Here is a 143,354-nt window from a genome sequence, read left to right on the forward strand (position 1 = left end):
ATTAGTAGACTTGAATTACAAAGCTTAATTACTACATTTTGAATTTCATGAAAAATTGACAGAAAAAAATTTTAACCTATTATGTACCTACACGAAATCCTTGATTTTTGCCACTTGGCCTGTAAAGCCTAAAATATTTACTATCTGGCCTTTACAGAAAAAGAATACTACTCAGCAATAAGAAGGGATAAATTACTGAGACATGCAACAACGATAGATGGATCTCAAAGGCATTATGCTAAGTGAATGATCCCAGAAAGAAAGAGAGAGAAAAGAGCTAAAGATCAAGACTTGAGACACCTCTATTCAGAAGTCAGGGAAAGGGAAAGGATCTCCTGCAAATGAGACTGAAAAGCAGCAGCCAGGAGGGAAACTTGGAGAGTGTGGCCTCTCAAACACCAGGAGAAGAAAGTGTCTCAAACAAGAAAAAATGGTTAACTGTGTTAAACACTAGTAAGGTAAAGACAAAGATTCAACTTTTGGATTTGACAGTGTGGGAACTGATGGTGATCTTGGAGTTTCAGTGGCATGCTGGTAGCGGAAAAGATAGAGAGGAAAAGGTTAAAAAAATTAAATAATGCATCTGAAAATGTTTAGCTTTGTGCCCGGCACATAGTATGTACAGTAATTATCATTGAAGCAGACGTGGATGTTGCCTGCCCATGTCCCTCACCTCTACCATTTCAGGAATATCAGTGTAACTCTGAATTATGCAGATGTTCCTGATTTTATTTGCCTGAAAAACGTCTCTGGCTGCTGTAGTTTGCTCTACTTACATGTAACAGGCCGAAGTTGCTAGAAAGCCCTCAACAGTGATCAACAGGAGTAGTTATATAAATACTCCAGGGACTTCCCTGGTGGCACAGTGGTTAAGACTCCGGGGTCCCAGTGCAGGGGGCCCGGGTTCAATCCCTGGTCAGGGAACTAGGCCCCGCATACCGCAATCAAGAGCCCGCATGCAGCAACTAAAAGATCCCGCGTGTCTCAACGAAGAGGCTGCACACGGCAAGGAAGATCCCGCACACGGCAAGGAAGATCCCGCGTGCTGCAGCTAAGACCCAGCGCAGACAAATAAATGAATAAATAAATAAATAATAATAAAAAAAGTACTCCAGCTTCCTTGCCCCTCAGATGTGGTAACTGAGATATGTGTTCTCCAGTGTTCCCCAGAAGGATTACGAATGGGAAAACCTGGTACTTGTGCAATTTGAAACAACCATCCCCCAGAAATTCGATTCGTAATCATGACACCTCATGTAACAGTGAAGATTTGGACTGATCATGGTTCTAGATGTTAATGTTCTCCAACTCAGGCTGAAAAATGGCTGCAAAGTCAGACACTGAGAATTGAAACTGTCTGTATCTACATGGATTACTATCAACATTAAATATCTACATGGATTACTGTCAACATTAACATAATTTTATTATTTCATTGTCATCTTCAACATTACTACTATTCCAGGAACATTGGACCAGGAACAGAAAAATTGCAACTTTTCATTTCAGAAACTTCTCAAAGTCTCATTTAAATGAACAAAAACCTAGTCAACTTTTCAAGAGATGACTTAATTTTACTTATTTATTTGGCTGCGCCACGCGGCTTGCAGGATCTTAGTTCCCCAACTAACTAGGGATCGTACCCCGGGCCTCCCGCAGTGGGAGACCAGAGTCCTAACCACTGGACTGCCAGGGAATTCCCTATTTATTTTTATTGAGGTGTAGTTGATTTACATTGTTGTGTAGTTTCTCCTGCACAGCAAAGTGATTCGGTTATATATATTCTTTTTCATATTCTTTTCCATTATGGTTTATTGTGCGACATTGGATATAGCTCCCTGTGCTATATGGTAGGACCTTGTTGTTTATCCATTCTATAGACAACAGTTTGCATCTGCTAACCTCAAACTCCCAACCCATACCTTCCCCATTCAACAGATGACTTTAAATGACAGTTTACACTGTGTGGTGGGCAGAATAATGGCCCCTCAAAGGTGTTTACGTACTAATAATCCCTGGAACCTTTGAATATGCTATGTTACATGCAAAATGGAATTAAGGTGGCAGATGGAATTAAGGTTACTAATTCAGCTGACCTTAATATAGAGAGATTATCCTAAATTATTTGAGTTGGTCCGCAGTAATCACAAGGGTTCTCAAAAGCGGAAGAGGGAGGCCGAACAGAAGGTCAGAGGATGTGATTTAAGAAGGAGTCAACCAGCCCTTGCTGACTGTGAAGATGGATGAAGGGGGTCACAAGCCGAGGAATGTGGGCAGCCTCTAGAAGATGGAAAAGAGCCTCTGGAAAGGAGCAGTCTTGCCAACACTCTGATCTTAACACAGGGAGACCTGTGTCAGACTTCTGAGTTATAAAATTGTAAGATGATAAATTTGTGTTATTTTAGGCCTCTAAGTTTGTGGTAATTTGTTAAAGCGGCAATAAAAACTAACACACTCTCAAGACTCTTTAAAACCTTTACCTTGCTGTGTGTTCTAATCCTAACCTATTATACCATGATTCTTATCCAATCCTAATCAAGCCCCCTAAACTGAAAAATCCCCTTAGACCAGACCCCAAAACCTTATAAGTGTTCCAATTTCCCCTTGGAAATGCTACTGAAAACATCAAGGCACTGGTCTCTTTTATCAGTAAGTAATAAACTCAACTTTGCCTTATCAACCCACCATTTTGGGGCTATTTTTTTTGGTGCCAGCGTTTGATCATCGTTTTATCCATATGCCTTGAACAGTACCTGCTATATAGTAGATGTTTCATAAACATTTGATACATAATGAATAAATTATTTGAGTTTCTAAAATAACATAGAATAATATTTATGTAGATATATTTACGACAGTAATTCCTATGTCTAGAAGTGACTTTCAGAAAATCATTTTAAAGACTGAGTGAAACCTTGTACGTGGATGTTTATATGTTTTATTCATAATCATTAAAAACTGGAAGTAACCCAAATGTCCTTCAATGGATGAATGCCTAAACAGGCTATGTTATAGTAATAGAATACTACTCAGCAATAGGAAGGGATAAATTACTGAGACACGCGACAACGATAGATGGATCTCAAAGGCATTATGCTAAGTGAACAAAGGCAGACTTAAAAGGCTACATACTGTATGATTCTATTCATGTGATATCCTGGAAAAGGTAAAAGTATAGGGACAGAAAGCACATCAGTGGTTGCCAGGAACTGGGGTTGAGGTGAGGCATTCATTACAGAGGAGCAAGAGTGAATGTTTGGGGGTAAACGAAATGTTCTATATCTTGATTGGGGTGGTGGTCACATAGCTGTATGCATTTGTCAGAACTCATAGAACCATACATTGAAAAGGATAAATTTTACTGTATGTAAATTTTATTACTTTTTAATTTTTTATTGAACTATAGTGGATTTACGATGTTGTCTTAGTTTCTGGTGTACAGCAAAGTGACTCAGTTATATATATATATTCTCTGTATGTAAATTATACCTTCACAAAAATCTGACTTAAAAACACCCCAGAACTCTACTGAGAATTGCTGCTGTAACAATATATACTGAATAATTTGTTCAAATACTGCCTGTTAATAAAAGTCATATTTTTCTTTGAGATTATTTTCTCTTAAAGTTCTATGGTTTGTATTTTCTGATTACACCAAACTGTGCAGTTGACTTACATTGTTCTAGAACATGAAGTTAGAGACAGAAAAGTCACTTTGTTAAAATGGATGCATCTGATTAAATAAAATGACAGAGTATTAAAATGTTACGAGTTGAGAAATATATAATTAGGAATTTTTTCTCTCATTGCTAAAAGGGAAAGAAATTCCTATTTGCAGAATAATTCCAAAGGAAAGTCTATTTTTTCCAACCCAGGCCCCCTTTTGTTTTTCGTTTTTTTTTTTTTGGCTGCGTTGGGTCTTCGTTGTTGCGCACAGGCACTCAGTAGTTGTGGTGCGTGGGCTTCTCAATGCGGTGGTTTCTCTAGTTGTGGAGCACAGGCTCTAGGCACATAGGCTTTAGTAGCTGTGGCTCGTGGGCTCTAGAGCGCAGGCTCAGGAGTTGTAGCGCACAGGCTTATTTGCTCCGCATGTGGGATTTTCCCAGACCAGGGATCGAACCCGTGTCCCCTGCACTGGCAGGCGGATTTTTAACCACTGTGCCACCAGGGAAGTCCCCTCTTTTGGTTTTTAAGTAAGGTCTCATTTATATTGAAAAATTATTGTGATAATTTATGGAACCAAAAGCATATTATCTTTTGGTTAGCCAAGTAACATCTACACCAGAATAAGTAAAGGAATATTCTTGTAAAGTTTATGACATATCTTCAATGTTTTAATACTTCTTTAATTGTGTAAAATGATAATCTTTCTTGTTGTCAGTCTCCATCTTCCCTCCCTTCCTATACAGGCTTGTAAATCTTCCAAGGCAGAATACAAAAGAAAACACGTGAAATTGGCATTACATCTACGGAGGACAATTTGGCAATCTCTATCCAAACTGAAAATACCTTTTGATTTAAAGATTGCAGTCTAATGAGTTATTGGTATACTTATCCATTTTATGAGACTATTAGTTGCGGCTTAGTTTGTAATTTAGTAATGGCTTGGCAACAACCTAAATGTCCACCTGTAGGAGATTGGTTGAAATAGATATTTGCATACAATGGAATATTATACTGCCCCTAGGAAGAATGAGACAGTTCTTTACACAGTGATATGGAAAGATATCCAGGATATTTTAAGTGAAAAAGGAAGGAACTTAACAGTGTATATAGTACGTTATCTTTTGCATAAAAAGAGGTACATATAAGTGTATTTTAATATATATTTACAACATATCTTGGGAAGGCTACATTAGAAAATGTTAAGTGATTGCCTCCGGAACTGGAGTAGTTGAAGGGCAGGGATGGGACTGCCAATTATTTTTCACTATATTTTGTCACAGTTCATTTTGAGTTTTGCATGAAATCATTTCCTAATTTATATAGATAGATAAAATATATAGAGTTTAGCTTAAAAGAATATGTGGTCACTTCAGAATTTTAAAAAGAAAAATATTATACTACTATTGCTGCTGATGAATTACCAGCTTTTAGGGCTAATAAAAACATTTTCATATGCACACTCTTTATAGTTTATCATAAAGTTCCTCAAAATCCTTGAATTTTATTTTAAAAAATCTTTTAAATGCTTGCTTCAAAATTAGTAGAGAGTGAAAAAAACACCTTCATGAGGCTCCTTCATGGAAAGAAAACAGATAAGAAGCAGGAAATTATAAAGTGTTTTCCAAAAAAAATGAACCCAAAGTAGTTTCTCTGGACAGTTACCGTACTGGGTTCTATGAGACCCTTTGAAAATCCTGTCTAATCTATAACTATGGCTTTACTCTCAATTAAATTATAGTTTGCCCTGACTGGCAGGATGTTAAGAACTGAAGAAAAGTGTTCGGAATGATATCTTGAAAAGAAGTATTAACAGTAGAAGATGTTTAGATGATCAAGAAAAAGGGCTGGCTTGGCTTCGTCTGAGAAGTTCAAGCGAGGTTCTAGGCGGCCTCCTGCAGAGAAATTCCCAGCGGACTTCCTTTTCCGGCCGGACCTGTCGAGGGCCGCCGCACTGACTCTGGTCTTCGACGGCAGCACCGCACCACGGGCCTGCGGGCTTCGACCACACCCTCAGGAGGGGCGGACTGCCTGACCTCCTGAGCCCCAGAACTAGTAGATCCGGCTCCACCCGGCCCCGCCCTTCTGAACCTCGCTAGCGGCTACGCGCTGGAGGGTGTGCGCGCCGAAGTGTGCGCGCGTGAAGCGTGCGCGCGCGAAGTGTGGAGGCCCGATCCTGCCGGTCCCGCCCTGTCAGATGCGGCCGCCGGGCTCAGGGGCTCGGACCTAGGCCACCTGGGCCAGTACCCGGCCAGCCCGGCGTCGTCGGAGCACGTCACCACCTCCAGCGTCACCTCCCGGCGCTGTAGGATCCGCAACCCTCCGCTTTTCTGACGGGGAGGGGCGCGGCGTCGCCACGTGACGCCTCGTCCCCGCCCGGGCCTGGTCACATGGGTGGCGCGGCCGCTGCGTCAGTCACTGTCCTGGTTGCGGGAGTCGAGCGCCGTCGCTGCCGCCGCCAGCGGACGGGGCGGGGGATCCCTGTGCCAGGTCCTCGTCAGCCCGCCCCTGCCTCCTCAGCCAGCCGTCCCGGTCTGGGCTCGACAGTCATGGAGCGGGGCGGAACCTCCGCCTGTGCTGTGTGAGGTGCGTCGCCACCGCCGCCGCCTGCGCTTTTCGAGACCTGCCGAACCCCCGCCGCCGCCCGGAGCTCCTCGCCCTTGGCAGTTTGTCGCCGCCCCCCGAGCGGGTTCGAATGCGCGTCCGGTGAAGGTGCAGGCCCGGCGCCGCCTCTGCCGCAGCCGGGAAATGGTTCGGGCCTAGCGGAGCCGGGACTGGAGGTGAGAAGAGCAGACAGACGGACTGAGGGCCGGGCCCGGCCGCGGGGAGGGGCTGGGGGGAGGGGAGGACAGGGTCCGTTTGGGGGCCCGGAGAGACCCTTCGGGCTAGGGCTGCTCGAGACGGCTTCCCTCGTCTTCGCGTTCCACCCCCGACCCTCAAAAATACAAATTAATTAAAAAGGCTAACCCAGTCCTAACAAAAATTACCAGAAATCAGTCTTTTCACTGTTTCTCCTTTCCCCTTTCGTCCATTAATCCATTCCTTCCCTCAGAAATTCCATCGACTGATCTGTTACTTTTTAATACCCTTCTCAATTTCAAGTTATTTCTAGTTAAAGAGAAAATAGGCCTAGGTTCTGGCTATCATTACCCAACTAGTTCTCGCTTTCCTTCTCGCGATCCTGCGTACGTCCTCCTCCACCTCCTCCTCCACCACCACCTCCTCCTCCTCCTCCTCCTCCTCCCCCCCCTCCCCCCCCCCCAAAAAAAAAAAAAAAGAGGAAAAAAATTTCCGCCTTCGACTGGCGAAGGGGGTTGACTAAAAATGGGAATGTGGGGGTGTAATACTTGAATACCCCCCCATAACTTCAGAATCGGTTAGCTAGTTACCCCGATACCTTGCATTTGGATATTGATGTGTAGGCCTTTTCTCCAGCTGCCTGTGCCCGGGGTTAATCTCGTAATTGACGTCAGTGCTTTGTTCCTTCCACTTTGCTGTTCCTTCCACTCTTTGAGGATGGATCATGGGATATAGGAGTTTGAGTTGTATCCTTATTGCCTTTTCTTTCACAAACGGTATCATTTGTAGGAATGATACAAAGGTGCAAATTTGTACAAAGATACAAATCTGAAATGCTTTTGTATGGAGTTCAAACTAAGACGAAGAGTTCGATTTAGGGTTCTCACGGTCACTTGCAATTAAGAATTGTGCGATTTCTTTTCAGCTGGCCTGTTGGAGATTTTAAACTAAGGCCAGTCCCTTTTCCAGTTACCACTGTTTTTCCTTACAGAATCTAAGCGATAGTTCCTTGTGAATAGGATGTTTGTAAATGTGACGTTTAAAATGTCTTGTTTTTGAGGGTTCAGATGTTAAAAGCGCAAAGCTTTGTTTCCATATTGATTCTGCAAAGCTTTGTAAAGTGCTCCTTTTATTTAACTGTCCTTTAACTTATCAAAATTGAAATATGAGAACTTTCTTAATTTGACATTTAATAAAGAGCCTCTGTGGCCTGTGAATCTTGCCTAGAATCATCTTTGGTTTTACGTGTATGAAGAAGTGTTGGCAAGTGGCCATCTGGTTTTTAACAAAGCTGGCTTCTTTAAATTGCTCAGGTTTATTTTACTCATTCATCAATGCCTCCTTCAGTCTCCAAACATTAAAAAAAAATCTTAAGAAGTTATTTTAAATTATCTTTTAGCATTAACTTACCTGAGGCAATAAAAAAAAAATTTTTTTTTTTTAACACCAGCATTTTCATTCAGTTTGTGGTGGCTTGCAGGCTGACGGCCTTGGTTTTTGTTAGCTCTACTGGAACAGTAGGCAGATTTTGCTTTAAATAAAATTCTGTGTCAAGTGGAGGCAAGATAGGATGTTTGTGAGTGACCAAACTTTTACTGTTTGATTTAAAAAAAAAAAGAGCTTAGCTGTGATTATTCGAAAATGGTCTACAGTTTTGAGGTGTAAAGGTGATTCTACAGTGCTTTGAAGCTGTGTAATTAAGCATTCTTAAAGATAGCATATTTTCATTCAGCTTCAGTTTCTTCTTGTCAGATGATGTACATTCCCTTCTCTGTGCTCTTGAGATACTGTACCCCCTTGGTGACAGTTGATGCATTCTGCTTTGTATTGTAATTTTTTTATAGATCTGTCATGTCTTTAGAGCAAGAACTATATTTATACCTCTTTGTGTCCTTCCCAGTATTTTATACAATTACTAGGTTGAATTTGAATGTGATATCCAACCCAAGATTTCACAAAAGGGTACTCTTAAAAAAAAAAAGCTGTATGAGCAAGTGATCAGTATTTATTTGTAGGGGAAAAAGTAGCTATCAGCTACAGAAGATGACAGAAGGTGAAGCCTTCTAAAATTATGTATCTTACATTTTTTTTAAGAGTTAAGGTAAATGTCATGGTTTTATATGTACCTGAGAGGAACAAAGAAAACAGGTATTCTTTTGTGGCCACCTACTGGTTTAGAATGAAGTCCAAAATGTATGAGGCCTTCTCTTCATAGTATTTTTCATAAAAATCAAAGAGGTAGTCTTTTTTTTAATATAAATTTATTTATTTATTTATTTATGTCTGTGTTGGGCCTTCATTGCTGTGCGCGGGCTTTCTCTAGTTGCTGCTAGCGGTGGCTACCCTTTGTTGCGGTACCAGGCTTCTCATTACCGTGGCTTCTCTTGTAGCTCTAGGTGCGCAGGTTTCAGTAGTTGTGGCACACGAGCTCAATAGCTGTGGCTCGCGGGCTCTAGAGTGCAGGCTCAATAGTTGTGGCGCACGGGCTTAGTTGCTCCACGGCATGTGGAATCTTCCTGGGCCAGGGCTTGAACCCGTGTCCCCTGCATTGGCAGGCAGATTCTTAACCACTGCGCCACCAGGGAAGTCCCCAAAGAGGTAGTCTTAAATATCGAAGGCACACCTGGACAGTGACCCAGAAGTGCAGTGTGTATGATAAAAATTGATAACTTAGATTTGATTTTACTTTTTTAAAATTTTTTATTGAAGGATAGTTGATTTACAGTGTTGTGTTAATTTCTACTGTATAACAAAGTGACTCAGTTATATACATATATGCATTCTTTTTTATATTCTTTTCCATTATGGTTTATCCCAGGATATTGAACATAGTTCCCTGTGCTATGCCGTGTGACCTTGTTTATCCATTCTGTATGTAATAGTTTGCATCTACTAACCCCAAACTCCCAGTCCATCCCCTGCCCCCCTGTCTGTTCTCTATGTCTTTTGAGTCTGTTTCTGTTTTGTAGATAGGTTCATTTGTGCCATATTTTAGATTCCATATATAAGTGATATCATACGGTATTTGTCTTTCTCCTTCTGACTTACCTTACTTAGAATGATAATCTCTAGTTGCATCCATGTTGCTGCAAATGGCATTATTTTGTTCTTTTTTATGGCTGAGTAGTATTCCATTGTATATATGTACCACATCATCTTTATCCATTCATCTGTCAATGGACATTTAGATTGTTTCCATGTCTTGGCTATTGTGAATAGTGCTGCTATGAACATAGGGGTGCATATATCTTTTTGAATTATAGTTTTGTCCAGATATATGCCCAAGAGTGGGATTGCTGGATCATATGGTAGATTTTATTTTTTATTTCAGCTCTCTTCTACAGATAACTTACTATAAAAACTTTCCTGTATAATGTAAAGGATTTCCAGCTTTTGAACCCCCAGTCTTCATTATGGTTTTCCCATTTCCTTTTTTATTTTCTCTGAAAAGTTGGAACAATTATATTGATTTCTGGGAGGGTGTTTGCTAGTCTCAGTTAATTGTGAAATAAGGTGTAGTCAGTGAGTAAAAATTGCTTAAAGCTAACCTGACCTGTTACCTTGCTACTTTTCCCTTTGGTGTAAGGAGAGCACCCCTACTTGCAGTAACTCCCCACACCCAGAGATTGACATGAATAGATTACTCTGGAAAGCCAGTATGGTTTGGCTACCCAGATACTGTCGTGATCTGTTCTGGAACTGGGCTTCCTCTGTCTGCTTTGGGCCTGAATGGGTCTCCCATGATTTTGTCAACTTGGAGCTGCCTAGTGGGTTATGATGTTTCACTTTGACTTTTCCTTTTCTTGTCATCACTAGGGTAGGGATAGTTTTATGGAAAGGTGAATAGAGTCAATACTCTTCATAGATAGGCCTTCCCACCTCTTTTCAATTGCTATCATTTCTTCCATCTGGAATATCACTTTTCCTGTCTTGTTCCTTGTCTCTTAACATTTCATCATCTTTTAAGGCACAGTGCAAATACCATTGCCTTAAGTTTTGCTTGATTCCCTACCCCAATAGTGACTTATCTCCTTTGAATCCCTGTATCGCTTTGTATCTCTCTTAATATTTGTTATGCAGCTAACTATGGGACTGTAGCAGGCTGGATGACTTTGAGCACAATCAGTGAAGACTCACTAGTAGAATAAAGACTGTGTTATACTATTTTATTGTATATCTCTAAGAATTAAAATAATAATCCAATTTAAGATTTTACTAAAAAAATTAACACTAATTCCTTAATATCATCACATATTCTGGTCGGTGTTCAAATTTCCTCGATTACAGTTTTTGTTTTGTTTTAACAGTTTGTCTGAATTAGGATACAAATAAGGTTCATACATTTTATTGTGTTGATGTGTGTCTCAACCCTCTTTTCTTTCTGTCTTTTTGTTCTTGTTCCTATACAATTGGTTTGTGAAAGAAACCAAGCTTTTGCCCTATGAGATTTCTCACAGTCTGGATTTTGCTGATTGCATCCCTTTGGTTTCATGTAATATGTTCTTCTGTCCACAGTTTTTCCTGTAAATTGGTAGTTACCTCTAGAAGCTTGCTCCGATTCAGGCTTGAATGTTTTTTTTTCAATGGGAATAGTACTTCATAGGTAGAGTTGTGTACTTCCTATGTATTCTTAAACCCTCAATCTGGCTTCTCATCCTAGCATGCCAGTGAAATAACTCTTATCAGGGCCACCTGTGACTTGTACATTGACAAATTGTATAATCATTGCTTACTCCTTTACCTCTTTCTATACTTGACATTGTTAACCATTGTCTCCTTGATACTGTTTTTTTTTCCTTGACTTTTGTGACTGTCCCTTTCCTGCCTTTCTTACTACTAGCTGCTTCTTTGCAGACTCTTAATTCTCTGCTAATCATATTGATATTTATGAATTTCCACCTTGACCACCTCTTTTCACTCTTCCTGGTGATTTCTTCCATTTTTGTTGCTGTAGCTACCATCCTTAAGTGTTTTAAACTCACCAGAACTCTTTGATCCAACTGAATATCCATCCCTGTTTAGATTGTCCAGTAGGTACTCTGTTTTAGTTAGGAGAGCGACACATACCTAACTGAAGCAAAAAGAAGAATTTTTTGGAAACATACGGGTATCCTGTGAATTCTCAGAAAGGCAATCAAGCCATAGGAGGACAGCTGGAACTCAGGAACAGCTAGATCCAGGGACTCCATATGTGGTCAAGAGTATCTCTTTATGTCTCACAAGATACTCTTTTTTTTTTTTTTCACACAAGATACTCTTTGTGTGTTCAGTTAGTTCTTTCTTGCTGCAGGTCAGTTTTTAACACTTACTAATATCTTTTGAGTTTTAAATCTTATAGTTTCTGCCATCAGAGAGACTGACCTGATTCTCAGTCTCAAATCTCAGGAAAGGGACTCGTTAGGTTATAGGTCCAGCTCTGGACCACAGCTCTGGCTAGCGGGCTACATCCCAGAAAGAAGAGGAGTAAAGGACACTCTAAAACATAGTTGTCCAGTTCATTCATTCCATGGCTATTGAGCGCACCCACACAGAGTCCTACTTTTCTTATATATATTAAATATTTTCTTTAACATAATCTCACTATCTCTATATACCAGCAAACACTCTCATCTCTTCTATGGAAACAACCCAAATTCATATCTACTTACCACATCCAGAGGTCATTGTTCTCTGAGTCCAGATTCTAAAGGTGATGCTCTTTGTTAATCAGGCCTAGCTATGCTTTGTCACATGTTTGAAAATTGTGGACTAAGTACTGAATTTAACCATCCCCAGCATAACTGATACACAGTGGTAGGAAAAAAAAAATAGCTAAAAACTCTTATGAGGGGAGGGAAGAGGAAGGTATCATTGTTCCGAAACTTAACACCGTATCTTGCTGGACAGGTACAGTAGAAGGTAAATGATAGAACCAGCAAATTGCATGGGGCTGCATTTGTTGACTTACTTCCTTGCAAATGGAGTGAGTTCTTTGGCAGCCAAATGAAGATTTTCAATTCTGTCCACTAGAAAGATTTTCCTTTTCTGACACTTAGAGGACATTTGAAAGAAAGGAGAGGGCAGTTCTGTGTTACCTTAGCACAAGGGTTGACACACTAAGGTTAGTAGGCCCAGTGCTGCCTGCTTTTGTATGGCCTGAGAGCTAAGAATGGTTTTTACATTTTTTTAAAATGGTGGGAAAAAGTCAAAAGAAGAATATTTTGTGGTATGTGAGAATTATAGGAAACTCAAAATTCAGTGTCCATGAATAAAGTTTTATTAGAGCACAGACAACACACCCATCTGTTTATGTATTGTATGTAGGTGCTTTTGCTGATACAGTGGCAGAGTTAAGTAGTCCTAACTTTATGGCCTGTGAAGCCTAAAATATTTACTTTGTGGCTTTAAAACAGTTTGTCAACTTTTGTCTTAGCAGATCAAATGGCCCTTAGTGGATATTTGAGTATGAGGATTGCCTTAGGGTTGAGCAGTTAGTTACAAGGTCCTATTTACTATGGTGGTTGTTAGGGGATTTTTTGTTTGATTGTGTGTGTGTGTGTGTATATATGTATATGTATATATACATATCTCTGTGTGTATGTATGTATAAATGTGGGTATACATGTGTGTATACATATGTGTGTGTACATACCCATTTACATATACATATAGAGATATAAATAAAACAGGTGGAGTCTGCATATTGGTGTAGCTTTAGTTAAGGATTCAGACTTTATCTGTCAACTGTACCCTGCAGGTAGGATCACACTATAGGTTACATTGTAACATGGTTGCTCTTAGTACAGCTATGTGAATGGGGGAGAGAATTTTGAGGAAAGCTGGGAGTGAGTGAGGTGAGAGTAGAAGATGATCAAATAGTCCCTGTAAGTGTTGATTCTGCTACTTCTCAATCCCCTCACCCTTAAATTCTGCTATTTTCCTTGCCTTGGAGGATGTACCACTATCATTGTTTTTTCTAGAAACCTGCAAGTTGTCCTTGATTCCTCCATTTTACATCTCACATCTGTCTGGCCCCAAGATTCTACCTCCTTAACATCTTTGAATCCAAACCCTTTATCTACATTATCAACACTCCTACTATTACTGCCTTAATCTAGGCTTTCATTTCTTACCTGGATTCTTCTCATTTGTTTCCTTATAATCTACTTCATCCTGTACCAAAGTGATTTTTTTCCCCCTCTAAACTGCAAATTCACTTCTCTTAGAACTCCTTAGTAATGTTGTATTTTCTGTAGTATTTTTCTAACTGGGCATTCTTGTACATTAATGAGTTTTATGTAACTTCTAAAGGACTGCTTTATAGCCAAGTAATCCCTTGGGAGTTTGTTGCTGTGTTTAGATTTTGTTTATTATTGTGTTTGTGCCAACTCATAAAGCATTGTACTGATGATGCTCAGACAGGGAAAGATGGTGAGTTAAATTAGATCATTTCATGGTATATGTTAGTATAGGCAGGCCAAACCCCGGCTTAGTATTTAGTATCATATTTTCACTGTGAGATGTATCTGGTAGATCCCATCTTGTAATTAATCAACGTGAAACAGTTTGTTTGCAGTGTGTGTGTTTTATTCCAAACTTCAGCAGTGATTATACTAGATACACATTTAATGTAGTTTTCATTAAGGTACTGAACCACAAATGAACAAGAAAGATTGCCAGAGTTAACAAGTTGGCCTCTTTAAAACTGACATTTAAGGACCGCTAGCTGGTATGGTAGTATATATAAGGTTGTATTTCCCTAAATTAGCAAATAAACATTTGCAGTTATTAAATCTGTTTAGTTTTACATATTTATAAGCATTTTATGCACTACTGTTATTGAAGTCAAATTACAGAAGTGGTTTAAAAATATAGGACTATGAGAATTCCCTGGTGGTCCAATGGTTAGAACTCTGCGCTCTCACTGACAAGGGCCCGGGTTCAATCCCTTGTCGGTGAACTAAGATCCCACAAGCCACGCGGCACAGCCGAAAAAAAAAAATTGTGTGTGTGTGTGTATAAAACTAGACCTGAGACTACATATTTCCAGGATTGAATACATCATTGGTCTAGTTTATGTAAAACAACATAATCTGTTACATTAGCATTTTATTTATTTATTTATTTTGCCTGCACTGCGTGGCATGCAGGATCCTAGTTCCCTGACCAGGGATGGAACCCGTGCCTCCTGCAGTGGAAGCATGGAGTCCCAGCCACTGGACCACCAGGGAAGTCCCACTAGTGTTATTTAAATTTTTGTTTTGTATTTAATTTTTTAAAGTTGTTTTAGTGTTACGGTTACATAAGAGCTATATAACATAATGAGTTCATACGTAATTTTATATCCATACCAGATTCTTAATATTATAATTTTTAAAAGGTCATCACTCAAGATCTGGGAGATATTAATTTTCTCTGGAAAGGTATCCTATGTCTTTCAGATTTCAGAAACAAACCCACAGGTCTAGTCTGATCCCATGTATTTCAACAGTCTTACCTTTCATTTTGTACTCCCCCAATCCTATTTTCCAACTACTCTTGATCTATCTCTATTCCCTGGGTGTATGCTATGTTCTCTCTTCAGGGCTGTCCCACATGGTATTCTTTCTGCTCAGAACTAACTTCCCTCCCTTCCTCTTCTTCCTTCCCTTCCCTCCTCCTATCCTCCTGCCACCTTTCTGTAGTTGGTCTAGCTGCAACGAAATCTTGGAGATCATGGGTAATTTTTATTTTTATATCCTTAGCCTTAGTGCAGTGTGTGACACAACATATGCCCTGGTTAACTACAGTATTAACGTTGTACCGTATATATAATATTGGTCTATACTGAAGAGACAGATTTTAAAATCAGAGTTATAAAGCCTTCAGAATCTTCTGAGTTCTGTTTAAATATGTTACAAGTCTGAATTAGAAAATAGTTTGACAATAGGTTTACTCTTATCACTTTATAAATTGATTTTTCAAAGTAAATATTCTCTCTGCCATAACTCATTTAATATATAAATTTGTATTCCGTGATTAAAGAGCAATAGCCTTAAATGACCTTAACTACCTTTTAAAGCAATATGCTTATTTACATTTTAATAGAACCTTATTAACAAGAAGTTAGGGTAATTAGGATAGGGGCTAATTTAAGTTCACAAGCTTTGAGTATACGCCTTCTTCATTCAGTACATTAGCGTTTTCTCTCTAACCTTTTTTGTAATATTCTAAGACAGTAAATATATTTTAGGAAACCCAGATACTTTATTATCACTTGTCTTCCACATATGCAGATGAAGATGAAATTAATCAGAAATAATTCCTTTTTAGTGTAAACTCTAAAGAACCTTTGCTGTGTAATGCTTTTTAACTTTTGTTTAATTTGCTATATGCATTTTAAGTAATAAAATTGCCTTTATTTTGCCTTTTTGACGTGTGTTATTTTCTCTTGGCTTCCTCAGGTACTATAAATGAAAGCAGTCTTGAAGTACTCTTTTGAACAGATCATTTCTTTCTGGGTGTTGTTACTGAAACACTCAGTTTTTATACCGTCTCAGTTTGCCAAGTATGATTATGAGATTTTACAGTCTAGCACTTGTATTTGGTGAACATTTGAGAGTGTAGGTTTTAAGTAAAAATAGAAATTGATCATTTCTGTACAAGTGTTTTTTTTTCTTGTACATATGTTGTTTTTTTTCTTTTAGATAAACTCTTTTAGAGAAATTGCTTTAAAAACAACCGAATTCATTTAGTATCAATATTAATGCTTTATTTGGTGATAATATATTGAACGCAGGAAATGAGGTAGTAAATGAGATAACCCCTAGTAAATGAGAGAACCTCTACTTTCTAACCAAGTTGTGAAGTTCATTAGTTTACTCATTTAAGTGATTTTCTACTAGGTTATGTTCTAGGTATGCAATGCTGAAAAACAAGCACGTTCCCTGATTATTATCTTAATTGTGATCAGGTACTCTGAAGGAAACAGGAATTGTCTACATGAATTTTTTTAAGCTGGAAAGAGCGCCACAGTTCAAGAAGCCTAAAAAAGGCCCTTGGTGGGAGCTGGGAGGGGAGGGCAGTGAGATATAAAATAAATCTGATGAGATAGGCAGGAGTCACATCAGTAGAAAGTCAAATCCTGGCTTTGAAGGCCATGTTAAGTACCTTAAAGTTTATCCTAAGGCAAGTGGAAAGCTTACTAAAATTTTTAAAGCAGGGGTTGAGTGAAATGATCTGGTTTGTGTTTTAAAAAGATCACTTAAAAAAAAAATTACTTTAGGGCTTTACTGGTGGTGTAGTGGTTAAGAATCCGCCTGCCAATGCAGGGGACACGGGTTCGAGCCCTGATCCGGGAAGATCCCACATGCTGCGGAGCAACTAAGCCTGTGTGCCACAACTACTGAGCCTGCTCTCTAGAGCCCGCGAGCCACAACTACTGAAGCCCGTGCGCCTAGAGCCCGTGCTCTGCAACAAGAGAAGCCACAGCAGTGAGAAGCCCGCGCACCACAACGAAGAGTAACCCCCACTCGCCACAACTAGAGAAAGCCCACGCGCAGCAACGAAGACCCAACACAGCCAAAAATAAATAAACAAATAAAATAAATTTATTTATTTTTTTAAAAAGATCACTTTAGCTGCTGTATGAAATATGGATTAGAGAGAGATGAGGGGAACTAGGAGTCCCAATTAGAAGGCTGTAGCATTTGTCCAAGTCTGAGGTAAAATGATGGCTTGTTTTGAACAGTGGCAGTGGAGAAGGAAGGGAACTGATAAATTCAAAACATATTTTGGAGGCCATGGTTATGGAGTGGATGTGGAGAGAGGTTGAAGGGAGTGTTCAGCAAGAGCAGGTGGTTGGTAGGATGAGGATCACTGGAGCAGAAGTTGTTGGCGGTAGGGAAAAGAGATCAAGAAATCAATTTTGGATGTATTAAGATTGATATTCCTCAGTCAAAGGACATGATCAAACAGGCTTGATGTGGAGTATATTTTGGTATTTGTATTATAGACATATAGATGGTATTTTAAGCCATGAGAATGTAGGGAAAGAATGTAGACTTAATCAGAGTCTGAATAAGACCTGTGGCTGAGTGCAGAGGAGCACCAATTTTTAAGAAGTCTGGTAGATAGAATGGGAGAAGCCAGAGGTGCTAGGAAAACTGGGAGGGCTGGGGTTATAGAAGCCAAAAATATATTAAGGAGCCATTAGTGGCTGAATATGTTGAGCAGTAGGTCAACTAAAATGATAGTGTCTGTTGAATTTAGCAACTTGCAAATCAGTGTGATCTTGGCAAAGGAGTGGAGTGTGGGAAGTTGGAAACAATGTTGGGAGGTTGGAAACAATGTGGAATAGTGATTGGATATATTTTGGAAAGCAGTTTGTGTATATCAATTAAAATTGAAGATGCTCATTCCCTGCAACCTGGCAATTCCACTTGTAGGTGTCTCTTCCAGGAAAACTCTCACTCACTGGTACAAAGAGAAGTGTATAAAAATGATCATTACAGGGACTTCCCTGGTGGCATAGTGGTTAAGAATCCGCCTGCCATTGCAGGGGACACGGGTTTGAGCCCTGTTCCGGGAAGATCCCACATGCCGCGGAGCAACTAAGCCCGTGTACAACAACTACTGAGTCTGCGCTCTAGAGCCCACAAGCCACAACTACTGAGCCCATGTGCCACAACTACTGAAGCCCGCATGCCTAGAGCCCATGCTCTGCAACAAGAGAAGCCACCATAATGAGAAGCCTGTGCACCACAACGAAGAGTAGCCCCTGCTCTCTGCAACTAGAGAAAGCCCGCACACAGCAACAAAGACCCAACGCAGCCATAAATAAATAAATAAATAAATAAATAAATTTATTAAAAAAAAAGATAATTACAGCATTGTTTGTAATGGCAGAGAAAGGGGAAACTACCTAAATATCCATCATCTGGAGAGTGGATAAGTAAATTGTGTGGATACACAGTAGTGAAAATAAATGAACTACAGCAACATGTATCATGATGGATTAACCTCAACATAATGCTGAGAATTTAAAAGGCTCAGCGTCTTTAAAGTGTACCCTTTTTAAAGGTTGAAAAATATGCAGAACAATTCAATGTCTTACTTAGGGATACATACATAGTAAAAGTATACACCAAAATCAGAATAGTGGCTATCTCTTGAAGGGGAAGGGAGCATAGGAGATGTGATCCAGGAGGGGTACACAGTAGCCTTCCACTATATCGGCAGTGCTGTATTTCCCAAGGTGGTTCATGGGTAACACAAGTGTTCACTATATTGCTCCTTACACGTTTTTGGGTCACTTTTTAACAAACAAATGGTTGCAGAGAGAGTGGGGAATCACCAAGAGTCCTTTTGGCTGTGAAGGAGAATAGAGGAGAGATAGAGTAATAGCTGGAGAGATCTATGGGATCAGGGAAGACTTTTTTTTTTTTTTTAAAGAAGAATATATTTGAATGATGATGGAAGGGATTCATTAAAGAGAGAAAAGTTGAAGTTGCTGGAGAGAAGGCAGTAACTGATAAAGATCTAGGAGAAGATAGCAAAATGGGCATAATTGTTCTTTGATCGAGAGATGCTTTTTCTTTTTTAGCCAGAGGAAAGAAGAGAATGGATGCAATGTTAATAGTTTGAAAGTTGATAGTTGATTTCTCTCTGGTCTTTAATCTTTGTAATCTTTGTTCAGTAAGATAAGGTCATTTGTGGAATGGAAGCTAGGAGGAAGAGTCATAGAACTCCATGAAAATACTTGTGCGGAATAGGAAAGAGCATTCGTCAGAGAAGGATAGTAAATTTCCGGGAAACTTTGAGGGCCTAGTTGAAAGTGATTCATGAAACATGATTATGAGAAATTAGATAATGTATAAAGATATGATGAAGAAAGCAAAAATGGTATGGAATTATCTTTGCTTTCATGTTTTTTACTACCTTTTTTTTTCTTGGTCACGCAGCACAGCACGTGGAATCTTAGTTCCCCAACTGGAATCAAACAACCCCCCCCCCCACCTCCCTACTGGAAGCACAGAGCCCTAACCACTGGACTGCCAGGGAAGTCCCTTTTCTATGTTATTTTAAACCTGAAGGCTATAGAAATCTCATGACTAACTTTGGGTGAAAGGTCCTTTCATGCAAAACACCATTTTGGGACCTGATGTTCTGTTATTGTTGGCTTTGATCTCCAGGTGTACAACCTCTGTTTGCCTACCTTGTAGGAACTGACCTCTTCAGACTCTCATGGGTAGAGAAATCCTGCCAAATGAGGCCAAGAGGGATTTCTCTACCTATAAGGCTTTTTGCTTTAAGATAGTGTATTTTAAAGTTACAGTTTAATAGCAGTTGTAATAAACTGGATTCTAAAATAATTGAAATCTTAGCTTAAGTCTCATTTTGACTTTTGGAGTGTAAATCATTTAATAATCTGGTAGCTGAATGGCTTCATTTTTCAGTAGGATAGTTCTAAGATACTAATTGAAAAAAAACCATTGTAACAGGTTCTGAACACTTGAAAGGGGCAAGTTAAAGGTCACATTTTACTCTTTAAACTATTTTTGAAGTTTTAAATTTTAAAAGGTTATAAAACTAATACATGTTTTTATTAAAAGGATTATAGGAGATGAATTTCTGGTTCATTGGGAATGCACACTTTTTTTTGAACTGTGAGTACTGTAATTTTTTTTATTGTGATATATGCATAACAAAATTTATCATTTCAGTCATTTTAAATGTACAGTTCAGTGGCATTATTTACATTCACAGTGTTGTGCAACCATCACCATTGTCCATTTCCAGAACTTTTTCATCATCCTAAACAGAAGTTCCATACCCATTAAACAGAAGTTCCATACCCATTAAACGATAATTCCCTATTCCCTCTTATGCCCAGCCCCTTGCAACCACCATTCTACTTTCTATCTCTATCAGTTTGCCTTTTCTGCATACCTCATGTAAGTGACTGCTTCATCCATGGTAGCATGTGTCAGAATTTCATTCCTTTTTAAGGCTGAATTATATTTCTTTTATGTGTATACCACATTTTGTTTGTCCATTCATCTGTTGGTGAACACTTGGGTTGCTTCCACCTCTTGACTGTTGTGGATAACGGTGCTATGAACATGGTGTGTACAACTACCTGTTTGAGTTCCTGCTTTCATTGGCCATATATACATAAGAGTATAATAGCTGGGTCATAGGGTAATTCTATGTTACACTCTTAGAGTGACCATCAAACTGTTTTCCACAGCAGCTGCACCATTTTACATTTTTACCAGCACTGTACAAGTATTCTAATTTCTCCATATTTTTGCCAACACTTTTTTTTGTTTGTTTTTTTAAATTTTAATTTGTTGATAATAGCCATCCTGATGGGTGTGATGTTGTATCTCTTAGTTTTGATTTGCATTTCTCTAATGACTAATGATGTTTAGCATCTTTTCATGTGTTTATCGGCCATTTGTATATTTTCCTTGGAGAAAAACTTATTCAAATCCTTTTCCCATTTTTTGACTGAGTTGTTTGTCTTGGCATTCTTGTGGAAAATCTGTTACAAATGTGAGGTATAGGGACTTCCCTGGTGGTCCAGTGGTTAAGACTCTGCTTCCACTGCAGGGGGCATGGGTTCGACCCCTGGTTAGTGAACTACAATGCCGCATGAGGCGTGATGCAGCCAGGAAAAAAAAAAAAAGGTGTGGTATATTTCTGGACTCCCAGTTCTCTTTTCTTGATCTATAGGTTTGTAGTAAGTTTTGAAATTGGGAAGTGTGTGTCTTCCAGCTTTGTTCTTTTGCAAGGTTGTTTTGACTGTTCTGGATCCTTTGACTTTCCATGTGAATTTTAGTATCAACTTGTCACTTTCTGTGAAGAAGTCAGCTGGGATATTGATAGGGATTCTGTAGAAACTGTAGATCAATTAAGGGAGTATTTTCATCTTAATAAATTTTCCATTCTGTGAATAGGATTGTTTCCATTTATTTAGGTCTTTAGTTACTTTCAGTAATGTTTTGTAGTTTTCAGAGTGTAAATTTTGCTGTTCTTCTGTTAAATTTTTTTCTAAGTATTTTATTCCTTTTGATGATATTGTAAATGGAATTGTTTTCTTAATTTCATTTTTGGTTTGTTTATAGCTACTGTACAGAAATACAATCCTTTTTTGTGTGTGTATCGATCTTGTATCATGCAATGTTGTTGAACTCGTTTATTAGCTCTAACAGATTTTCAGTGGATTCTTCATGGTTTTCTATGTACAACATCATCATTTTACTTTTCCTTTCAAGCTCAGATATCTTTTATTTCTATTTCTTGCCTAATTGACTGACTAGAACCTCCATACAGTATTGAATAGAAGTGGTGAAAGGACATCCTTGTCTTGTTCTTGATCTTAGGGGAAAAGTATTCAGTCCCTCACCATTAAATATGATAGCTGTGTTTTCCTTGTAGATGCACTTTATTAGCTTGAGGAAATTTCCTTTTTTTTTTTTTTTTTTTTTTGCGGTACACGGGCCCTCTCACTGTTGCGGCCTCTCCCATTGCGGAGCATAGGCTCCGGACGCGCAGGCTCAGCGGCCATGGCTCACGGGCCCAGCCGCTCCGCGGCATGTGGGATCTTCCCGGACCGGGGCAGGAACCTGTGTCCCCTGCATCGGCAGGCGGACTCTCAACCACTGCGCCACCAGGGAAGCCCCCTTCTCTTTTATTCATAGTTTGTTGAGTGTTTTTGTCAAGAAGGGATGTCGCAACTTGTCAGATGCATTTTCTCCATCCGTTGAGATGGTCATTTGGTTTTTGTCCTATATTCTGTTGTTATGGTGTATTACTTTAATTGATTTTTGGATATTAAGCCAATCCTGCATTCCTCACTTAGTCATGGTGTACAATCCTTTGTAATATTGCTGGATTTGGTTTGTTAATATTTTGTTGAGGATTTTTATGTATATGTAATAAGCTTTTTATTGATCTGTAGGTTTTTTTCTTGTAATGTCTTTTGTCTTTGGTTCTCATATCAGGGTACTATTGCCCTTACAAAATGAATTGGAAGGAGTTTCCTCCTTTCTCCATTGTTTGGGAAGAGTTTGTGAAGGATTAGTGTTAATTGTTCTTTAAACGTTCGTTAGAATTCAGCAATGAAGCCATGCGGTCCTGAGCTTCTATTTATAGGCAGTTTTTGGACTACTAATTCAGTCTCTTCACTTGTTATGGGTCTATTCAGGCTTCCTGTTACTTCTTTTTTTTTTCCCTAAATATATATATATATTTATTTATTTATGGCTGGATTGGGTCTTTGTTGCTGCGCGTGGGCTCTCTCTAGTTGCAGTGAGCAGGGGCTGCTCTTCGTTGCAGTGCGTGGGCTTCTCATTGTGGTGGCTTCTCTTATTGGGAAGTATAGGCTCTAGGCGCACAGGCTTCGGTAGTTGTGGCACACGGGCTTAGTTGCTCCACAGCGTGTGGGATCTTCCTGGACCAGGGATCGAACCTGTGTCCCCTGCATTGGCAGGCGGATTCTTAACCACTGTGCCACCAGGGAAGTCCCCCCTTTATTCTTGTATAGTGGGATTTATTTATTTATTTATTTATTTATTATGTTAGCTGTTTGCTGTATTTGGTTACAAGTGAGGTGTTTACTTTTTTTTTTTAATATTTATTTATTTATTTATGGCTGTGTTGGGTCTTCGTTTCTGTGTGAGGGCTTTCTCCAGTTGTGGCAAGCGGGGGCCACTCTTCATCGCGGTGCGCGGGCCTCTCACTATTGCAGCCTCTCTTGTTGCGGAGCACAGGCTCCAGATGCGCAGGCTCAGTAGCTGTGGCTCACGGGCCCAGTTGCTCCGCGGCATGTGGGATCTTCCCAGACCAGGCTCGAACCCGTGTCCCCTGCATTGGCAGGCAGATTCTCAACCACTGTGCCACCAGGGAAGCCCTCTTGTATAGTGTTAAATACTCAACTACATTCAAATAGTTCTCTCATCTAATCCTTACCATCAGATTAGTATGAACATTTTATAATAGACGAAACTGAGGTTTAGGGAGATTATTTGCCTAAATCATATGTCTAGTATGTTATATAATCACAACTAAACAGCAGGTATCCCTAATTGTCCCATTTATAAAATTATGGTGCCTCAGCTGTTTACAGCTCAATTGAAGTTTGGAAGTTACGTTACTTTGTTAAGGTATTTAAGAAGTTAATAAAGAGGTAATTGCCTGTGTTGGTTTTTGGTTACTAGATGTTTTATGTTTGAGAGTTTTTATTAGCAAGGATACCACTCTACATCAAGATTATCCAATAGTCTTTGCTTATAACTAAACCACCTGAATCACTACGATTTGAAGAACTGTGTGTTAGGAAATAGAGGGTCATTTTGCGAATTAATACCTTAGCTTCTTTGATATTGATTATGGAGAAATAAGGGAGGACATCCCTTTTTCCCCCACATATTCTTCCAGTATATAGTTACTGCACATGTACCATATGCTCTAAGTTATTTTTGATGCTCTTCTGAGATTGCTATTCTCTTTTTTTCTTTGCTTTTTTGGCTTCGCCGCACGGCTTGCAGTGTCTTTCCGGATCAGGGATTGAACCTGGGCCCCGGCAGTGAAAGTGCCGAGTGCTAACCATTGGACTGCCAGGAAATTCCCTGAGATTGGTATTCTTAACCTCTCTCTCATTTCCTTCCATTTTCTCCCCAGGAGGTCCCAAGGATCTTCAGAGAAATATAAATGACTGAGAAATAACCGCTTTCAAATTTGTCCAGTTCCGCTATAAATGCAGTTTCACTTGGACAGAGCTGCTAGTAGTGGGTGGATAAGACTTAGAATAACTGCAATGGGTAGCAGAGGCTGCCTATCAAAGCCAGCCCTTTCCTTCCTTTAGTACCTCAGTCCCATGTAGTCCATAGTATAATTCACTTTTAGTCTCTTCAGATACTAGGTAACTGAGAAGTAAAGATACAGATAGCACATTATCTGTAGTATAGACATTTAAAGTTATTTATTTAGATTGATTTTAGTTAGACCACAGAAATAAAGAATGGAAAACTCCAGAGAGGCTAAACAGATTCAGATCAAGGTGAAAGTCAAAAAGCCAGCCAGAGGGACTTCCCTCGTGGTCCAGTGGCTAAGACTCCATGCTCTCAATGCAGGGGGCCCGAGTTTGATCCGTGGTCAGGGAACTAGATCCCACATACCGCAACTGAACATCCCACGTGCTGCAACTAAGACCCAGGCGTAGCCAAACAAATAAATTAAAAAAAAAAAAAAGAGCCAGTCAGAAACAAATCAAGAGACTTGGGGAGAGCATTGACAAACTTTGAAAACCACAGTGTGAAGTTTGCATCTTAGATTGAGGAGAGTTTAGGCATGGCCTTCCCCTAGTTTGGGAGTGGTCCTGAAAGAGGAGGCAGACGACTTGAAGGAGGTGGTCAGTAGAATTAGGATGCAGTTTAGCATAAGATTTAGTCCTAACCTTATATTCCTCAGCTAAGATATAGGGCAGGTTGAGAAAGCATAGTTATTACATAATCAAAAGACTATCACTTTAATAGAAAAATGGGCAAAAGATGTAAATAGGCAGTTCACAGGAGAAGAAATATGAATGGCTAAGTAGGACATGAAAAAGATGTGTGGTTTAACTATCGGAGAAATTGACTAGAAAGCAGTTGACTATGAGCTTTATAAGGTCAAAGACCATGAGTCATTCTCCGTTTTATCTCTGGCTCCTAAGACAGTACCTAGACATAGTAGACAGGCTCATGTATTTGTTAAATGAATGAAATAAACAAATAACGTTGGAATAATTTTTTTTTTTTTACTTCTCAGATTGGTGGCACAATTAAAAAAGACTCATAATGCCTGGGATTGAAAATGGCATGGTTAAAGGGCAGTTTCATACTCCATTGGGGCGCTGTCAGTTAACACATCTTTTCGAAAAGCAGTTTAGTGATATACGTTAAAATGGTATAGCATATATCCTTTGACTCAGCAATTTCACGTGGAGAAATTTATCTGAAACTGAAATAGTGTGCGGGTGCACACGTGCACACACACACACACAATCATTATAATGTTTATCATACTAAATTCTGGATACAACCTACCTATCAGGGGCTTTCTGGCTAAATGAATACTATGCAGTCAATCAAAGAATGAAAATTCATATGTATTGATATGGAACTATGTTCATTACTTATTAAATGAAATAAGAACTGTATGTGTAACAGTTTTCTACACGACTAATGTGTGACTCTTTGCAATATTAAAGGGAAGTTTCACTTCCCTGAAACTATTGGTGACTTCTACTTTCTACTTTACGTTAATCATATTAGAGTTTTTGAGCAAAGAGCGAGTATTACTTGTGTAATTGGAAAAACAGACCCATCAAGGTTTATCTCTTTTGAAAAAGGAAGCCTCTACACTGTTGGTGGGAATATAAATTGGTGTAGCCACTATGAAGAACAGTATGGAGGTTCCTTAAAAAAACTAAAAACAGAGTTACTATATGATCCAGCAATCCCACTCCTAGGCATATATCTGGAGAAAATTATAATTCAAAAAGATACATACACCCCAGTGTTCATAGCAGCACTATTTACAGTAGCCAGGACATGAAAGCAACCTGAGTGTCCATCAACAGATGAATGGATAAAGATGATGTGGTATATATACACAATGAAATATTACTCAGCCATCAGAAAGAATGAAATAATGCCATTTGCAGCAACATGGATGGACCTAGAGATTATCATACTAAGTAAAGTAAGTCATCAGAGAAAGACAAATATGATATTGCTTATATGTGGAATCTAAAAAAATGATACAAATGAACTTATTTACAAAACAGAAATAGACTTGCAGACATAGAAACAAACTTATGGTTACCAGAGGGGAAGGATAAATTAGGAGTTTGGGTTTAAAATATACACACTACTATATATAAAATAGGTAACCAGCAAGGGCCCACTGTATAGCACAGGGAACTATACTCAGTATCTTGTAGTAACCCATAATGGAGAGGAATCTGAATATATACATATATATATGTGTATAACTGAATCCCTTTGCTGTATACCTGAAACTAACACAATGTTGTAAATAACTATATTTCAATAAAAATTGTTTTAGAAAGGTTTATCTCTGTTGGAAAATACAAAAGTGGAAGACTGTTCCTTATTAACATTTACAAGAACAGCCAAAATATTTATTAGGGACAAGAAAGAAGATTTACCTAAATAGAGAGACATCCTTCATATTATGTGTGAAAACTGGATATTCAGATTTCAGTTTTCTTGTGTTTAGCTTATGAGAATAGTAGTTGGCATATTTTGCTGTTAGTTGAGTTAGTTGTATCTCATTCTTTCTATATACTCAACACCTAACAATTCTACTTCTGAGTTTACCCTAAAGAAATAATGAGGTCATCAGTCATATGGCATACATTGTGTTGCATCTAGTTTTCCTCACAAAACAGCATTTATGGAAATTCCTCCAAGGTAACTGGCAATGATCTACCTCATTTGTTTTAAAAAACAATGGTTTATTTAAGCATTTCTTTGTTCTTGGGCATTCAGTTATTTTAAATTGTTTTACCGCTAAAAACAGTGCTGCAGTAAACATCTTCATAGCATATGGCTGTGCTTTTAATTCTGTGGAATATAGTCCCACGAGTGAGGTTACTGGGCTGAAGGATTTGTCTTTTTTCTGGCTGAGTTTGAAATGTCTTCACCATTTTATAACTGTTATCTTAGAAAAGTACGTGGTTTTTAACTGTTGTTATTAAATAAAACATTTATTTAAAAATTTTATTTATTTATTTAAAATTTTATTTATTTATTTATTTAGGCTGGGCCGGGTCTTAGTTGTGGCATGCAGGATCATTTAGTTGCAGCATGCTGACTCTTAGTTGCGGCATTTATGTGGGATCTAGTTCCCCGACCAGGGATTGAACCCTGACGCCCTGCATTGGGAGCGAGGAGTCTTACCCACTGGACCACCAGGGAAGTCCCAAAACATTTTATTATTGAATTGGTTTTGTTAACTATTAAAATCCCATATATCTTTGGGTTTATTTCTTCCCTCTGTTTTACTGATCAGTTTGTTCATTTCTGTGCACTACCATGCTATTTTGATAATGGTGATGGCTTATAGTAAGTTTTAATCTAGTGTGGCCAATTCTTCTTGTTCTCTCCCCAATGCTAAGTATTTAATAGATGCTTGTTGCATATTAAGTTAATAGTACACTTAATAATAAACATTAAATCTTGCTTTAGATAAATTTTGGATGCCCATTTACTTTAGGGAGCTGAGCTTGGCATGTGGATGTTGTCCCCTGCTAGCAGTGTAATAAATGTAATTTCTTTCTGAAATGTAATAAATTGTGACCCAGAGGAGTTGAGGAGAATTGGATATCGGTGTGAATTTGGAGACAGGAGTGCACCTTAGTCCTGAGAGAAATACTTTAAGCCCTAGAGAAGAGACAGTTTGATGGTAAATCCCAAGGCTGAAAAATGTTGGAAAGCACCCATAGTGCTCTAATATGTAAATTTTATCACTCTTATCCTTCCATCTTTTATTTTGAAAAATCTCACACCTATAAGAAAAGTATAATATACATCTGTGTACCCTTCACCTAGATTGTTAACATTTTTACTGCGAACATTTAATTGCTGCTGCTGCTACTCTTCCCTCTCCTCTTCCTGACTCTTTCCCTCCCTCACCCTCTGTCTTTCCCTCCTTCCTTTATCCATCTCTGTCTGTCTGTCTGTCTGTCTCTCCCACCCTCCACACACATACTATCTATATACATGCTATCTATACATAATAAATATATGTTCCAGTGGTCATTGAACCATTTGAGAGTTGGCAAACATGATGACATTTAGCCTGTGTGTTGTGTATGTCCTAAGTAAGAATCAAAGATTTTCTCCTGCATAAACAAATACAGTTATCACATTGCTATGATTATCTGAAATACCATTCATATTAAAATTTTCCCAAGTTTTCCATTAATGACCTTCACAATCATTTTTTCCTCCTCAGATCCAGGGTCTGGGGTATGAAGGATCATGCATTGCATTTAGTTGTGTCCTCTTTCTTTCTTTCTTATTTATTTATTTATTTATGGCTGCGTTGGGTCTTCATTGCTGCACGCAGACTTTCTCTAGTTGTGGCGAGCGGGGTCTACTCTTCGTTGCAGTGTGTAGGCTTCTCATTGCGGTGGCTTCTCTTGTTGTGGAGCACGGGCTCTAGGTGCTCAGGCTTCAGTAGTTGTGGCATGTGGGCTCAGTAGTTGTGGCATGTGGGCTCAGTAGTTGTGGCTCATGGGCTTAGTTGCTCTGCGGCATGTGGGATCTTCCTGGACCAGGAATTGAACCCGTGTCCCTGCATTGGCAGGCGGATTCTTAACCACTGTGCCACCAGGGAAGTCCTGTTGTGTCATCTTGAATGTAGAATATAGACATAATCTCCAGTGCCTGCCCCTGTCTGTTTGTCTCTCCTTTTGTTCTCTGACATTGTTTGAAGAGTCCAGGCCAGTTCTGAAGAATGTTTCTCAGTTTAGGTTTGTCTGCTTATTTGTGATTAGATTCAGGTTAAATATTTTTAGCAGGTAGAATACTGAGGTGGTGATATGTCTTTAGTGCATCACATTAGAAGGCACATGATGTCAGTTTGCCCCACTATTGATATAAGTCTGATCACTTGATTATGGGTAGTGTTTACTTCTCTACTTCAAAGATTTTTTTCTTTATACTTGATATTCTGTGGGGGTGATACTGAATATTCCATTGCCTCCCAAATTTTTACCCAATGGTTTTAGCATCCATTGATGTTTTTTGCCTTAATTATTACTTTAGTGGCTGCAGAAAAAGCGATTTTTTAATTCTTTCATTTCTCCTACATTTATTAGTTGGCATTTTTCTATGAAGAAGTACATTTGCTCCCTGACTTATTTGTCTTTTAATTTTATTCTTTGCTATTATTCTGCGGATTCAGGGATTTTTCTTTTGTTTTTAAGTATAGTTGATTTACAATATTGTGTTAGTTTCAGGTGTACAGCATAGTGATTCTGGCTTTTTTGAGGATTATATTCCATTATAGATTTTTACAAGATATTGGGTATAGTTCTCAGGGATTCTTTTTTCATTCAATTTGTTATATTCTGTTGCTTGTTCATTGTGATGCTCATGTTTTAAAATTTGACCAGTGAGAGCCCCTTCAAGCTGGATCTTGTGTCCTTTTGATATGTCTCCATCTGTTTTTGAGCATTTTCTTACTGTTACAACAAGATACTTTAGGCTCACTTTTTACCTTCCTTGCTGTAACTCTGGAATTCACTATTTCCCCAAGAAGTCCTATTCCATTTTAGCAGGGAATGATATTAGAAAACAAAATTTGGTTGCTGCGGGTGCTTCTTTCTACCAGATTGTCACTGCTTCTAGACTCTTTCAGTGGATGGAGCTAGAGACACCATATATGTGTGTGTGTATATATGTATATGTGTGTATATATACTTAGGTATAATTTATTTTATTTTTAATATAAGCATGAGTTCATAGTACTACCTCCTAATCCCCAAAGGTTCTTTTTCTCCTTATTCCACTCTATATTTGTATCTGTTTCCTCATAGTAAGGTCCCTAGTTCCCTAAAAGTTTCAGGATGTTTACATTTACTTATTTGTTCAGTCTTGTAGCAATAAAATTGCTACACCATTATCTTTACCAGCAACCAACCAACTAAAGTTGCAGATATTTCTTTGCATTTCTTTTTGTCCCTAGGATTTCATTTAAAACTGTTTTGAATTTTACTGAATTGGGAAGAAGTAGAAAATATGAACAGACGAATTACCAGTAATGAAGTTGTATCAATAATTTAAAAAGTCCCAGGCTTCCCTGGTGGCGCAGTGGTTGAGAGTCCGCCTGCCGATGCAGGGGACACGGGTTCGTGCCCCGGTCCGGGAGGATCCCACATGCCACGGAGCGGCTGGGCCTGTGAGCCATGGCCGCTGAGCCTGTGCGTCCGGAACCTGTGCTCCGCAACGGGAGAGGCCACAACAGTGAGAGGCCCGCGTACCGCAAAAAAAAAAAAATTAAAAAGTCCCAACGAACAAAAGTATAGGACCAGATGGCTTCACAGGAGGATCCTACCAAACATTTAGAGAAGAGTTAACACCTATCATTCTCAAACTGTTCAAAAAGATTGCAAAGGAAGGAGTATTTCCAAACTCATTCTTTGAGGCCAGCATTACCTTGATACAGACACGGACAACACAAAAAAAGAAAATTACAGACCAGTATCACTGATGAATGTAGATACAAAAATCTTCAACAAAATGTTAGCAAACTGAATTCAATAATACATTAAAAGAATAATACACCATGATCAAGTGGGATTTATGTCAGAGGTTCAAGGGGGTGGTTCCACATCTGAAAATCAGTGTTATACACATTAACAAATTGGAGAATAAAAATTAAATGATCATTTCAATAGATGCAGAAAAAGCCTCAGACAGAATTCAGTGTCCATTTATGATAAAAAGCTCTCCGCAAAGTGGGTTTAGAGGGAACATACCTCAACATAATAAAGGCTGTATATGATAAGCCTGTAGCTAACAACATAATGGTGAAAAGCTGAAACCATTTCCTCTAAGATCAGGAACAAGATAAGGATGTCTACTTTTGCCATTTTTATTCACCATAGTATTGGAAGTTCTAGCCACAGCAAACAGGTAAGAAAAAGAAATGAATCCAAATTGGAAAAGAAGAAGTAAAAACTGTCACTGTTTGCAGGTGACATGATACTATAAATAGAAAATTCTAAAGACATCACCGAAAAACTACTAGAGCTCATCAGTGAATTCGGTAAAGGTGCAGGATAAAAAATTATTATACAGAAATCTGTTGCATTTCTATACACTAACAATGAACTATGAAAATAATCCTATTTACAATTGCATCAAAAAGAATAAAATACCTAGGAGTAAACCTAACTAAGGAGGTGAAGGATCTGTATTTGGAAAACTATAAGACACTGATGAAAGAAATTGAAGATGATACAAATAGATGGAAAGAGATAAACATGTTCATGAATTAAAAGAATTAATGTTATTAAAATGACCATACCACCCAAGGCAATGTACAGATTCAATGCAATCTCTATCAAAATACACGTAGCACTTTTCACAGAACTAGAACAAATAATTTTAAAATTTGTATGGAAATAGAAAAGACCTTGAATGGCCAAAACAGTCTTGAGAAAGAACAAAGCTATACGCATCATGTCCCCCGATTTCAAACCATACCACAAATCTACAGCTATCAAAACAGTATGGTACTGGCACAAAAACAGACACATAGCTCAGTGGAACAGAACAGAGAGCTCAGAAATGAACTCATACGTACATGAGCAATTAAACTATGACAAAGGAGACAAGAATATACAATGAGGGAAATATAGCCTCTTCAGTAAATGGTGTTGGGAAACTGGACAGCTATATGCAAAAGAGTCAAACTGGACTACTCTCTAACACCATGTACAAAAATAAATTCAAAATGAATTAAAGACTTAAATGTAAGACCTGAAACCATAAAACTCCTAGAAGAAAACATAGTATGCTCTTTGACATTGGTCTCAGTGATATTTTTTGATATATTCCTTCAGGCAAGGGAAACAAAAGCAAAAATAAACAAATGGGACTGTGTCAAACTAGAAAGCTTTTGCACAGTGAAGGAAATGATCAACAAAATGAAAAGGCCGCCTACTGAGTGGGAGAAGATATTTCCAAATGCTCTGTCAGATAAGTGGTTAATATTCAAAATGTAAAAGAACTCATACAGCTCAACATAAAAAACACAAACAGCCCAATTGAAAAATGGCCAGAGGATCTGTAGACATTTTTCCAAGGAAAACATTATAGATGGCCAAGAGGCACAGGAGAGATACTCAGCATGGTTAATCATCAGGGAAATGCACATCAAAACCACAATGAGATGTCACCTCACACACAATAGCCTTTATCAAAAGAAAACAAATAAAAAGTGTTGGGGAGGATGTAGAGGAAAGAGAACCCTTGTGCACTGTTGGTGGCAATGTAAATTGGTGCAGCCACTAAGGAAAACAAGATGGAGATTCCTCAAAAAATTAAAAATAGAACTGCCATATGATCCAGCAATTCCACTTCTGGGTATTTACCTGAAGAAAACAAAAACACTTGAGATATGTGCACCCTTATGTTCATTGCAGCATTATTTACAATAGCCAAGATATGGAAGCAACTGAAGTTCCCATCAGTAGATGAATGGATAAAGAAGATGTGATCTATAAATATTTATAATGGAAAATTACTCAGCCATAACAAAGAATGAAATTGTGCAATTTGCAACAATATGGATGGACCTAGAAGGTATTATGTTAAGTGAAATAAATTAGAGAAAGACAAATACTGTATGATTTCACTTATATGTGGAATCTTAAAAAACAAACAAACAACAAAGCAGAAACAGAGTTTTAGATACAGAGAACAAACAGGTGGTTGCCAGAGGGAAGGGATTGGGGGGGAAGGAAAGAAACAGGTGAGGGAGATTAAGAGGTACAAACTCCAGCTGCAAAGTAAATGAGTCAAGGGTTTGAAATATACAGTGTGGAGAATATGGTCATAACTATGTAATATCTTTGTATGGTGACATATCTTAGCTAGATTCATTGTGGTGATCAGTTTCAAATGTTATAGAAATATCAAATCACTATGTTGTGTTACAGGAACTAACATAGTGTTGGAGGTCAATTATACTTCAAAAACAAACTCAGAAAAAGAGATCTGACTTGTGGTTACCAGAGATGGGGGGTGTTGGGGTCAGGGTCTGGGTAATCGGATGAAGGCAGTCAAAAGGTACACACTTCCAGTTATAAATAAGTACTAGGGAGGTACTGTACAACATGATTAATAAAATTAACAGTGCTGTATGTTTTATATGAAAGTTGAGAGTAAATCATTAGTTATCACAAGAAAAATAATTTTTTTCTATTTCTTTAATTCTGTATCTATATGAGATGATGGATGTTCACTCAACTTACTGTTATGATCACTTCATGATATATATCAAATCATTATACTGTACACCTTAAACTTGTACAGTGCTGTATATTAATTATACCTCAGTAAAACTGGAAGAAAAAATTTGTCATTAATATATCAACTTAAAATAAGTACTGGATGGGTACTTAAACAATGTACCTTAAGTAATTAAAAATTTTAGATGAAGAACCTCCTTTCTACTTGCTAATTTTCTTTTAAAAATTTTTTTATCTAGTAGTCACATATTGTTGTGATACAGCAATTTGTTATTTTTTACTGAATCCTGTTTCAGTACAGTTGCAGATGTCCTGAGGAATATCGTTTTGCCTCTACAAACAGAGATATACTTCAAATTGAGTCATACTTAAATTTCATAATAATTTTAGGGCAGCTCAAGTGGAATTACTGGAATTACTGCTTTGGGGAAAACTTTATTTTAGGCAGAGATACTGATGTTGAAAGACACAGGAGAAAAGAATAGAACTGACATATTAGATGTGAAAATAAGTCAAATCAGAAAAAAATTAGAGAATAAGAGCTACAACTAGAATATTAGTTTTTATAAGCTTATATAGTTCTATATAAGTTATTGTTCTATAAGCTTATAGTTCTATAAGCTTATAGAACTTAATATTAGTTCTTATAATCATTTAATTTCATTATGAGCTTCTTGGCAGCCTTGTTTAAAAGAGGAAGTATTCAGTGTGATGACTTATTGTTTAAGAAAAGGTTTTTTATTATTGAATTATAGGAGGAATTTTGTTGTGGGAATCATCCGTTTTTGAAGTAAATGTTCACGTTTTTCTTGCATGATTATTTTAGTGCTGTTGAATACATAAAATTAAATCATAGTTTAAATAAGGCATTTCTGTTGTTTTCTGATCTTTCAAGAACTAAATTTAGGGAAACATAAGGAAATCGGTCGTTAACATAGACCCTAACAGATACAGATAAGTTTGTATGTTGCAGCACCATAGCCCTAGAGGTCTATTTGAAACCTGACTGTTGGTGATATACAGTTATTAGTTGGTTCAAGTGTGCTGGAGGATAATAAATGTTCTTTGTTTTTATTTTTGAGTACCAAAGTGTAGATGTTTTATGGTATTTATTAAAGAAAGAATCAAATACTTTTTGTGGTTCTGATGGGAGACCAAAGCAAGCACACACTATTTCCATAACCTCAAAATAGTTTATATTCTTTTATAAATTTATTAGAAAATTGTGCATGTAAGAAAGAACTTGAATACATATTTGGACACTTAGAACATTTTTTTAAACACTAAATTGCTTTATTTGCATGATATTAAACTGTGCAAATCAGGATGTTTTATCTTTGAATGTTTATTTGTACTTATAAAAGTCCTCAAGAATATATTGGTTTTGCTGTCCATTCTCATTTTATGATTATAGTTTCCCCCAGTCTTGATTGACTTTAATTTTCTGATTTGATTTGATTTATGAATCATAAGGCTGGAAATACTCCACAGTATAACCTGTTTTTTCCCTTTGGCCGCCAACAGGACTTTCAAAACAAAACAAAACATAACCAGGACAGATGATTAAATCTATCTCCTGGGAAGAGTGTGTTGACAACATTTTTCATTATCTATTTAACCAAAATTCCTGCTGCTATAAATAAAATATTTTCTTTGGTTTGTTCTTAGTGACAACAGTATGACAACATACTGTCATGATTATAGAAATGACACCCTCATTTACCCTTTCTCCCAAAAGACTTTTTCTTTTTCCATACAATTTCGACTACTGTTACTAACCCAAGTTAATTTTAGATTCTATTGCTGAAAGCCTCAGTTTTGCCATTTATTGAGGTGCTAATTGAAATATTAATGTATTTAGAGCAGAAATGTCGTTTTTTAGGGTATCTAGAGCAACAGCAAAGCTGAGGTCAAACTGCCATAAGGATGGACACCAAGGAAGCTGTGTTTGGGACAAAAAGAAATCAAGATAAGGTAGATGCAAAGTAGAGAAAAGCACTGGACCCTGGGGGGAGAGGGTGGTAGGTGGGAGTGGGTTGTATGCCTCTAATGGCAAAGAATAGCTAGATTTCTGAAGAGGAAACCACAGAAGGCTTATAGGAAATATTAAGAATTATGGGTTTAAGTACTACTTTCCCTTTGAATATAGAAGTTTTAGTTGACTTTTAGCTAGCAGAACATTTAAAAGTTCATAAGGTTAAGTATTTCAGTGGGGTGGATCCTAATATTCTGGGCTAATGTTTCCTGTCTGGGTAGTTGTGGAAGACACTGTTGGTTTAGTTGATAAAACCGTTGCCAAAACCCAACTTCAGTGCTAATGCCTGTTATTACTTGAAAGTTGAAAGGGAATCTCCGATTGAAGCGTTAAAGTGACAAAATGAGTACAGAACATTTAATTTTTCCTTTTCTTCCTGTGATGTAAAGGTTGTGTTTCTCTTCATAGCAACATGAACCGTGAAGACCGGAATGTGCTGCGTATGAAAGAACGGGAAAGGCGGAATCAAGAAATTCAGCAGGGGGACGACGCCTTCCCACCTAGCTCTCCTCTCTTTGCTGAGCCATACAAAGTTGTAAGTTGTCTGTTGAATGTTTTTTCCCCTGTAACATAACATTTTTTGCTTTTAAAATTTTTAAACTTGAGTTTTTATATTAGAAAGAGTTATTATGTTACACCTTTTAACAGTTTTTCCTTTTCTCATAATAGAATATACTTTTTTGATGTAAACTTTTCATTGCAGTATAACATACTATAGAAAAGTACACAAAGTAAGTGTTACAAGTGAAAGAATTTTCACCACATGAGCATCCTCACATAATTAGTACACAAATCAAGAACTACAGCATCACTAGTACCCTAACGTCATCCTCACAACCCCCCATCCCTACCCCCATTGCTACCCTATACTCTTGAAATATGGTCTGGAGTAGCTCAAACATTCATATCTGTATTACTGGCTCTACCACTAACCCTGAGCAGGCATTTCACCTTTCTGAGCCTTGAATTAAATTAAAAGTTTGTGAATCACTATGCATTGTCTGCTGTTTCCTTGGCTGTTTGGGTATAACATCAAAGACAAATATTTCATAGATTCTTTTGTTTCTCCCTATTTCTTGCCATTTGCTTACTTAGTTTACTAAGTTTCAGTGATTATTAGTAAGTTTGAATAAATGTGTCTTCAGCATCAATCTGATTCTTTTTCTGTTATTATATACTAAATTCTGATTTTCTATATGTTTAATGCTTAATTAACAATATCAAATTTAGATTAAAGCATGTTATCAAACGTTCAATAAATTGAACTAATTGCTTTTTTTTTTTTTTTTAACTATCATGGTACTTGATTTGGGATTACATAAAACACTGAATCTGATGACTGTTGTAGCTGTAGTGGCCACAAATGTCTCTCTAATGTTTGATTTGGCTTTGGATTTCATTGGAAGTATTATTATAATTTAAAGGCTTGTATTGTGTATAATAGTTGTAATACTATGTATTGCAGCACTAGTGACCATTGTTGGCTTTATAGTATGAGATTGAGAGTGGGTTAGACTTTTTTCTGATGAAATATGAATGTAACGACATATCCTGGGTTTACCCTTATAACATTTGGTGTTTGTAGAAACCATTTGGGAGCTTTATAAAAACCATTTATTCAGAGCTTATAAGGATTGTCCAGTGAAGGCCAGTTATACTAACATCATTTATGAGTGTAACACAAAACTTTGGGATAAAAGACATTTTGGAAAAAAACAGGAGTTTGGTCCAGATTCTTTGAATCATACTACAATTTATTTTGTAATTACATTGTAATGAATTGGATTTGATTTCTGATCTTGATGTTGTCAATAAATTGCTGTAGATTTACCTTTCAGACTGATTTTCAAATAATCTAAAGTCATTACTGATTCCTGCCAACCTCAAAATAAATAGTGGTGGTTCAGGCTTTTCTGTTTGTTTCAAAGTCTTGATTTCCCTTTTAATGTAATCAGTCAACTTTTTTCTTTCATGTATATGAATACAAAAGAGTCCTAAAGCTTGTAGACATCTTAGACCTTACTATTCAAGAATAATTCTTGAAACTTAAAGTATGTATTATTGACTTCAAAAGTTGGAGCATTTGATGGTCAGAATTAATAGTCAAGATTTAAAACTTTATTACTGGATTTTCCATGCTTAATTTGTTGTTGATTTTTATTAACTTCTTGAGTCACAGTAACAGAAGGAATTCTAAAAAGTCATTTGCATATAACTTGTTTAACTAAGTTTTTATTTCTGCCTCTAACTATAACATTGAATTATAAGGAATATGATGTTTTCCTAGACTGCCAAAATGTGCGTATTGGCTAATCTGTGACTTGGAACTTAATTACATAAAGGCATAATTTTCCTGCTTTTCAAAAGATTTTACTACTGTTCCAATATATTTATTGGTGAATTTGGATTTTTAAAAAATCTCCTGTAGTCTATTGTGTATATTTCTCAGTGTCCTCTAGGACATTTGTGTTTCAACATGAAGGTTTTTCACTTTCAGTTCATTTTTTTATCATAAAAATATATACATTTGGAGTTTGTTTTGAGATTTTAACCTTAAGATATGAGATGAGACTTCCTTTTGAAAAGTTCCATTCCATTTGAAGTTTGTAAAGTTAGTTTAGAAGCATCTTTTATTTCTAGTTTTGCTAATTTTATTTTACAATTGTTTTTGTAGACTAGCAAAGAAGATAAGCTGTCAAGTCGTATTCAGAGTATGCTTGGAAACTACGATGAAATGAAGGATTTCATAGGAGACAGATCTATACCAAAGCTTGTTGCAATACCCAAGCCTACAGTACCGCCGACAGCAGATGAAAAATCTAACCCAAATTTCTTTGAACAGAGACATGGGAGCTCTCATCAGAGTAGCAAATGGACTCCAGTAGGACCTGCACCCAGCACTTCTCAGTCTCAGAAACGGTCCTCAGGTTTACAGAGTGGACACAGTAGCCAGCGGGCCAGTGCAGGTGCCAGCAGTGGCGCTAATAGCAGTGGCCAGAGGCATGACCGTGACTCATACAGCAGTGGTGGGAGCAGTAGCCGGAAAAAAGGCCAGCATGGATCAGAACACTCCAAATCACGCTCTTCCAGCCCTGGAAAACCCCAGGCTGTTTCTTCATTAAGCTCCAGTCATTCCAGGTCTCATGGGAATGATCACCATAGCAAGGAACATCAACGTTCCAAATCACCTCGGGACCCTGATGCAAACTGGGATTCTCCTTCCCGAGTACCTTTTTCAAGTGGGCAGCACTCAAATCAGTCTTTCCCGCCTTCATTGATGTCAAAGTCCAGTTCAATGTTACAGAAACCCACTGCCTATGTGCGGCCTATGGATGGACAGGAATCCATGGAACCAAAACTGTCCTCTGAACACTACAGCAGCCAATCTCATGGCAACAGTATGACTGAACTAAAGCCCAGCAGCAAAGCTCATCTCACCAAGCTGAAAATACCTTCCCAACCATTGGATGTAAGTCACACATTTAGAGCTTTTTAACATTGTAACTATATGAAGCAATTCACCCTGAAATTATGTTTGAACTTGAACTGTCTCTTTGTCTTAATAGTAAGCAATGTAAAAGTTTAAGGAAAGACTTGTGATTGACTCCCAAGTGAATCTGTAGAGCTCTTAGCTGCCCCTCTTGAGCAGTAGAGAAAATGTCATTCATTGTTCTCAAATATTAAAATGACAAGTCAGTTACAGAATTAAAACATGGTCTATCAATACCTTAGATTACCTCGTTTTGATTTTATGGAACAATACATCTTGTGTTCTTTTGTTTTAAAAAAAATTACTTCTCTTCTCATTGTGATGCTCATCAATGAGATGTGGGCATGGTTCGTTGCAGTGAATGTTGGATCTTTTTTGGGTACATGAAGATGGTAATGTTTTATGGTTTGGAGGCCATGATCCTTTTCTCTGGTTACACTTAAAGGTTTGAGGCAGCTGCTCCAGGCATAGTGGTGGTTTGAAATTTACAGTAGTTATAACTATGTACCAAAACATGGTATTCAGAATAACCAAAGAAGTGAGTATTCGTTGTGAAATAGCTGAAATTTTATCTTTTAATCTAGTTTTTGCAATAAAAAATATTTTAAGTAATATCAGTAGCTGAAAATCATAGCTTAAAACGGTGGGGGAAGGGATCAGGAATAGGTAAAATGCTGTCTTAAGGACATTTAAAAATCTTTCTTGTGGCCTTGGGAAACTCATTGTTTGTAGCATTTGTCATATAATTACTCCTCTCAAGAGAACAGTAAAGTGGTAACTTGTTCTTTCTTCAAATAATATAACATGATCCTTAGAGTTAGACTTCACTGTAGCTCTCCAGTTCCTGTTTGTACTTCAGAATAAAATTAACTTTCGAGATTTAAGAAATACTATGTAAAATGTCCAGCATGTTCCAGACAACTAATCTTTCAATAATATTGGTTTTATTCTGTTTGTTATTTATGTGAAATGATGATCTCAGTACCATGGTATATTTTGTATATAAACCAGCTTTTAAATTTTTGACAAATTGTTCACCTGAAAAAAGTACATTTTAAAAATTATTTCTAATCCAAGTGTAAGAAAGATAAGATTCCTTTTTTGGCTGCGTTGGGTCTTTGTTGCTGTGAGGGCTACTCTTCGTTGCGGTGCACGGGCTTCTCATCGTGGTGGCTTCTCTTGTTTTGGAGCGTGGGCTCTAGGCGTGTAGCCTCAGTAGTTGTGGCACACGGGCTCTAGAGCGCAGGCCCAATAGTTGTGGCGCAGGGGCTTAGTTGCGCTGCGGTATGTGGGATCTTCCCGGACCAGGGCTCGAACCCATGTCCCCTGCATTGGCAGGCAGACTCTTAACCACTGCGCCACCAGGGAAGTCCTTAAATTTTTTTTTAAGGAATCTTATCTTGGGACTTTCCTGGTGGCGCAGTGGTTAAGAATCCGTCTGCCAATGCAGGGGACACGGGTCGAGCCCTGGTCTTGGGAAGATCCCACATGACGCGGAGCAAGTAAGCTCGTGCACCACAACTATTGAGCCTGCACTCTAGAGCCCGTATGCCACAACTACTGAGCCCACCTGCCCCAACTACTGAAGCCTGCGTGCCTCAAGCCCATGCTCTGCAACAAGAGAAGCCACAACAATGAGAAGCCTGCGCACCTCAGTGAAGAGCAGCCCCCACTCGCCGCAACTAGAGAAAGCCTGTGCGCAGCAACGAAGACCCAATGCAGCCAAAGATAAATTAATTAATTAAAAAATTTTTTAAAAATATAAAGTTCTTCCAGTCATGTACAGCTTGGTGATTAAAATTTTTTTAGTGCTTGAAAATTTGTATTTAAGAAAATTAGTCCAAAGATTCTAATTAGTGTTCTGACTTAGAGTAGTGCGATACTAAATATGCCTTTAATTTTAATCTCATTTCTAATAATGTTAAAGCTGTGCAACAAATGATGAAAATCTAATAAGAAATGACTCCATATCTAACGTGTGTTTCTTTTCCTCTTTCTTTAGGCATCTGCTTCTGGTGATGTGAGCTGTGTGGATGAAATTCTTAAAGTAAGTTTTTTAAAAAATAGTTTTAGTCTCTTTAATTATGATGCTTTGCTACCTCTTACCCTCCTTCCCTTTGTATTTCACAAAGTGTCTGAAACTGCAGCAGATTGCTTACATGTATAACCTGATTATGGCCGTCAAAAATAATTGACTCTGTTCTACTTATATTCATACTTAAGTTCTAAATCACTTGGTTTGTTTACTATTTGCCCTCAAAAAGCTGGGGTTTTTTGGTTTGTTTTTTTGTTTTGTAAGTAAAAACAAACTCTAGTCTTAACAGCTTGCTTTGAAAAGAGGAAGAAACCAAATATAAACTGTACCTTCTCAGGTTTATTGGTTAATAATTTGAAGTACTAAAAATCTCAGTAGTTATCAGTCAAACCATTGTGTTGAAAATAGCTTGCTTTGTAGTTCATCTGTATATACTGGTCAAATCCTACGATGAAAGATCTTCTCTGAATACTACACATTTTGAGTGTTTAATGGAATATGTTTAAACTTGACACATGACCAAAGAGTACATTCTTCTGTTGGGAAAAGAAAACTTTGTCCTTTGGAAGAAGAGAAAGTCCAGTGAACTGAGTGACAGTGACTGCTTTTGGCTCAATAGACAAAAAGCATCAGTCACATATTAATTGTATTTTTTGTGTACACTCTTGAATTTTTGTGTCTGTACTTGTATTTCACTATGGATACTTTTGAAAGACTACTTGTAATGGCTGCTTCCACTTCATTTTCTCCTTCCTTCCTTTAGCTTGCTAAAATCTCTTTTACTTCTACCATTCTGCTGAACTTGTTTCTCCAAGGTCATTATCTTCCATGTCATCAGAGGCTTCATTTGAGTTCTTTCTGCTGTTTTGAAGAATTTTTATTTTTTTCTTCAGAAAACATCATTCTTTCTTCCTTGACTGTTGTCGTGCTTCTCTGTTCTTATTTTCCGCACACCTTTCTTGTCTCACATTCTCTGCGCTTTGGGAACACTTGTGTCTTCTCTTATCTCTTAAATATGAGTGCATTGTCTAGCCTCTCCTCTTTTCTTTCTCCTCTTTGATGTGATTTTCCTCCATCCTTTGGGATTTATCTGTTAGACAGCTATTCAGTCTTTCCTGCTTTGGCCTCCTTTGGGTTTTGGTTTGTGTCTCTTAATTGCTTCTTAGCTGGGTCTCCATTTGGATTTCTCCCTGCTTCTTCAGACTCAACATGTCTAAAGCCATATTTATCAGAGTTAACTTCTGTTAGTAGTATCTCCATTCTCCCTTGCTTATAAGTGTAGAATCCTAGTTATTTTCCACTTCTTTCTCTCATGTTCTATTTAATCACAAAAACTTCATGTAGACTTTGAAAATTCCTTGAAAATATTCATTCCTTCATTTCCATTTCTGCCACTTTGAGCTTCAGTAATTGTAATATACAGTCCTCACTCTGCCTGTCTCCAGAGTTTTCCTGCTCATCTGTCTTCTGTATTGCTGCCAGATTCTTTGCTTTAATCCTTTGTCTTCATAAAATGATATCCTTCTTAGAAGTTTTCAGTGGCTCTCTAAGGACCCTAGAAAGAATAGTGTGCAAATTTAACATTTTAAATGTTAGGCTGTCCACAGGCCAGTTTCACCCTCTCGCACTATTGATTGACCACTTTGCCAAACTGGTTTCCCTAAGCCGTACACTTTCTTGCTCTTTCATCTTTGTAAAGTAAACTTTCATGGAATGTGTTTCTCCTTCCTCTTCAGTTATACATAGATTCTGTTTTTTCTTAGAATCCCACTGAAATCCTTATTCCCCCTGTATCAGGCCATCAGACTACAGTGATAACTCATATTGCATTCATTTTTCAGTTGCCATGTACATAAAAAGTTTAAGGGAGCATATATCTTTACTCCTAAATCCTCAAAAATGCATGGCACTTTAATACCTGGAAGAAATCTTAGATTTTCTTATATTTAATTATATCTTTGATGTTACTGACCATTTATTCTACATTTTATGTATATGCAGGACTTGGCACGTGGCCTTGGGTATAATAGGTGCTCAGTCATTTGATGGTAGGGAGTTAAATAGATTTTCTATTGAGAGTATTTTGGTATTTGAGGTGTAAAATGCCAACATTGAAAACCTGGGGCATATGAGTTTCTGTTTCTTTTCCCTTCCCTATGTACAGTGTGCAAGGAAGTTCAGGTCTACATTCCCTTCGCGTTTTCTTTTTTTCTCTTCTTTTTTTTTGGCTGTGTTGGGTCTTTGTTGCCGTACGTGGGCTTTCTCTAGTTGTGGCGAGCAGGGGCTACTCTTCATTGTGGTGCGTGGGCTGCTCATTGTGGTGGCTTCTCTTGTTGCGGAGCACAGGCTCTAGGTGCTCAGGCTTCAGTAGTTGCAGCACACAGGCCCTAGAGTGCATGGGCTCTAGAACGCAGGCTCAGTAGTTGTGGCGCACGAGCTTAGTTGTTCCATGGCATGTGGGATCTTCCCAGACCAGGGATCAAACCCGTGTCCCCTGCATTGGCAGGCGGATTCTTAACCACTGTGCCACCAGGGAAGTCCCCCTTTGTGTTTTCTTGATATTTGTAGTCATATTGTCTCTGGGAACCCCATCACGAACTTAAAGGAAAAAAAGTTTTTCTAATCTAAAAGTAATACACGTTTATTGTAAAAAATGATGTATTAATTCAAAGCTTACTAATTGAGTACCTACTGTGTGTCAAGCACTAGGGACATAGTGGTGATAATAGTGATAGTGTTGCATCCTTTGAGCTGACATTCTCGAGCAGGATGTAGGAAATAATCAATTATATACAATTACTTCAGAAAGTGAAATGCTATTAAAAAATAAAGCCTTGTAAGAGGATAAAGAGCAAGTTTAGTGCAGGTGGCTGTTTCAGAAGATTCAAGTGGTAGAAGCTGCATCAAGTGCCCTTGTCTCTTCCTCCTTCAGTCATTCTGTTGTCCAGAGGTAGCCACTGTTAACTGTCTTCCAGAGATTTTTTCATCGATAAGCATTTACGAGGATATACACTATGATGTGTATTTGCCACTTAATAGTAACTGTGGATATCATTTTATTTCAGTAAGTAGCTTTCTCATTTTTCTGTCTGCTTGGTGTTCCATTGTATGAATGTCTGGTAATCTAATCCTTTATTGTTGGATATTTAGGTTGTTTTCATTTTTTAAAAGTGTGAACCCCTTGAATATGTATCTTTACATAACTGTGTGGGTATAGCTATAGGGTAAATTCCTAGAAGTTATATCACCTTTAATTTATTGTATTTTCTCAGACTACTTGATGGCTTACTTTGAACTAAATGCCAGAGATAAAACACTCCCTCCTTATTCTGATACCTCTCTCTTTCCTGCTTCTCTAACATATACATTGTGATTATATCCAAACCTCTACTTGGACATACTTGGCATATGATTAGACAGAAGGCATTGAATAAAATCAGACCTATGGCCTTTCTTGTCTGTTTTCCTCCTTGTGTGCTTTTGATAGCTCTCTTCTTATTTCCTCCACCTGACCAAAATATCCTTTCAGTGAATGGGCTCTGTAGCCAGACTACCTAGGATCAAATTTTGCGTCCATTACTTACTAAGTGTGTGACCTGGAGTAAATAACTTAATCTCTGTGCTTCAGTTTTGTCCTACATAGAGTCAGGATAATAACGGTATCTACTTCATAATGTCATTATGATGACCAGTTGAGTTACAAACATGTAAAATAACAGTATCTGGCCCATTAAAGGTACGCAGTAAATGCTGGCTGCTTTTCTTACTGTTAATCCCTTCCTCCCACTCCCACAGCAAGCTCTTCCTCAGTAGCATTTTACTAGCCTTGTGTTTGATTACAGGCTGATTTCTATAACTGTTCACAGGTCTTACCATCTTAACTCTAAGCTCCTTGAAGCTAGAGAGTGTAAACTGTTTATCTTCCTATTACCTACCCCATAACATACATAGTGCCTTGCACACACTGTGCTTAATTAATATTGATTGATTAAATATGTATACTTTTGGAGGAGCAATCACGAAACCAGCATTTATAATACAAATCTGGTTTTTAGCTGTGTAATTTTTATCCTTGACCTGCTTGAAAACAAACTGTAATAATTACATTTCAGGAGATGACGCATTCATGGCCTCCCCCTCTAACGGCTATTCATACACCATGCAAAACCGAACCTTCCAAATTTCCTTTTCCAACTAAGGTAAGTAAATGAAGTGTGTCTATATACTGTAAGAAAACTCTAAATGGCTTGACTAAAATCATGTGAATTCAGAATTATCTTGCCATTCTCATTCTAGTGGGAGATAGATAATAAATAAGTGAATAAATAGGTAAGTTTGGATAGTGATATTACTATGAAGAAAATAAAACTAGAACATAGAATCGAGATTAACTTGGATTGAGAGATACTTGGAAAATCTTTGAAGGCAACATGGGAAAGAGACTTAGAAGCTATCAATGTTTGTTGCAAACTATTATGATATGCTAGGCCACAGATGATAAGGACTTCCCAAACTGTTTGTATGAGGAACTCCTTTCCAGAAGACACAACAACCGTACTTACGTCATATGGTAAAGGTTCCTCAGACAACAGTTCCAAGCTCATCTAAAATCAGCAGATTTGGTTTTTTTACATTAATTTATACTTATACAAATAATGCAAAGATATATTCTCCTTGTGAAAGTTTGGGTAGGACCCCTAATAATAGTCTTCCCTATATTCTGTCTCCTACATCTCACCAGAGCTACTTCATACATACGTTTACAAGTCTTTTCATATACATTTACATACACATGTAATGTAATTGTTACATACTTGTATTTTCTCATTTGTTTAATTTCTGTACAGATACAGTCTACTGTATTTTTCATCAGTCAGCAATAGGTCTTAGAGATTTTTTCATGTTATTTTATGTGTGTGTATATATATATATATATATAGAGAGAGAGAGAGAGAGAGAGATTATATATAGATAATATATTACATATAGAGGTATTTCAGTTCTTTTAACTGCATCCATTTTATAAGTATATCTTACTTTATTTAGCCATTTCCTGTTGGTATTTAACTTGTTGCCAAGTTAAATTGTAAACATTGCTATAGTGGATAACTTTGTTCATGCCTTCTTGTGTGCATATGAGTTTCTTTTGTGTAAAGAGCAAGAAGTATAGTTGTTGGATATTGAGGGTATATAGTTAATATATTCTCTCAAATCCCCTCCATAGTGATTGTACTAGTCAGTACTCCCACTTGTATTCTCTGTTATTCCTTACATGCACAGCACTATTTGTTATTTTAAGTACCAGTCTTTTGAGTGGGAAATGGCATTCCATTTCCTAGATTGCTAGTGAGCTTCATCATCTTTAGTCCATTTAACTTCTATGTGAATGAATTGGCCTATTTCCTCTGCCTTTTGGGCTACGTCTTTCACTGAATAAGTTTCAGCAGAATTTCTTGTTTTGTTTTGTGTTGTTTGAATTCTGGATTCAAATAATTTGTTCCATATACTGCAAATGTTTCTCCCAGTTAGAGCCCTTTTAAGTTTTATGGTCTAGAAGATTTTAATTTTGATGAATAAATTTATCTTTTTCTTCTATAAAGCTTTTGCTTTTTAATGTCTTGTTAAAGAAAGCTTTTCCTTCTCCAGGATCATAAACATATCTTCTTATTTTTCCTTTAATGTGATTGCAGTTTTGTTTTCTTTGTTTATATTTAGCCCAGTTTATTTTTGTAAGTGATGTGGGGTATATCACTCACATCTGCCTATATGTGTGCCATACCACTCTTTTACTTTCTTAAGTCAACTTTGTTTACACATAAAAAATGCACATATATTTAATGTACAGCCTCAGTTTTGATAGACATATGCACCTGTGTAACCACCACGTTAATCAAGAATTAGAACATTTCTGTCACCCCACAAAGTTCCCTCAAGTTCCTTTCCAGTCCCCCTCACCCCCACCACTGGCTGCACACAATGGCTGACCTGTTTTATGTTGCTATAGGTAAGTTTTGCTTTTTCTAGAATTTCATATAAATGTACTCCATACAGTGTATACTTTTTTGGCATATTTATTTGCATTCTTTTGCTCAGTATATACTTTTGGAATTCTTCCATGTTCTTGAATATATCAGTAATTTTTTCCTTTTTATTCTTATTTCTGTTGTATGAAAATACCAAAATTTATTTATCCATTCACCTGTTGATGAACATTTGGGTTGTTTCTAGATTTGGGCTATTAAGAATTAAGTATTTATAAACATTCACTAACAGTCATTTCTGTGTTTATATTTTCTTTTCTTATGGGTAAATACTGAGTCATATGGAAAAAAGTAGAATTGCTGGGTCATGTGTTAAGTGTGTGTTAAATTGATTGTATCACACTCCTACCTTATCCCACTCCCATTTCCCAGCAGTGTATGATGGTTTCATTTGTTCTACATCCTTGCCTACATTTTCTATTGTCATTCTGTTTAGTTTTAGCCATTTTAGTGGGCATGTAGAGGTATCTCATATTGATTTTAATTTGTATTTCCCTTATGACTAATGATGTTGAACCTCTTTATGAGCTTATTGGCCATTCTTTTTGAAATATCAGTTCAAACTTTGGCCTTTGCCGTGTGTGTGTGTGTGTGTGTGTGTGTGTGTGTGTGTGTGTGTGTGGGGTGGTTGTGGTGATGCCAGAGTTGGGTGGGTGATGATTGTAGTTTTGTTTTGTTTTTTTCTAATAATGTCTTTGGTTTGGTATCAGGATAGTGCTGGCTTCTTAAAAGGAGCAAAGAAATGTTCCCTTCATCTCTATTTTCTGAAATAATTTGTGAAATATTAGTATTAATTCTTCCCTGTATGTTTAATATAATTAATCAGTGAAGCTGTCTGTACCCCTAGTAGTCTATATTGGAAGGTTTTAAATTACAAATTAAATTTCTTTATTAAATATAGAGCTATTCAGATTTTCGATTTCTTCTTATGTCAGTTTTGGTAATTTTGTTCGTTTCAGTCAAATTTATTGGCACAGTTATTTATAATCTATACTTACTATTTAATGTCTGTAAGATATATAGTGAAGTACTCTTTTCCCTGCTATTGGTGATTTGTAGTTTCTCTTTCTTTTTGTTTTCCTTGATGTTGTCTAGCTAGACCTTTTTCAGTTTTGTTGGTCATTTCCAAGAACCATCTTTTAGTTTTTTTCAGTTTTCTGTTTCTTTGATTTTTGCTTTTACTGTGATTATCTTCTTCTTTCTACTTATTTTGAAGATTCTTTTTTTAAATTTTTTATTTATTTATTTATTTATAGCTGCATTGGGTCTTTGTTGCTGCACGTGGGCTTTCTCTAGTTGTAGTGAGCAGGGGCTACTCTTCGTTGCAGTGCGTGGGGCTTCTCATTGCAGTGGCTTCTCTTGTTGCGGAGCACAGGCTCTATGTACATGGGCTCCAGTAGTTGTGGCCCGCAGGCTCTGGAGCGCAGGCTCAGTAGTTGTGGCGCACGAGCTTAGTTACTCCGCAGCATGTGGGATCTTCCCGGATCAGGGATCAAACCCGTGTCCCCTGCATTGGCAGGCAGATTCTTAACCACTGCGCCACCAGGGAAGTCCCTTTCTACTTATTTTGGGTTTAATTTGCTTTTCTCCTGATTTCTTAAGTTGGAAGCTTAGATCATAGATTGTAAACATTTCTTGTTTTAAGTATATAAAACTATCAGTTTCCCTCTAAGCCCTGTTTTAAATGTACCTCACAAATGGTGATATATTGTGTTTTTATTATCATTCAGTGCAGAATATTTCCTAATTCCCTATGTGACTTCTTTGTTTTATTTAGAAATATGTAGGGGTTTTTTTTGTTTTTTTTTTTTGGTACGCGGGCCTCTCACTGTTGTGGCCTCTCCCATTGCGGAGCACAGGCTCCGGACGCACAGGCTCAGCGGCTGTGGCTCACGGGCCCAGCCACTCCGCGGCATGTGGGATCTTCCCAGACCGGGGCATGAACCCGTGTCCCCTGCATCGGCAGGTGGACTCTCAACCACTGCACCACAAGGTGCAGAAATATGCACCAGAAATATGTAGTTTTATTTTCAAGTATTTGAGGATTTTCCAGATATTATTCTGTTACTGATTTCTAATTTATTTATATTCTTGTCAGAGAATATATGCTGTAGAATTTCAGTCCTTTTAAATTTATTCAAATGTTTTAAGGCCAGTAAATGATCTCTCTTGGTGACTCTTCCATGTGCACCAGACACAGTATGTTCTATATGTGTCAGTTAGATATGGTTGGTTGAGAGTAGTTAAGTCATCTATATTTTTACTGACTTTCTATCAACTTGTCCTCTCAGTTACTGAAAGGAGAGTGATGACATCTACATCTGTATTCGTGGTTTTGTATGTTTCCTTTCAGTTTTGTCCATTTTGGGCTCATGTATTTTGGAGCTTTGTCCTTAGGTACATATATATTTAGGATTTCTGTGTCTTTCTGATGAATTGATCTCTTTTTTTCATTATAAGATTTCCCTCTATGTATCTGGTATTAATGCTTGTTCTGAAGTTTATTTTGTTTGATCATATAATAATTCTATTTTTAGTTTTCTGAGTAACCTCCACACTGTTTTTCATAGTGGCTATACCAACTTATAGTCCCACCAACAGTATAGGAGGGTTCCCTTTTCTCCCCACCCTCTCCAGCATTTGTTATTTGTAGACTTTTTAAAAATTAATTAAATAATTTTTTGGCTGTGTTGCATCTTCGTTGCTGTGTGCGGGCTTTCTCTGGTTGCGGTGAGAGGGGGCTACTCTGTTGCAGTGTGTGGGCTTCTCATTGCAGTGACTTCTCTTTGTTGCAGAGCACAGGCTCTGGGCACGTGGGCTGCAGTAGTTGTGGCATGTGGGCTCAGTAGATGTGGCTCACGGACTCTAGAGCACAGGCTCCGTAGTTGTGGCGCACGGACTTAGTTGCTCCACGTCATGTGGGATCTTCCCAAGACCAGGGCTCACCCCGTGTCCCCTGCATTGGCAGGCAGATTCTTAACCACTGTGCCACCAGGGAAGTCCCTATTTGTAGACTTTTTAATGACAGCCATTCTGACCAGGGTGTGGTGGTACCTCATTGTAGTTTTGATTTGCATTTCTCTAATAATTAGCAATGTTGAGCATCTTTTCATGTGCCTGTTGGCCATCATCTGTATGTCTTCTTTGGAGAAATGCCTATTTAGGTCTTCTGTCCATGTTTTGATTGGGTTGTTTGTTTTTTTGTTGTTGAGTTATATGAGTTGTTTGTATATTTTGGAAATTAAGCCCTTGTTGGTCGCATTCTTTGCAATATTTTCTCCCATTCTGTAGGTTGTCTTTTCATTTTGTTTATGGTTCCTTTTGCTGTGCTATTTAGTTTGACAATCAACTCTCCTTTGTCTGATATTCATATAAAAGCCACTCCAGCTTTTTAAGAATTTATGGTTAACATGGTTTAACATTTTCTATTCTTTTATTTTTAATCTTTTTGTGTCTTTATATTTAAAGTGAATTTTTTATAAGTGGCATATAATTGGGTCTTGATTTTTTATTTACTCTGCCCATGTAGTGTGTAATCTTGGCACATTCAAAAGATTTCCCTTGGGGCTTCCCTGGTGGCGCAGTGGTTGAGAGTCCGCCTGCCGATGCAGGGGACGCGGGTTTGTGCCCTGGTCCGGGAGGATCCCACATGCCGTGGAGTGGCTGGGCCCGTGAGCCATGGCCGCTGAGGCTGTGTGTCCGGAGCCTGTGCTCCGCAGTGGGAGAGGCCACAGCAGTGAGAGGCCCACGTACAGCAAAAAAAAAAAAAAAAGATTTCCCTTTAATGTAATCATTAGTGTTGTAGGCTTTAAATATTCCATTTGCTACTTGTTTTCTATTTGTCCCATCAGCTTTTTCTTTCTTTGTTCCCTTTCTTGAGATCCTTTTGGGTTAAATAATTATTTTTTAATATTCTGTCTCTTATATTATTTAATAACTATACCTCTTTTTTAATTGTAAGTTAAAGCTTGAGTTTATCAGAAGACTTTGAATATAAGTTTGTAATTCTGGCTAATAGCTACTTTTCCTTTTTTTCCGTAACTGTTTCATTGAGATGTAATATACATACCATACAGTTCATCCATTTAAAATGTACAATTCACTGGGTTTTAGTATATTTAGAGTTGTGTAACCATCACCGCAATTATTTTAGAACATTTTCATCACCCCAGAACGAAACCTTGTACCCTTTAGCAGTCACCCGCCTGTTTCCTCCAGCCCCACTCCCCACCCCCCAGCCTCTAGGCAACCACTAATCTTACATTATATCTCTGTAGATTTGCCTATTCTGGACATTTCATATAAATACAGTCATGCAACATGTGGTCTTTTGTGACTGGATCTTCTTGTTTTTTGTTTTTTGGCTGCATTGGGTCTTCGTTCCTGCGCACAGGCTTTCTCTGGTTGCGGCGGGGGCTGCTCTTCATTGCGATGTGCAGGCTTCTCATTGCAGTGGCTTCTCTTGTTGCGGAGCATGGGCTCTACACACATGGGCTCTGGTAGTTGTGGCATGCAGGCTCAGTAGTTGTGGCTCACGGGCTCTAGAGCGCAGGGTCAGTAGTTGTGGCATACGGGCTTAGTTGCTCAGCAGCATGTGGGATCTTCCCAGACCAGGGATCGAACCCGTGTCCCCTACATTGGCAGGCAGATTCCAGGGATCGAACCTGTGTCCCCTGCATTAACCACTGCGCCACCAGGGAAGCCTGCTGTCATTTATTAAGTTGAGGAAGTTCCCTTCTATTTTTATTTACCTGAGGGTTCTTATCAGGAATGAATTTTGGATTTTTTGAATGTGTTCTTTGAATTTATTGATATAGTGAGAAGATTTTCCTTTTTTTTTGTCTGTGAAATGGTGACTACATTGGTTAATTTTAAATTTTTAAATCAGTAATTACATTTCCTGGTAAAAACTGCACTTAGTCATTATGTATTATCTGCTTTATGTAGTGTTGTTTTTGATTTTCAAAAAAATTTTTTTTCAGAATTTTTGCACCTATGTTCCTGAGGGATACTGGTCTGTAATTTTCTTTTCTTGTTGTCTTTGTCTGGCTGTGGTATCAGAGTAATGCTGACCTCATGGAATGAGTTGGCACATTATTCTCTCTTCTCCATTTTCTGGAATAATTTGTATAGAATTAATATTATTTCTTCCTAAATGTTTGCTAGAATTAACCAGTGAAGCCCTATGAGTATTGAGTTTCCTTTGTAGGACAGTTTTGTAAAAATTGAATTTATAATCATGTTATCTATTTCTCCTTGCATCTGCTTTGGCAGTTGTGTCTTTCAAGGGATTTGTCCATTTTATCCACTCATTGTCAAATGTTGTCAAATTTATTGATGTGAAGTTTTCAATAATTTTCTTTTATTATACTTTTAAAAATCTGATGTGATGCCACTTCTCTTATTCCTGTTATTGGTAATGTGTTTCTTCTCTCTCTTTTTCATCTGTCTAGAGGTTTGTAAGTTTTATTGATCTTATTTTTAAAAAACTGCTTTTTTTTCCCTCTCTCCATTGTTTTTCAATTTTGTTGCATTGATTTCTACACTGATCTTTATTACTTTTTTGTTCTGCTTTGTTTTGCTTTATTTTGCTCTTCTTTTAAAAAAATTCTTAAACTGGAAGCTAAGGTTGTTGATTAGAGATCTTTTTCACTTTCTAATATAGGATTTTAATGCTATAAACTACCTTCTAAGTAATGTTTTGTTTACATCCCAGAGATTTTGATATGTTTTCATTTTTGTTCAGTTCAACATAACTTTTTGTTGTTGTTGTGTTTGTTTTGTTGTGTTTTGTCCACATCATGCATGGCATGCAGGATCTTAGTTCCCTGGCCAGGGATCCAACTTGTGCCCCCTGCAGCGGAAGCACGGAGTCCTAACCACTGGACCGCCAGGGAATTCCGTCAACAGAAACGTCTGCTTTCTTTGATTTCTCCTTTGTTCTGTGGGTTATTCTGAAGTGTCATTTAGTTTCCAAATATTTGGAGATTTTTTCCATATATCTTCTGTTATTGATTTGTGGTTTAATTCCATTGTGGTCAGAGAACATACTTTGTGTGACTTGAATCCTTTTACATTTGTTAAGACTATTTTATGGCCCAGAATATTGTCTCTTCTGGTAAATGTTTCGTGTACCCTTGAAAAGAGTGTACCATTGTCAAGTGGAGTGTCCTGTAAATGTCAATTAGATCAAGTTAGTTATGGTGTTATTCAAGTTTTCTGTGTTTTTATTCTTTTTAATTCTCGTTCTGCCAATTATTAATTTATAGTTAATCTCCAGCTATTACTTTGAATTTGTCTCTTTGTCCTTACTTATTCATTCCTGCTTTTTCAAGTTCTGCTTTTAGGTGCTTAAACATTTGGGATTGTGATTAGCTCTAGATGAATTGGCCCCTTATCATTATGAAATGACCTCCCTTTAATCCTGATATTATTCTTTGCTATAAAATTTACTTTGCCTGATATTAATATAACCACTTAGCTTTCTTTTGATTAATGTTAGGTTGTATACCTTTTTCTATCCTTTACTTTTAACCTGTGTTCTTACATTTAAAATGCATTTCTTATAGGTAACGTAATTTTGTCTAGAGCTTTTTTGTATTCAGTCTGACACTCTCCTTTTTTGGGGGGTATTTAGTCCATTTATATTTAATGTGATTATTGATATGGGTGGGTTTATCTCTGCCATCTTGCTTTTTGATATCTACCTGCCCCATCTGGTCTTTTTTGCCTTCTTTTTGGATTGAGTATTTCTTATTATTACATATCAGTTTTGGCTTATTAGCTGTCATTCTTGTGTTATTGAATGTTTACTTCAGGGTTTGTAGAATGTATCTTTAACTTACTGAAATCTGTCTCAAGTAATACTAAGCCATTCTTTTCTATCATATAAAAATTTCTCAACATTATGCTTGTGTTTTTCACTTCTCCGCATCTGTTGTTGCATACATTTACTTTCATGTACGTTATAAACCCCACAAAATTGTTAATCATTTTTAAAGTCTGTTATTTTTTAAAGAGATTTAAATAATAGGAAAAAAAGGCTTTTGTATTTCCCCATATAGTTACCATTTCATTTGCTCTTTCTTCCTTTGTGTTAATCCAGATTCCTCTCTGGTATCATTTTCCTCCTACCTGGAGGACTTCTTTAACTTTTCTTTATAGTGCTTATTTGCTGGTGATAAATGCTTTTAGCTTTTGTATGTCTGAAATAAATTTTTATTTCACCTTTTCTTTTTTGTTTTTAAGATACTTTCACTAAACATAGATTTCTAGGTTGAAGATGTTGATCCATTGTCTTCTGGCTTGCATTGTTTCTGATAAATAATTTATTGTTGTTCTTTCTTCATCTGTGTATAATGTGTCTTTTTTTTTTTCTGGCTGCTTTTAAGAGTATTCTGGTTGCAACTGATTTTAAGTTGTTCATTTATGATGTGTCTTGGTGTGATTCTCTTCATCTTTCTTGTGCTTGGGTTTGTTTGATTTTAGCTTCTTGGAACTTTGGGTTCATAGTTTTCATCATATTTGGAAAAATTTTTCTGTTACTACCTCAAAATATGTTTCTGTACTCACTTCTTTCCTTTTTTCCTCTTTAGAGACTCCAATTACATGTATATTGGGCCTCTTGAAGTTGTTCAACAGTGTAGCAATGTGCTCTTCATTTTTCTCAATCTCTTATCTTTTGTTGTTTCATTTGAGTTCTTTCTATGGCTGTATCTTCAGGTTCAGTAAACTTTTGTTCTGCATTGTCTAGTTTGCTATTAATCCCATTTGACATATTTTTAATCTCAGATATTTTAGTTTTCATCTCTGTAAACCTGGTATGTTTATGTGTTTTATCAAACAGATACTAAGTTCTTACTATGTTTCAGATACTAAATTTGACAATGTATTTTTTAAAAATTTTATTTATTTACAGTATTTTTGGTCACGCCATAGGGCTAGTAGGATCTTATTTCCCATACCAGGGACTGAACCTGAGCCCTCTGCAGTGAGAGCGTGGAGTCCTAACCACTTGGACGACCAGGGAATTCCCGAGAATGTATTTTTTATTGCAATGCTTTTTCTTTTTTTCCAGCTTTAAAAAAATTTTTTTTTAATTTTATTGAAGTATAATTGATTTACAATGTTGTGTTAATTTCTGCTGTATAGCAGTGATTCAGTTACACAAACATATACATTCTTTTTCGTATTCTTTTCCATTATGGTTTATCATGGGATATTGAATATAGTTCCCTGTGCTGTACAGTAGGACCTTGTTGTTTATCCATTCTGTATATAATAGTTTGCATCTGCTAATCCCAAACTCCCAATCCATCCCTCTCCCACCCCCTCCTCCTTGGCAACCACAAGGCTGTTCTTCATGTCTGTGAGTCTGTTTCTGTTTCATAGGTAAGTTCATTTTTGTCATATTTTAGATTCCATATACAAGTGATATCATACGGTACTTGACAGTGTATTCTTTTTTAAAAAAATATTTATTTATTTATTTGGCTACATTGGGTCTAAGCTGTGGCATGTGGGATCTTCGTAGCGGCATGTGGAATCTTTCATTGTGGTGTGTGGACTCTTTGTTGTGTCATGCAGGCTTCTCTCTAGTTGTGGCTTATGGACTGTAGAGTGCAAGGGCTCAGTAGTTGTGGCACGCAGGCTTAGTTGCTCCACAGCATGTGGGATCTTAGTTCCCCAACCTGGGATCGAACCTGCGTCCCCTGCAGTGGAAGGCAGATTTTTAACCACTGGACCACCAGCACATCCCTGACAATGTATTCTTTATTGGTGACACTTTTAGTTAGAAAGGTGAGGGCAAAAGAACGATTGCAGTGGGCTCAAAAAGTATTGGAGGCAATGATTATATAAATGGAGATTTTCTTTTGAGGCATTGTCTGTAAAAGGGAGCAGAGAAATGTGGTGGTGCCAAAAGGGTATGGTGATATTATCAGGGGGGCATTTTTTATAAGATGAGGACATTTTATCGTATTTATATGCTGATGAAAATGATTTTGTAAAAAAGGAAAAACAAGTGATATATGGGAAAGAGAGAAGGTAACCTTAGGAAATCTCCACAAGAGGGATTGACATTCATGCCCAAGTAGAGAAGATTGGCCTTAGAATAGAGCACAATTAGGTCATTCTTTTTCACAGGAGGGAAAGCAGAGTGAATGGGTGTAGTTAGAGATAGGTAGGTAGATTTTCCAGTGATAGTTTCAAGCAAACTAAAGCTTTTGACTGCCTTTACTCATATTCACTGTATGTTCTGAACAATCCCTGGCAGTGTTCTAGGTGCTGTACACGCAGCACTGAACCATTTAGATGGCGTCAATGTGTAGAATAGTTCCTAGCACATAATAGCTATTCAGTAAATGTTTATTGACTGAATTTGGGTATATATACTCAGGTAACTATGTTTAGATTTTTGATATTTGTTAAACAGCTCAGTTAGCTGCTTAATGATTATTGCTTTGGTTGGGTTGCTTTTACAGGGTTTTGCTCTTTTATAGCTTGTCTCATGCTCTGAATTTTCAGTGAATACAGCTTCACATATAATATAGCTTAAAGCTTTATATGAAGCTTTAATAGGTATTTATTCTCCTTGTGCACTGACCGTATGGACTAAGTCTAATGAGCGGACAGAGAAGGGACAAAGTTTTGATACTCAGGGAATTTGGAGACGGCATCCTAGAGAAGATGACAACAACCGGGATTAGAGCGGGAAGTGCAGGAGTGCCAGAAGCACATGGGAAGAAGAGGACCACAACAGAGAAGATTTCCTACCCATTAACAGATCTGAAAGAGCAGTTCACAGTCATGGGTGAGAATTTGAGTTTAAGAACATACTTGGAGAGCTAGTTTATTAGTGAATCACTATCATTTGCTTAACCATTCTTTATCTGTGCCATTTAAAAGCAACACAACAACAACAAAAAAATCCAGTCTGTTCCATGTTGTTCTCCAGCTACTCCTCCACTTTAGAGTTAATCTTATTAAAGAGTGGTTCATATTTGCTGTCTATATACTTTCCTCCATTTAATCCTCAGTGCAAGCTGATCTTGCTTTCACTCTCAGTGTCTCACCAAAAACATTAAGATCACCAGGGGCCCATTTTGGCAACTCCAATTAATGTTTTTCATTTTTTATCTTCATTGAGCTTCTCATGAGTATTGAATGTTGTTTAACCTATTTCTTCCTTGTCTCCCACTATACACTGCTCATCTAGATTTACTTTGTTTCTTCAGTTGCTCATTTTTCTCTTCTGTCTCTCCCTCTACCATTAAAAGTAAGTTTTCCGGGCATTGTGTTGAGTACTATAAGAGAATTCAAAAGAAGAAATGTGTTCTGCCAATGTGTCAAGCATTTGGTTGTGGAAATGAAGTAATACAAAAGAAAGAAAAAAGAATTACATGTTAGTGTTTAATTGGATGCACAGTTAAACATGAGGAGAAGTCATTTTTCTCCCAACCAAAAAGCAAAGAGAAAAACAAGCATGGTTCTCTTCTGCTGTTCCATATCTTAGTGAAGCTAGAAAACCTTATAGGAGTTATGTTTGGCACTTTGCTCTTCATCACACCTCATAGACTGTCACCAAGTCCTAATGATTTTAACTCCTTTAATGCATTTCAATTTCATTCATTTTTCTCCATCTTTATTGTTACCGCTGGGGTAAGTCAGTGGTCTCCAGAGTGGAAAACATACACCCCAGTGTTGTGTGCATTAGAGAATGGGGGATGGGGGTGAAAAGTTTATTCTTATTTTTTAGTTCTAAAAATCCCAATTTATTTGCTTTTTAATTTTAAAAGAAAAATCAAATACGTACATTTTGCTGTCTCTTGATCCAAATGGCAGATGGTCACATTTTATGTTTGGTATGTGAGGTATCCCAAGAGAAGTTTAGGTCTTTTCAATATGGAAAATTGATAGAGTTGTTTTCATTCATTTGTTCTTCCTAGCTGTGTCATATTGCAGTTTTAAGTGTGCTTGGTTAAGATGATTTACAGATTGTATTAACTGGTTTTAATTCAACTAATCTTCACTAATGCACAAATGGCTTAAAAGACCTACCTGCAGTGAAACTACTGGATGAAAGTAACACTAAAATGCATTTCTGACCAAACAAGAAAATGGCAGAGTTGAGATTGTCCTTCTCCTGTTATGAGCTCTTCATCTGCCACTACAAAGTAGAAACAAAGATGCCATAAGCAGAAAAAATGTATGTTTATCATTAACCTTGCCTTTAGTGTATATAGCAAGTGCCTTGAGATAGTAACTGATGAAACTGAAAGCATCATAATTTGTACTTAGTGATATTTTGAATTATGTGGTATTCAGTTCAGTCGTTATACGTAGATCAGGCCTAATAAAATTTTATTAAAAACTTCTTTTGATGTTTCTCCCAGTGTTCTATAATCTTTGTTTAAAAACTCAGTCTTTTTACTCCAATGAAAATGACTGAAATCCACTACAGAGAGAACACAGAGAAAACATACTAAAATGCGTTCTTTTGTCAGGAAACACTATTGAAACAGGCTTAGAAAGCAAAGCTAAAGATTCAAGAAACAAATATTAGAATAAATCATGCAGTGTACAAAGTTAGCTATATATAGATTGATGAAAGTGCAGGTGCTTCTGGTAGTTTAAGATATTGTTAGATTCTTTTTTAGTTATAAAATACTTGAAAAGCAATTTTTTGTGTGTATACCACTCAAAGAAAGATATAACAGATGTTAAATCCTAAAGTATAAATAATTTTTCTTCCTCCTTCCTTCATGGAGAACCTGTGTGGCACTCCCAGATACCTTTTATACTAATGCAGAAGTTCACTGATTATTTGTTTAATGACATAAGAAGTTAGCTCACTTATAAAAAAAAAAGAAAAGAAAAGAATTCATCGAAAGGCAGTGCTTAATCCATAATGATTCTGAAGAATATCTGGCTCTGACCTAGTCGCCCAAACCACTACAATGTTAGTATTTTAAAATAATCACATCAAAAATAAATGTAGTCTCTGTACCTCTCTATCTTGAATTATATAAACGCATAATTCAAGCTAAAAAAACCATGAATTAGACATCTCCTTCCCTTCCTTTCTCTCCCTCCCTCTTCTCTCCTTCCTCCCTCCCTCACTCCTTTCTCCCTCTCCCCTCTTCCCTCTCACTCTTTCACACACAAGTCCCAAATACATTAGATCTTTTCATAACATATTTAAAATAATAATAAATTAAACCCTCTTCTTAGAATAAAAGTGATGTCTTAATGAGTGAAAAAGTGACTGCCTCAAGCTAGGAAAACAGGATTTAAAAAATAATGTCATTACTATGTATTTTTTATTGTTGACAGAAACTATGACAATTGTCATATGTGCAAACTTTAAAGACTTAGAAACAGAATTTTCTAACTTCAGTGGGTTTTGAACCTATTTCCTAAAAATATTAAACCACAACCTTTTATTTTCTTGAAAACCTGTTTTGTATCATTGAACATTGGAAATCTATTAGCTCAATTTCAACAGAAACCTTTGCATAATTAAGGTATAAATTGAAATTTTGATACCGTGATTTAGTAAGTATAGCACTTCCATTTGTATAGCTGTGTCTTTGTGATGTCCAATGAAACCAAATATCAAGCCAGTTTTGGTGTCAGACCTTTGAAGCACTATATATTTTGTGTGTGTGTAAGAAAAGTGTTGTTGTCATTGATAAATATAATTTTTAAATTACTCTAGAATATTATCTGAGCCCTTTAAAATTTCAGTATTTTGGTTTTACATAATATATACTAGTTAAATAACAATGCATACAGTATACGTATTTGGGAGATACAAATGCAAAAATTTCTTAGTGGTGGGAGGTACATGATCAAAAAAGCTTGGAGACCAGTTTGTTTAAGCTGTTGTCATCTCCTATTTGTACCACTGCAGTTATCTCCTAACAAATATCTTTACTTCCATTCTAGATTTCTCAAAGCTGTTCTCTACTTAATAGCCAAGGTAATCATCACAATATGCAGATGTGCTTGTATAATTCTTCTGCTTAGTAAATTGCACACACACACAAATCTTTAATATGGTCTATAAAGTCTATAAACTATGTGATCTAGCCTCTCTGGTCCTGAGTCTAGTTTCTTAACCCTCTTCCTTCTGTACTTTTTCCTCCCATGGGCTGCCTTTAAGTTCTTTATACTAGCTGTGCTTCTGTTCTTTCTTGCCTTTACACATGCTTTTCTCTCTACCCTAAACACTTAACCTTTCCCTTCGTTTCCCAGTTTACTTCCTACATAACCGTCAAATTTCATATTGAACAGTACCTACTCAGGGAAGCCTTTGTTCATTTTCCCAATCAGGGGTGTGTGTGTGTGTGTTTGTGTGTGTATGTATGTATCTGTATGTGTCTGTTTCGCGTGCACACACACACACAATTGTAAGCTCTTTTATAATGCTGTGTAAGCATTTGCCCTTCATTGTACTTAACACAATTGCTATTTTACCGTGATTTGCATGAGTAGTTGCAAAGATATTCATTGACATTAAGCTCCATGAGGACAAGGCCCATGTTAGTTTTTGCTTAATTCTGTTTTTCCAGTACTTAGATATGTGAGTGAATGTTTTATCAAGGAGTTTGGGTTTCATCCCTAGGAAAAACAAAGAGCCATTGGAGGCTCTGTGAAAAATAGGAGTAATTATGACAAATACTAAGACTTGGGCTTTAGGAAAGGTCAACTAGAGGCTATAGCTGAGTGAAGGAGAGAGAGACTAGAGCCAGGAAAATCCATTAGATGGCCATCGTAGATGAAGAGAGGTGAGGACCTAAAGTCTTTGCAGCGTAGATGGAGAGGAGAAGGTGTTGCATGTAGTAGATGGTCTGGAGACAGAATCCAGTAGCATTGGTAACTAGCTGACTGATTATTGTCAGAGCTGAGGGGACGGAGTCAGAGATTACTTAAAAGCTTGGGCTATTAAACTTTTAGGCCATTTACTAGGTAAATGAGTATAAGACAATTAGCCTTTCAAGCGGGGTGGAGAATTCTCTTCATTTTTAATAAGATTCACAGGAGTGACCTCTTGGCCACTGCTGTATTTAAAGAGTGTTTTAGAATAGCTTTATTGAGATATAATTCACATACCATGCAAATTATCCATTCAGAGTATACAATTAAATGGTTTTGATTATATTTATAGACATATGCAACCATTACAACAGTCAATTTTAGAACATTTTGGAAAATCCGTGGTGGTCCAGTGGTTAGGACTCTGTGCTTTCACTGCCAAGGGCCTGGGTTCAGTTCCTGGTCGGGGAACTAAGATCCCACAAGCCACATGGCACAGCCAAAACTAAACAAACAAACAAATAAATAAATAATTTTTTTAGAACATTATCACCTCAAAAGGAAACTCCCTACTGTTTAGCTATCAACCTTTTCCCCTCTGTTCCCCTCCCAGTGCTACCCAACTACTAATCTGTTCTCTATAGATTTCCCTTTTCTGGACATTTCATGTAAATGGAATCATATCATATATGGTCTTTTGCAACTGGATTCTTTCACTTGGCATAATGTTCAAGGTTCTTCCAAGTTGTAGCATGTATCAGTTCCTTCATTATTTTTTATGGCCAAATAATATTCCATTGTATAGATGTATATCATTTTGTTTCTGAATTCATCAGCTGATGGACATTTGGGTTGTTTTGAGCTTTTTGTTTTGTTTTGTTCTGAGCTTTTGCCTACTATGAATAATACTTCTGTAAACCTTTGTATGCAAGTTTTTGTGTGGACATATGTTTTTGTTTCACTCGGTTATACACCTGGGGGCAGAATTGCTGGGTCATATGGTAACTCTATGTTTAATCATATGAGGTACTGCCAGAATGTTTTCCAAAGCAGCTAGCCGCACCATTTTGTATTTCCCATTAGGCTTTCAATTCCTCCACATTCTTGTCAACACTTGTGATTATCTGTCTTTTTGATTCTAGTCATCCTAGTAAGTGTGAAGTGGTTATCTCATTGTGGGTTTGATTTGTATTTCCCCCCAGTGACAAATGATGTTGAACATCTTTTCATGTGCTTTCTGGCCGTTTGTATATCTTTTTTGGAGAAATATATAGTCAGATCCTTTGCCCCCTTTATCATTGGTTTACTTGACTTTTATCATTGAGTTGTAAGAGCTCTTTATATATTGTAGATACCAGTCTCTTATCAGATATATGATTTGCAAATATTTTCTCCCAATTTGTGTGTTGTCTTTTCACTTTTTTTTCTTAGAATATTTTTGTTTTTATTGGCATTATTATTATTTTATGGTAGTGTCTTTTCACTTTCTTGATGGTGTCCTTTGAAGTACAAAAGTGCTTAATATTGTTTTTGGGGTTTTTTTGCGGTATGCAGGCCTCTCACAGCTGTGGCCTCTCCCGTTGCAGAGCACGGGCTCTGGACGCACAGACTCAGCGGCCATGGCTCACAGGCTCAGCCGCTCCGTGGCACGTGGGATCCATCCGGACCGGGGCACGAACCCACGTCCCCTGCATCGGCAGGCGGACTCTCAACCACTGTGCCACCAGAGAAGCCCAAAAGTTCTTAATATTGATGAAATCCAATTTACCTGTTTGTTTCTTTTGTGTCTTGTGCTTTTGGTGTCATGTAAGAATTCTTTGCCAAATCCAAGGTCATTAAGATTTGGGCACTACATTTTCTTCTAAGAGTTTTGTAGTTTTATCTCTTATCTCTTACATTTAGGTCTTTGATCCATTTCAAGTTAATTTTTTTTAATATTGTGTGTGGTAAGCATCCGACTTCATTCTTTTGCATATGGCTGTTCACTTGTCCCAGAACCTTTTGTTGAAAAGAGAATTCTTTCCCTGTTGGATGGTCTTCACACCCTTGTTGAAAATCAGTTGACAATTGATGTAGGTTTACAGTTTTTTTTAACACCAAAACTATATTTTAGCTTAGATACTGTTAGGATTTCTCTTTCACAGATAATTCTGTCATTAAAGGAAGATTGTGCTTATTTTTAAGTAAGCTGTTACAGATGTTAGGGATATTTGTGTAATCTTAGTACTACATTGTGTACCACAGACTTCACCTAGAAAAATGCACAATTTGCACTTGTGAAACAGCTGTTCTGATCTTGAAAGTTGAGTTTGGAAAGTCACGTTTCTTTCACGGACAGTGACGTTTTGGTTTTCTTTTCTTTTTGGCTTTCTTTTTACGGATGCTTCCTGAATGCCAGGCACTGTGCTAGTAGGGCTTACAAAGAAGTATATAAAACGAGTATGGAAAATCTCTTCCTCAGTTTGCTAATTGTAAGATATTGGGAGCAGGGAGAGGAAGTAAAATGACATGGGAATAACATAGTAGGAGTTGCTAGTTCATAAAAGTGGTATATTTCGAGTCTATATAGTTTGTACAGCTATTTTCACTCTAGTATATGGTTATTAGTATTACTTTTTTAAAAATAATGTTTTCTTAAGACCAAGAATTAAATTAGGATATGAGTACCATGGATGCTGCTGAATAGAAATGAATGATAAAGACTTACATAGCTTGATGCTTTTTGTATTAAGCTCTGGGAAACTCTGTTATTGACCACAAAATTGCTGAGGCTGATCAGATGGAATCATTAAATTCTTTTGGTGTTTTTTTCTTTTATGCATTCTTAGGAACTCAACAGGATCTTTCATTGAATTAGCTGGAATTGAATAGTTTAATTTGAAGCATTTTTCTCTAATGAACCTTTTTCTCTTAATGTCACTATACAATTTTATGTCCCTTTTTCTTAGGAGTCTCAGCAGTCCAATTTTGGCCCTGGAGAACAAAGTGAGTATTTCTTTTCCTCTTGGTTTTCAAATTAAGCTGTTTGTTGCACATTCATTTCTCATGGTCACATCATGTATTTCTTTAATAATTCTTTTGTATGTCTTATCCCAGTTTTTAAAATTTTTTTGGCCACACCGCATGGCATGTAGGATCTTAGTTCCCCGACCAGGGATTGAACCTGCATCCCCTGAAGTGGGAGCGAGGAGTCTTAATCACTGGACCACCAGGGAAGTCCCTTATCCCAGGGTTTATCTGATGATCAGTAATGGATTGAACTGAATCTTGGCTTGAAAGATGAACAATTAAAGATCATTGGAGATCAAAATTAACTGTTTTTACTAAGTATTTGAACTAATAGTTCAGAGTTCATGAATTCAATTTGATGGGCACCTCATAACCCCAAGAGCCATACTTCTGTCTTTCCATCTCCTTCATGAAGATACTGGGTTCTATTATGGTAAAACTCCAGGCAAGAAGGAGTCATTGTAGCTTACCATGGCTCTTCTCTTCCCATATCTATATTTATCTATTCTTCCTGGGTGTTTTTGGCTGGGAAGAAAGTCTCCTGTCTGCTACACAACTCCCCTTCACCTCCACTCTCTTGGCCTCTCAAAAGAACTTGAGGGGAAGATAGCCTTGGGGAATTCAAGTGTGATTCAAAGAGTTGATGGCTGTGTGAATTGGTAATGGTAAGGTCAGGAACCTTGCAAATGTTTGGGCTTCACCATATAGCTCTTTAACAAAACAAATGTTCTTTTGCCAAGAGCAATAACTTTTCAGGTAGATTTACTCTGGTAATAAGCTATTTTGGGAGATTAATATGTGGAGCATTTTAATCCTTAGCTGTCTTTAGTGATCTTAAAGCAGAGACAAAACTAGAAGAATATCCATTTTAAGGTTAACAAACTTTTTATGTATCTGTTTCTTCATTCTGCCTTAAAGCTGCAGTTACAGGAAAAAAAGCACCCAACATTGTTGATATACAGCAAATAGCTAGCTGTAGGCCAGAAAGTTTACATTTTCTCTTAAAATCTTCTAAGAATGTCTCATCCTTACTTCTCCCCTTCCTCCATTCTCTCTCCCCAAAGCTCCCTATTGGCACCCGGGCTCATAAGCTTCACCTACTCTTTATTACCTGTATATTTCACTTAATTTATTTTAGAACTGTTTTTATATCAGTATAAAGCTCTAGTTCATTATTTTTAAAAAGCAAAATTGTATTATATTGTTGAAAGTATTGTAATTTGTTTATCTAGTCCCCTGTAGATGGACATTGGTTTCCAGTTTTTGCTGTTGCAAATCATACTATAATAAACTGTGTGTGTGTGTCTGTGTGTGTCCGCGTGTCTGTGTGTTTATGTATTCCTCTAGATATACCTGTAAGGTAAATTCCTTTCCTTATAATTGCTAGGTCAGTGGATATGTGCATTTACAGTATTGGTAAGATAATATTATCAGATTGCTCTCCAGAAAGATTGTATGAGTTTAGAGCCCTACCAATGACATAGGAACATGCCTATTTCCACCAGTATTTCATATTATCGCATTTTAAGGTGTTAACCAAATTGATGGATGAAGAATTTTATCCCAATTTTATGATTTATATTTCTTTGAGGTTATATTGATAGATATTTAAAAATATAAATAGCCATACTATAGTTGCTGATTTCTGCATTCCTTTTTGTTCCAGAAAGATATAATCCTTCTTCTAAAACTTCCAATGGGCACCAGTCTAAATCGTAAGTTTATGGCTTAGTAAGTTTAATGTTTGTCTTTTTTTGCTAAAAGTCTAACTGTAGTCTCGATATTTAGAACAACACTTAGAAATATGTACTTAATCTTTTAAGGCAGCGGTAGGCAAACTTTTATATAAAGGGCCAGATAGTGAAATAGTTGAGGCTTTAGGGGCCAAATGGTTTCTGTCTCAACTACTCAATTCTGCAGTTGTAGCATGAAAGCAGCCATAGACTATGGGTGTGGCTATGTTCCAATAAAACTTTCTTTACAAAATAGGTCTAGATTTCGCTTGTGGATCATAGATTGCCTACCCCTGATCTGCGATTGCGATTACACTTTTTTCTCATCTTTCAGAAGTGTGTGTGTGTTTGTGTGTGTTGATAGCTTGTTTTTAATTTTTAAAAAAACATGAAAAAGTATAGGATTCTTCTTAGTATGCCCTCCATTTGACCAGTGTAGAATATTAAAGCAACATAGTTCATACTGTATAAGTTTTCCTGCTTTTATTTTGTAGGTAGACCCAGGAATATATTGGCTTGACCAAAAAGTTCATTCGGGTTTTTCTATAACATCTTACGAAAAACCCGAATTAACTTTTTGGCCATCCCAATAAATCAAAATACGATAGGGTTGTATATTGGATGATAATAAATTCCAAGCTTAAAGAATGAACTAACTACTGAATTCCTGAGACCACAATTTAACCCAATGATTAAAACAAAATTCTAAAGAAACTGGCCACAGTGCTAGCTTTACACCATAACCACAGTCTATACTGATAACCTCAGCCTCTTCAGCTAAACATAGTGGGAGCTGAGAATGAAAATATATGAATGCAAGGAGATTAGCCTCACTGCTGAAGAATTCAAATTATGTAAATTCCTATTTATCATGTTTATTCATGGGCAGAAAACTGATGGGAGCTTACCATGTATGTGCATATCACTTTGGTTGCTGACAGAACAAAAGCATGAAGGACCTTGAGCGGTCTGGTAAAAGCTTTGACATATTCACATGTGTAAACAGGTTCACTGAGCTGCCATTATTAAAGCATAAGGGCTGAGAGAATTCAGAGTAAGTACATTTCTTTACAGGAAATCAGTCATAAAGATGCACTAAGCCCTTGTCCAAAAGAAAAAATTCTTTCTCTCTGTCCCACTTAATTGGTCATCCTTAGAACACTTTTCCTAATTCTGTAAGCATGTGGTTACTTTGTTTCAAGGTGATCTTTTATGTGGTACTCTGAATTTGGGATCAGATTTAGAAACTCAGGTTAAGCTTTGAGCGGGGAGTATAAGTAGTTGTTGGAGTGAAAGAAGATTTCCTTTCCGCTGATTGGAGACTGTCATGAAATTTTAAGAAGAAAGGTAAATGGAGCTAGTGGTAATGAGAAATTAAACATTTTCTAGTTGTAGTTCTCCCTAAGCTTTGTATTAATTTTTCCTTTGTTGTAAAAAGGCAAGGAGTGTTTTGTGGTTCATTACTCAGTTTTTAATTTTGGTCTTATGGCCTTAAGGAAAATTTAAATCTGTAATTTTACTTTCAAAAACTAATTCCAGAAACTATCAACTTATAGTATTTATTTGTGGTTTTTTTGATCAAGGAAGATTTGGAGACTGGAGTTTATTTTTAATTTATACATGGTTATTTCTCTTGTATAACCAAGGTTCTTACCCAAAATTGTTACATCTGCAAGGATCAGTCGTCTTTCATAGCAAGGCATTTATGAACTAGAACTTTGACTGTGTGTTCTGGTTTTCACAATCACCCAAGTGTACACATCTCTTCATGAAACATTGGGGACAGTGAAAGAGAATTGCTGATGCTTTCATTTTATCTTCCTTCCTTTTAGGAGTTATATTTCTCTAGTGGACTGTTGGGTATGCATATGGTCATTTGTTTTAATAATGGAAGAGTTTGTGTGTATGCAATTGGAGAAAAGCTAGAGATAACAGAAGTGAGTATAAGAGTTTGTGGAAGGTAGCTTTTGTTTAATTAGAAAAGAAAGATGAATATTGTACTTATGGAAAAGTGAGCTTCCAAAACTGTTAAATTCCACCTTTCTTAATTTTTTACTCTAGATGTGCACCAGACCAGATAGAGTAAGACTTACTTGTTGTTTTCTTTATTTTTCAAGTAAATCTTTGGCTACCACAGTGATTATTCCTAGAATTATTGGTAGATATTTAATACTCTGGTATGCCATGATGAAGTTCCAAAAATAATAATTCTTTCTGCGTTTTCCTTTTAGTATGTTAAAAGATGACTTAAAACTAAGCAGCAGTGAAGACAGTGATGGGGAACAGGTGTGTCTACTACTATATAATTTTGCCAGTTTCATACAGTGTTTTCATTGTAGTTTATAAGAATTATAATTGAATAATACATTTATGATTCAGTTATTTAAAATAAGTTCCTTCCTGCTGTCTGACACTAGAATGTTATAGTTTTCCACTTTGTCTTTAAACCTCCATTTTTTTCTTATTTAAAAAAACTGGCTTTTCCTTAATACTTATCATATATCAGAATATACTCATGAAGCATGAGATTGTTGACAAGAACTATTAACACAGCTTTTAATCTTATCCTGGCAATTATTCTTTAGGTAAAAACAGTATTTTTGTAAGTGTTAAGTGACCATTGATGCATACATTAGAGAAGCCAGTTTTTCTATTAAGATTTCAGATATTGTTCACATCAAGCAGATAGAGTACTATTTATTCATTCACAGATTTCCTCTCATGTTTTAATTTTAGGATTGTGATAAGACAATGCCAAGGAGTACACCTGGAAGGTAGGCATCCTTTTATTTCTTGTTTTATTTAGACTGGAAGGGTCAGTCTGATAACAGTGTAGTGATAGAGTAATTGAATATACTTATAAAAGTAAACATTATCGATTATAAAGTAAATATTGTCTATTGTGATGACGGTTTTACAACTCTGTAAATTAACTAAAAATCATTGGATTGTATACTTAAAATGGGTGAATTTTATGGTGTGTAATTTATTCCACAGTAAAACTGTTTTTTAAAGGTAAGTACTAATGGCTGAGCCGCATTTCAGATATTTTTAAGGAAGTATTTATTTCATTTATAATGAAGTTTTAGATTCATAGAATTATAAGAGCTTAACAAATAGTAAACATTTTAAATAAAGTTCATTGTCAGATTTGAATGCTTACCTGTTGTCCCTCTAAAAAAAAAAACTTTTGGTCATTTATATGTTTTATCTCTTTTAGTAACTCTGAACCTTCACACCATAATAGTGAAGGGGCAGATAACTCCAGGGATGATTCTAGCAGCCACAGTGGATCTGAAAGCAGCTCTGGATCTGACTCAGAGAGTGAAAGTAGTTCCAGTGACAGTGAGGCAAATGAGCCATCCCAGAGTGCATCTCCTGAGGTGAGAGGGGGGCAAGGGGGTGCCTTCCATAGGCCCTCGGAAGGCCCCTGGTGATGGCCAGTAAACACTAGTTTCAAATATAAAAATGAAGGAAAGAAGATTACATATTCTGACAAAAAGAAACTGAACTGTGTATCTTGGAGGAAATTTAGATACTTCAGTGTCCTTGTTATGTGAACATATTTGGTCTAGAATAGGGACTATTTGCAGTCATATTTCAGGTCACTAAAATATTGGATTTATTTATTTTGGGTTTTATTTTTGTTTCAACCTGGTAATGTTATTTAGTTATGGTGGAAAAAAAGTCTTAAATAGTATAATTTCACTATAGGTTGATAAAATGTTGTTAAAAATCTCTGTGGTACCTACATCATTTGTTTACTTTCTGGAATTAAATGTACTGTATGGTCATTTGGATTCCTGACAGGGATATTCAGTAATTAAATGCTATATATAACATTAAGCCTTTTGCTTTGGTTCAGTCAGAACAATGAAAAACAAATGCCTTTGTGGCATTAGGCATTATGTTTTTCCCTCTTCCTCGAGATTTTAAAGGAAGGAGAAAGTTTCAGTACTGAAAAAGCATACTTCTTTCTCTGTTTTTCAGCCTGAACCACCACCCACAAACAAATGGCAACTTGATAATTGGCTGAATAAAGTGAACCCACATAAAGTGTCACCAGCTTCTTCTGTGGACAGTAATATCCCATCATCTCAAGGCTATAAAAAGGAAGGCCGAGAACAGGGCACAGGGAATAGCTATACTGATCCAGGTGGTCCTAAAGAAACAAGTTCTGCTACTCCTGGACGAGACTCCAAAACTGTCCAAAAGGGATCAGAGAGTGGGCGTGGGAGGCAGAAGTCTCCTGCACAGAGTGACAGCACAGCACAGAGGAGAACTGTAGGCAAAAAACAACCCAAAAAGACTGAGAAGGCAGCTGCTGAAGAGCCCCGCGGAGGCCTGAAGATAGAGAGTGAAACTCCTGTAGACATGGCTACCAGCATGCCCTCCAGCAGACACAAAGCAGCTACCAAAGGCTCAAGGAAACCCAATATAAAAAAGGAGTCCAAATCTTCCCCTCGACCTTCAGCAGAGAAAAAGAAATACAAGTCAACAAGTAAATCTTCCCAGAAATCAAGGGAAATCATAGAAACAGATACCTCATCCTCAGATTCGGATGAAAGCGAGAGCCTTCCTCCTTCCTCACAAACTCCTAAGTACCCTGAGAGTAATAGGACTCCCGTTAAGCCCTCCTCAGTGGAGGAAGAAGATAGCTTTTTTCGGCAACGAATGTTCTCTCCTATGGAAGAGAAGGAACTTCTTTCACCCCTCAGTGAGCCTGATGACAGGTATCCACTTATTGTGAAGATTGACCTGAATCTCTTGACTAGAATACCAGGAAAGCCTTACAAAGAAACAGAGACACCCAAGGGGGAAAAGAAAAATGTTCCAGAAAAGCACACAAGAGAGGCTCAGAAACAAGCCTCAGAAAAAGTTTCCAACAAAGGCAAAAGGAAACATAAGGTTTGTAAAGGGTTTTTGTTGTTGTTGTTGTTTTTTGAACATCAGCATCTAAAATGCAATGGAAATCTCAGTGAGCCAAAAAATAGCTAGTTGAGTCAGCTATGAGGGAAAATAGAGATGAGCCTAAAGCCCCAATGAAGCTCCAGACATAAGAGACTCTTGAAGACCATTCTGCCTCTGCCTGTCTCCTTTAGTAAAGAATTATAGTTTCTAATCAAATAAGAAATGAGCCAGTGCTTCTGTTCATGATGTGTGCTGGCCAGTATAGAGGCGAGAGTGAAGCAGAGATTGCAAACTGCCCTTCACAACATTCTTTAAATTTTGGTTTTCAATGTCTTTAGTTGGGATTATTTACTCTTCAGGTTGTCACAGTCCCTAACACTTTTTTCTCTCTTAACACCCAGACCAAGTCACACTTTTTTTTTTTTTTTTTGCGGTACGCGGGCCTCGCACTGTTGTGGCCTCTCCCGTTGCGGAGCACAGGCTCCGGACGCGCAGGCCCAGCGGCCATGGCTCACGGACCCAGCCGCTCCGCGGCATGTGGGATCTTCCTGGACCGGGGCACGAACCCGTGTCCCCTGCATCGGCAGGCGGACTCTCAACCACTGCGCCACCAGGGAAGCCCCCTCACAGGTTTTTTATATCAATACCTATAAGTCAAATTTTGATTTTATAAAATGTATGTATATCACCAGGAAACTGGGTGATGATCCCGCATCTTGCGGGATCTTAGTTCCCTGACCAGGGATCAAACCCGGGCCCCGGCAGTAAAAGCACCGAGTCCTAACCACTAGACCGCCAGGGAATTCCCAGTGATGATTTTTGAGATTTGCTGCTTTGGTAAAATTAAGTGTCAGGGGCAGTTCCTGAAGATACAGCAGATAGTACTGAGAAGAGACCCAGCCAAGGATAATGAAGAATGTGGATTCCTTTTTCGCATGTTTTCACATGTCCAACTTTAATCATTTGTGTATGGGAACAAATCCTTTTGTTATGGCAGAAAGTTTGCAATATTCATGCCCTGATATTTAAGTCAATAGGAAATCTTAAATGCATCAAGCAAGTATCTTGGGGATTATAGACAGGCCCATAGGTTTTGTTTCAGCAAAAACGTTTTTCAAAAATCTTTAGGCTTGGCTATAAGCAAAAAGATGGACAGTAACAAGTATTGGTGAAGATATGGAGAACTGCAGTGCTGGTGGGAATGTAAAATGATGTAGCCACTTTGGAACATAGTTTAGCAATTCCTCACAAAGTAAATATGTAGTATTACCTTATGACCCAGCAATTGCACTCATAGGTGTATACCCAAGAACAGTGAAAACATGTCCATACAAAAACCTGTACTTGAAAAGTAGAAACAACTCAGTTGATGAATGGATAAATAAAATGTGGTATATCCATACCACCATATATTCAGCCATAAAAAGAAATAAAGTACTGACAAATCTTACAACGTAGATGATCCTTAAAAATATTATGCTAAGTGAAGGGAGCCAGACACAAAGGCCACACATATTGTATGATTACACTTTTTGAAATGTGTAGAATAGGCAAATCCATAAAGACAAAATGTGTAAATTAGTGATTGCCAGATCTGGGGGTGGAGCGAATGGGGAGTGAGTGCCAATGGAGAACAGGGTGCTTTTCGAGATAATGAAAATATTCTAAAATTGATTGTGGTGATAGTTGTACAACTTTGTGAATATGCTAAAAGCCATTGAATTGTGTACTTTTAAAGGGAATTTTATGGTATGTGAATTATATCTGAATTATAATCTCATCCCCAGCCCTCCCCAAATCATTAGGCTGAAAAGATGCCACTAAAAGGCTATTGCAGCATTTCAGCTCTTCTCATCTAAAATAGGAGGCTCCTTCTCAGACTTAAAACCGAATTTATTGAACATCGTTCAAATGAATTCTTTCACTTCACATTTATCTTCTTTCTGAAGTTTATCAGAGATAAACCGTTTGAGGGTAACTAGTACTGGAAACTGAAATTTGATGAATAGAAATCAAACCTAGCTGCTTTTTTTCTATTTTTCATGCAGAATGAAGATGATAACAGAGCCAATGAGAGCAAGAAACCCAAAACGGAAGACAAGAATTCGGCAGGCCACAAGCCATCCAGCAACAAAGAGTACGTTTGCAAAACATGTTACATGTGTGTCAATCTGTTATTTGCTATTGGGTACTTTCTAACATGCTTTTAGACTGTTCCTTTTAGTAAGTGTATGTCATACACATCTATACACAGTCATATACCAAATAGTGGGAGGTTTTGCTTTTAGCTAATTGGGATGAAAAGCAATTAAGATTCAGTCACATCTTCCTCTCTCCTTTTTTTAGTGGAATAGGAGGTATTTATAGGATAAGAATTAAAGTAAAGCTTTACCACTTTCAGGCTCGGTGACAAACTTAGGTATAACTTGCAGGAGACTTACGAGCATTAATATCGTCATTCACCATTCATCTTTTCGTTAATTTATTCAACCACTATTTATTGAATACTTGTGTGGCAGGCCAAGGTTTAGGCACTGGGTATACAACCATGATGGGGGGAAACACCAGACAAAATGTCTGCCCTCATGAAATTTACAGTTTTATTTTGTTTTGCAGAAATCATGTGTTCTAGTAATCAAATAGGGAAAAACAAATTTGTCTTGAAAGCAGGCAAAGTCAAGTGGAAAAAATCCATCACTCCTGTATGACCGTGTGGAGAAATGAGGGCATTTGTTTGGTTTGGCAGGTCATCTAAACAGAGTGCTGCTAAAGAAAAAGATTTGTTGCCTTCTCCTGCTGGGCCTGTTCCTTCAAAAGATCCAAAAACAGAGCATGGTTCTCGGAAGAGGACTATTAGTCAGTCTTCTTCCTTAAAGTCAAGTAATAACAGCAACAAGGAAAATAGCAGCAGCAGCAAAAACAGTTCCTCCACATCAAAGCAGAAGAGGACTGAAGGGAAGACTTCCAGTAGCTCTAAGGAGGTCAAGGTAAGGCATTGGGGGCTTGAGCCTTTTGAAAAAAAATCTCCTTGCCATGTGACTTCTCCAAGGTGACACTGTGCTTTGAAAATTTCGTAAACATCTTAATTTTGTAGACCTGTGCATTTTTACTCTCAAAATGTCATAGTCTTGTTAATAAACTTGTGCAGTGGTCTGAGACCATGAAAGGAATGAAGTCATCTGGCCATATGCATATTGGTTAGGGTAGAAACCCATAATTGGAAAAGTTGGTTATGGAAAAACAGTTGATTATGATCAAATTTGTAAATAGCTCCAGTTGTTCTGATTGGGTTCTTATCTATGGTTTTAAATGGACTTTGGATTTTTTAGAATTAGATTTTACAAGCAAGTTATACTACTTATAAAGTGATAAAGCAACCATTTGGTTTCATGAAGAAGAAAAAATTTCTTTAGCTGAGCTACCACTGGAATTATTTCTAGAGTATGATCATAATGTGGGGGAATACTGTTAATGTTTGTGGGTATGTAATTAGATCAAAGAAGCTTTTTCAAGGCTATACTTTAGGCTCTCACCCTGAATTTGTTTACCAGGTTATTTGTATTGCTTTCTAAAGTGTTCTGATCAGGAGCAAGCTACCTGACAAAATTAAGAAAATACCTAGATTTTTAAGTATATAATTTACTGAATTATTTGTGACTTAAATAAACAGAGACTTAAGAGTTGAAAAAAATTGACTGTTAAAGGCAGTTAGTTGTGCTTATTAAATGTGGTAATTAAATATTTCAAATTTTGAGGTAATTTAAATGGTGAACATCTCAATTGAGATATACAGAAGATGTTTTCTCCTGCTGGACCCTCTTCCGTAGTAGTTTAGAGAGTTAGTCCTAGTGCCCTCGAGGAACCTGTCCTCTTGGCCTCTTTCACTGTCCCAGTTCTCTGTCTACCTCCTGACTGGCTCTTTCTCCATTTCCCATCCTGGAACTGTAGGATTTCAGGCCTGTGTGCTTCTTTCTTTAAATCTCTTCTCCCTCTCTCTGTCTCTGTCTCTCTCTGTCTCTGTCTCTCTCTCTCTCTCTGTCTCTCGCTTTCAATGCACTCATTAAGTGAGCTCACCTGCTCATTTGGCTTCTGTTAGCTCATAGGTAACACTCTCTGTGTCTCTTCCTTATTGGTTTGTCAGGTTCTTGAAAGCAGGGATTTGTATCTCACATGTTTTGTGTTTTATCCAGTGTTTAACTTACTGGATAATGAGGAAACATTTGGATCAAATGTAGTTATTTGGTTCTTTGTTGTTATCAACAAAATATAAAATGTATTGGCCCTGACCCCTTTGATTTCAAGATCTTATGGCACTTAACAGTTGTTAAAATTGTTAATGTTAGTCTTGGCAGTTTCCAGTTTAGGCAATTATATATGGGTTTATTAAAGAAAATTCTATAATTAACTTAGAAAATATGCTCTTTCTCATGTCAACTAAAGAAAAATTAGATAACGTGAAAAACCAAAATTACATATAATTTTTATTTTGTTTTTCTAGATATTTGCTCATATCAAATTTTTGAAATATGCTGGCATAAATTTTGTTCATTATAGTCTCTTATGTTTTTAATATCTATAATATTGCTACTTATGATCCTTTTTTTTTTTTTTTTTTGCGGTACGTGGGCCTCTCACTGTTGTGGCCTCTCCCATTGCGGAGCACAGGCTCCGGACGTGCAGGCTGAGCAGCCATGGCTCACGGGCCCAGCTGCTCCGCGGCATGTGGGATCTTCCCGGACCGGGGCACGAACCCATGTCCCCTGCATCGGCAGGCAGACTCTCAACCACTGCGCCACCAGGGAAGCCCATGATTCTCTTTTATTTTTAGTATTAGTTTTCTGTGCCATGTTTCTCTTTTCCTTGATCAGTCTCATCAGAGGCTTATCACTTTTACTTGTCTTTTCAAAAAACAACCTTTCTTTGTCTTTATTCTCTGTAGTTTATTTTTGTTTTCTGTTTCATTAACTTACATGCTTTATAATTTCCTTTTAATTTCTTTTTGTTTTGCTGCTCTGTTTATTAACTTTTAAAGATGGATACCTAGCTCAAGTTTTTTAAAATTAATTTTCAGTCCTTTTTCTCTAATATTCTAATATAAGCAGTTAGACTATATATTTTCCTCTAAATACTGCTTTAGCTTAATCTTCAAGATATGGTATATAATATTTTTATAATTCAGTTTAAAATGTTTTTTAATTTCCTTTCTGATTTCATCTTTGATCCAAGACTTATTTAAACGTGTGTTACTCACTTTCCAAACATAGAGATTTTTCTAGTTGTCTTTTGGTTAGTACTTCTACCTTAGTTGCAATGGGGCTGGAAAGTGATCTGCGTGTAGCAGTCTTTTGATATTTGTTAAGAGTTGCTTTATAAAAGAGCATAGTATACGGTAGATTTTTGTAATGTTCTATATTTGTTTGAAAAGACTGTGTCTTCCACATGAATTGGGGACAGGGAGCTATATAATTCAATTAGATTAATCATGTTTTCACACCTATATGCTGACTGATATTTTGTCAGTTTGTCCTGTTGTCCACTGAGAGAAGTTCTTCTCGTTTTTTTTTAATTGAGATATAGTTGATATATAACATTATATTAGTTTCAGGTGTACAACATAATGATTACATATATGTATATATTGCAAAACAATCACTGCAGTAAGTCTAGTTAGCATCTCTTACCACACATAGTAATTTCTTTTTTTATTTTCAGAAACTTCAGTTTTCCATCAATAAACTTAAACTTAGGCATTTGTAGATCTGTTTATAAAACACAGAGGGAAAGCTGTCCAAGTAATGTTAGATTGCAACAGTATTTAGGAAGCAATTTCATAAACATGCAGACTGTGTAAAGAGCTTAGCATTTTCTCAAATCTCAGGGCTTTTATTTTCATTCTTGAAGGAAACTGTAATGGGTGGAACTGAAGGACTCTTTTACAAGAAAAGAAAAAAAAATGGTTACATGGTTTTTTAAAAATAGATTTTAAGCAGAAGTAATAAAATATATATTATTGTGTCATAGGGCTGGATGGGGAAGCAGTTGGGAGGACAGGGTCATAGCCATTGCATAGAGGTCTGTGTTGATAGGAGACAGGATGGACATGTTGATAGAAGGCAGAATAAAATTTAAGAAAGTGTCCAGGCTCCTTTTTTGGCTGCGGTGGGTCTTTGTTGCAGCACTCGGGGTCAGTAGTTGCGGTATGTGGGATCTTAGTTCCCTGACCAGGGATCAAACCCGGGCCCCCTGCATTGGGAGCATTAAGTCTTAGCCACTGGACCCAGGGGGAGTCCCTGTCCAGGCTTTTGAAATCTGACAGATCTGGACTTAAAGCCGAGTTTCCAGGAATACTGCTTAAAGCTGTTTGAACTTGGACAAGTTACTCAGCCTCCTTGAGACTAATTTTTATTCTATCCTAATAGCAGTACATATTTCATAGGGTTGTTGAAGGATTAATGATTGTGCTAAGTACTTGGTTAACTGAGTGCCTAGTAAGTAGGAGGCACATAGTAGATGTTAGATATTATTGTTGTTTTCATCGACCAGTTATTACCAGTAAATTTTGTTTTAAGTAGTACTGCTATATTGATAATAGTTTTGTGTCTTCCTTATGTTTTTACAAGTGCCAGGGTCAGTGCCTGGCACATAGTAGACCCCTGATATTATAAAGAATATTTTTGGTTATATAAAATGGGCTTATTCCATAAAAAGGACATTTACATTCTGAAATTTTAATATTTTATAACAAGGAAATTAATTACCAAAGGCAATAGAATTTTGTTTGCTTTTTAACCACTGGCTCAAATACTTTTAATTTTAATCTCACAATTTTCAACATAGTTATATATATTTTTTTGGTCAGGAAAAGGCTCCAAATAGCTCTTCTAACTGTCCTCCATCTACACCAACTCCTGATGCTTCTAAGCCTCGGAGAACGAAGCTTGCCTTTGATGACAGGTGAGATAAATATGAATTTTTATGCATTCAAGAAATCATTCCAGTCAGCATATAAAAAACTCATTTTAATTTCTGTCAGTGACCAGAAGAATTGATTGAGTTGTGATCAAAGAATATTCAGATTTTAATTTGAAAGGCACCTACTAGTCCAAGTATTGCTCCTTTACCTTATTAACTCCATGATTCTCATGGGGAATGTGAATAATGTACCTTCCAGTAGAATCTTACTGCTGCTGACTTTACTGTTTAAAATAAGGGCTTTCTTAAATAAGTAAGAGCAATGTTGCTTTTTTTCCCTCCATTTTGATAAAAGGTTATGTTTCCTACCCACATTTTGTTTACTCTCAATCTTTCAAACAACTTGGGTAAGTTAGCAGTTAATACTAGGGAGTTTGATTTCTGTTTTCCTAGTAGAAAATTTGCCAAGTTGGCCAAAATGATTTATGCTCTTAACCCAATTTAAACATTCATCAGAAAAAACTGAATTGAATGTTTAGTAATAGTTCATTTTCTTTACTTGAGGACATGAAAACTGAGGAATATTAGAGACTAAAGTGAACTAGTATCATGAAAATATTTACCATTTTACTTTTAATAAAAATTTACATTGCAGAAATTATTCAGCAGACCATTATTTACAAGAAGCAAAAAAGCTAAAGCACAATGCAGATGCATTGGTATGTAAATATTCTCCTCACATTTATATATTTAATCAAATTAACTTAAATCTTCATTTGTTCTCATAGTACATCAGTGCGGCTCTCATTTACCTTTATTCTCCTTTCTTCAGTCTGATAGGTTTGAGAAAGCTGTATACTATCTTGATGCTGTGGTATCTTTCATTGAATGTGGGAATGCATTAGAGAAAAATGCTCAGGAATCCAAATCCCCATTCCTTATGTATTCAGAGACAGTGGAGCTCATCAAGTAAGTGGGAAGACTTGCCACATCACTGGCAATAACATTTCTCTGGTCCTTCTAGGAAAAGACTAATATAGTTATATACAGTAAAGCTACAGAGGATCCTTAGTCCTTTATTGTCCTTGGATAAGGAGAACTAGACCCTTCAGTGCAGCAGTCTCCAACCTTTTTGGCACCAAGGACTGGTTTCGTGGAAGACAATTTTTCCACGGACTGGGGGTGGGAGATGGTTTTGGGATGATTCAAGCGCATTACATTATAGTGTACTTTATTTCTATTATTATTACATTGTAATATATAATGAAATTATTATGGAACTCATCATAATGCAGAATCAGTGGGAGCCCTGAGCTTGTTTTCCTGCAACTAGATGGTCCCATCTGGGGGTGATGGGAGACAGTCACACCCAAAGTGTGTTGCTTATGTCCCGTCTACTCTGTAAGATGCAGCTTAATTGTCACTTGCCACTCACTGATAGGGTTTTATTTTGTTTATTTTTATTTTTTAAATGATTTTATCTATTTATTTTTGGCTGATTGGGTCTTTGTTGCTGCATGTGGGCTTTCTCTAGTTGTGGTGAGCGGGGGCTACTCTTATTTATTTATTTATGGCTGTGTTGGGTCTTCATTTCTGTGCAAGGGCTTTCTCTAGTTGCGGCAAGTGGGGGCCACTCTTCATTGCAGTGCGCGGGCCTCTCACTATCGCGGCCTCTCTTGTTGCGGAGCACAGGCTCCAGACGCGCAGGCTCAGTAATTGTGGCTCACGAGCCTAGTTGCTCCGCGGCACGTGGGATCTTCCCAGACCAGGGCTCGAACCCGTGTCCCCTGCATTGACAAGCAGATTTTCAACCACTGCGCCACCAGGGAAGCCCTACCGATAGGGTTTTGATATGAGTCTGCAAGCAATTGATTTATTATGGTCTCGGTGCAGTCAAACCTCTCTGCTAATGATGATCTGTATTTGCAGCCACTCCCCAGAGCCAGCATCACCGCCTCAGCTCCACCTCAGATTGTCAGGCATTAGATTCTCATAAGGAGCACACAGCCTAGATCCCGCACATGCATAGTTCACAGTAGGGTTCATGCTCCTATGAGAATCTAATGCCGCTGCTGATCTGACAGGAGATGGAGCTCAGGCGGTAATGCGAATTATGGGGAGCAGCTGTAAATACAGATGAAACTTCGCTTGCTCGCCCACTGCTCACCTCCTGCTGTGCTGCCCAGTTCCTAACAGGCCACAGATCAGTACCGGTCCGTGGCCCAGGGGTTGGGGACCTCTGCTTTAGTGGGTATTTTTGCCTTTATTTAGGTTTGATTCTAATGTTTAGAGGACTAAGGAGGTCATAAGACAGATGAAGTATTTCATTTTGTGTCATTTGTTTCTTATATTATCTCACAGATACACCATGAAGCTAAAGAATTACTTGGCACCAGATGCTACAGCTGCAGATAAAAGACTCACAGTACTTTGGTAAGTGTTATGTGTTTTAGCCTCTGCTAGATGACAAAGCAGTTTCATAATGAATTGTGCTATATTCTTCTGAAAGTTATCCTTGAATCTTCCTTCCATAACTCAGTCATAGATCTGTTCTTTATGGGTAAAGTAGAAAATAACTCAGAATTCCTTCAGAAATACTTTAGTTGCTGTGAGTCTCTGATCCATTGCCCTCTTGGCAAAAGCCTTGGTAGAGGGGGACTGATATGAGAACTTTCTGTTGTCTTAAGTGGTCACTTATTCAGGCTCTGGGGTTTTTTTTGGTTTTTATATTTAACTATAGTTTATTTTTATTACTCTCAGACTTCTGTTGTGTATTGAAGTAAAGGTGGACACCATAAAAAATCCAGGCTTTTTTTCTTTTGGTAGCCTCTCTCTCCATTTACATATACATATGCCTTACCTTAGGGAGCAAACATCTAGCTTGCTCAGGATAAAGAATATGGTTTGTTTGCTTGTTCCCAGAGGGATAGTTTATTTGTTGTGGGTATATACTTTACCTGGCACATGTTTAACAGCTGGGAGTGCAGCCTTGGGAAAAACTGTCATGGTCCTATTTGTCATGGAGTCTAGTGTCTAGTGTGACAAAACAGAAATTAATCAAATAACCACACAAGTATATGAATTAAGTACTTTGAAGCAAAAGTTTATGTAACTATAACGGTAAAATGTAGGGATACTTAATCCTTAGGTAGAGGAAACATGTACACAGCTGGATAGTGGAAAGAAACTGGAAACTTTCTGTCAAGGAACTAAAGGACAGGGAGAAGTAAGTGAAAGTAACTGGAGAGGTAGGCAGTGATGATCATGCAGGGCCTTTGTAAGCCGTGTTGGGTTTATATATGTTACATCAGAATTGTAATATTCAGAGCCAGGAGTCAAGATGGCGGCATGGGAAGACGCGGAGTTAGCGTCTCCCCACAACTAGGGCGCCTGCCGGACGCTGGCGGGAGACCTTGACGCCCAAGGAGACGGGAGGAACCCCCAAGCGACCGGGTAGGATGTGGGGGGACTGAGGGGAGAGGAGAAGTGGAGGCGGGACAGGACCATGCTGCTGAGGGGTGGCTGGGATGGGGGAGGGGTTCCCACACCTGGAGGGACCCTCAGGGGCTCGGATCAGTGGGGAGTGCACCTAGCGTTTCCCCTGCCCAGTTGGCCCGGAAAACCTGCCCAGCTCTCAGGCCAGATCCTACGCCCTCAGAGGCCCGCTGCGGGCTGTGTTGGTCCTGGGGGCATAGGAGGGACGGTGGGGGAGAACAGGAGAGGCAGGTGGGGGGACCCTCCAGGACCAGAGGAGCAGGAGAGGTGCAGAGGGCTTTGCCCTGCCCACTCAGCCTAGGAAGCCTGCTGGGCTCCCAGGCTGGGTCCCCAGCCCTCCACAGGCCCCTCCCAGGCCCTGTGGGTCCTGGGAGCATAGGAGGGAGGCGGGGGAGAACAGGAGAGGCAAGTGGGAGGTACCCTCCAGGACCTGAGGAGCAGGAGAGGTGAGGATGGCATTTGCCCTGCCCACTCAGGGCAAACCAGGGGCACGCCTGGACCCCTCTGTTTTGTTGAGCCTAGGCCCAACCCCGCCCCCCGCCAGGGCCTTTTCCAGCCCTGTGGGTCCTAAACATAGGCCCTGCCCACAGCCTAAAAACCCCACCCCTGCCTAAGCCCCACCCACACAGCCAAGGCCTTTTCTCCTTTTTTTTTTCCCCCTTTTTTACTATTGTGGTTCTGTTTTACCTTCCGATTGTTGTTTCATCTGTATTTTTATATTCTTTCTAACATATCTGTTAGTTTCCTGGTCTCATTTTATTTTTCACTCTTTGTTATTGCTCTGCTCTTTTTTTCTTTTTCTTTTTTTGCCACCCTGCATGGCTTGCGGGATCTTGGTTCACGAGCTGGGGATTGGGCCAAAGCTCTTACTGTGGGAGCTCCGAGTCCAAACCAGTGGACTAACAGAGAACCTCAGACCCCAGGGAATATTCATCAGAGTGAGGTCTCCCAAAGGTCCTCATCTCGACACCAAGACCCAGCTCTACCCAACAGCCTACAAACTCCAGTGCTGGAAGCCTCAGGCCAAACAACCAGTAGACAGGAAAACAATCCCAACCATCAAAAGAAAAAAAAAAGAGAGAGAGACAGCAAAAAAATATGTCACAGATGAAGGAGCAAGGTAAAAACCTACAAGACCAAATAAATGAAGAGGAAATAGGCAATCTACCTGAAAAAGAATTCAGAGTAATGATAGTAAAGATGATCCAGAATGTTGGAAATAGAATGGAGGCACAGATTGAGAAAATACAAGAAATGTTTAACAAAGATCTAGAAGACCTAAAGAACAAACAAATAGAGATGAACAACACAATAACTGAAATGAAAAATACTGATTCAATAACAGAATAATTGAGGCAGAAGAACAAATAAGTGAGCTGGAAGACAGAATGGTGAAAGTAACTGCCAAGGAGCAGAATAAAGAAAAAAGAATGAAAAGAATTGAAGACAATCTCAGAGACCTCTGGGACAACACTAAACGCACCAACATTTGAATTATAGGGATCCCAGAAGCAGAAGAGAAAAAGAAAGGATCTGAGAAAATATTTGAAGAGATTATAGTGGAAAACTTCCGTAACATGGGAAAGGAAATAGTCACCCAAGTCCAGGGAGCGCATAGAGTCCCATACAGGATAAACCCTAGGAGAAACACACCAAGACACATATTAATCAAACTAACAAAAATTAAATTCAAAGAAAAAATATTAAAAGCAGCAAGGGAAAAGCAAAAAATAACATACAAAGGAACCCCCATAAGGTTATCAGCTGATCTTTCAGCAGAAACTCTGCAGGGGAGAAGGGAGTGGCAGGATATACTTAAGTGATGAAAGGGAATAACTTACAACCAAGATTACTCTGCGCACCAAGGGTCTCATTCAGATTCAACAGAGAAATCAAAAGCTTTTCAGACAAGCAAAAGCTAAGAGAATTCAGCACCACCAAACCAGCTTTACAACAAACGCTAAAGGAACTTCTCTAAGTGGAAAACACAGAGAAGAAAAAGACCCACAAAAACAAACCCAAAACAATTAAGAAAATGGTCATAGGAACATACATATCAATAATAACCTTGAATGTAAATAGATTAAATGCCCCAACCAAAAGACACAGACTGGCTGAATGGATACAAAAACAAGACCCATATGTATGCTGTCTACAAGAGACCCACTTCAGACCTAGGGACACATACAGACAAAGTGAAGGGATGGAAAAATATATTCCATATTTCCATGCAAATGGAAATCAAAAGAAAGCTGGAGTAGCAATACTCATATCAGATAAAATAGACTTTAAAGTAAAGATTGTTATAAGAGATAAGGAAGGACACTACATCATGATCAAGGGATCAATCCAAGAAGAAGATATAACAATTATAAATGTTTATGTACCCAACATAGGAGCACCTCAATACATAAGGTAAATGCTAACAACCATGAAAGGGGAAATCAACAGGAACACAATAATTGTAGGGGACTTTAACACCTCACTTACACCAATGGACCTCTCATCCAAACAGAAAATAAATAACGAAACACAAGCTTTAAATAACACAATAGACCAGATAGGTTTAGTTGATATTTATAGAACATTCCACCCTAAAGTGGCAGAATACACTTTCTTCTCAAGTGGATACGGTACATTCTTCAGGATAGATCACATCCTGGGTCACAAATCAAGCCTTGGAAAATTTAAGAAAATTGAAATCATATCAAGCATTTTTCTGACCACAAACTCTATGAGATTGGAAATCAGTTACAGGAAAAAAACTGTAAAACAACACTAATAGCTGGAGGGTAAACAGTGTGGTACTCAGTAACCAAGAGATTGCTGAAGAAATCAAATAAGAAATAAAACAATACATGGGAACAAATAACAATGAAAACGTGACAACCCAAAACCTATGGGACACAGCAAAAGCAGTTCTAAGAGGGAAGTTTATAGCAATTCAGTCTCACCTCAAGTAACAAGAAGAATGTCAAATAAACAATCTAACTCTATACCTAAAGCAACTGGAGAAAGAAGAACAAAGAAAGCCCCAAGTCAGTAGAAGGAAAGAAATTATAAAGATCAAAGCAGAAATAAATAGAAACAAAGAAAACAGTAGCAAAGATCAATAAAACTAAAAGTTGGGGACTTCCCTGGTGGCGCAGTGGTTAAGAATCCACCTGCTAATGCAGGAGACATGGGTATCCTTGGTCCAGGAAGATCCCACATGCCGCGGAGCAACTAAGCCCTGTGAGCCACAACTACTGAGCCTATGCTCTAGAGCCTGTGAGCCTCAACTACAGAGCCCGCGCACCTAGAGCCTGTGCTCCGCAACAGGAGAAGCCACCACGCTGAGAAGCCCTCACACCACAACGAAGAGTAGCCCCCGCTCACCACAACTAAAGAAAGCCTGCACACAGCAACAAAGACCCAATGCAGCCCATAAATAAATAAATAAACAAATAAAAACTAAAAGTTGGTTCTTTGAGAAGATAAACAAAATTGATAAACCCTTAGCCAAACTCATCAAGAAAAGGAGAGGATGCAAATCAATAAAATTAGAAATGAGAAAGAAGTCACAACTGACACTGCAGAAATACAAAGGATTATAAGAGACTACTAAAAACAACTATATGCCAATAAAATGGACAACCACGAAGAAATGGACAGATTCTTGGAAAGGTACAATTTTCCAAGACTGAACTAGGAAGAATTAGAAAATATAAACAGACCTATCACAAGTAATGAAATTGAAACTATAATTAAAAATCTTCCAACAAACAAAAATCCAGGACCAGATGGCTTCACAGGTGAATTCTATCAAACATTTAGAGAAGAGCTAACATCAGTCCTTCTCAAACTCTTCCAAAAAATTGCAGAGGGAGAAACACTCCCAAATTCATTCTATGAAGCCACCATCACCCTGATACCAAAACCAGAAAAAGATATCACAAGAAAAGAAAATTATAGACCAATATCACTGATGAACATAGATACAAAAACCCTGAATAAAATACTAGCAAACAGAATCCAACAACATATTAAAAGGATTATACACCATGATCAAGTGGGATGTATCCCAGGAATGCAAGGATTCTTCAGTATACGCAAATCAATCAATGTGATACACCATATTAACAAACTGAATAAAAACCATATGATCATCTCAATAGGTGCAGAAAAAGCTTTTGACAAAATTCAACATCAATTTATGATAAAAACTCTCCTGAAAGTGGGCATAGAGGGAACCTACCTCAACATAATAAAGGCCATATATGACAAACCCACAGCCAACATCATACTCAATGGTGAAAAACTGAAAGCATTTCCTCGAAGATCAGGAAGAAGACAAGGATATCCACTCTCACCACTCTTATTCAACATAGATTTGGAAGTCCTAGCCACGGCAATCAGAGAAGAAAAAGAAATGAAAGGAATACAAATTGGAAAAGAAGTAGAACTGTCTCTGTTTGCAGATACCATACATGATACTTACTATACATAGAAAATCCTAAAGATGCCACCAGAAAACTACTAGAACCAATCAATGAATTTGGTAAAGTTGCAGGATACAAAATCAGTGCACAGAAATCTCTGGCATTCCTATACACCAACAGCGAAAAATCAAAAAGAGAAATTAAGGAAACACCCCCATTTATCACTCCAACAAAAAGAATAAAATACCTAGGAATAAACCCACATAAGGAGGCGAAAGACTTGTACTCAGAAAACTATAAAACACTGATGAAAGAAATCAAAGATGACATAAACAGATGCAGGAATATACCATGTTCTTGGATTGGAAGAATCAATATTGTGAAAATGACTATACTACCCAAAGCAATCTACAGATTCAATGAAATCCCTATCAAACTACCAATGTCATTCTTCACAGAATTAGAACAAAAAATCTTACAATTTGTATGGAAACACAAAAGACCCCAAATAGCCAAAGCAATCTTGAGAAAGAAAAACGGAGTTGGAGGAATCAGGCTCCCTGACTTCAAACTATACCATAAAGCTACAGTAATCAAGACAGTATGGTACTGGCACAAAAACAGAAATATAGATCAATGGTACAGGATAGAAAGCCCAGAGATAAACCCACGCGCATATGGTCACCTAATTTACGACAAAGGAGGCAAGAACATATAATGGAGAAAAGATAGCCTCTTCAATAAGTGGTGCTGGGAAAACTGGACAGCTACATGTAAAAGGATGAAACTAGAACACTTCCTAACACCATACACAAAAATAAACTCCAGATGGATTAAAGACCTAAATGTAAGACTGGACACTATAAAACTCTTATAGGAAAACATAGGAAAAACACTCTTTGACATAAACCACAGCAAGATCTTTTTTGACCCACCTCCTATAGTAATGAAAATAAAAACAAAAATAAACAAATGGGACCTAATTAAACTTAAAAGCTTTTGCACAGCAAAGGAAACAGTAAACAAGACGAAAAGACAGCCCTCAGAATGGGAGAAAATATTTTCAAATGAAGCAATGGACAAAGGATTAATCTCCAAAATGTACAAACAGCTCATGTAGTCCAATATCAAAAGAACAAACAACCCAATTAACAAATGGGAGGAAGACCTAAACAGACATTTTACCAAAGAAGATGGATGGCCAAGAGGCACATAAGAAGATGCTCAACATCACTAATTATTAGAGAAATGCAAATCAAAACTACAATGATGTATCGCCTCTCACCGGTCAGAATGGCCATTGTCAAAAAATCTAGAAGCAGTAAATGCTGGAGAGGGTGTGGTGAAGAGGGAACCCTCCTGCACTGGTGGTGGGAATGTAAATTGATACAGTCACTATGGAGAACAGTATGGAGGTTCCTTTAAAAACTAAAAATAGTACTACCATATGACCCAGCAATCTGACCACTAGGCATGTACCCTGAGGAAAGCATAATTCAAAAAGAGACATGTATCCCAATGTTCATTGCAGCACTATTTACAATAGCCAGGACATGGAAGGAACCTAAATGTCCATCAACAGTGAATGGATAAAAAAGATATGGCACATATATACAATGGAATATTACTCCGCCATAAAAATAAATGAAATTGAGTTATTTGTAGTGAGGTGGATGGACCTAGAGTCTGTCATACAGAGTGAAGTAAGAAAGAGAAAAACAAATACTGTATGCTAATGCATATATATGGAATCTAAAAAATATGGTACTGATGAGCCTAGTGGCAGGGCAGGAATAAAGAGACAGACATAGAGAATGGACTTGAGGACATGGGGCCGGGGAGAGGGGAAGCTGAGGCGAAGTGAGAGTAGCATTGGCATATATACACTACCAAATAAAATATTTAGCTAGTGGGAAGCAGCAGCATAGCACAGGGAGATCAGCTCGATGCTTTGCGATGACCTAGAAGGGTGGGATAGGGAGGGTAGGCGGGAGGCTCAAGAGGGAGGGGATATGGGGATATATGTATGCATATGGCTGATTCACTTTGTTGTACACCAGAAGCTAACACAGCATTATGAAGTAATTATACTCCAATAAAGATGTATAAAAAGGAAAGAATTGTGATATTCATAGTTGAGTTCCTAGTTTTACTATTTTACATTATTTATATTGTAATTTGATGTAGAGATTCTGCCCCAAAGTGATTTTTTTTTTTTTTTTTTTTTTGCCATGCCACGTGGCCTGCGTGATCTTAGTTTCCTGACCAGGGATTGAACCCAGACCGTGGCTGTGAAAGCACTGAGTCCTAACCACTGGGATGCCAGGGAATTTCCCCGCAGGGATTTTTTTAGTCCATATGTTATAATAACATGTTGATGTCCTGTAGGTGAGGTTTTGATTTTTGAATGTCAACAAATAGGAGGCTAGTCCTAGGTCTCTTCCCCTTCCTTCCTCTCCCTAGGGTATGTACCATAAGAAGATCACATCTTTTGGTTTTGCTTAAGAGTTAGTGGTGTTGTCCTTATGCCATGGTCTGCTCACATGAGCCAGTCATGTAGTCTGGCACGACGCAAAGGTTGTCTATACAGATGTGGCCAGAGTCTGTTGTCCTGGTAAATAAGCTGCCCTTTTCCATTGGCTAGCCTGCGATGCCAGTCTTTGCTGTACCTGAGGCTATTCAAACTGAAGAAAGAAACTGCTCTGAAGTATTCAAAGACACTAACAGAGCACCTGAAGGTAAGTGTGCAAAAGAGGAGTATCTGTTTCCCAGGGGAAAAAATTTATAAAGTCTCCTATCTCCACCCCAGAAGTGCCCTCATGTTTTCCCTACCAGAGCAGGGGAGAAGCTACTATTTGGGAACTTTCAAATAATTTGATGTTTAAACTGCACACGTATCTGATTGTAGAACCTATGTAGCCATATTCAGTAGCTCTTAATAATATTTCAGTAGATGTAGCCTATTTTTATCACAAAACCTAATTTATACTTTTTAAATGGTCTTTTGTTTTCACTACCATCCTTCCTTAAATTATTCTCTTAGTTTCCTAAAATATCTTCATATGTTTTTTCATGATAGCTCTACATAAGTCTTCCTAAAATTCTGCCCTGATTATGACTTGGAACCCTTTCATAGCTTATCATTCCCTGCAGAGTCAAGTCAAGTCAAAGATTCTTACCCTGACCTGCAAGGCCCTCAAGATTTCTCTCTCTCTCTCTCTCTCTCTCTCTGTCGTTCTCTCGTTCCTTTTCTAAACCTTTGCTGTAGATAAACTGTATGGGTCATATACATTCTCTTTTCTGCAGCCTTTGTACATAGTATGACTTACCTCTCTTTGCCTTCTCCCCTGTTCTTTATCCATCTGAATGTTACTCATTCTTTGTCTCTCCCTTTCAGTTTTCCACAACACCCCAGCTCCCATCTAAATAACTTCCTTCTGTTGCACATTTACACACACACACACACACACACATTTTGGTTTCTTAAGTTTGTAAACTTTCGTAAGATCAGTACTGGCCCAAAGCTTTTGAATATATTTAGTACCTCATAAGTAGTGTTTTTTGTTGTTGTTGTTTTTTATTAAGTACGTTCTCTTTTCTCTACAGAATTCTTATAATAATTCTCAAGCACCATCACCAGGTTTGGGAAGGTGGGTAAATTTTATTCTATAAAATATTATGTGACAAGTTTATTTATTTTTATGTAAAAGTGGAATGGGTTTGGCCACTTTCCAAAAATGGAAAGATGACAACTTTAAAAAAAAATTAAGGCCATGTCTAATAATGTATTTTTTAAAGTATTTTTTTCTGTTTTTTTTTTAAGTTGAAAATATCATGAACATGATCTTAGAAAGATTAAAGAGGGGACATTTCACCTGCAGAAGTCTTAAGTTTTTTACAGCACCTCAACCCTTCTCACAGTTTGATTTCTGTGGCTAGCCTGGTTTTTATCACCTTGAGCTTATCTTTACTCATGTTTTGACACGAATTTAATAACAGTGGCATGATTACGGTTTCTTCTCCATTCCCACATCACTCCCAGCCCACCCACCCACAAAAAGGAGGAAAAACACCATGAAATCTTTTTTTCCTAAGTTTATTTGTTCAATTATTTTGCTTATGCTAATCGACAGTCTGTCTTTTGCCTTTATGTACTTTCTTAACCACATTTAAAGTGCGAAATGTGCAGATAAAAATATTCTTAACAAATAGCTTTTCTCCCCTCAACTACTGTTTGATTTTCCTTTTTTTATGGTCTTGGGCCTTTTCAGAAATTTTAGTACTGCTGAAATGAACCTGCCAGATTTCAACATGTGTTTTCTAGGAAATGCTTAATTGACAGGAAGCTTGAGATGATTGCAGTTGATTGAGAAAGCTGTTCTTCTTTGTCAGCTCTGAATAAGTTGGTTAAACTAGGAAAGTACCAGAAATTATGGAGTTCAAAATAAGATGTTTCCATCTACTACCACATTTTTTTGTGCGTTAGTTGTTAATCCAACCAGCTTTCTATGAAACAGTTGGAAAGTACCCAATTATTTGCCCAAATAGGTGGAAAGTGTGTTGAGCTGGGAGTGAGATGATGTAGCTTCTAGGTCTTGGAACCGCTACTACTAAGGTATATGACTTCCTCACTTCTTTCCCATCTTTTGTTCTGTTGCCGTTTGTTAAAGGAAAGAGTCTAGATAAAATGATAATTCGCAGTGGTCTTCAGTGAGCTAAGTATTTATTTAAAAGAAATTGTACTTCTCTCGAAACTCTTCTAGTTTAAAAGAATCTTTAAATTTTAAAAGTCTTCATGTAGGAAGAGCCAGTAGTACATTGATTTCCTCACATTCACCATATTCATATGAATAAACTTCCTATTTCTCTGTGTGTAGCAAAGCTGCTGGGATGCCTTCCCCTGTTTCTCCAAAGCTGTCACCAGGCAATTCGGGAAATTATTCTTCTGGGGCCAGTAGTGCTTCAGCAAGTGGTTCTTCAGTGACCATTCCACAGAGGATCCACCACATGGCAGCCAGCTATGTTCAGGTTACATCCAACTTCCTCTATGCCACCGAAATTTGGGACCAAGCTGAACAGCTTTCCAAAGAGCAGAAAGGTAGGGAGGTCTCTGGAGAGAATCTGAATGATGGAATTGTTAAAAAGAGCTTTTATGATATAATTAAGTATAAGTCTCTGGTATGCATTTAGTTTATTATCTAGTCTAGAGTTAATGACAATCAGTTTGCTGATTGCCATTGCTTATCAATCGTGAATATACTGAATTCAGTCAAAAAATACCTTGTACTATAGTGGTGACACAAACTAAACAAAAAATAGTTTTTGGTCTAAGACAAATACGCCTTTATTCAGGCAAATTTAATTACAGCTTATACTGTAAAAGTAATAAAATGTATATTCTACTCCGGGATAGTTAACAGTAAATTTGGCTATGGGCATAGGATTACATCCAGACATCTTGTACATATGAGATGTTTAATATATAAGAAAGCATGTTCATATTGAATTTTTAGGTATATTGGAAGAAACTTATATGATGAAAGAGACTACAAAATAAATAGACGTATAACATTCTTTAATATTAGGTCGTTTGAGGTCTTGCACCCTGTTTGTTATCTCCAAAACTAAGGACACTGAGAATTAGAAAGTATTAAGGATCTTTGGAAAAGAACAAGATAAACACCATCTTATTTTAGTAGATGTTTTTAGTAAATATGTGTGTGTAGCATCTATTCAGGCAGTTCCTTTGTAGAGAAACACTTGAAGTAGCAAATCAATCAAGTGTCCTTTTGTCACAGAGTATATTTAAATACTTATAGCATGAACAGGTAATCAGATGAAAATGAAAAATTCCTATCCCTAAAGAGGGATAATAGTGGGAGAAAGGTAGAAGGGGAACCCCAACATGCAATAAAAAGTTGTGTTTTTGAAAACCTAATTTGTTTCTAAAATTTTAAATATTGTCAGTGCTACTCAGGAAAGGTTACAAAGCTGAAATTCTTCTTAAGTCATCCCTACTTTACATTCTTCTCCCTGATGCCAGTTTTCTGGCATCATTCTTCCTTTCCTTTCCCTCCCTCCCTCCAACCCTTCCCCCCTCATTTCTTTCTTCTCTCCCGGGCTCCTTGCTTACACACTTACTTGCCTGCCTGCCTGTCTGCCTACCTACCTATTGTGTGGCAGTTTGCAAACATTGACTAAAGGAAAGAGAATGGTATAATGAACCCCATGTACCTTTTACTCAAGTTCAGCTTCAGCAACATATTTTGCTAATCTTGTTTTATCTCCCACCCTTGACCACTCCCCACTGCCCCCCGTCCTACTTTTCTTTACCCTGTGTATTTTAAAGCATGTATCAGATACGACATTTCACCTGAACATACTTTGGTACGCATCCTTAGGTGATAAGGAGTTTTCAAAAACATGACCGCCATGCCTTTATCACAGCCACCAAAATTAACAATAACTCCTTTATGTCATCTAAGACATAGTCTCCCATCAGATTTCCCTATTTTCTCAAATATGCCTTTTTTTTTTTTTAAACAGTTGGGTTTGTTTCAAACAGGATCCAAACATTCATTAATCAGTCTCTTAAGTATCTCCCTCTTCTCCACTTTTTTTTGGGGGGGTGGGGGGGCAGGCATGCCATTGATGTCAAGGAGAAACTGCAGCATAGCATGTGTCATAGTCTAGATTTGGCTGATTACTTCTTCATGGTACATTTAGCTTGCTCTTCTGTCCACCTCATTTCGTTCATGCTGATAGTTATATCTTGAGACTTGATTAGATTCAAGTTCATTATTTTAGATAAGAACTTTTCATAGGTGTTACTCTATATTTCCTATTACATCATATTACGAGGCATGTAATGGTTATCCCTTTTTTAGTGTCAGTAAGATTTGACCATTGGTTCATTCAGATGGTGTCGGCCTGACTCAGTTTGATGTTAAGATTCCCTATTAAACTTTAACTTAGGCTTTTAGCATCCATTGATGGTCATCACCTACATGTGCTATTCCATTAGGAAACAGAAAATTCATCAGGAATTTATTAGCTGGAATTCTATAAAGAAGATTCTTTTCTCCTCAGCTGTTTGATTACTTCTTATCTTGTTTAAGTATACTGAGGTCTTTGTCATCACTGCACATGTAAAAACTCTCCTTACTGAGTCCTACATCCGTCTTCTTCCAAAATTGCATTGGGATCAAATGTCAGGATATTATCATTCCTTCCTCCTCTCTGCACCCTGCCTTACATGCACATCAGTCTGTATTTGTTTGCATAGGAAGAATCCTTTCATTTCTGTCTCTTACATTTTTAAACTACTGTCTAAAACATGAGATTTAATGTATCAAAGTTGTATGACATATGATTATAGCAGAAAGGTTGTCTAACCTCACAGTGGCTCTTATCGGGAAAAATGCAGATAACATCCTCCTTTTTTGTACCACTTGCTTCTTATACAAAAACAGTACGCAGAGAATGTTTTGAGTCATAGTACATTGTAGAATTAGGTCTCCATTTTAATAATGTTTGCTGCATACTAGCAATTTCCATCAGTGACATTTTGTTTATATGTGTAACTCTTAATTCCTGACCATATAGTCTTTTAAAAATGTTTCGTGACTTAGGGAAAAAATATAACTTGACAAACTATGGGATGATTTGTTTTAAAACACAAAGAGTTATTTTAGTGCAGGAGGGAGTGCTTTTTACTTTATATGAATAGCATTTTACAGTCTAGACTAAAAACTTTATAAAGCACTTATTTAAAAGAGTGTGCATCATTTAATAAGTGTTTTTGGTTTTCTAGAATTCTTTGCTGAACTGGATAAAGTAATGGGTCCTCTCATCTTTAACGCAAGCATCATGACAGACCTAGTTCGTTATACCCGGCAGGGACTGCACTGGCTTCGCCAGGATGCCAAGTTGATATCCTGAACTGAACACATTCTTGTTGCCTCTGATTTTCTCCACAACACTGTGTCACATCACGAAGGAAAACTGCCATAACATACCACCTAGTCGACACTAAGAATGAGGAATGGTTTTCTCCTCCCTGGTTCATGTGTTGTTTTTTATAACCCAAAGCCATCATGTAGTTTGACCCCTTCAATATTCCCAATATGAAAAATTATTTAAATGCTTTTAAATCTGCAGCACGTTGATAAGCTGGTTTCAATGATCTGTAATAAGATTGAAATTTCAGTTGCAATTCATAACTAATCAGTTGAAATTCTATTTATTTTAATTTTTTTAAGTGCCCAGATTGGGGCTAGTTTAAAACTTAGTTATTTCTGCCTATGAATTTACTCTGTTGAATATTTTGTGTAAATTTAATGTAGGCATTTTTATTTATATACTTTGGGAGCTTTGTTACCTAAAAATAATGTCTTTTTGTGGTAACTCTTCTAAGAGTAAGAGTTGGTTCATCTAGAATGTGGACATGTTCTTTCTACACCTACTACCTGATATTACTTCAGATCTTAAGTACAATTTTATTATTGCAGAATTTATACTTAGTATTAAGGATATTCTTCTACACATGAAAAATCACTTAAATATGAGAAGATGGCGTTCTACATGGATGTAAAAGGAAATGTGTCTGATTTGGTATGCATTATTTCAAGAACTGTGAACATGTGTTAATAACACTATAGCAATCACAAGGTGACTATAACTTGCATTTAATGCATTACAAAAGAGGGCAGGCAAACTTTCTAGGAGAAGCATATCATGTGAAGGGTTTCATAAAAGGACAATCTTGAACCTTATGGATTTTATTAAAACCATGTTTTTTGTTTTTTGGGGTTTTTTGTTACTAATAATTTGACACTTAACTGAAACAGAATAAGTTACTGTTGAACAAAGGATGATCTAACCCCTGAGCGTTGCTGCCTATATCTCTTGCATTGATGATGTTTGTAGGGTAAAATCTCTCTTCAGAATTCTAATTTAAAATTTTTTTCCCACACTAGATTGTGATGCTCTGATAGGAGCATTCAGTGACTGATGTAGGAATGGGCTGGAGCTTTGGTGTGTGTGCTTTTGCTATACAACTTAGAGCTCTAATGCCTGATGTAGAGATGATCAGTTTCTCCTTTTAAACCTGTCTTGTGTTTACTACCTTTGTATTATGAAGGCCCTCATCAATGATGTATGTTTCTGATGGGATCAGAAAATTCACACTAGAAAAGAACCTAACTTGGTTCAGTATGAATTCTCTTGGGAAGGGGAGGGAAGCAGGGGTAGAGCTTGAGAAGCCAGCTCTGTAAGAGTTGTATATCAAAGTACCTTTCCCTATAAGGTGCATATAGGAGTCAAAAGTGAGAAATATACCTTCTATCTTTTGTTTTTAGTGCCCCTATCATGTCTGGTGTGCCTTAAATCTTACCTTTAAATGAAGGGTCTATGGATTGTTTACAGATGAAGTTTTACACTAGTTGCAGATCACCCATATGGTTGGTATTCTGTAGTAATAATGTTAAATTCTCTTTCCTTTTCAATCGTCCTTTAGGGTCACATAAAGATTAATTCTTTCAGAAAAGCTAATGCTTTGGTACATGACTTAGTCTAACCTGTTGGGTAATGCTGCTTCAAAAAATAGTTTGTCCTTCTCCCAATTTCAAAAATGAATCCATCCAATCAGAAAAAAGGATTGCCCTGCTATTTATAGATGATTGCTAAGGCTTGAAATGGGAAAGAAGGGATAGATAATCTCCAAGCCCAGTGGTATAATGACTCCTCTGCATCTGAGTCTACAGTTACTTATGAAGCTAGTGAACTTTCATTGTCCTGTGGCCTCTATAGAGCTTCTTAATGGTTTTGTACCTCAAGTTGTTTTTGCATATCACTGAAGATTCAGATCTCCAAATTATGCTGAATTTAACAATTTTCCCTTGGAGAAATTGCCTCTGATACCTTGCTAACTTAATCTTAGTGTGTTTTAGGAACAGTTTTCCTTAAGAGGACAGCTTCTCAGTGATCGTTATTCAGTAAGAAACTTGCCACAGTTAATCAAGTAGATGTTTGTCCTGTTCTTCTCTGATTTCTCTGACTCTGATTCCTTAATTTTCCATGATATCTTAGAAATGGAAAAAGTATCCTCTGAGCTTTTAGACTTCCAGCAACAGCAGCCAGTGGGGCACTTCTGAGTTCCAGTGTGTTCTAGTCTCTTGTGGGTCCTGAGAGGTAGCAGGAGCATTTCCCAGATCACAGTGATAATTTGTTAAAGCAGAATTTCCTGCATGTTTTTTGGTGCTGTGGTAAAGTACTCTCTCTCTAAAACTGTGTTAATTCTTGGAAAATGAATTTTTATAAGCTTTTCATTGTTGAGGGTTTTTCCCACCAGGTGGTAATGGGCAATGGATCAAAATCCTTTTCTAAATAATTGAATTTTCAGTGTAATAGTCTCTGGAAACACCACTCCCTCTCCTCTGTGTCCATCTCCTCAGAAGTTCTGTCTGTCTTCATCTGTTCCAGCACATACTTTGCACTCCTTCACAGGCGACCATTCCTTCTTCCTCAGTAGGTGTCTTCAGTGTTCTCTAACTATTTACAACTGATTTTGACAAATAGCTAAAAACTTACTTAGTCTGAGACTTGTATTTAATATAGTTAATTATAAAAATAGCAGCTATTTAAAAAATTACTCTGTTGACTGCTCTAAGACCACACTTGTATGCCAGGAGGCAGTAGCCTACTCCACTGGACTCTTTACAGGCAACCAACGAACATACTATGGTGGATGAAGTTGTCACATGGTATAGTCTTGCCCGGCCTAGGCTGGGCTGTGGGGAGCACTCCCCTCCAGGTGATTCAGGCTTCCTCAATCCAGCACAGGTCCGGTCTGGCTGGGGAGGATTCAGCCCATTTCTTGCCTCAGTGCCACCTTTTTCTGGGCAAGTAGTTAAGAACTGACTTTATAAGCAATGAGTACTTCAGATAAATTTACAGCTGTAGTTGCTGAAGAGTAGAGAAGGTTGAGCATCACTAGTTTAACTCTCCAATGTAAAAGCTGTCTAGAGAAATGTGTGCACGTGCCCACACATGCCTGTGCTCTGTGGGGCTCTCATGCTGGTGGACCCACAGGCATCTGGGTTGCACTTTGAGCGACACACTTATGGCTTTATTAGGTTCGCTGTTGTTGTTGTTTTTTAATTGTTGTTTGTTTCTTTTCATTAAAGAAAGGTTTAATCAGCTAGATCAGACAGCATCATTTTTATATTTAATGACAGTAACTTCGAGAAATTACCTTATTGAATAAGCTTGCATTGTGAAGCAAGAGCCTACAAAACACACCTGTTCTAAGTGAAATCTCTGGCTCTGGAGGCCAGCAGCACTCTGCGGAGTTTCAGCACAGCCCGTGATCGCTCCAGTCAGTGATGCCTAGTTGTGTAGGGGAGAGGTACGCTGTGCACTCTTATAAGTGTGAGGGTATGCGACTTTGGATTTTAAAATTATGTACACATACACACTTTATATATATGTATGTATGTATGTATGAAAACATGAAGTTAGTTTGTCAAAAATGTGTGTGTTTAGTATTTTAGCTTAGTGCAACTATTTCCACATTATTTATTAAATTGATCTAAGACACTTTCTTGTTGACACCTTGAATATTAATGTTCAAGGGTGCAATGTATATTCCTTTTAGATTGTTAAAGCTTAATTACTATGATTTGTAGTAAATTAACTTTTAAAATATATTTGAGCCCTTCCGTAGTATAATAGGGCTCTTACAGGGTGGGAAGGATTTTAATTTTCCAGTTGCTAATTGAACAAAAGGGCCTCATAATGTATTTTGAATTATAGAAGTTTGCCTCTGGGTCCCACGAACATCTACTGGGAATGATGCTTTAGGCAGATTGTGATGATTTTTTATTTTTCCTAAATAAATTGGGAAGCAAAACATTTCAAATCCATATAGATTCCTATAACTCATATTCCCTAATTATGTGGAACACAGATTTCATTTCAATTTCATGTATCTATCTATGTCTTGGAGAGGCAAACTTTTTTCCAATAATAAATAATATTGCACATCTAAGGTTGCTATTCAGTAAAATAAATAGAAGAGATAAGTATTGAATGACTTAGAATATGTAGTGACAAGAGGCCAAATTGTTCATGTTTGTGAGCATATCTTTCACATATTCACTAATAGAGAAATTCATTTTAGACCCCTAGACCCTGTAACTAAGCTGGCAAGTGATAGGAAGTAAGTTATTAACAGTTGGTAAAGCAGATACAGATTCTATTTACTCGAACCATATGGTTAATTAAAAAGAACTTACAGTCTCCAGAAAAGCGAATGGAAAGAATATCTCAGTCTCTTCTGTTTGATAGAATTTGGTCACAGAATAAGGCATTAGAGTTAAGTCTAAACCAAGTCTTACAATCTTTAAGCAACCTAAAATAGCAACCTAAGTAATCGTCATATAATGAAGTTGACTTTCAGGAATGTCAGCTTGGACCTCTCCTTGCCACCATTGCTCGGCTAAGCATAAATTCCCATTTTTAAAAAGAAACAGCTAAAAAGCTCTCTAAATGAGCATGGGGAAAAAAGCTCTCACCCAGAAATTCTAGTAATATTCAGTTTTGACCTCTTACTGCTTCCACATAGGGTTTCTTTTCAGGTTTTATCCATTGGAATTTTCTACCTGCTGTGTTCCTCTCTGGAAAATATCTATTTGGAAATGCTGCCTTTCAAATCAATGCCATGATTATCCATACTGTTGAGTTTGTTGTTGCTGTTCAAGAAGTGTCCCCATTTTACAACTTTATGCACACACCTGGCAAATAATTGACATGAGCATTCAGCAGTACTGGGGTCGGGGCGGGATGGGACGGGGCTCACCAACAGAGCTGGCCCAGGTGGTAGTGCCTGAAAAGGCATCACCTTTGAGGACCGGATGTAGGGTTGGTAAGCACAGTTATGAAAATTTCTATCTAGCCTCCGTTTTGAATGGTTTTAAGAAATTTTGTATATGGAGGATGGAAATACTTATATATTTATTGAAAATCCTTTTATTTGAAATTAAAATTATTTGGTGAATAATGGTTTGATATTTGGGGAGGGTTTTGGAGGGGAGGTAATGCCGCTGATAAAAGCCTTGTTGATTCTGCAGAAAGGTACTGTTAGTGTCTGATAGAATGCCTTTGTTTTGTACATGATCCAAATCTTTGTTTTACATTTCTTTTATCCAAAATATTTAGGCATCTGACATTTTCAACCAAAATTTCAATTATATACTGTGATTTTTATTTGTTGTAATACATTAAAATTTCAGAGGTACTTTGGGGCTCAAAAGCTAGGATTTCTAAGTCAGTATGTGCATTTCACATAACAAAGCTGTTAATGGTGAGCAAAGTATTATATACTAACTAGATTTTTCCACATCTGTATAGTATATTATATGTATTTTGTGGTATTGAGATTATAGAAAGTTTAGAGTGTCAAACATGCGTTTAATGTGTATTTTTAAACAAATTTATGGCAATTAAAATATTTGGAGACAAGGGTATCACATTTCAATTTGTAAAGATCTTTTTAACTCTACTGTGTCATTAAGATGCTTTGTATAATGCCAAACCATAGCTGGAGAAACGAAGTTTAATAAATATCAAATAGATTTTCTGTATTAAAGTTTATAAACACTGCTCTCTACACTTCTTCAACTCCTACTTTGCCCTTTTCATGTAATTTCTGTTTTGTATTTTAGGGTCCAGTGCTACTCTTCTTTAAAAGTCTGGTCCCATCAGTCCAGGTCTTAATTTCTGATTATAGAAATTCTGAACTGGCTGGCCATGGGTCCTTCTGCATAGATCAGAATTCACCCTGCTCCAACAGAAATCTCATACACATCCTTTTTGTTATTCTTCATGGCTTGGGCTTTTATTGTTTCATTTTCTTCCAGTTCTCTGTTCATAGACAAACTAGGGCACATCGTCAGGTACTGAGTGCCAGTATCGCCTGTCTTTTGACACCTCACTGAAATGTTCTTTACGTGGAGTGAAGGGTTAGGATCCAGGGCCATAGTTTATGAACTTGCCGAGGTTAATCACTAGCTATTAGTAAACTTTTGCCTTTAGCCTGCCATTGTGTTCTTTATTTCTTCAAGAAATGTTAACTCTCACTGCGCTTTCCGGATTGAGAAGTTAACACATTATTAGGCCTTGCTGGGTTTTCTATAGTATACAAAATAAATCCTTCTTCCCCTCAAAAGCATGAATTCCAGGCTGCCAGAATTTCAGTTTGAGACATTTTATAGTATACATAGAAAAATAAACTCTTAAGTTGACTAGTTATGCTTATCTGCATATCAACATTGTAAGAAGAAACGGAGACCAATTTAAAGCATACACCTGTCTTTAAACATCTAAAAACACAACATTGCTTTACTTAAGTGCCTCCAACCAAATGCAGTTAATCAATATTCCATAGAACGGAGCATTGTTGTAGGTAAGTGCTGTCCTCTTTTCCCCTGGTGTATATACATCATTCCTGGGCCACATTTAGGGAACAGCGTCTTTTTCTAAGGGAAAAGAAAAGGTGATTTTTAAGACAGAGGTCTAGCAGTGCCCAGAGCCACGTCTACTGCATTTCCTTCCTCTGCTTGATATCCAATCTCAGGGTAGAGCGAAGAAAGGAAAGGAACTACTCTTTCATGGTACCTGTGTGGAGCCGTTCTTGGCTTTTAACTCTTGAGGGATTCTCCCCCGTGGAGCTCCCACCTCAACCCAGGCACTTTTCCACCCCAATTTTATTTTTAGGTCTGTGTATGTGCTGATCTCTCCTTTGCGCAGCTTCCCAGGCCTCTTGGGCCCAGGTTTGTGGAGTACCTGCATAGCCTTGTGATACATTCAGAATCATCCCAACAGGAGGCTCCAATGGGCCTGAGGGAAACCCCTCTCCAAAATGGGGTCATTCTCCTCAGCCTTCTCTTTGCTGAACTCAATTCTGGTATTGGGGAGCCATATACCTGTAGGACAAAGACAGATTCACCTCAGGTATGGAAGAGTTGAAGCCTTGCTGTACAACTTGGAATAATGATTCCCCCCCACCCCCCCGCCAGATACTGTAGACTCAGAGCAGAGGGTCCATTCCTCAGGACTGAGTCTGGTGCTCAAGGTCTGCTTACAGTTCTTCCACCACCACTACCATCCCCACCCACCCACGTATGTATCCTTCTCTTCTTACCTGGCCTAACAGCAATAGGCAGACCAGGAGTACTGCAAAGAGTTTGAGGTGCCACATCTCAGTAGATGGGATATTGGATCATGAAGGCTGGGGACAGTTCCCACTCCCTTTTATAGGTAGATCTGCCTCTTCTATGGTTGCCAAGTGAGATGGGGGCAAAGTTTATATTTGCAGTCAGGGTCAATTTAATAAGTTAATGTCTACCAGAGAGGAATGTGCTCAAGGCCTGCCTTTCAGGCATGTAGTATTTACTGATCCCTCATCTGGACTTTGAGTGATCTGTTGCTGGCGTGGACCTTTTCACCCATTTTGCCAAAAGTCAGCACTACCGCCTCCCCTTGAAAAGCCACGTGAAGCCATTGAGGGAGACCAGACACCTAGCCACGTTTTGATTCCAAAATAGCTTAGTGAGATCACTTTAGTCAAAACAGAATTCTAATAATGAGGTCTTCAGAAATAGTGTTGACCCCTTTCAGCCTTGTCTAGGAAAGCACTGACCTATTTTGTTACAGGCAATTGGATAAGGCCCTTATCTCCCATCTGTGGGAGGATACTTCAGCAAGCATGGTCTACAAGTGCCCCAGATCCCCATTTGTATAGATGGACTATCACCCTAATTATTTGTTCCACATCATCTCTGTAAAGAATGGAAACCCAGCTGCAGAAAGTTCAAAGTCTGGCCTACCTGCCATCTCTCAGGGGAAGGGCAATCAGGACTGACTGGTTGTTTCAATCATGGGTGAATTGAATGAATAAGTATAGGTTGACTTTGTTTCCTTTTTCAAAATGTGAATGAGGAGATAGCAGGGGCCCCTAAATCAGTGAGAGAGCTTGATGGTGGTGATAAACATTGTCAACCTTGAATTACTAGCTTTCTTGCCAGTAGCTGACTGGGCCTTTTACAGAGCACATCCTTCCAGCAGCCTCAGGGAAGCAGGCATAGGGCTGAGATCTCTCCAAAGCCCAAAACATTGTCACCTTAAGTAGGAACCAACACAAGTTTCTAGACCAAGAAAGAGCATGTACCTAAACCATGAGTAGTTATGGGTACCCATTAAATGACATAGACATTTTAATAAATTTGTGTGGAAAGGTGTGAATTCTGAGTAAGATAAATAGGACTTCAGATTTTCCTATAACCTGGAAGGAAAAGCCAAGAAGACAAATGCAACAAGATTTTTCTTCAGCCTTGTGTCTCCCTGAACACCTGGCTGTTACCTCTTCCCAAAGCCCTTCTCATCTTCACAGGTTGGATATGTGGTGAGGGCCTGCCTGTTCCCAAGGAAAAGTGGAGGAGATGTGGCACAGCTGAAGGTGGAACAGGACAGTCACGAATCCTCTTGCCAAGGGAGAAGAGGGTGGTATGGTGGGCCTCAGAGCTGGGATTGGGCGGGTTGTGACTCCACAGATCTGTCTGCTTGGTTCCAGTCCTCTCAGGACCAGGCAAGGCCTGGAGGGAGATACCACTGCTTGCACTTAAGGAACATTGAGAAGCAGAACTATGCCAAACTCACCTAAGCAATCTTGCAATTTTGAGACTAGTCAGCTGTTCCTTCCCTTTACTCCTGAGCTTTGATACAGAATGACCCCAAGTAGGGGCTTAGCTAGAACTTTTGTGGGGTGGGGAAGAGGCTGTGTGGTGACCTAGTGAACACTGGGTAAGAACACAAATCTGATTAAGTGAAAGACTGAACAGCGTGATATCCTAGAGCCAGTTGGGTCTGTGGACTGAGTGCCAGCCTCCTGTTGAGCGTAGACGGATGTGCCAAATGGGATTTGGAAAGTGCTGATTCCAAAGACAGATACTTTCTCCTAATCCTCCATTTCTGCCTTCCTGTATTTCAAGGAAAATCAAAGTAGCCTTTTGTATTAACTTATAAAGCCAATACGACAGCCAAGGATAAGGGCCTGAGGCTCTGGGCCCCCTCTGTGCGCGGGGAGAAGGACTATTCATCATCATGGGTGTGACAACACTGCAGAAGCCTTTGTAGCTCAAGCCTCTTATTTTTTTTTTTGGCCTCACCGCAAGGCATGCAGGATCTTAGTTCCTCGACCAGGGATGGAACTCGCGCCCCCTGCGGTGGAAGCACAGAGTCTCAACGACTGAACCGTCGTCCGGGAAGTCCCTTAAGCCTCTATCTTGTATGCCATCCCTCCTCCCAAAAGAAAAGATGCATTAGTTACTGCCTGTGGAAGGAATCACTGTGAGGGAGAGTATTTCATGTGTCTACAAACTCTGTAGTTGTTTTATTTAAATATGGAGCAAAATCAAACTTTTAAAAGCAAAGCAGCATCCAAACAGCATTAAACTGAAGTGACAGAAGTTGTCCACAGCCATCCCACATCCCTTGAGTAGCTGTGGCCTATTCCTGACATTAAAAAATAAAAATTGTAAAAGTCTAGGGGCTCTCTACAATCAAGTATTTTGCTGAATGAATCAACCCAAAGTACATGTTCCTTCCTCCAGCAGAAAGGTCTAGGCGTCCATAAGGAGAAATGCTTGGCTGGGAGGCAGGAGCCGGGGGCCCAGGTAGGGGAGCTGACCAGATGCCAGCCCTGCCCCTCTGGGCTTTAGTTTCTTGTTCTGTCAATGAGATGGGAGCATATCTCTGAGGCCCCTCAGGCACTGACATTTGGGGGTTCAAATGATTAATTTAGAAGAAGAAAGTGAGACTGAAGCATGTTTGATAGCTTACAGCTTGGAAACTCTGAATACAACAATACAAGTGTTTCTGAGGTTAAGTGCCTAGGGTGAAATGGGAGACAGAGTGTGTAGCTACATGAGCAGCTATCTGAAACACATTCCAGGTAGAGGGGAAATCATGAAGGGCTTGACAGTAATTGGAAACTTTTGCTGCCCCTGAGCAGGAGATGCCTAATGAAAAATGAAAGCCTCTGAAATGGAAAGACTTTTCCAGGTAAAACTTCAACAAAGGGTCAAAGTGTATTTGCTCAATTGCTGGCTAGAACTGGCACGGACTTCTGGGCCTGTATCTCTGGGACTCTGTTGGCCGACGGAAAAATCCCCTTTGCCGTATTCTGCAGAGATAAAAGCCCTTGTGGGAGCAAGTGCACTGCTGGGGAAAAGAAGGGCTAAATGAACACGGGATTGTGCCCCAGCAGCAGATGAAGGAGCCACACCCTGGCTGGAGGCTCCAGGTGGGTGGGTTATAGGCACAGAGGCCCACAACAGTGATCCCTCGTTAAGAGACTTCACCCATTTTCCTTTTCTTTATGGATTTCTACAGATAGAATAAACCATAAAATGATTCCAGATCCCATACATATCATGTACAGGAGCACTGAGATATAACTCATATTCCACACCATCCACCAGCCCCACACCACCCCCGCAGGACCCTGCTACACAGAGCTCTGGGTCTCCAAGCGTAGAGAGGGAAGCCCCTTGGTGAGGGACAGGCTTAAAGCAGCCTTTAACAATTTTATCCAAAAGCAGAAGCTTAGCAAGGGCTTATAGGACAGTCGTCTCCGTAGAGCACTCCTGGGATAAAAGGTTTCAGACCAAGAGGCTCAGTGCCTGGTCTGGGCTAAGAAAGGGTAAGTTTGATTTTGGGCTGCTATCTCCAAAGGACTCAAAAGAACCAGAATAAAAGTCTAAGGGTAAAATGAAGCCAAGATATGGGATAAGGAAGGGTGGTCATAGTCCCTAGGAAGCTTGGGGCTAAAACTGGAGGGAAAAAAAACCCAGAGATCAATGGCCTGTCAAGGCAGTGATCGATCCTCCCCTGGCCGGTGAACCTGTTCCAACTATGCCAGGTTAAGGATGCATTTATACCTTCTTCAGGCCCACAGCTTTCACCAGATTCTCAAAGGAGTCTATAACCCATATACGTTGCAGATCAGGCAGCAAGCCCTGGGAATAAACTTGGACAAAAAGCCAAACAGGAAAATTAGACTATGTTTGGTGAGACAAGAGTTTTCATCACACCGCTGTCCTTTGTTAAGCCTGTACCACCCTGCCAGACTCTTACACGCCACTCATTTCACTGTTAACCTCAGACCTATGGCTTTGTCTTAATACATCTATTTGATGAATGCGAAGCTCACAGCTAAGGAATGAGGGTGTGATAACACATTGAGGAAGCAACAGTTAAAGGCTATGGGCCCAAGTCTGTCAGTCTCAGCTGTACCTCCTTCTCCTGCCTCACGATCAGTGCCATCTTACTGATTTTTGTTTTGTTTTGAGGTAGTTTTGGTTCCTGAAAGGCAGAAACAATCATTAGAATAAGAAGGAAAGACACAGCCTGGGCCAGATGCTGGCTGCCCTGTGAAAGTTGCTGCTCTGGACCAGCAGGAAATCTCCTTCCATACACAGCTAAAAACCACTGTTAGCAACCTGGTACAAACACAGCCAGCTTGCTGACCCCAGCTCTAGAGGCAAAGGGGTCACCTCACCCTTTACTTTCATAGCTGACTTCTTATCATGTGGTACAGCACAGCTCTAAGAGCACAAACTTTAGCGCTCTACCATTCACTAGCTGTATAATTTGAGGCAAATTACTTAACGTCTCTGTGCCTGTGTCCTCATCTGCAAAATGAGTGTAATAATGATACTTCAAAGGTAGTTTTGAAGGAAAAAAACCCAAAAAACCAAAGGTAGTTGTGAGGTTTAAAAGAATTTTTTTGTGTAAAGGGCTAAGAAGAGTACCTGACACACTGTAACTACTAGATTTTATTGTCAGTATGTAAATAGTGGGCAGGGAGCCAACATTACCCACAGTCGATGCCATCCACGACTGTTCAGCTACAGGAGTAGCTGCAGCTACATTCTTGTAGGTTATGGAACAAGGAGCGAGCTACAATCCTTCACCAAACTCAGACTAGCCAAAACCGTTCAGGACTCATGCTGGGGAGGGGAATTCATGAACTTGAAAAGTAACAGTCACATCCAAGGACTCTGCTCACACAAAACGCAAAATCATAACAGTGCAGCCTATAATAAGTTTATTGTGTCTTCAAGACACTGCAATGTAGACTCCTCTCCCAGAGAAGGGTCTTTCAGAGACAAGGAACTATTATCCAGATGAGTTGCTCATTTGTCATTTTCATAGGCAGCTGGATTCTTCCTCTTGGATTTCTCAAACTCCTGGGTTCCCCATGTGTAGACAAGATAAAACACTACGAATGCTATAAAAATAATAAATGAAAATGAGCAGTGAGCACTTACAAGACACATGGATCTCAGTCCTCTTTTCTGATTCACAACATATTCTGCCTTCCTGTCTCTAGTTTTTAAGAAACCACTCTTAAACGAGACGATCAAGAAAAGTTACATTACAAACCCATTTTTACAGGTGTGTAAAAGAAAGGGGTTTACCCAGGAAAATTGGTGACCAACTCTTCCCTTATGGCTCCCCTGTTGCACATTTTAAAATATTTTAATGAGATAACTGAGATCAAATTCACATAACATAAACTTCATCATTTAACCATTTTGAAACGTACACTTCTGTAGTTTTTAGCAAAGTCACAATGTTGTGCAACTGTCATCACTATCTGCTGCACCTTTAACACAAAACAGTTCATCGCTAAGAAGTGGGTAAAGATGACCTCAGAGGGAGACGCTGGAGTCACACAAGTGACCTTGGGCCTGTCATTTAAGTTCTCTATGACTCACCTCCCATGTCTATAAGATGGGGAGGATATGACCAGTTCAACGTCATTCAGGACTATTCAATGAGAAAACGTGTGTATGGCGAGCTGTAGAGTGCTCAGTGAGGGACCCGCAGTGCCCACTGTGGATGGGAGTCCAGCCCCCCGCCCGGCCAGAACACTCACGCGGCGCGACGCGAAGGATGCACGCCCGAGTGCGGCGCAGCACGTTGGGGATGCCCTTGCTGAAGTAGTGCGGGAAGGCGCGCTGCTCAAAGGGCGACAAGCTGTAGGTGATTACATGCCGCATCCGCATCAGATGCCCAAACTCGCGGCCCATGGTCGCGGTGGCGCCTGCAGGACGGAGGGTGGAAAGGCGCTGGGCTCAGGCCCCGGACATGCCGCCCCCAACCCGAGGCTCTCCCCGGCGCTCCTCATCCCTCCCAGCCTAGACGGCGCCCCCACCCCGCCAGGGCCACCGAGACCGCACTACCGGACCCCACTCCCGCACCGAGGTCACCTCGCCCTCCGCAGCGCGGGATCCACCGGCTTCCGTCCACCACTTCCGGTAGGATCGGACGCCGCGCTAGGAGGCAGTGAGGTCACTTCCGGGAGGACCCCTTCTCGGCTGTCTCCGGAGGAAGGCGACATCCTCACCGGGCGGGAGAGGAGCGCCCCGGCCGAGTGACGTGAGGTGGGTGGTGCCTGCTTGGGGGTGGGGCCAAGCGCGACTGAGTGGGCTCTGGGGGCACCCTCTCGAGTCTCTCAAACTTCTCCTCGGTTCCCGCCTTTCCCGGGAGCCGCACGGACTAAGAGTTGAAGAGCCAGGGCCCCGCCGGCCTCGAGGGCCTCGCTGGCCACGCGCTTAGGGTCGGGTGTTCTCCCGTGGTGGAGAGCGCCCCTGAAGCCGCCGCCTGGCAGCCGACGCGACGTTTTGTAGGGTTTTGTCCAGTAGCTGGAACAGGAATCGGTTATGTTCAAGCTCTCAGCGACCTCAGGCCCCGAATCAGGGACACGGATCTGGGACTTCTCTTGGCACCCACCGGATTAGAATCCACTGGCAGGGTGTAGACTTTCCCAAGAGAGAATAAAAATGTTTCCTCAAATTTAGCCACAGGAGCCCTCAAGTAATAGTCCAGCAACTGCTGAACAGCTGTTAGTGGTGGTAGGAGGGAAGAAAGAAGCGACCTCCACAGCAGCCGGCTTCTCTCGGACAGGGTTCTGCCGCGGGCGGGATGTCACGTTGCCCACAGTTCACTCCACTTCCCAGGAGGGAAGCGATTCCATTTTCGGAAAAGTGCTGTCTGCTTAAGGATGCCGCTGTCCTGTACAGCTGACTGACTTTTCCACTTGATGCAGCATGTCTGTGAATGTTTTGTTCATGGCATTGCTGGCCATGTGTAATCTAGGACTAAGTTCTCATTCAACAGTTTGGCTGTGTTTTATAATCCTGCTTACCAGCCACGGGCCAGGGAGGCTTGGCAGGCAATGAACTTAAAATTTACAAATAGGGACTTCCCTGGTGGCGCAGTGGCTAAGAATCCACCTGCCAATGCAGGGGACACGGGTTCGAGCCCTGGTCCAGGAAGATCCCACATGCCGTGGAGTAACTAAGCCCATGTGCCACAACTACTGAGCCTGAGCTCTAGAGCCAGCGAGCCACAACTACTGACCCCACGTGCCACAACTACTAGCCGGCACGCCTAGAGCCCGTGCTCCACAACAAGAGAAGCCACCGCAATGAGAAGACAGTGCACCACAAGGAAAAGCAGCCCCCGCTCGCGGCAACTAGAGAAAACTCGCGTGCAGCAATGAAGACCCAATGCAGCCAAAAATAAACAATAAATAAATAAATTTATTTTAAAAATATTTACAAATATACCTCGGTTTTATCAGCCTGGGTACTGCATAGACTGGTCTGTATCTTATACCATGAGTATATTCAGCTCTTCATTGTGCACGCATCTCATTTTTTCTAAAACATAATCTCTAACCTGATTTTAGCTCAGAGGCAAGAACATAAATACTTATAACAGTTAAGAACAAAAATATCCTAGCAAATTCTACTACCATTAGAGTGATTAATAAAAAATAAAACTTTCAATTATTTTCTAGCACCTGAAAACACCTCTAAACCTTTCAACTAAAGTATGTATAGATGAATGTGCAGACCAAAGTAAAGGCATCAAGATAATTATATTTAAAAATGAGTCAGGATTAAAGGCGATGTCCTCCTTTTTAAAAGCATATTGCAGTATTCCAAGTACATATCCTTACTAAGCTACCTGAGAGAACTAGGCAACTTAATAGTTCTGTGCTCTCTGGAATTTCATTGCCAATTGTGACTTTCTCTCACCCTCCAAATCAACATGCAGTAAATTATTCTAAGCACCTGGAAGTGGGAGAGGTGATGAGAATAGAGAGGGAGAGTAAACCGAATACCATAAGTTGCATACCAACAGATCTGTATATCATCATGAATAATTAGTTAGCCTTTCCATGTCCCTTGGAAGTTTCAGCAAGCACCTAAGGAACACTTTAAGGATGCTAATCTCTCTCAGAAAATGGGTGGTTTTATTTTAAGAGCCTTCCTCAATTCCTCTTAGCCTTTCAGCTACATAACTAGTCCATTAACTTAAGCGATTTTAAATAAATGCCAGGGAAAAGGAAAAGGAAAGCTACATAACCAAGTAAATCTGTATCTAGTTAGGAGAAATTGGATAAATAGGGTGTTATCAGCTGTTTGACATACAGCTGATAAAATTACCTTCAGCTAGGCATCCTTGATGTCTGATTACAGAAGTGAACCTAGCCCACGCACACACCTAACATTTATTTAAGAGACCAACAGAGGCTCTTCCTGGCTTTTAGGAAGAAGACTGGTATGGGGAAACGTGTTTCTTGCTAATTCTTCCAAGCCATGGCACTTCCCAGCAAGTTCTTCCTTTGTTTTTGCTGCTTTGCCTGGCTCTGTTTTCCTATTAGCCTTGGTTCTCAGGCTTCTAGGGGAGAAGCTCAGATTGCAGCTAGTGCTCCATTGGAAACTGAGGCTGAGCCTCAGTCCTCTCTGCAGCCTCTAAATGGGAGACACAGACCTGGCCTCCTTTCCCCTCTCTTTAAGGTTCTGTACGATGGGCAAATGGAGGCCCCCAGGCTGCAGCCAGATGACAGAGCTTTGCACTATATGAAGAGGCTCTATAAGGCATGTGCTACCAAGGAGGGGATCCCGAAATCCAACAGAAGTCACCTCTACAACACTGTTCGGCTCTTCACCCCTTGTGCCCAGCACAAGCAGGCTCCTGGGGACCAGGTGACAGGTGTGTAGGAGCAGACTGGTTAATGTGTGGAGGGAAGAAGATAGACCTTCTGCATTTCAGTTACAGAAAGGATCTGGCCCTTGCTCCTTGACTTAACATTTTATTTTGCATGATACTCAATATCAAATTCCAGACAAATCTGGTACTTGATCTTATTGTTTCTTCCTAATGCTCTCTCATGGGTTAAGCTGCGCTAATATGATAGAAGAGACTTAATGGCCCTAAAGGCTGGGAAAGCGCTGCTGGAGGTTAGCATCTTGTCCAAGGTCACAAAATCAAGACTGGAAAAGAGGTATTTTGACTTCTAGTTGCATATTCTTCTCATTCTACCAATTCTGGCCTGGATATGTGCCTAAAGAATCTTTTTCAGTTGTTGGTGTGTTTTATGAAACAGGATATTTACCCATGTTTGTTGCTTTCTGTGAGAGGAAAGTTTAAGTACCTACGTGGAACAGTAGATCCTTATAAGAACAAAGCATTAGTCAACAATTTTGTGTGTGAGAGAGAACAGAACAGCACTATTAAAAAACAGAATCTATATTCACTAGCTCATAACTTACAGAAAACCCTTCTAACTCAGCAGGTCCTTTGTGGCTATTTAAAACCCTTCCTCCTTCCTTGATGTCCTGTTTTGTTATAGTGGGTTTAGAGCCTCCATTTGTTGTCGGTCTCAAGTGTTCCAAATTAACTTAGACAATTATGTTTTCTTTATTGATTCTGTCCATAAGGACTTGAACGTTTTCTTAACAAGCCTGGCAAGTGTCTTTATTACATTTTTCCCCTTAGAGACTCTTCAAGAGAAAAATACTGCTCTCCTCCTTAGCTTCCTCTATGTTTGAAGCAAATTATTAAGATTCTGAAACTTCAGAATGTAGTGAGTCCCGGTTTTAATTCACCACCAGAGCTGTTCTGAATTGCTGGTGATTAAGTATCCAGCTGTAAGTGCTGGGACTTAGTTATGGTACTGGTTACCTGCTTTTTTTTTTTTTTATAACACCCATCCCACCCCAACTTTTGTTTTGAGACTTGAGAAAGTGGGAAAAGAAGGGTGGAAGCACATTCTGAGGTGCTAATTCCTTGATCTGACTTTGTGTTGCTTTCGATTTGTATTGAGCATTACTGGTGGCGTGTTTTTCTCCTCAGGTACCCTCCCATCATCAGTGGACCTGCTGTTTAACCTGGATCGTGTTACTGCTGTTGAACATTTACTCAAGTCAGTCTTGCTATACACTTTCAACAACTCCGTTTCTTTTCCCTCTCCTGTTAAATGTGTGTGCAACCTGGTGATAAAAGAGCCAGAGTTTTCTAGCAAGACTCTCCCAAGAGTTCCATACTCATTTACCTTTCACTCACAGTTTGAACTTAGAAAGAAATACAGATGGATTGAGATTGATGTGACGGCTCTCCTTCAGCCTCTAGTGGCCTCCAACAAGAGGAGTATTCACATGTCTGTAAACGTTACGTGTGTAAAAGACCAGCTGCAGCATCCTTCAGCGCAGGACTGTCCACTTAACATGACTCTTCTGGTAGCCCCCTCACTGCTTTTATATCTGAATGACACAAGTGCTCAGGCTTATCACAGGTGGTATTCCCTCCACTATAAAAAGAGGCCTTCACAGGGTCCTGACCAGAAGAGAGAGCTGTCTGCCTATCCCATGGGAGAAGAGGCTGCTGAGGGTGTAAGATCGTCCCGTCACCGGAGAGATCAGGAAACTGTCAGCTCTGAATTGAAGAAGCCTCTGGTTCCAGCTTCATTCAATCTGAGTGAATACTTCAAACAGTTTCTTTTTCCCCAAAATGAGTGTGAGCTCCATGACTTTAGACTCAGCTTTAGTCAGCTGAAGTGGGACAACTGGATTGTGGCTCCACACAAATACAACCCTCGATACTGTAAAGGGGACTGTCCCAGGGCGGTCGGACATCGGTATGGCTCTCCGGTTCACACCATGGTGCAGAACATCATCCATGAGAAGCTCGATTCCTCAGTGCCGAGACCATCCTGTGTACCTGCCAAGTACAGCCCTTTGAGTGTTTTGGCAATTGAGCCTGATGGCTCAATCGCTTATAAAGAATATGAAGATATGATAGCCACTAAGTGCACCTGTCGTTAACATAGGCTCCTCTCAAGTAAAACCGTGAGTCTCCTGGCCAAAGTAAATATCGTGCGGCTGTCTGCCTTTGGGAGAAAGTTTCATGTATCAAATCTCTAAATGTAATGCAGTGTGTTGTGTAAGGAGGAGCCTGTGTAGATTAGCACATTCTGTGGCCTCTATCACTGTAAAGGGATAACAGCTGCCTTTCTCATTTCCAAATGTAAATAAAATGTACTTCTTTGGAAAGCTTTAAATTTTTTTCCCCTGAGTGATTATTTTTTTCTTTTGTAGGAGTCTTTTTTTTGATGTAAGAAAAAAAAGCTTAATTAGCATAAATCTTGGATGGAACTGCAGCTCTAAATAGACAATTCAGATTGCTATAGTCTTATTTAATGGAACCATAAATTCCTGTGAGTGGCATAAATTTTCTCTGTGTGTGGTTTTAATTAAAGATTTGCTTTTAAATGGTCATTTGAGAGGGAGAGGAAATGTGTCTAAAAGATAGTCTCAGCTCCACTTACTATCCCTTTTTCAGAGTGAGAGAGACTAACTTCTCTATATCCTGATGAAGTGAGAGTCATTAGACTAGAGAGTATGCAATATAACCCATATCTGTTGTATTAGTGATTGGTACTAACTCTGCTCCTTAGATGGCTTATATAAATTGGTTGACTCATGTCAAACAATAACATTTGTCCCATTTATTTAAAGGAAATAGCCTTGCAAATTTTCCCAAGAAAATGCAGAGTTCAAGGTTTTTAAAATGTATTTTCTCCTTTATATATTTTAAAACTCTGACCCATTGCAAGGAGGTCAAGAAGCGTTTCTTCTTGGCTGGTTGGCTTGTTTTTGCTGCTTTCCCTCAGCTCCTATCACTCCACCCCGACAGGTTTTTTTTCCAGGTGGATATAGCACTGTTAGCACTAAATTAAGCTGGCAGTGACTAGGTTATATTACAGAGCAGGCCTTGTTTGGATATGAGGGCTTTTATGTGGGTTTTCAGTAAACCTACCTTGAGAAAGCCCTGGAGGCGCAGAGTCCGGGCCGATGCAGTGATTTTTTTCAGAGTTTGTAAAACCCTTATCTACAAACCAAAAGTAACTCCAAGATGCAAGTACTTCTCATTCTTGTAAATGATTTTTGCTTGGTGCTTAGTGTCTAAAGAAGTCAGCTGGGATTTTGATAGGGATTGTGTTGAATCTATAGATTAGTTTGGGGTGTACGGCCATCTTAACAATGTTAAGTCTTCCAATCCACAGGTGTGAGAAGTTTTTCCACTTATTTAGATCTTTCATTTCTTTAGAAAATATTTTGTAGTTTTCGAGTATGTTTTGCACTTTACATTATTAAATTTATTTCTAAGTATTCTCTTTTGATGCTGTTGGGAATGAAATTGTTTTCTTAGCTTTATTTTTGAATTGTTTCCTGGTGTTATCTTGTATACACCTTACAAACCTGCACACACTGTCCAAAATGCTCTATCTGCTCATGATTTTTTTCCCTCCAAAAAACATTTTTTCCAAAAAATGGGACTGAAAAGTTTTAGGTGGCCTGGTTTCCAAATAACTTTGCCATCTGTTGTATAACTTGAAGGAGTCATTACTCTTGGGTAAATGAAGCTGCAAGTATAAGAGATAAAATGGTGTTTCAGGGTTTTGTATCATTCTCTGTCATTCTTAGGAGTAAAAAAATATTTGGAATGACCAGGGCACGAGTGATGGTGGCAAGGTACAACTGAGCTTATTTAAAGGTAAATCTCCCTTAAATATGGCTGTTTTCAAATGGACCACATGAAATCTACATCAACTTTAAGGATTCCTCATAGTTCCCCAAATGCCCAAAACTGACATTTTTTTCCCCTTAAACAGGGGAGTTTGTTTTGCTTTATTGTTGTTTTGGGGTGGTTTTTTTTTTTTCATGGCCTAGTTCTGCGGCTGAGTATGGAATATGGTCGGCAATCAGAGGTTTTGAAAAGAAGAAAATGGTGGGGTAGTTTTGGTGGAAGTTAAGTATTAGGGTCAATGCCAAAATTAGGAGTAGATAAATATTATAGTTCATCCGTATAGGTAAGTTCTAAAATTGACTGACTTAAAACACTTTTGCACAGTGTTTTGATGCTATAGCTGAGTAATGATAGCTTGAAAACCGTAAGCTTTACTTCCCCCATCCCTTTAGGCTTTATTTGTAAATCTAGACTCTTTCATTCAGAGGACAGCGTTAATATGCAGGGCTTCTATATCTGCTGAATTTAAACTTCAAAGATTCTCTTCTACACAATCGAGGAGGATACACTAGTCTCCTAACTGCCTTCTCCGTATGAAACCTGTGTTTCTTCAGTTACTCTTATAAAAGCTGCCAATTTAGAAAATAAATGAGAAAGGACCATAGTGATTTAGATCTGGAAATTCAAGGATGAGGCTTCATCTGCCTTAAATAGGTGCATTCAGCTTTGGTATTTAGTCCAGATGAGATACGAGGTCACCTAACTTGATGAGTGCCTTAGTGTACCAAGGAACAATGGGCCATGTCAGGAGCTGGGTTCTCCTTCAGCTCTGAGTTTCCTGCTCTTTATCGGTTTAAATCAACTCCTGTGTTACGCTGAATACTTTGTTTTACTAATCAGCTTCAGGAGCAGCAGCTGCTCGAGTTGGTTCATAACTCAATTTAGACAGCCTGTGGGAAAAATTAAGTTGCTCTTTCACGAGGTAAAGGAGGAAGTATTCCTGACTATATAAGTGATAAAAGAAAAATGCTCAGACAGAAGAACTTGGTTTATATCAAAATTTTAAGTAATTGATTTCAATTTACAACTTTGGAGAGATTGTAACTTATAAAATAATTGAAATGAAATTAAAACACTTAAAATACTCTTTAGAATATTTAGAGGATGTTAAGTCCCCAAAACATTCCTTAAATATAGAGATTGGCTGAGTGGATTATGATAGAGCAGAAAAGTATGCTGTTTTATACATTAACTGTTCTATAAATAGACGGAAAAATAAACACAACCTGGAGATTTAGACACTTCATCCTTTACCAGAATTGACAAGCCAAGTAGGTTCTCTTCATGTGGTTAATTACTTCCTGATGGAGATGTCCTTCCCAAACCCCATTTATACTAGTCAATTTTTGGAAAGGGGCTTGATTGGTCAGTAAGACTAGGACTATTTCAATATCCATTTAAAGAACAGGATTTTATAGATGGCCTGACAGTAATTTCTTCGTTCTACCTTACTACGTAATACAACTTGTATGGAAGAATTGAGTAACTAGATAAATGTGGATAAGAGTCAGCTGTATATTTTGGACATCTTATTAAGAATAAGTGCTTTGTGAACAGTTCAGAGTCATTTACAGACCTGTCTGTGGTGCTGGTGTCTTTGCACATTGAAGTGCTGTGACAGGCAGTGTTAGGAGTTCATAGCCTGTGCCTGGATGTCATTTTGGCATTCTCAGAAATAATTAGCTCATTGAATAAATATTTATTGAACACTGACTATGGGCAGGTGCTGTGTGTGCTTAAGAACAGAGTCTGATGTCCTCAGCTCCGGGAAAAATATATCACCTACCAGAAATGGAGACTTCCTTTATTATCCTAAGTTCCAACAGTGAGCGTTCAGCACCACAGAACATTCTGTGGAGGAATACATTTTGGGGTGGTACTACATAAGCAGGCTGAATGAATACTAAATTATCTTACCTTTAGAATTTTTTAATTAAACTTTTTAAAGATAATTATAGATTCACATGTTATTGTAAGAAATAATAGAGAGATCACATGTATCCTTTATCCAGTTCCCTCAATAACATCTTGCAAAACTATAGCATACTGTCACAACTAGGATATTGACATTGATACACTAAGTTAGAATTTTTCACACGTTGAAACCAACTTGGGTCAAGGGAAATGTTGACCCTAACATCAATAAAGTTTTGATATCTCTGGGTGGAAATAATGGTTCAATATTTTTTTGTCTAACACCATTTCATCTCTACCTTTGAAATTTTGAGGGTTTTTTAATTGAAGTATAGTTGATGTACAATATGATGTTGCAGGTGTACAATATAGTAGGTTACAGTTTTTAAGTTATACTCCATTTCCAGTTACTATAAAATATTGGCTATATTCTGTGTTGTACAGTACATCCTTGTAGCTTATTTTATACATAATTGTTTGTACCTCTTAATCCCCTACCCCTATCTTGCCCCTCCCCACTTCCCTCTCCCCACTGGTAACCACTAGTTTATTCTCTATAACTGTGAGTCTGTTTCTTTTTTTTTTTATTCACTAGTTTGTTGCATTTTTCGATTCCACATGTGAATGATATACAGTATTTGTCTTTGTCTGACTTATTTCACTTAGCATAATACCCTCCAAGTTCATCCATGTTATGGCAAATGGCAAAATTTCATTCTTTTTTATGATTGAGCAGTATTCCATTGTATGTGTATATATATATGCGTGAGTATATACATATATATATATATATATATATATGCCACATTTTCTTTATCCACTCATCTGTTGATGGGCGCTTACTTTACTTTCTTGGCAATTGTAAATAATGCTGCTATGAACACTGGGGTGCATTTATCTTTTCAAATTAGTGTTTTTGTTTCTTGTGGATATATACCCAGGAGCAGAATCATTGGGTCATATGGTAATTCTATGTTTAGATGTTTTTAAAACCTCCATACTGTTTTCCGTAGTGTATGCACCAGTTTACATTCTCACCAACAGTGTATGAGGGTTCTCTTTTCTCCACATCCTCAACATTTGTTATTTGTGTTCTATTTGATGATAGCCATTCTGACAGGTGTGAGGTGATACCTCACTGTGGTTTTAATTTGCATTTCCCTGATGATTAGCGATGTTGAGCATCTTTTCATGTACCAGTTGGCCATCTGCGTGTCCTCTTTTGAAAAATGTCTAGTCAAGTCTTCTGCCCATTTTTTAATTGAGTTTGTTTCTTTGAGTTGTATGAGCTGTTGATATGTTTTGGATATTAACCCCTTATTGGCCATATCATTTGCAATTATTTTTTCCCATTCTATAGGTTGTCTTTTTATTTTCTCAATGATTTCCTTTGCTCTGCAGAAGCTTTTAAGTTTAATTAGGTCCCATTTGTTTATTTTGCTTTTATTTCCTTTGCTTTAGGAGACAGATCCAAAAAAATATTGCAAAGATTTATGGCAAAGGGTCTTCTGCCTATGTTTGCCTCTCGGAATTTTATGGTATCTGGTCTTACATTTAGGTCTTTAATCCATTTTGAGTTTACTTTTGTATATGGTGTTAGAGAATGTTCTAATTTCATTCTTTTACATGTAGCTGTCCAGTTTTCCTAGCACTACTTTTTGAGGAGACTGTTTTTTCTCCATTGTATGTGCTTGCCTCCTTTGTCATAGGTTAATTGACTATACATGTGTGGGTTCATTTATGGGCTCTCTGTTCTGTTCCAAAGCTTTGATTACTCTAGCTTTGTAGTATAATTTGAAGTCAAGAAGTGTGATTGCTCCAGCTCTGTTCTTCTTTATCAAGGCTATATTGGCTATTCATGGTCTTTTGTGTTTCCACACAAATTTTAAAATTATTTGTTCTAGTTCTGTGAAAAATGCCATTGGTAGTTTAATAGGGATTGCAGTAAATCTGCAGATTGCCTTGGGTAGTATGGTCATCTTAACAATATTAATTCTTCCAATCCAAGAACATGGTACATATTTCCATCTGTTTATGTTGTCTTCAGTTTCTTTCATCTGTGTCTTACGGTTTTCTGAGTACAGGTGTTTTACCTCCTTAGGTAAGTTTATTCCTAGGTATTTTACTTTTTTTGCTGCAATAGTAAATGGGATTGTTCCCTTAATTTCCTTTTCTGATCTTTTGTTGTTAGTGTATAGGAATGCAAGGGATTTCTGTGCATTAATTTTGTGTCCTGCAACTTTACTGAATTCTTGGATGAGCTCTAGTAGTTTTCTGGTGGCATTTTTAGGATTTTATATGTATTGTATGTTTACTTTCCATGTATAGTATGTATATTTTCTATGTATGTCATCTGCAAACAGTGACAGTTTTACTTCTTACATTCCAATTTGGATTCCTTTTATTTCGTTTTCTTCTCTGATTGCTGTGGCTAGGACTTCCAAAACTATGTTCAATAAGAGTGGCAAGATTGGACATCCTTGTCTTGTTCCTGATCTTAGTGGAAATGCTTTCAGCTTTTCACTGTTGAGAATGATGGTAGCTTTGGGTTTGTCATATATGGCCTTTATTATATTTTGAGGTATGTTTCCCTATACCTACTTTCTAGAGAGTTTTTTTAAATCATAAATGGATATTGAGTTTTGTCAAAAGCTTTTCCTGCATTTAATGAGATGATCATATGAGGTATGTTTTAACATCTTTATTGAGGTATAATTGCTTTACATTGTTGTGTTAGTTTCTGCTGTATAATAAAGTGAATCAGCTATACGCATACATATATCCCCATATCCCCTCCCTCTTGCATCTCCCTCCCACCCTCCCTATCCCACCCTTCTAGGTGGTCACAAAGCACCAAGCTGATCTCCCTGTGCTATGCAGCTGCTTCCCACTAGCTATCTTTTTTACATTTGGTAGCATATATATGTCAATGCCACTCTCTCACTTCATCTCAGCTTACCCTTCCCACTCCCCGTGTTCTCAAGTCCATTCTCTACATCTGCATCTTTATTCCTGTCCTGCCCCTAGGTTCTTCAGAACCATTTTTTTTTTTTTTAGATTCCATATATATGTGTTAGCATATGGTATTTGTTTTTCTCTTTCTGACTTACTTCACTCTGTATGACGGACTCTAGGTCCATCCACCTCTCTACAAATAACTCAATTTCATTTCTTTTTATGGCTGAGTAATATTCCATTGTATATATGTGCCACATCTTTATCCATTCATCTGTAGATGGACTTAGGTTGCTTCCATGTCCTGACTATTGTAAATAGAGCTGCAATGAACATTGTGGCACATGACTCTTTTTGAATTATGGTTTTCTCAGGGTACATACCCAGTAGTAGGATTGCTGGGTCGTACGGTAGTTCAATTTTTATTTTTTTAAGGAACCTCCATACTGTTCTCCATAGTGGCTGTATCAATTTACATTCCCACCAGCAGTGCAAGAGGGTTCCCTTTTCTCCACACCCTCTCCAGCATTCTTTGTTTGTAGAGTTTTTGATGATGGCCATTCTGAAAGGTGTGAGGTGATACCTCATTGTAGTTTTGATTTGCATTTCTCTAATGATTAGTGATGTTGAGCCATCCTTTCATGTGTTTGTTGGCAATCTGTATATCTTCTTTGGAGAAATGTCTATTTAGGTCTCCTGCCCATTTTTGGATTGAGTTGTTTGTTTTTTTGATATTGAGCTGCATGAACTGCTTGTAAATTTTGGAGATTAATCCTTTGTCAGTTGCTTCATTTGCAAATACTTTCTCCATTCTGAGGGTTGTCTTTTTCTCCATTCTGAGGGTTGTCTTTTTGTCTTGTTTATGGTTTCCTTTGCTGTGCAAAAGTGTTTAAGTTTCATTAGGTCCCATTTGTTTATTTTTATTTCCATTTCTCTAGGAGATGGGTCAAAAAGGATCTTGTATGATTTATGTCATAGAGTGTTCTGCCTGTGTTTTCCTCTAAGAGTTTGAGAGTGTCTGGCCTTACATTTAGGTCTTTAATCCATTTTGAGTTTATTTTTGTGTATGGTGTTAGGGAGGGTTCTAATTTCATTCTTTTACATGTAGCTGACCAGTTTTCCCAGCACCACTTATTGAAGAGGATGTCTTTTCTCCATTGTATATTCTTTCATCCTTTATCAAAGATAAGGTGACCATATGTACGTGGGTTTATCTCTGGGCTTTCTATCCTGTTCCATTGATCTATATTTCTGTTTTTATGCCAGTAGCATACTTTCTTGATTACTGTAGCTTTGTAGTATAGTCTGAAGTCAGGGAGCCTGATTCCTCCAGCTCCATTTTTTGTTCTCAAGATTGCTTTGGCTATTCGGGGTCTTTTGTGTTTCCACACAAATTGTGAAATTTTTTGCTCTAGTTCTGTGAAAAATGCCATTGGTAGTTTGATAGGGATTGCATTGAATCTATAGATTGCGTTGGGTAGTATAGTCATTTTCACAGGTTGATTCTTCTAATCCAAAAACATGGTATATCTCTCCATCTGTTTGTATCATCTTTAATTTCTTTCATCAGTGTCTTATAGTTTTCTGCATACAGGTCTTTTGTCTCCTTAGGTAGGTTTATTCCTAGATATTTTATTCTTTTTGTTGCAGTGGAAAATGGGAGTGTTTCCTTAATTTCTTTCTCAGATTTTTCATCATTAGTGTATATGAATGCAAGAGATTCCTGTGTATTAATTTTGTACCCTGCTACTTTACCAAATTCATTGATTAGCTCTAGTAGTTTTCTGGTAGCATCTTTCAGATTCTCTATGTATAGAATCAATCATATGGTTTTTATTCAATTTGTTAATGTGGTGTATCACATTGATTGGCAGGTACTGAAAAATCCTTGCATCCCTGGATAGATCCCACTTGATCATGATGTATGATCCTTTTAACGTATTGTTGGATTTGGTTTGCTAATATTTTGTTGAAGATTTTCGTATCTATATTCATCAGAAACTTGGAGACTTTTAAACTACAATTTTATTTATTCAATATTTATTGGGCATATACTACATGTAAGGGACCCTTCTAGATGCTGATATGAGAGTGGTAAACAATATAGTCGTGGCACTTGATCTCATGGAGCGTCTATTACAGTGGGGAAGAGACAGACGAAAACAAACAACACAAGTAGCCATATACGGGAACTTCTAGCAGAGCAAATGGACGTGAGAAGAAACTTGTGTTCAAAGAACAGGAAGAACTGCGTGTGATTGCAAGTGGGAAAGGAGAAAGAATGGGTTGAAGGGCAAGTGGAGTGGGAGGAGATGAGGCTGAAAAAGTAGACAGACCAGATGATACAAGACCTTGTTGGCCAGCACAAGGGGGTTGGATTTTTATGCTAGGTTCAATAGGAAGCCCTTGAGAGTGTTTAATTCGGGGCCTGAAATGGTTAGATTCATTTCTTTAAATATCATCTCAGTGTTCTATGTAGTGTAGTTTGGCAGAGATGAGTCTGAAGCAGAGAGAACTTCTGGGTTTTAGGGGGCTATTGTCATGGTCCAGGGAAGAGATTATGCTGCCTTGGAGTATGGCAGTGGAGATGGGGATGCAGAGACGTGAAGAAACTTGAAATTTATTTTTGTGGCTTCTCTGTTGGTTACTTGGCCTATTTCTCTAAGGTTGTAGGATGGCAACCTTCTACTAAGAGAAGACACTTAGGTTCTTATGGTGAAATGAGAGGATAAAACTTATCCCATTCCCTGGCTTCATATTCCCATCCACATGAGCTGCCTCTTAATTATAGTTTTTCTTTGTTCTGTTTGTTCTTGCATTATTTCTTGAGTTTTGTTTTGTTTCTGTTTGTTTCAGTCTTTGCCTTTAATGTTGGAGGCTTTTCTCAAATGTTTTTTGTTGTCCATTTATACGTGTAAGGCTTTAGAAAGCTGTTGGAAGCTCTGTATGAGAGGGTAGGATGTGTTAATTAATGGGCTCTTTAGTTTGAGGCTCCTCTGTTTCTTTAAGTTTTTCCACAAAAGAATTATCCAGCCTTCTTGTGGGAGGAAGATGGGGCAAAGATGTACACTTAGCTGCTGGTGTTCTTAGAGCCCAGCAGTGCAAAGGGCTGTAAGATTTTACCTAATCCCTTTTTATCCCAATATTGCATCTCTTCCCCCAACCTCCACCATGCCTCTTTGCTTCAACTCTTCTGTATGGAACATGTTTGATTAACTCTTCCACAAAGTCAACCCCTAGTCTCCTGCTGGGTGGCGGGTGATCCCCTAGCTGCTTGGGGTGGGGGAGTACACACTGGGTCCAACTGTTTCATCTACATACTCGGGCAATACCCACTTAGTTGTTGCTGGCACAGCTGCCTTCCATAGCACATGGCATCTTCATTTCCTGAGCTTCCCAGCATTCTCTGCTGTGACTCACCTAGCTTCTCAATGACATCCCCACCCCCTGCAGGTTTAGGTTTCTTTTTTAATTAGCTCTGCTCATTCTTCCAGACAATTTTAATTCCAAAACTTTGTTCACACACCTGCTGTGCTCTCCTTACCTGTTCTTTGCCCTATGGGTATATTTGATAATCACTTCTAATGTTAGTGGGAGGGACTAGAGACCAGTGCATGTGCTCAGCTCTCCAAATCAAAAATGAGTACATCTTTAAGCAGCATGTAAAGTCCTTGTTCAAACCTCTGCTTAGAGAAAGTGGGTAAGAAAAACTCTATTGCAAACTGTAATCCCTTTGTGACCTGAAAAGAACTTTCCACATGTCTCTATTTGATGGCTTCCATAAACTTCACCATCTAATCCTGGTCTAGTCAGTTTTGGTTAAGGAAAGTGGAAGTATGTCTAAAACAGGAGAACATCCAATATTTGGGATGCATACCATATTTAATGTAAAAAAGTACTTCATTAGATACTATTGACTAGCAGGACTAGTATTAACTACCTGCCAATAAATAATCTGAAGTTTTGTCTAAATGTAGGAAAACTGAGTTCAATTGTACCTGTAGAAAAGGGAAATACAAGCTTAAGAGTTTATTAAAGTCGAAATAAAGGTGAATGTGCCTAGCTTCCATTGCATCATTTGCCAGGAAAATTTGTACTTCAAACCTTGCAAATCATTGCATGATTGGAGAAGAAAGTAATCAGGATCGTAAGTTTTCATTGTGTTCATACCCTTGACCATTACCAGTTTGTGAAATATTTGTAAAGGGCTAAAGCAGGGTTGTGGAGATTAAGGAATCTCGGGGATTTTCTGAGTTGATGTCAGACATTGAGCACTTCCTGGAATTCATGGCTTCGTCTTATCCAGCTCCTTCTCCATCAAAACTATAGTCAGATGAGGTAAAAAGAATCCCCAAGAGAGCAGTACTTGGTTTATTACTACTCATCAGATCATATTCCAGAGAGGACAGTAGGCACGCCCCAGGGAACAGAGCATGAGTTCTGGAACCACCCTGGCTGTAACTTCAGGCAAGTGAGTTAACCTCTGTGAACCCAGTTTCCTCATCTGTAAAATGGGGGAAAAACAGTACCTATTTCATAGGGTTGTCTTGTGGATTAACTAAGTTAATACATCTAAAGAGCTTAGAACAATGTCATGCAAACAGACTCTCACTAAGTGCTGCTTTTATTAATACCACCATAACTAAGATGCTCCGAACCTGTGCTGTCCAATACAGTAGTCACTTGCTACGTGTGGCTATTGAGCATTTAAAATGTGGCTTATCAAAACTGAGGTGAGCTGTGAAGGTAAAATACACACCAGATCTCAAAGACTTAGTATGAAAAAATGTAAAACACCTAATTTTGTTATATTAGTTACATGTTGAATATATTTGGATATATTAAACATGTATATATATTTAATATATATTAACATTTATTTCACCTGTTTCTCTTTTACTTTTTAATGTGGCTATTAGATAACTTAAGACTACATTTGTGGCTCATTCTATTTCTCTTGGACCACACAACAGCCTCTTCCTCATGTGATTTCACTCTAAACTCCACCCTGATATTGCCCCCACCCCAAGGTAGAGTTCCTGACACAAAGTACACACACTATTCAGTCAACCCTCAGTACGGATGGCGTTCTGCACCTGGATTCGACCCACCTCAGGACGTGCAAACTGTGGATAGGGAGGGCTGACTGTACTACACTGCTTTACATAAGGGACTTGAACATCATGGAGTCTGGTATCCGCAGGGGGTCCTGGAACCAATCCCCTCGATACCAAGGGACGACTATATATTTATCACTTAATCTGGTACAGTTACTCCTCCTAGCTGTCTTTCGAATAATGATACTCGAATGTACTTCTTTCCCACTATGGAACTGCCCAAGCCTGGTAGAATCATTGTTGGTAAAAGATAAGTCACAGCTCTCACTGATGAGAACAGTGACAACAACTTGAGGAGAGAGGCACAGACTGATATGTACAGAAGCTTGCATTAATTTTTTGTAGCTACCTTTGGAGTATAGTTCTCAGGGGCTGATTATCTGCCCCATCCAAGTCAGAGGAACTGATAAACTCTGTCCACCAGAAAGACTCTGGACCTAGTTCTGCTGACATTCTTTTTCTTAGAAGAAACCACACGTGTGAAGCTGAGAATTACCATGTAGATACACATATGGTGTCAGATTGGAATATGCCTTCACTTAATAGGTCCTGACAGTAATTTAGGTATTCTGATTATATTTTCAAGTCAGATCAAAATTTGATAACAGGTAGTACTAGGCTATATACTTTTTGAAAAAATATATTTATTTATTTTGGCTGCCCTGGGTCTTAGTTGCGGCATGCGGGATCTTTAGCTTCGACACGTGGACTTCTTAGCTGTAGCATGCAAACTCTTAGTTGAGGTATGTGGGATCTAGTTCCCCGACCAGGGATTGAACCTGGGCCCCCTGCATTGGGAGCATGGAGTCTTACCCACTGGACCACCATGGAAGTCCCTAGGCTATATACTTTTGATAGGACTCCTTTCGTATTGCTGCTAAAGACTTAAAAAAAAAAAAAAAAAACTAGTAGACTTTAATTCATCCTCAATAGTAATTTCAGTCATGTGACATCCATGCATGTGAATATTGAGACTTGTGGCCCACAGATAAACCTGAGATCTCCTGGCATGCAAGATGGTTTTAGGTCTGTGAGCAGATGGTGCTCTGGGCTAGTGGGTAAATTAGTGCAAGAATACACGAGCTGGACTTCCCTGGTGGTGCAGTGGTTGGGAGTCTGCCTGCCGATTCAGGGGACACGGGTTCGTGCCCCGGTCTGGGAAGATCCCACATGCCGCGGAGCGGCTGGGCCCGTGAGCCATGGCCGCTGAGCCTGCGCGTCCAGAGCCTGTGCTCCGCAGCGGAAGAAGCCACAGCAGTGAGAGGCCCGCGTCCCGCAAAAAAAAAAAAAAAGAATACACGAGCTTTCTTTCTGCATTTAGTGACACACACTTAAAATGTCAGAGAGGTTACAGCCCTTAGTAAAGACCATTTCTTGCTTATATATGAATATCTTGAGCAAGAATGGGCCAATGTCAGCAACAACTGTTAACTCTATGTGTACATTGTGCAGCCATAGTACATACACATACAGAGAGAAAAATTCACATACCCTAAAATTCATCACTTCAAAGCATACACTTTAGTGATTTTTAGTATACTCACAAGGTGGCGCACCTATCACCAATATCTATAATAATTCCAGAATATTTTCATGGTCCCCAAACAGAACTTCATACCAATTAATACACTCTCCCCACACCCACTCCTCCTCTAGCAGCCACCAATCTGTTTTCTGTCTCTATAGATTTGCCTCTTCTAGACATTTTGTGTTTTTTTAATTTGGTTGCCCCAGGTCTTAGTTGTGGCACGTGAGATCTTTAGTTGCAGCATGTGAACTCTTAGTTGCGGCATGTGGGATCTAGTTCCCTGACCAGGGATAGAACCCAGGCCCCCTGCATTGGGAGCACGGAGTCTTAGCCACTGAACCACCAGGGAAGTCCCAATACATGGTCTTTTTGTCTGTCTTTTTGCTTCCCCTTAGCATAATGTTTTCAAGGTCCATGCTTGTTGTAGCATGTATCAGTACTTAATTTCTTTTTATGGCTAAAGAATATGCCATAGTATGGATATGCAACATTTTGTTTATCCATTCATCTGTTGATGGCCATTTGGGTTGTTACCACTTTCTGGCTATTATGAATAATGGTGCTATAAACATTCATGTACACGTTTTTTGCATGAAACATATGTTTTCAATTCTCTTGGTTATATACCTAAGAGTGGACTTTCTGGCTCATGTGGTAACTATATTTAATTGTTTGATGAACTGACAAAATGTTTCCAAAGCAGCTGCACCATTTTACATTCCCAGCAGCAGCGCATGAAGATGCCAATTTCTCTACATCCTTGCCAACACTTAATGTCTGTCTTTTTGATTATAGCCATTCTAGTGGATGTGAAGTGGTACCTTGTGGTTTTGATTTGTATTTGATGTTGAGTATCTTTTCATGTGCTTATTGGCCATTTGTATATCTTCTTGGGGGAGATGTCTTTTCAAATCCTTTACCCATTAAAAAAACTGGATTGTCTTTTTATTGTTGAATTGTAAGCTGTTTAGCATGCTAAGGTGAATCTAATTTAGATAAAGCCCTCACTGCTCCAGGAAGACCAGAGGGTTGTAGTTTGGCTTCATTTTTAATTCTTTTCAGGCACTTACTACATTTTCCAAAAGAACCTCTGTTCACAGACTGTGAACTAGGACTTATTGCCATCACTAGTAAAGATTATTAATCTACTTCTAAGAACCAGTGCAAAGGATTTGAAAACCCAAATGAACTCTTAGAAATCCTTGCTTCCATCCATCGCAGCAGCTCCCAGACCTCTGTTTGCTGTGCTCAAGTTAGTGACTGAAGCAGTCTACTCTGAAAAGAAAGTAGCCCCTTCTAACATGGTAAGTGACATCATTTAGTTAAAACCACCAACAGGAGAAAGTGAAAAAAAGAAAGGTAAACTTTAAAGCGTGCACACACACTCTAATCACTGAGTCCTGGGGACCAAGGCCATCCTTAGGATATTGCTACCAGCTGTGAATTCACAGACTAGAGGAGTGACTCAGATGTTCACGTGGGGTCAGGTCTCCCGCTTGCATTCATTCAACAATCACTGATAGTAGTTCTGAGCCTGGTACTGCCAGGCATGGTCATTTCCTTCAAGACTTCACAATCTGCTTTATGGGGCAGACACACAAGTAAATGAGTATATATTCTACAATATAATGTTAGGTGCAGCAGGGAACAATGAACTCTGCCTAGGGATAACAAGGATGTTTCACCGAGGAGGCGGCACTTGGCTCAAGGGTTGTATAACTCAGCGTCACAATGGGTCCTTCCCACGGACGTTTGCTAGTAGGAAAGGGAAGAAAAGAAGAAGCTTCAGCATGTGCCGAACCCTCTATGGGGGGTGGCTATGGGACGGGAGCCTATGCTTCAGGGTCTCCAGCCAGGCCCACCTTGGCCTGACATCAGCTTAGTCTTTTGGTTCATGCTGGTGTTTAAAAAATAAAAATTAAAAAAAACAGGTAGAATCCAGGTCAACTCTCTTTAGTGTAGGAATAGGAAAAAGCAACCGATCTCCAAATTTTCTTGTCTTTGATTTTATGTTTATCAAGGGAAATCTTGTTTTCATTTTCATAGCAAATGTATGACTTTGAACAGGGAACTTGTCTGCCTTGTATTTCTCCTGCGCTGCTTTATCCTGTTTCCTGAGTTGCTAGTTTTGAGCTTGTGTAAGCCTTGTTAGAGGATCTCCAGACACATCAAAGGGCAGGGACTGCATCCCCTTAGCCCCAGAGCAGCTATGGGAGGTCTCTCTTGCCCTCTTGCCTAGCGGTTGCTTCTTCCAAGGAAGGAGTACCTCTGAACACCCAAGTCTGCCCAGATTTTCCTCCAGTCTAACACTGGCATCCCAGTATTAAAAGGTGTCTTGGGGTTTCCCTGCTGGCGCAGTGGTTGGGAGTCCGCCTGCCGATGCAGGGGACACGGGTTCGTGCCCTGGTCCGGGAGGATCCCACATGCTGCGGAGCGGCTGGGCCCGTGAGCCATGGCCACCGAGCCTGCGCGTCTGGAGCCTGTGCTCCACAATCGGAGAGGCCGCAGCAGTGAGAGGCCCGTGTAAAGAAAAAAAAAAAAAAAAAAAAAAAAAAGTACTAAAAAGGTGTCTTGGCTCTATATCAGAAACTTCTTAGGTTCAGGCAGCAGCAACAAGCTCTTAAACTCAAAAAGGGATGCATTGGAAGGAGGTCTGGTGGCCCACAGAACTGACTAAAAGCCAGGAGGACCAGCCTATGAAAATAGACAGGAACCAAAGAAGGCTGGATAGCAAGATCAGGAGACAGGTTAGGACCACCACTATACACACCCCCAACTCCTGATGGTTTCTGACCTGTCCCTACATCACTATGTCACTCACATGAGAGTCCCAGTCCCTGGCAGGAGCATCACATTGGTCAAGCCAGGTCGGAAGGCTTGCACTGTGGTAAGCTGGCTTTCAAGTGGGAGGAGGGGCTCTGTCTCCCCAAGACCTACACAATGTGTGTTCCCCCAGGAAGGAAGAGTTCAGATGCCCACCACGGCCCTGTCTGGGGGAGCAGTAAGCAAAGCTTAGGAGAGGACCAACACTCATTGGAGACCTCTGGTGTATAAACCAATCCCTAGAGATAAAATTGAGGCTGGGATTTAGTCAAGATTGTCTTCCCTACAAGAGAAGCTGAAGTGAGGAATTATAACTAACACCTTTTTTTTTTTTTTAAATTTATTTTTGCCGTGTTGGGTCTTTGTTTCTGTGCGAGGGCTTTCTCTAGTTGTGGCAAGCGGGGGCCACTCTTCATCGCGGTGCGCGGGCCTCTCACCGTCGCGGCCTCTTGTTGCGGAGCACAGGCTTCAGACGCACAGGCTCAGTAGTTGTGGCTCACGGGCCCAGTTGCTCCGCAGCATGTGGGATCCTCCCAGACCGGGGCTCGAACCCGTGTCCCCTGCATTAGCAGGCAGATTCTCAACCACCGTGCCACCAGGGAAGCCCCCTAACACCACTTATTGATGGTCTCCTGTGAGCCCACTGCTGAGTATATCTGATGAAATCTCATTTAATCTTTACCTGTCAAACATATAGTAGTATCCATTTTACAGATGAGGAAATGAAGGTTCAGGAAGGTTGGGATATCTCCAGGGTCATACTGGCATTCACACTTAGGTCTGCCAGGCTGTGGACTCATGCTCGCTTTCTCACTGCTGGTTTTCTTATACCTGGGATACAGTGAACTGGAGAACAGCTCCCTGTCCTCCTTTTTTAAACTTCTCTAATGCTTCCCTTGAAGCACAAAAAGCTGTCAACTAGACTGTGTGTGTGTGTATGTGTGTGTGTGTTGTCACAGTCACTCCTGGCAGGGTCCCCAAAACTCATGAACCATGATGGATGACAGACATACGCACCCTCAGGTTTTAGAACAAAGTCTCTTCCATGTGAGTAACTGACCAGACACATCAGTTAAAATCAGCAAGATTTTCTCAGTGAATGTTAAGAACATGCATTATCTGCTTCCATAGCCAATGACCAAAATCCATCCCACGTACATGTGGCATGCTGTGACCCAGTCCTGCACTAATGCTTCTGTGTGCAGCCTGAGGCCCAGAGTTCTAGAGTTAGAGTGGCCTCCCGTTGCAAATGCTGATCAGATGACTCCTTGGTGAGCAGAGACCTGGTGGATTTAGCTCAAACAGAAGGCAGTTTTAGGAGAGGAGCCTTTGGAGACCATCTCATCCCTTTTATAGTGCCTGAACACAGAAGGGGCAGTCTGGCCATTCCCAGGCTTGAGCCAACTGTTGCCCTCCCTGGGGATGCTATTGGGGGTCTTGTTCATAGTCTTGAGTTTCTTTCTACTCTTGGGGACCAAAATGAAGCATAAGAAACATTTTTCATCTGGGTCCTGGGAGGCCAGCAAAGCAAAGTGGAAAAGCTCACTTGGTTACCACTTATGTGTCTTGAGTCCACTGGAGTAGGTAGAAGAGGAGAGAGGCCTGCATCCAGCTATCTCCTTGAATGTCTCTTGGCCAGGGATGTGTCGGTAACATCTGAATGAGGGAGGACCAGGAGGATGGAATGGTCCCAGGCCTGGAGCTCGAGGCAAGGCTAGAGAAGAAAAGCTGAGTTCTTATGGCCAGATCAAACAGAGGCTGAGGAGTCACCCAGTGTCTGTAGGGAAAAGGTATGTGTACTCAGTAGGAATGTGACTGCCCAGCATTCCTTCCCGGGAACTGCTGATCTCAAAGGGAACTTTGGTTCAATCCCTGGGACATCCAGTCCCTACCCAGGCTCACCCAGAGGCCTTCCTGCCAGATGCCCCCATAGAAGAGGGGGTGCTCCATTCTCCCTATACTTTTTCTTGTGGTTGCCTTCCTATTTATAGGAACAAGTGTGGTGAATTCATTGCATAATTAAAAAGAAAACAAACTTGCTATAAGGGAACACTTACAATTTAAGTAGACACTTGTGTAAAAACAATGATTCGTGCTTTGTTGGATCTCCAAAAATAGACAACATGATTCGTTGAATGATTTCTGGCCTTTAGTGTATTTTAACCTATACATGACAGTCTCTGAATTATCAAGACAGCTATGTAGTTACTGTCTACAAGAAAGAAACATCTTTTGCCTCAACCACAGGTTATAAATTCACTGCTACCACAAACAAAGTCAAAAGACACAAACTTGGGAAAATATTTGCCACATATTAAAAAAAAGTTAATTGCCTTAATATATAAAGAGATCTTACAAGTCAATAAAAAAGACCAATAATTTGATAGAAAAATGGGCAAAGAAAGTTGACAGATGACAGAAGTTAATACAAATGGCTTTTAAATGTACAAAATGATATGCAATTTTATATATAAAAAAGAAATGTAAATTAAAACATTATTTTCACCTTTCATATTTCAGAGGTCAAAAGTCTGATAATGTACTGTGTTAGTGAGGATGTAGGAAAATGGGCACTCTCATATATATTAATGGGAATACAAATTGGTACAAACTCGTTGTAAGAAATTTGAGATTAACCAAATTTGAAAATTTACATACCCTGTTACAGTTATCTATTACTGTTTAACAAACTACCCCAAAACTTAGTGGCTTTCCCGTTTACAATTATCTTGCTTGTGAAATTGAGGAAGGGCTAGGTTGGGTGGTGGTTCTCTGACCCGTATATTGTCAGCTGAACTCTCCCAGGCCTGGGAAAGTACTGAGATACTGAGGGGCACAGGCATGTCTTTTTATGTAGTAGAAAAACATGATTAATATGTGCATGTGTCCATCTTCTCCATGGCCCCTGCTCCCCAACTACTGCCACCACTAAAGGAGACTCCGACTTGGCAGCAGTTTTGTCCCCTTCCTCCCCTCTAAGGTTCTTCGGGCTTTTGCAATAATGAAATGCCCTCCAGTCAAAGGCCCTGAGGAACACACCAATAGTTGAAAAAAATGGAGTGTATTACTTGTTACAGTGAGGGGAACACACAGGATGGGGAACCATGGAGCATCTTGGTAAGAGGGCCTTAGAGAGGACTTACAGGACTTGGGCTTGTATTAGTGATTTTGGAGAGAATTAAAGAAGCAGGACTTTTCTCAGTGTTTGATGCTGTTGGGAAGCAAGAGTAATTCTATGATTGGGTATCTTAAATCTTATCTAGAAAAAGGAATAACTAAAGCAAAGTTAAAGCTGCAGTTGGCAAGGAAACAGCACTGGCGTATTATCCAGGATAGAAAGACATTTGGTCATTTTTGGGACTTGGACAACGTTCATGGTTTGTCTGTGTTTGGATATGATTACAGAATGGTCTTGTTTTTGTCTTGACCCATCATGGTTACAGATGGCCTTGTTGATGTCCTGTGAAATTGTTTATGTGCAACAGGAGAACTCCAAGGCCTTGGCTGTGAATGTCAGATCAACTTCTACAACACCAAGGCCTAGCTGATAGTCCCAGGCCAACATCCAGATGTCAGGGGCTGTTTCTCTTTCTCAGACGAGAAGAAGAGGCAAGCAGAGAAGTGGGTGGGCGGGATTTCAGTTTTGGAGGAGTTCGGCAGAGAGTTTCTGCGGCGTGTGCAACAGAAATAAGGGGACGGGAAGAGGAGCGGGTTAACAAGAATTGCTGTGGACACTGTGTCCACTTCATGGTTGTCAAGAAATATACTTTTTAAAAATATAAATTAAAATCTTGAACAATTTTGAATTGGCTTTTGGTTGCTGGATTGTGTTCCCTCTACTGTAATACTGCTCTGAGACCAACCATGCGGATCGGGATCTTAAAAGGGCAGGTGTTCAAAGCCAAGAAGTTCTGAGCCATTGTCTTGAGAGTCCAGAGCTCCAGCTCCAGCTGAAGCTGATGCCTGGGTCAGGATGGTGTTTGAAGAAGAACCAGAGCCAGGAGGGTGCCAATCAGAAGCCAGGCTCAGGTGCCTGCTGCCTCCATCCCCTAGAAGATCCAAGCATTCAGAGTTCCCCAGGCTCTTAGTGCCCCCAGAAAGTGGCAGCCTTGACCCCCGGTCTGGGTCCTGGTTATTACCACAACAAATCTTGTCAGCCGAGGATGCCAAGATAGGGGGATATGGTCCCTGCCCCCAGGCATGATGATTCTGTGGGAGAGTGAGGGCAACCACAGCAATAGCTGGGGCTCCGTGGCATGTGGGATCCTCCCGGACCGGGGCACGAACCCGTGTCCCCTGCATCGGCAGGCGGACTCTCAACCACTGCGCCACCAGGGAAGCCCAAGGGAAGGGCGCATTTCTTCGCAGAGCCAGTATCCATAGGATAAAGGTTTGGGAAGCGGGGGCAAGGAAGGCTGAGGACAGAGCAGTGAGGAATGCACAATGACAGATGAATTCAGAGCATTCTTTGGAGCCTGGAGATCCCCAAAGGTGAAAACCTCAAGAGCCAGACTCTATGGCTGGCGTAAACCCTATCGAGGCCACAGGGGATATGCATAGTTCAGCACCTAAAGGACCCACTGAGGGTAGCGGGAGTGAACACAGACGTCAGCAGAGCCTCCCCTCTCCTTCCCTTCCTCTCCCTCCCCTTTCAGGTGGCTGGCCGTAAGGGCCCAGACTGTGTGGGGTAGTGGGAGAAATGAAAAGAAAACGGGCAAACATGGGAGAAGAAGAGCCCACGCTGGGAATCAAAGAGCTGGAAGAGTTCTGGAAATGGAGTATCTGGAGGGACAGTTGGTCAAGGGATGGTGCATTAGCATCCGAACTGTACTCAGAGGGACAAGGACAGTGGCGGGTCTGCTTACTTGGCCAAACTTTCTGAAAGGAATGGGGTGCCCGTGTGGGCACCCGGCCTGGGCTTTCCCACAGAACGGGTGGCCTGGACCCTCGGGGCTCGGGCTCGCGCGCTACCGGCGGTAAGAACGCGCTGGGCGGAGGCGAGCGGGCGAGCGCCTTGGTGACCCTTCCCCTACTTTCCATCTTCTTCAGCTGGAGCAAGAGGTCTGTGCCCGGCGGGGGAACGCGCGTCCAACCCCTGGACCCAGGTCTAGGCCGGCAAGCGGACACTACGAAGGGGCGGGCGGCTCCCGGGGCAGCGCCGCCGTTCCGCGCTCCCGCCCCCGGGAGCCGGACGTGGCGCCTCCCCCGCGGCAGCCGGAGCCTGGAGGTGGGGTCGGGAGCCCGAGGCCGGGACTCTGATGTCACCGCGCGGCCGCGGGCGCCCAGCAGCGCGTCTCGCGTTGGAGCTCAGGTACTCGGTGAGGCCGCGGGGCCGGACGGCCGGGAGTGGGCGGCGGAAACGCCCTTCCCGGGGGCGGCAGAGCGAGCCCCACCGCTAGGAGCGGGTGGGGTAGCTGGGGCGCCGCGGAGCAGCCCGCGCGTCGTTCGGTCTGGAGGGGTTGGGCTCCGCGCGGAGTCTGGTCTGCGCGAGTCAAGGCCCTGCGCGCTTGGCCCCTTCGCAGAGGGGTGGGGGGCGCAGAGCCGGCAACAGCGGGAGCTGCTGGGGAGCGCGCCCGGGGGACCCGAGCACGCAGTGGGGTCTCACCCTGCAACCTCCGGCTCCCGCCTTTCGACCGCGCAGCCACTGGGGTATCCTGGCCTCTCCGGTCCACGATCGCGCGGTTCCCTCCGCGTGTTCTGAGCCCTCCTTCCCCGACGGTAAACCCAACCAACAGGAAAGGCCGAGAAATGCGCCAGCCAGGGGCCATCCGCTCTCCCAGCGTACCCGAGGCCTCGCTCTCCAGCCGCACTGCGTGACTCTGTCGCCCCCTGTGGCCGCCAGGCCTGCGCCTCTTTCCTCCCCGGAGCGCCTCGACTCAGCTTGAAGCCCCAGGTATGTGGTACGATCTCGACCGCGGCTTCCTCTCCCCAAGTGCCGCCAGCATCCCGCGTTTCCTGACCGTGGCACAGAGCTAGAGTCTACGGAGACTCTACATGTGGGCGGGAGCGAGCTGAGAGCAGACGCTTCGCGACGTGAGCTGTGGTGCTGACAGGCCGGGAGAATGGGGTGCCGGAGGGAACTGGGAGAGCCACGGAACTTACCAAAATGCCTGCCCTTCTAGACCTGGTCTGGAGTGGTGGAATTCAAGACACGGCCCAGGACCTAGATACTCAGTCCGGCAGGGAGACTGCCGTGCAGGCAGCGAGGCAGTCTCCCTGCCGGACCATCCAGGTGGGGTGGCCTGGACAACCTCTCCATAAGAGAGGTCAGACGTGAGGTGGCCTTTGGGAAAGATATGATTTAATTCCTGATCATTGTTGATCATTTGAGGTTGTCTGCCTTTCTGGTCACCTTACCTGGATCTGTTTCCGTTGCCTTTGTGTGACTTTACCCACTGGAAGCTGTCTTCATGGATTTCCCCAAGAACCTCTAATTAAAAACCTGGGTCTGCTTTCTTGACTGGTCCAACCTCTCTCCTGAGGTCCAGACACACATCTCAACTTACCACCTGCTTGCCAGACTTGCCACAAACACTACAAAGCCCACAGGCCCCAGACTGAGCACTGGATCCCTTGGCTAGTCCCCGTCTCAGCTTCCTCATTCCTGGGACCGGCACCTCCACCTCCCCAGCCCCTAGCTCTGAACACGGAAGTCATCCTTGTCTCCTTTTCCTCGCTTGCTCTTTGATTCAGGTGATAAGTTTATCACAAATGACCCCAATACCACATGACCCCAATCTGGTGGTTTTCTAGCAGGGATTTCACACTGCTCCCCCTACTCTGACGAGGCTTGGCAAAAGGTTCTTTGAGTTCTAGCCTCTGGACTTACATTCAATGCAGGCACTGGCTCTGCAGCCCAGCCCACAGTTGACACTAATGCTGATGCTAGGGCTCCTGGGGTGTGGCTACTCCCAGCCACAAGGACTGGCTGAACTGCAAGAGGCTCCCTGCAGCCAGACAAGTGTGAAAACTCTTTGCTCTTTGGGCTGAGGCCCCAAAACACACTAAAGGAGCTGGACCCTCCTGGCATAACAGGTTCTACAAAGGGCACAGTGTGAGCATCCTGCATGGGTATCAGGTGCTTGGGTTACCACTGCAAAAGCATCCTCGAGACAAGTTAAGGTCAATAAGAAAATGTACACACATTTTAGTTATCCATCTGAGCTGTTTTTATTTGGTGAACTCAGAATCCTTTATCAGTCAGTAACTCACAAATAAGATAGAATTGTCAAGGCCTTTTTTGAGGAAACATCTTTGTATTAGAACAGTTACCCATGCCTATAGATGCAACGAAAGTCAAGAATGGGTGGCATGAGCCAGGGTAAACAGTGCTCCCAAGCTGGACTCAGAAGGATAGGAAGAGAGAGAGCTATTGTCTGGGTGGCTAGGGGGAGTTACCAAGAGAAGGTGACTGTCCTCGCAGGGGCTGCTACTCAGAGTAGCTTCTTGTCTTTCTGAAGTTCAGAGAGTATAAACTACTTTGCAGAAATGGTCCCCAAGCCTGAGTGAAGACCAACCTGCAGGGCTGGCCTTAATGGGCTCAAAGATGCCTCCAGGTGGGTGATGTCAAGATGTTCTGGTACCAGGTCAGCTGAGATCCCCTCCTGGGAATGTTGGAGGTACCGCTTTGCCCGTTTAGGAAACATCATATCCTCCCTCCACTAACCTCCCTACCTGCCCTACCCAGCAATCTGTAGCATCTGGGGTCTCAGGGAATGGGGTAGAGGGTGATCCTGAGCTCCAAAAAGTGTCTAGAGGCTCACATAAGTCTGTTTTTCAGTTTCCACCCCACTGTGGGCCACCCTCCTCTGCAATCCCAGCCAAGCAGCTCAGGAAAGGCAAGCCCGCCCCCCACCCCACCCCCAAAGTCCCTATAGCCCATAGGGAGCCTTCAGTTCCCAAGACTCAAAGCTGCTTTCACCCCTGACCCAGGCACACCTACCTAGCTCCTCCCCTTGCTCCCCCTCCTGCCACTGGGGAAGTATTGATTTCTGGCCATTCCTGTTCCAAGCTGTGCTTGCCTGCTCTTCTGGTTCCTAATAACCTGAGTAACCTGGTCAGTGTCCATGGGTGGCAACTGCCTCACCCATTCTGTCCCCTTTCTCAAAAAGACTAATAGGGAGAGAAAAGTGGGTAGAAGCAAAGAAGCCCTCAACCTTCTCCAGCAAAGCCACCCCCATCTACTCCCTGAAAGGCTGCTCCTTTCCTTGTCATTCAACAAATGCTTAACATCGACTACATGCCAGGCACCGAGGGTGCAGAGATGAGTAAGTGCAGGGCCTGTCCTCAGGAAGCTCAGGGGTGGGAATGGGGAGAGGGAATCAAAGCAAGCCAACAATCACAATGCAGGGCGATGAGTGCTGTGACGCAGGAAGCTCAGGACACTGTAGGGATCCCAAAGGGTCAGGAGACCTCTAAGCTGCGTCCTATAGGAGGAGCAAGAGTGACAGGAAAAAGAGGGGGTGAGCCTGTCATTCCTAGACAAAAGGCAAAGAGTCTCCCAAGCAGGGGCTATATTATCCTGGAATCTGCCAGTATTTTGAAGGGATGGGGGCGATTGTTTCCCATAGTGGAGGCTGGGCTTTGTTGGAGGGGGCTGGGGGTGAACTGGCTTTCAGCAGGGTTTGCTTCTAGGAAATTGATTCTGGCTGCAGTAAGCTTGGAGGCAGGCCCAGATTCCAGGCAGGGCTCAGCTGCCTCTTACCAGCTGTGTGCCTCTGGGCAAATCATTCCCCCTTCAGAACTTCAGTGTCCTCATCTGTAAAATGCAGACAGCAGTTGTGCGGTTCAAGACAAATATTTATTCAAAGCACCTGGAACATAACTGGCCCAGAGGGAGGGAGGAAGGCTGTGAAGCTGCCCCTGCCACCTGACCTGGGTCTTTCCCCCTCCTTTCTTGTCTCCCCTGTGATCTCAGATCGTTCTTGACCATTGTTTATCAGGGAAAGATCACATGGAGAAACTAACAAAGCAGCCAGGAAGCCGCCAGGGTGGGACAGGGTTGGGGAGGGCAGGAGCATGGGTACATTCTCAGAGCTCCAGGAGGTGCCAGGGTAGAAGCCGGGGCTGCGGGCCAGAAGAGCCCCAGCGGGGGATGCGCTAGTCGCTAGTTCCTTCCCCTGAGCTAAGGCCCTCAATCTCCAGAGCTGTTCCCCTGGTCCTACTGCCCTTGCCATTCCAGACTAGGGAGATGGGGGGGGGGGGGGTGCCAGCGCTAATAAGGGTCGTGAGACTAGGGAGGGGATGTGTAAGCATGTCCGTGTTGGAGGTGCCAGGAGGTTGTCCTAACCCTAACCCGGAGCGCCTCACCCACCACTCCATCTATGCTTTTCCAGGCCCCACAGAGCTGGCCAGCCTCTGCCCGCGTCCGCGCAGCCATGGAGGCTCTGGGTCCTGGAGGCGACTGCGCCTCGCCGGCCTCGTCCACTCGCAGCCTGGACCTGCGGCGGCTGTCCGCGCGCGCCGACTCGGCCTACAGCTCTTTCTCCGCCGCCTCTGGCGGTCCTGAGCCGCGCACACCGTCGCCGGGGACCCACCAACTTCCCTACCTGGACTGGGACTACGTGCGCGTGGTGTGGGGCGGCCCGGCCCCCACCGCCGGGCTTCGCACCTCCCCGCAGCCCCGGCCCGCGGCCGCCGCACGCAGTGGGCCTCGTCCCCCCGAGATCCGGGGGACCCCGGGGCCGCTCAGCCGCCAGACCACCCCGTTGCTGTACGCGCTGGCGGCCGAGGCGGAGGCCGCGGCGCGGGCAGCCGAGCCACCCAGTCCGCCCGCGTCGCGGGCCGCCTACCGCCAGCGGCTGCAGGGCGCGCAGCGGCGAGTGCTCCGGGAGACGTCCTTCCAGCGCAAGGAGCTCCGCATGAGCCTGCCCGCCCGTCTGCGGCCCGCGGCCCCCGCGCGGCCCTCCGCCGCGCACCCGCGCTCTGCCTTGCTCAGCCACCCCGGCGGGGAAGCGGAGCCGGCGCGCCCCGGGGCTCCCGCGCCGGTAACCGCCGGCAGGGGACGCCTCGCCAACCAGCAGCGGCAGTGGTGCTTCTCAGAGCCGGGAAAGCTGGATTGCGTGGGTCGGGGCGGTGGGTTGGCGGGGGAATGCTCGGGGGAGGCCTGCTCCAGCTCTGGCCTCGCCAGGCCGGAGCCCCGGGAATGGCAGCAGCGGACGCTGGCAGAGTTCGAAGGTCACCAGATCAGATGGCTGCCTGCGACCCAGCCCCGAAGCCTAGAGGACCCGAAACCCCGGTCCTTGAGGCTCAGCAATGCCTATAGGCCTGCTGGTCGGAGTCAGAGCGCTTCGGGGGAAGTCTTGTCCCCCTGGGGAAGTCCAGAAGGGGTCATGCCCATTGCCCAGGTATGGAAGATAGGGGCAGCAAGCTTGGCTTGGGGGCATCCAGAAGATTGAAAACTTGAGCAACATTTCATCCAACTGCTTGCCTTTCCAGGCTGTTCCCCAAGGAGCAGAAACCCCCAGACCATTGTTTCAGACCAAACTTTCCAGGTGAGAGAAATGGACCACTCTGGGGACTGAAAGCTGGGGGGAGGCAGCTTTCATATCTCTTGCTCAAGAAAGAAGAGGGCCTCCCACTCACCCTCAGTTTGAGCCTTCTGTCTTTTGCAAACCACATCCCCTAATCCCACCCTCAACACCCTACTGTCTGTCTGGCGCAGAACCAGAATCTTCCTTCCTGGTCCCCGTGGTCAGTGTGGGGTCCCTGCTTCCAGGTTCCTGACTCAGAAGGAAGTTGCAGTGGTGTGTTCTGCAGAGGGCCCCCAGAGCAGTCCCTCTGACTGGGAGCATAGGGCCTCAGAGAACTGCATTGTGTCTGCCCGGCTCCCATCCCTTCCTGATGATGAAGTTTTCCTGGAAGAAGCCCCGCTGGTCAGAATGAGATCACCTGCAGACTCCCATGCTCCCCTGGGGCTCCCAAACAGGTGAATTTCCTCAGGCTTTCAAGCAGAGTGAGATACGTATCCCTTCCTACACACATCTACAAAATGCTGGAGGGGCAGGGAACCCTCTCCTGGCTGGTGGCTGGGAGCCAGGGGGGTGAGGTGGGGGAGGTGGATGGCCCTTGGAGGCCACCATTTATCTTTGGCCAGAACTTTTTCTGATTTAGTGTCTCTTCCACTTCCAGTGTCCATGCCTCTGACCGGCAGTATGGAGCTGGCTTGGGTCAGAGGGCTGACCAGGCTATAATCCCCTCAGAGCAGCCCCTCCATGAGCACCCGGAGACTGCAGGGGCGGATGACTGTTGGCAGGGGGTAAACGGTTCTGTGAGTGTCTCCAGACCTACATGCTGTAGTCCCCCTGGGACTGCAAATGGTGACATTGCAACCTTTGACCCCACTGGACTGCTGACCACTGATCCCCCCACAGTTGCAGAGACTGACCCCCTCAAACCTCTCCCATGTGATGCCCTGAGACCTCCAGGCAATGATACCCTGGGGCCTTCTGACCACACTGCCCTGGCTTGGGGCACTGGCCAGACTGGTTCCAGGTCAACATGGCCCAGTCCACGCCTCGAGGAGCTGGTTCAGGAGCTGGCCAGATTGGATCCCTCTCTGAGTGACACTCTTACCTCCTATCCCAGCCCAGAGCCATCCCTGGGCCTGCTGGATGGGCTGATTCCTTTAGCCGAGGTCTGGGCTGCAATGAGGCCAGCCTGTGGAGAGGCTGGAGAGGAAGCAGCTGGTACTTCTGCGTCAAGGTGAGTGAGGGGTACCAGGGACTCAGGGGATTCTAAGCCCATGCAGCCTGGGGCAGGACGACCCAAGGAACTCTGGTTTTGTCCCCAGCTCTTACCTACTTAACTCCACCCAGCGCCTGCCAGCTTCTCAGGAGGAGACAAGGCCTGAAAACCTTACCTCCTACGCTGTGCCTGACGAGCCATGCGGCCCGGGTCTCCCCGAGCCAATTAACAGCATCCAAGCCAAGAAAGTGAGTGTGGAGGGGCTATTAGAGGCTGGGCTAAGTCAGGGCCCTGCCTCCAGACTGAGGTACCCGCGCCCTCCCTGCAGGTGGAGCTGGCGGACCTCCTTCAAAAGACGCTAAGGGAGCTTCAGGCCGAGCAGGAGCAGCTGCAGGGAGCGGCCCAGGCTTGGGCCAGGCGCGGGGCTGCCCTGGAGGCCGCGGTCGGCCAGGCCTGTGCACCCCATGAGCTCGAGCGGTTCAGCCGGTTCATGGCCGACCTAGAGCGCGTGCTTGGCCTCCTGCTCCTGCTGGGCAGTCGCCTGGACCGCGTGCACCGCGCCCTGGCCCGGGCGGGCGCAGACGGCGACCCTGACGAGCAGGTAACGGGTTTGGGCTGGGGGAGGGCGGGGCGGTGAGGGGCCTTCGGGCTCCGGCTGGAAGCCTCCCGGGAGCGGCGGCGCCCTCGCCCCGCTCACGGCGCCCTCGCCCCGCGGCTCCAGGCCTCTCTGCTGCAGCGACTGGGGCTCCTGCAACGGCAGCAGGAAGACGCCAAGGAGTTGAAGCAGCATGTGGCACGGCGCGAGCGGGCCCTGCGCGAGGTGCTGGCGCGCGCACTTCCCGCCGACGAACTGCGCGCCTATCGCGCCCTGTTGGTCGGCAAGGCCGCTGTCCTGGCCCAGCAGCGCAGCCTGGACGAGCGGGTCCGCCTCCTTCAGGACCAACTGGACACAGTCAGGACCGACCTTGGCCGTCGTCCTGCGACCCTCAGGCCGGCCTGGCCCCCAGGCACCCGTCCTCCGGATAAACCGCCCTTCCCCCCTCCCCTCATCTAGTTACAGGGGGCTGGGGGTGAGGAGCATTGCCCCTGCCTCTCACCCACGTGATTGATTGGGATGACGCTGGTTTATTCGGTGCTTTTCCCTTGGGGTGGGGAAGACCCAGGCCCGGCCTTCCTGGAGTACTTTTTCCAAGTGTTCTCATGTGGCCTTAGCCAAGTCTTGCGGATTATTTGGTAATTAACTTATGAATTTTAAAGTCTGCAGTATTCCCCCTTTTCGGTCAGGGTTGGTTGGAGGGAGAGGAGACAAGTCAGAGGAGCACTTCAACTTAAGATGCAAAATGGCCATTTTTTCCCCTCTCAATAAAAAATTGATGTGAGAAGTGTGCGGTATCACCTGGAGCCTGGCTTGGAGGAGGGATCTTGTTGGCAAACTACAGACACCTGCCAGACTAGAGCAGAAGAGAGATTTGTTGGAGGACATCACTCAGCCCTGGGAATCCCTAGAAAGACTGAAGAAACAGGCTTGAAAACTGGAGGGGCCAAGCAGATGCTGTCACCAGTAGTCCCTAAATATTCTGGTGATTGCATTATTACCACGAAAGCTAGGCCTGATTGGCTGAGGCCAGGTCTCTTTTGCTGGTTTTTACCCAAGCCCCCGACATGAGTAGTATAGTGGAAGTGGGGGACTGCCTCCCTTCAAGACAAGGGATAGGGAACTTCCCCAAATGGAAAATGGATTCAGATGCTTTGCTGCCTAAAAACCCTGATGAATGTCAAGTACACTTGGACATTTGGGGACATTCATTCCAAGACCCAGAAAGAACTTTCTTCCTCTTCCAATTATGTTGGATAATTGGATAAACTGAATTTATCCGCCTTTCCTTTGGAGTCCCCACTAGGTCACCCAGGCTTAAGGAGGGCAGTTGGGGGGATGGGAGCTGAAGGTGAGTCATGGGGGACCTGGAGACCTATTATTGTGGGGGTGGTGCTGAGGAGTTGCAGAGGCAGCTTGTGTTCTGGAGATGGCAGTTTGGGGATGGGCTAAGGTTGGGAGTTAAGGGCTAGAGTGGTATGAAACAGGACACACTCCCCTCTGTGTGTCAGTCTTGTGTACATAGAATCAATGTTCAGTTCTCAAATATACATTGAAAATCTGTCTTAGTATTTGTAGCTGCTAAGGCCAGGGACAAGAACATTGTTCATGTAAATGTTCAGTGTATTTTTGGGAGCTGGGCACATTAATAGGCATGTGTATGTGTATCTAAAGCCAACAGACCTCAAAGGGAGAAATCTCTGCTTCTGGGCCCGTTTTCTGATGCATATTGTCACTAAGTGCAACTGGTTGGGAATGTTAAATGGTCGTATTCATACCAAAAGCATTAGTTATAACAGTCGCGCTATTGAGCACAGAACAATGCTCACATTGTGCCTTCTTATAAAAAACATATGGGGCTCCTGCTGATTCTAACATTATGCTTTGCTTTTCTCCTTTGAACGCCGTGGGCGGGGCCTCCGCTCTAAGATCCTCTGCCTAGCAGGGCAGCTCGCTTCGAGACGCGTTCTGGATGGAATCTACTTATTTCTGGCTTTTGCCCTGTACAGTCCCCACTGCATTCTCCCATTGTGATATACTTAGAAACACACTTAACGTCGTCCATTAGGCCAGTAGAAATTGTGTATTTCAGACAAAACACTCCCAGCCCGGGATGGGCATGAGAAGCAGCGTCTGCCATTGTCTGGTTAAACTGCACTTTGGTTCTTCGCTGGTTTTTTCCATGGGGAAATATGAGGCTTCTGTGCTTGTCTCTACCAGATCGAGCGAGCCCACAAAAGTGGGGCCACAACTCCTGCGCCTGTCCTTCCATTTTGCCTCCGTCTCCTTCCTGCCCCAGTTTATCTCCCTTCCACACCCCGTTATTCCTTCAGAGGGCAAGAATGAGCTCAGCATAGGTGTTCTATATTGGCACCACAGACTAAGACTAGGGGTGCGGTGGGGGCCAGTACCAGAAGTCTGGTGAATTCCACCCTCCTGGACACTGCCAGCAGAGGGCACTGTTTTCCTCATGATGAAAGCTTCTAGCCACGCTTTACCACCCGCAGCCTCCCCAGCTACCAGGCCCTCTGGGCTAGCCACAGGGACGTTGCCTTGTCCTGAGCAGTGTCCCTGTTGGACCTGAAGGCTGGGGCTAAGCCTTTGTGTCTGTCGGAAAGAAATCCTGGCCCGCCAGTTATGGGAAGGTTGGCTCCCTTTCCTTTGCCACTAGGCCTTCGTTCGAAAGTCGTTGGCTAATGAGGAGTGGGGAGGGGGAGGCTGGGGGTGTTGATCTCGAGGATCAGTATCAAAAAGAGCCTTACGTGGTTCCCCACGGTGGAAAAGAGGGTTTCTTGGGCCTCTGTTGGGGTTTCTGTCCGCACCTCCCCAGGCCGCCTGCGCCCGCCGCTGCCTGCTGGTCCCGCCCCCAGCCCTGAGGCCTGCAGCGCCCCGCCCCGATTGAGCAGAGCGCGGTTGTTGCCTGGCAACTGGCAGCTCCGGGGCCTCCCTCCTTTCCTACTCGCCTCATCCCGCCCCCCAGCCGTTCCTAATACGGATGTAATTAGTGCACTTTTTACCTTCTGACTGTAAATTGGAAACAGTAGGAAAGCGAGGTTCCGTGGTGCCCAAACCGACGCGCAGTCTGGCTGGAGCAGCCTGCTCCTCACACCAAGTACCTCGGCGAGCGGCTGGCGTGAACCTCAGGAATCCTCACGGGAACAAATTACCTTGCTGTTCAGTCACGTGTAATTCAGAAGCTTATGAGGACATTTAGGTCAAATGTGGTTGAGGACAGCAGAGAGAAGAGGTGAAATGCTGTAAAGCAATCCTCCCAACGACCCCGTAGCGTTACTGTCACAGCCTAGCTACAGTTTAGACAGGCAGTCATGATGGGTGTTTACCTGTTGT

General features: G+C 40.3%; 5 protein-coding genes across 14 annotated transcripts in view; 3 read left to right on the forward strand and 2 right to left on the reverse strand.

The window, feature by feature from the left end:
- Window positions 1–5,827: 5,827 nt before the first annotated feature.
- Window positions 5,828–99,050, forward strand: AFF4 (ALF transcription elongation factor 4). Of its 6 annotated transcripts, XM_027097799.1 has the most exons (23): window positions 5,841–6,443; window positions 19,383–20,087; window positions 35,364–35,455; window positions 35,925–36,051; window positions 38,191–38,985; window positions 41,009–41,053; window positions 45,154–45,240; window positions 63,849–63,885; window positions 65,576–65,624; window positions 67,874–67,928; window positions 68,379–68,416; window positions 68,863–69,025; window positions 69,633–70,550; window positions 72,602–72,690; window positions 73,300–73,540; window positions 77,413–77,507; window positions 78,121–78,184; window positions 78,298–78,434; window positions 79,827–79,898; window positions 88,026–88,119; window positions 88,988–89,031; window positions 90,259–90,479; window positions 93,195–99,050. In XM_027097799.1, exons 4-23 carry the CDS (start codon window positions 35,929–35,931, stop codon window positions 93,320–93,322), a joined length of 3,495 nt encoding a protein of 1,164 aa, XP_026953600.1. In that variant the 5' UTR covers window positions 5,841–6,443; window positions 19,383–20,087; window positions 35,364–35,455; window positions 35,925–35,928; the 3' UTR covers window positions 93,323–99,050. The 6 variants fall into 6 exon arrangements, 5 of the variants coding, with proteins under 5 accessions (XP_026953629.1, XP_026953620.1, XP_026953610.1 ...); XM_027097819.1 differs by lacking the exon at window positions 19,383–20,087 and having other exon boundaries at window positions 5,839–6,443; window positions 35,906–36,051; XM_027097788.1 differs by lacking the exon at window positions 19,383–20,087.
- Window positions 99,051–99,615: 565 nt separating this feature from the next.
- Window positions 99,616–105,402, reverse strand: LEAP2 (liver enriched antimicrobial peptide 2). Its single transcript, XM_027097873.1, has 3 exons — window positions 100,584–105,402; window positions 100,226–100,365; window positions 99,616–99,918 (listed from the first exon to the last, which is right to left on the reverse strand). The coding sequence occupies exons 1-3, from the start codon at window positions 100,638–100,640 to the stop codon at window positions 99,882–99,884; spliced, it is 234 nt and encodes a 77-aa protein (XP_026953674.1). The 5' UTR covers window positions 100,641–105,402; the 3' UTR covers window positions 99,616–99,881.
- Window positions 105,403–105,527: 125 nt separating this feature from the next.
- UQCRQ (ubiquinol-cytochrome c reductase complex III subunit VII) lies at window positions 105,528–106,828 on the reverse strand. 2 transcript variants are annotated; one of them, XM_027097863.1, is made up of 3 exons: window positions 106,717–106,828; window positions 106,383–106,550; window positions 105,528–105,731 (listed from the first exon to the last, which is right to left on the reverse strand). In XM_027097863.1, the coding sequence occupies exons 2-3, from the start codon at window positions 106,534–106,536 to the stop codon at window positions 105,637–105,639; spliced, it is 249 nt and encodes an 82-aa protein (XP_026953664.1). In that variant the 5' UTR covers window positions 106,537–106,550; window positions 106,717–106,828; the 3' UTR covers window positions 105,528–105,636. The 2 variants fall into 2 exon arrangements, with proteins under 2 accessions (XP_026953664.1, XP_026953662.1); XM_027097861.1 differs by having other exon boundaries at window positions 106,708–106,820.
- GDF9 (growth differentiation factor 9) lies at window positions 106,789–112,026 on the forward strand. 2 transcript variants are annotated; one of them, XM_027097852.1, is made up of 3 exons: window positions 106,789–106,890; window positions 109,318–109,513; window positions 110,657–111,860. In XM_027097852.1, exons 2-3 carry the CDS (start codon window positions 109,336–109,338, stop codon window positions 111,622–111,624), a joined length of 1,146 nt encoding a protein of 381 aa, XP_026953653.1. In that variant the 5' UTR covers window positions 106,789–106,890; window positions 109,318–109,335; the 3' UTR covers window positions 111,625–111,860. The 2 variants fall into 2 exon arrangements, with proteins under 2 accessions (XP_026953653.1, XP_026953644.1); XM_027097843.1 differs by lacking the exon at window positions 106,789–106,890 and having other exon boundaries at window positions 107,987–109,513; window positions 110,657–112,026.
- A 21,231-nt stretch (window positions 112,027–133,257) lies between these two features.
- Window positions 133,258–143,354, forward strand: part of SHROOM1 (shroom family member 1) — a 10,593-nt gene continuing 496 nt past the window's right edge. The window contains exons 1-9 of one of the 3 annotated variants that reach the window (XM_027097893.1): window positions 133,258–133,619; window positions 135,838–135,993; window positions 137,062–138,072; window positions 138,164–138,219; window positions 138,390–138,653; window positions 138,857–139,429; window positions 139,518–139,659; window positions 139,740–140,012; window positions 140,133–143,354. The exon at window positions 140,133–143,354 is cut by the window's right edge and continues 496 nt beyond it. In XM_027097893.1, the coding sequence (XP_026953694.1) occupies window positions 137,104–138,072; window positions 138,164–138,219; window positions 138,390–138,653; window positions 138,857–139,429; window positions 139,518–139,659; window positions 139,740–140,012; window positions 140,133–140,465 (2,610 nt within the window). In that variant the 5' untranslated portion in view covers window positions 133,258–133,619; window positions 135,838–135,993; window positions 137,062–137,103 and the 3' untranslated portion in view covers window positions 140,466–143,354. The remainder of the gene's footprint in view (window positions 133,620–135,837; window positions 135,994–137,061; window positions 138,073–138,163; window positions 138,220–138,389; window positions 138,654–138,856; window positions 139,430–139,517; window positions 139,660–139,739; window positions 140,013–140,132) is intronic. The other 2 variants (XM_027097884.1, XM_027097903.1) reach the window with 2 other exon arrangements.

Source organism: Aethalodelphis obliquidens, unplaced genomic scaffold (genome assembly GCF_003676395.1).
Source record: "Aethalodelphis obliquidens isolate GAN/ISIS:26980383/991018 unplaced genomic scaffold, ASM367639v1 scaffold4, whole genome shotgun sequence".
Taxonomy (NCBI): Eukaryota; Metazoa; Chordata; class Mammalia; order Artiodactyla; family Delphinidae; genus Aethalodelphis; species Aethalodelphis obliquidens.

Bases quoted from the DNA above. Each gene is read 5' to 3' on its own strand.
- AFF4 (XM_027097819.1), top strand. From the start codon at position 35,929: ATGAACCGTGAAGACCGGAATGTGCTGCGTATGAAAGAACGGGAAAGG. The intron at 36,052-38,190 runs GTAAGTTGTCTG...TTGTTTTTGTAG, and splicing joins TTGCTGAGCCATACAAAGTT to ACTAGCAAAGAAGATAAGCT. The intron at 90,480-93,194 runs GTAGGGAGGTCT...TTGGTTTTCTAG, and splicing joins GCTTTCCAAAGAGCAGAAAG to AATTCTTTGCTGAACTGGAT.
- LEAP2 (XM_027097873.1), bottom strand. From the start codon at position 100,640: ATGTGGCACCTCAAACTCTTTGCAGTACTCCTGGTCTGCCTATTGCTG. The intron at 100,366-100,583 runs GTAAGAAGAGAA...TTTGTCCTACAG, and splicing joins GCCTATTGCTGTTAGGCCAG to GTATATGGCTCCCCAATACC. The intron at 99,919-100,225 runs GTACTCCACAAA...CTTTTCCCTTAG, and splicing joins TGTATCACAAGGCTATGCAG to AAAAAGACGCTGTTCCCTAA.
- UQCRQ (XM_027097863.1), bottom strand. From the start codon at position 106,536: ATGGGCCGCGAGTTTGGGCATCTGATGCGGATGCGGCATGTAATCACC. The intron at 105,732-106,382 runs GTGAGTGTTCTG...TTATTTTTATAG, and splicing joins CATCCTTCGCGTCGCGCCGC to CATTCGTAGTGTTTTATCTT.
- GDF9 (XM_027097843.1), top strand. From the start codon at position 109,117: ATGGCACTTCCCAGCAAGTTCTTCCTTTGTTTTTGCTGCTTTGCCTGG. The intron at 109,514-110,656 runs GTGTGTAGGAGC...TTTTCTCCTCAG, and splicing joins TCCTGGGGACCAGGTGACAG to GTACCCTCCCATCATCAGTG.